A 144,179-nucleotide genomic window follows, 5' to 3' on the forward strand; every position below is an offset into this window, starting at 1 on the left:
ACTCTTTTAAAAAAAAATAGTTTATTTATTTATTTATTCCTGAGAAACACAGAGAGAGAGGCAGAAACAGGCAGAGAGAGAAGCAGGCTCCCTGCAGGGGAGTCTGATGCAGGACTTGATCTCAGGACCCCGGGATCATGACCTGAGCCAAAGGCAGATGCTCAACCACAGAGCCACCCAGTTGCCTCTCTGAAGGCATTCTTTTTTTTTTTTTAATGTTTTATTTATTTAATTTTTATTTATTTGTGATAGTCACACACACACACACAGAGAGGCAGAGACACAGGCAGAGGGAGAAGCAGGCTCCATGCACCGGGAGCCCGACGTGGGATTCGATCCCAAGTCCCCAGGATCACGCCCTGGGCCAAAGGCAGGCACCAAACTGCTGCACCACCCAGGGATCCCTCTGAAGGCATTCTTGTTAGGAGTCAGATTTTCCATATTTAGTGGTTTTGCCCCTCTGTGCCGGGAAAGACATTTCCTTGTCATGTCCCATGTTGGAGGGAAAGTACATAGCGGTTGGAAAACACATGAGATCACATTTGAGTAACAAGGAAGGTTAGGAAAGAGAATTTTCGGGTATTTCTTATTAAAGTCTATATCTATCGAGGTTGTGAACATCACACTATTGGGTATGTCATTTCTACAAAGATTAGACAGGGAGCAAGTACATGATTTTAAAATAAGTATGTAAAGCAGAATCAAAAGTACTATGACAAATGCACCTTGTATGATGGTTCTAGCCAGGAGCCCAAACCTGACAGTAACTAACAAAATAGGTTATAAGAACAGGGGTCATTAGGGGAAATTTGTTGTAACCAATGGCCTTGTTCCCTGATCTTATGTAATTGAATTTCTACCTCTCCAGCGTCATTTATCTAGGTGCAACAGGTACTATTTGCACTTACATAAACACCTTATTTAGCAAGTAGGTAATCAAGGACTATACCGTTATCTAAGACTACTTTAGCCAATGAGTCTAGTGATCACTTTTTGGCTGCTACTGCTTTGGCTGTGGAATCGACTAGCATTCATTGTTAGGGAGAGATTTCTGATCATCCTTCATTGGCACTTACTAGGGGAGAATGGCTAGGGGAGAATGGCTCTCCCTGTAGAGGAAAACCTGCAGTCATGCATACTTCCCAGAAGCTCCTGTTAAAGACAGCTATGAAGGTTTAGTGAGGGAAATCAACTGGAGACGTCTGGTTTATTATGGATGTCGACAAGGACAGTTAGTTAAACATCCCAATAAGTATTGACCTTCAACTCACCAGCTACATTGACCTTCAACTCACCAGCTAACTAAATTAAACATTCATATGCCCACAGGTAATGCTGTCCACCACAGATAAAATCTGAAACCAGGTGGAGTGCAGGAGACTCCAGCTAAGGTCTGGTTATTGATCCATTAGCTGGGATTTCCTGATCGGCCTTTTCAAGCTATGGATTAGAGGAATTTGGATGATATTCTGTGAGGTACCATTCCACCCTAAAGGGGTCTTTTTGAAAAACCTTGAGATGAGAAGTTAGCCCTTTTGTATTTCCCTTGAGTGCAGGGGAACAAATCGTAAGAGAAATTGGTTACAGGTAAGGCCCAGGGATCTTTGGTATCATGAACACATCAGAGTTGCTGATGACAAATCCAACAGTCAGAAGAGTTACCCCGCTTAACAATGGCCTGGGAGATACGGATATTGGTGTTCTCTTCCCAGGCCAATGCCAGAGTAAAGGACAGAAAGAAAAGAATAAAGGATTTTATGTTTAGTTAAAGTAGGAAATGCTGATACTTTGAATCGGGAGGAAGCAGTCTACCTTGAGGTCAGATTATTTCCTTCCTCATCAGTTTGATTAGGAGGCTTCCAGCATTTGTGCAGGACTGGATGTCAGGCAGAGCCTTCTTCAGGTGTGAGATCTGTAGTCAAGTCTCAAGTCCCCAAAGCTTAGCCACCATCTCAGTAATGAGAAAGAAAGAGCCAGTATAGTCCCTTCCAAGGAGATTTAGGAGCCATCTTTGTTCTTAATGATTCCAAATCAGAAAAGTGGGACAAAACTGGAAACTTCAGTTTGGAGAGTCACAGTCAGATTTCTGAGGAAACTAGAATTTAGGATCCAGTCCAGTTTATAGGTGTAGAACAAAATCTCAAAGGCAATTAACATGACTAGAATCAAATAGAGACAAAGATGCAAACATAATTTTTCTCTCTATAAGTATCCCCATTTTTTTAACCAAAGATAATCACAGTAAAACTAATTCATTTGGGTTAAACTTGGCCTGGTTATTCACATATGTATAGCAAAAATAATGACTGCCTATGTGTTTTTCAGACTGCTTTACTAGAACTTTTCATAAGGAGTCTCAGACTGAAATATCTTAGCCCCTGAGGTCAAGAAGCCAAGCCAAGGACTGCCTATCAGATTTACCTACAACACCAAAGCCTTGGCAATATAGCCAGTGTCCCCACCTGTGTCCAGTTTGCAAGGATAACAGATTTTTCCTGAACTTATGCAAATAACTATAATGTCATGAAAAGAATACTCGAGTTTCCAAATTCTGAAGGGATCAGATAGGGAGAAACAAAATTAATATTTTCATATTTGTTTACAAAGGTATACTTTATCAAATTGCTGTATGTCATAGACAGCTTAGGAAAAAATTCCTTTGAAAAAAAAACAAAGCATCATGGAACCAGCAATATTATGACCAGCAGTCATAATAGTTATAGTCACCCTCCTTAGTTCATATAATTAGTACTTGTCCTGCTTGAATCTAGTTTGTCCACTAGTTCTGGAAATTCTTACCTAGTCCAATTTTATGATCTTAAAGTTATCAGGAGAGTGCCTGGGTGGCTTAGTCGGTTGGGCAGCTGATTACATCTTAGGTCATGATCTCACTGTCCTGGGATGGAGCCCTGTGTCAGGCTCCCTGCTCAATGAGGAGTCTGCTTCTTTTCCCCTTGTTTCTCCCTCATTCTCTCTCTCTCTCAAATAAATAAATAAATAAATAAATAAATAAATAAATTTTTAAATAAAAATAATGAAGTTATCAGAAATCATCACTTGTAGGTGCCTGGATGGCTCAGTTAAGCTGCTGCCTTTGGTTCAGGTCATGATCCCAGGGTCCTGAGATGGAGTCATGTGTCAGGCTTCCTGCTCCACAGGGAATCTACTTCTCCTTCTGCCCCTTCTCCAATTCATTCTCTCCCTCTCTCCCTCTCTGTCTTAAATAAATAAATAAAAATCTTTTAAAAAAATAAAACCTACATTTGTCAAAATTGCTCTCCGTGAATCTCCTCAAAAATCAGTAATTCATAGAAACACGTATAAAACCTTCAGAGTAAAACAGTAACTACCCATGAAAATACTTAAAGATGCTTATTTTTAAACATCCGATGAGAGTTTGTTATAATGGAATTGACAAGGAAATTTGGTTATCTCTGTAACATGCAACATTTGAAGATAATAATTAGAATTATGACTGATAACATTATACTAGGACATATCAGATTTCCAAAAATTTCACAATTTTTGAAATGCTTATAACATATACCTATGCAAATAAAACATATAGAAGGCTTATTATTATGTCTCATTTGACAATGCTTCCCATATAATTTAACATAGTAAATTAGCCTAATTAGCTTAATATCTCCCTTCTTACAAGAAAAGAGAACAAATCTTTTGAGATGCTCTAGGGACTCTCTGGAAAACCCAAACATCGATTTCACTAGAAAAGACTGTATTTAGAATTTAATCTGGAGGAAGTTTGTCAAAAATATCAAAGTCTTAAAACATTTGGTCAAAAGCATCATAGGTCACCGTGAAACAATACTTACTTATCCATTTAACCATAGAGACAATTAAAGACTTCTTGGGCAAATATAGATTACATAGCTCTGAGCAAACTTAGCTTGACTTTCAATATTGTGAGTTCTACTAGATTTAAGGCAACCATAGACCCGATTCAGACAAAAAAAAACAAAGAACTATTTTGATAAAAAGATCACTTAAAAGGTAAGGAAAACCCTTTGTTTACAATTTCTTATTAAAAGGTGACCAACAATTCAAGAAAACTTGTCCTCTCAGTAGATGAAAGAAAATTAAGGTTTAGTTTTAATAAATTCACTATGGATATCAAAGGCTTTTTTTTTTTTAATCTCGACTGTGTTCTTTAGCTTGGCCACACATGAAATTCCTTTCCCAAGATTCCTTTCCACAAATCTTCTACAAGCTTTTTTGTTTTTTTGTTTTGTTTTGTTTTGTTTTGTTTTTTTGTCTTTTGTTTTTTTATTCAGATTTTGTCCTATGTTTTTCCTCTCTAAACAGTCTCGCTTTAGGACAAAATCACTCTCTTTTCTCTCAACAAGAATGCATCTCTAGTCTTCATATCATCTCTTACTGATAACACACCTCCTGCTTTCCTTGCATAAGATCTTTCCCCAGTGGGACGCCTGGGTGGCTCAGTGGTTGAGCATCTGCTGTCAGCTCAGGGCATGATCCTGGATCTGGGGATCCAGTCACACATCCGGCTCCCCATGAGGAGTCTGCTTCTCCCTCTGTCTATGTCTCTGCCTCTCTCTGTGTGTCTCTTAGGAATAAATAAATAAATATTTTTTTAAAAAAAAAAGATGTCCCCTATTATTCACAGTGCCCTTAATTACATTTATTAGATTTTTTTTTTTGCACCTCACAGGTACATCTATTCATGCCAGAAAGAAAACAACACAACTACAAGTGTACAGCGATGCTCCGTGTTGCCATCTAACAGAGCTTGCTGAGATTTACAGCCAGAGTGATGGTCCATCTGACGTGTACTCCGAGTAAAGCTGGTTAATGATGACCTCCAGCGGGTGCAAAACGCCAAGGTTTCAAAGCTTTGCTTCTTTTATCAGCACTTCTGATTTTATAAAAGATGAAGCCCATCAACCCCATTCTTACCCAAATTTCCTGGTAAATTTGAGTATAGTAAGGCACCATCTTTAACAAGGCTTTGAAGCATCTTGGTGCAGGACCCCTGTTCAGACTGCCCCAATATGCACAGCCAATGACTCAGAAAGGTCACCAAGTATGCTTCATTTATTAGAATTCTTAACCCTTTGAAACCTTAATTTCTAGTGAAAACTAACAAGTAAGCAATGATAAACTTTCTGTTTCGTCATTCTTCTTTAGATTGGCAAATTTGTTAAACAAATTTTATAATTCCTTAAAGTATATGCCTTCTTCAATTTTCAATGTAGCACTAACATTTCCAACTATCTTTTAGTTTCTGTGTTATGAGAAGCCAAAAGTAGATAAAACTCTGTTTGTATTTATGTTTCATTATTTTATTTTATTTGGAAATGATCTAGATATTTAATGACTATCTATCATCTAATTTAACTTAGCAAAATTCTAAGTTTTTAAGTTACTGAAAAGATTTGGATAAACTAAGTAAACGTAAGTATTGCTGAAAAGTTCCTTTGTAAACTTTTATCTCACATCTATTTAATAATAAATGTTCTTAATAATTATGCTTAGATTAGTCGTGAAAATTTCATGAGATATTAAATAGCTAACCGTCATCTTACATTATCCTTTTTACTGACAAATTTCTGAGAGATAACAGGAACTCATCTGACCTTCAGTAAGCCTGAGTAGAATAAAAGTATTATATTAACTGCTGGAAACTCTAAAAACATGCCTGTTTTAATTAAACCAACAAGCTTAAAGTAGCTTTAATACTTAACTTTTTTCCTAAATCATGTGAACCTAAAATTCATTTGGATTAAGTTTCTACTATATTTCTAAGAATTCAATTTATTTAAGTGCTTACTGTTCTTTAAGCTAATTACATAGATCTCTTTTAAAAATTAATTTTGGTAATACCATCTGGAGGAAAAATACCGCATATCTACACACCCACATATATAAAGACACACATGAACACACAGACAAATGCAAACAGAGATCTTAAAGCTCCCATGTAAAATTACTGCCATGAATTAGGTATAATAATACAAAACTCACTAGTTATAAGAGAAATTGGATCTACTCAAATAACCTTTCCTCTTTCCTTCCCCTTCTGATAAAAATTGCCTCCTTTAAGTTTTCATATCAAAGAGATGGTCCAAATATGAGTTCTGGAGAAGACTCTGAGTAGAAACTTGGCATCTCAATGGCACATGGGGAAAAATGCAAGATTTTGGTTCCCTCAGGACAATATGTACAAGCCTTCTGGGATGAATGGTAGAGGTTTGAGGATTGGTAAATAGGATTTGTAGACTTCAAATTGTTTCTGGAGCCACACCTCTGGTCTTGCAAAGACTAAATATGTGCAAATACAGCCATTTTCAATTCATAGAAAAATTCAGTTGCCACCTAAATGATATCAAAGGACTGGCACACCCATCTCCACTCACCTGCTAGAATGTTTGTCTTTCCCTCTGACTACATTTAGCTTAGGGAAAAGGCCTAAAAAAAAAATTCTATCAGGCCCTGAATACCAGCTTCCAATTTGACCAAATTTCTGATCACAAAGTTATTTAATCCTTCGAAATGTCTTGTCAGGTTGTACCTGAGACAAACAGTACATATTTCAGGCAGCATTAAACAACTTCATGGATCTAAGAAACATACTCAAGGAGACTATAAAAGATATTATCTTCACAAGATCTAGAGTCACCCCCATAGATAGCTAAAAGGACAGACAACCTGCATGTCCCAGGCAGGCAGAAAACCAAGTTTGTAAAATGAGGCTGCTTGCAAGAAGGCAGAAGTTATCTGTGGGAGGGAGAATATCAATAATAAATTGTTCTGGATTTGGAAAGGAAGGAAAAAAAAGTTTATTTTCCTCTCTGGACTAGACCCAGATGGTAATCTGTTTACAAAAACTTTCAAGGATCCTTCCTGGTTTAAGAAATTCTTTAACTATGGCTCCTACTTTGGCTTTTGACCAAGGATTGAAAAATATCTGAAGAGGATCACTCATAGAGTTGGGTAGTCTTATTTCATTTGGGGGGGGGGTGGTATTATTTCAAAAGGTAACCATTTAATAGTCTCTTTAGAATGGAAAAGCAGTTCTAGACAATACTCAGTACTAGACCAAGCACTCAAATAAAGAAAGTAAAGGGGAATTATATCAATCTTATAGGTCAGTCTTATAGTCTTGTGTGAGATACCCTTTATCTCTTTGATTTTTCATAGGCCTTTTGCCGTGAATCTTTCAATGAAACTATTTTGAAATCTTTTGGAGGCTTCTGCATGCCTATTAAAATAGGTATCCCATTCTCTTTGTCTTTCAATTTTGGAGATGTAGCTTTCTAATATAGTTTTTAAAAAACAAGTTTGGCAAGATAGAAGTTCCCTGGGGTATATGGGTGGCTTAGTTGGTTAAGCGTCTGCCTTTGGCTCAGGCCATGATCCCAGAGTCCTGGGATTGAGCCCCACATCAGGCTCCCTACTCAACAGGGAGCCTACTTCTCCCTTGTGTTCCTCTCTCATGCTCTCACTCTGCTTTCTCTCGCATGCTCTCTCTCTCTCAAATAAATAAAATCTTGAAAAAAAAATAGAAAGCTCCCCATAATGGCCACTGAAAATTTAAATTATCTTTAGTTAAGTTGGACCATTTAGTTAAAAATACACATGAGGAAGGACCATAGTTTTCAAACATAAAACCAACTGGGCCCTCTGCAGAAAGTGGGGGCTCTCCACAAAGTATTTAGAGGATTGGGCTCCCATTACTCAAAATCAGAGGTTCACAAAAACAAAAAGTACTCACCAGAAAGGACAAAGGCTTAATGAAAACAAAAAGGACAAAGCCTTTGAACAGATCCCTAAATACAGCCGTGAGAGCTCAAAACACAAAGAGAATAGAACTTGAATACTGGAGAAAACATACCCTCAAACTCCAGGGTTAACGACAAAGCAATGAGCTCAATGGCCTCAGTAGGTACTGGCAAATATTTGATCACCAGCCTTGGAGCTATTGAGGTCTTTACTGGATCCTATTTCTCTGACACCTAGTAATGTCAACCTTAAAAGCAGAACATCTTGTTATTTTACCAACCAAATGGACTTATTTGGGAATAGCAAAGGAATTGCAATCCAGGACATGCAAGCTATGGCAAATGAGAGGCAAATATGGAGATCAAAGGAGAGTTGAGAAAGGAAGAGAGTTGGGAGGGGCTGCATGCCACATGAAACTGTGTAGTATTATTTAAGAGTAATCAAAACTATATATTAATCAATTAATTGAAACTATATATTGTGAACTCTAGAACAAACAACCATTAAATTATTTTAAGAAATATAATTGACACACTAAGAGGAGACAAACAGAATTATATACAATGTTGAACTAAATGAGGCAAGGCAGAAAAAGATGGAAGAAATAAAAAACAAATGACAAATGCAACAAGTAGAAAATGCTTTATTCATCTACATAAATAATCACTTTAAATATGTGTGGCTAAATGTACCAATTAAAAGACAGAGATTATCAGATGGATAAAAAAAACACTACAGGATTCTACAATATATCCCAAGGAATTCACTTCAAGTATAAAGACTCAGGATAAAAGCAAAGCAATAGAGAAAGATACACCATATTAACACTAATCAAAAGAAAGCTGGAGTAGCTTTATTAATTTCAGATAAAGCAGACTTCAGAGCCAGGAGGTTTATCAGGGATAAAAAGAAGCACTACCTAATGATAAAGAGGTCAATTCTCTCTGAAGACGTAACAGTCTTAAATACGTATGCACCTAACAACAGAGAATCAAAATACATAAGGCAAAAACTGATAGAACTGAAAGATAAATAGAGAAATCTACTATTATAGTTAGGGCTTCAATATACCTTCATCAATAAGTACATAGACAAAGCAAATAGAAAATAGTAGGATACCTATCATCTGGATAGTACTATCAACCAATCTAATTGGCATTTACAAAATACACCAACCAACAACAGCAGAATATATTTTCTTCTCAAGCCCATCTCTATCTTGGAACATCCACCAAGATAGACCACATACTGGGCTATCAAACACATCATAAAAAATTTACAGGGATGGAAAACGTATAAAGTATATACTCTGACCAAAATGGAACTAAACTAGAAATCAACAACAGAAAAATATCTTCAAAGTCTCCCGAAATATTTGAAAATTAAACAACACACTTCTAAATAAGCCATGAGTCAAGGCAGTCTCAAGAGAAACTTAAAAATATTGTTAACTAAATGAAAATGAAAATAAACTTACCAAAATGTATGCAATGTAGCAAAAGCAATGCTTAAAGGGAAATGTACATCATTAAATATATCCATTAGAAAAAGAAGAAAGCTGAGCTTCTACCTCAAGAAACCAGAAAAGAGAGGCACGTGGGTGGCTCAGTAGTTGAGCATCTGCCTTTGGCTCAGTTCGTGATTGCAGGGTCCTGGGATCAAGTCCCACATGGGGCTCCCCATGGGGAGCCTGCTTCTCCCTCTGCCCATGTCTCTGTTCTCTCTGTGTTCTTCTGAATAAATAAATAAAATATTTTTAAAAAGAAAGAAAGAAGCCAGAAAAGAGAAAAGCATTTTAAATCTAAAGCTTAAAGAAGATAAAACAGAACATAAAATACTTGCAATCAGAAAAGGAAGAAAAAGAAATCAGCAAAGTTGCTCAGTCTCTAGTTGTCCTCATATCTGGTTGGAAAGTCCTTGATAAATTCTTTTTAAGGTTGACTTAGATTCTCATGGAACTTAAACCTTAATTCCTTCATAAAATTTTTAGAGCCAATGTATCAAAGCTCATTTAAAAATATAACTGGGACACCCGGGTATCTCAATGGTTGAGCATATGCCTTTGGCTCAGGTCATGATCCTGGGATCCTGGGATTGAGTCCTGCATCAAGCTCTCTTCAGGGAACCTGCTTCTCCCTCTGCCTGTGTCTCTGCCTCTCTCTCTGGGACTCTCACAAATAAATAAATAAAGTATTTTTTTAAAAAATCTAACTGGATTTTATTTTGATATTGACCAACTCATTTATTGAGAAATGTGAAGACTAGTAGTTTTAAGTGGTTCTCCAGCAGAGTGGTGGAAAGATGGGCTTCTTAATGAATTTCATTGGAGCAAGAGGAAAACAAATAGGATATCTTACACTAAATTCCAAATAAATAAAAGAATTATATGTACTAGAAGAAAAATATGAGAAAATTCAATTCACAAATTCAATTCATTAAGAAAAACATGAGAAAATTTCATTAAAAACACATAAAAGTACTAGAAAAAAATGAGAAAATTCAAATAGAGCCTTATACTAAGAAAAGCCATTCTAATTAAGACTAAAAATCTAATTAAGACTAAAAGGCTAATAAGTCCAACCAAGTAGATAAATATAAAAACCTTCCTTATAGCAAAAAAAAAAAAAAACAAAAACAAAAACAAAAAACAAAATAAAAAAACTTTCTATGCCTTTAAAAGGAATGTGTAAAAAAAATAAAATAAAATAAAAGGAATGTGTATAAAGCTTTTTTGATAAGTATAAAGTTTATATACTTACTTACAGTTCAGTGTGAAGTCTTTTGGTACATAAAATTTATCAAATGAAGAAAGTTTTCTTGCATTCCTAATTTTCCAACATTTCTTTTACTAACATCATAAATAACTGTTTTTTCAATTTTCTAATATAAACTTGCATAAAACCAGAATTAGCTCTTCCTTGAAAATTCTATAAACTATACCCATAAAACTGGATGGGCTAGCAGGTTTTGAGATGGAGGATCTTTAACCATCATTTCCATATATTTAATTCGTATTGGTTGATCCAAGTTCCCTATTTCATCTTGTATCAATTTTGCCCTTGTATTTCTTTCTAGGAATGCAGCTACTTTATTCAAGTTTTCCATTCTCATAAAGCATATACTTCAATAATACTCTTTTATTAATTCTAAATCTCTTCATTTCTGTAATTGCTTTTCCTTCTTCTGTATTTTAAATGATACTGAATCCAACTCTTTTTTCCACACCCATATTACCTTTATTAGAAGTTGAGGCTTTTGTATCTAACATCTACCTAATTTTTTTAGAAAAAAAATCTATGAAGCTTGGAATTGGCCAAAGAGTCTGCCTTTTTTTAATAGAGATGTTCCTTATTGAGGCTCCCAAGGCAAGTAGCATGGCCAGGCCATGAGGCTTATTTGAAGCTGGGATGAAGGTAGAAACAGGAGTGAGAAAGATTTGAAATTCAGAAAGGAGGAGTGAGATTAAGAGATCAGGCAGCTAGAGGTTGTCATTGTATTACTAATGTGTCAGAGGTAATGTGTCCGCTGAGGCCTCTGAGTGTGAGAACCGCATTCTGTCGTCTGACTATTCCCAAGTAGCACAAAACTTAGCACAAACATTACAAAGAGAAATCATGACTTATTGCTGATTTTGGCCTAAATTCTGACTGGAGAAAATGGGACCATCTTTAAAACTCTCTCTCTCTCTCTCTCTCTCTCTCACACACACACACACACACACACACACACAAAATTCTGGATTTTAGCTAAATTAATCAGAACCTGTTGTGTGGCAATGCGCTTGGGCAGTATTCCCCCCTTGGGCATGTGTCTTTTCTTTTGGCCCACTGCTCATCTATTTGTGTTATCTGCCATTCTAGGTAAACATTTGAGGTTTTGGATCCTGGTATAATAGGTCTGTGAATATCATCCTTTTACAGTCATTACAGACTCATCACCCAAGAATATAAGGTTCTCTGTGCACAAACCCACCATGTCCTGTCATTTATGTACCTACTAACACAGGATCCATGTTCTCTGTCCACACCTGGCCAGTGACAGTTCTCAACTCATAACCAGCCCTATCCACACCCTTAGTTTTGCAAATATCATATAAAATCAGAGCTTGCTTCTTGACCTTAAACTTAGCTTTTCATTGTGATGAGAAATGTCTAAATGTATTGATTAAAAATTATGTTTGTAAAACTCTTAGGATGATAAGTGAGAAATGCTTCTAACAACTGATACGAGGCTTTAAAAAATAGGATAACAAATGGTGTATAATCCGACCATATAAAATAAAATTTGAAACAATTTAGAATCATTTGGAGAAGACCTTATGGATGGACATGTACCAAACATATCTTAGGTGTGGCCTCAATGGGTAATGTGACAGGGTGATTTTTTGTTGTTTTTTACTTCTCTTTCCTGTGTCTTTCAAATTGTAATGAGAATGTCCTAGATGTTTTGATGCCCACTCAGATCTCCCTTCCCCCTGCCACCCCTCCACCCCCACGCCATCCCAGCTGCTACAAGTGATTACCAACAGCTCGAACCTGTCATCTTCTCCCCAGATTCCTCCCTCCCTGACTGGGCAAAGCCAATCACTCACCTCAGGGCCTGTGTTTGTTTGATTCAGAATACACGGGAGACAATGCAATGTTAAGGTTTAAGCTCCAGAGTGCCCCCTCCATCAACGTGGATCCAGGCAAGGTACAGCTTTATTTACCCACAACCTCACCTAGCTCTTTCTCCTTCTCTATGAAGCTTCCCTCACTGCCTTGCAGGTTTTTAGCAACCAGCCCATTTACTGAGTGCAATGGATGGCTGGGAGTTTTAAGTGGCCCAGAATAAAGGAAGGGCTCTGCAGCAGAGCTGTACTGGCTGTGGCATTAGCAGCCCTACTACTCAGGTCTTTTGGACATAGTGTGAGTCCTTCCAAAATTCATACTTTGAAATCCTAATCCCCAATGCCATTGTATTCAGAGGTGGGGCCTTTGGGAGGTGAGCTGATCTAGAGGGCAGAGCCCCCATGATAGGATTGGTGTCCTTATTTTTTTTTAGGATTTTTTTTAAGTTATTTATTCATGAGAGACACACAGAGAGAAGCAGAGATAGAGGGAGAAGCAGGCTTCCCAGATGGGGGATCATGCGCTTGATCCTGACGGCAGATGCTCAACTGCTGAGCCACCTGGGTGTCCCAGGATTGGTGTCCTTATAAGAAGAGTAAGAGACTTCCTCCCCCTCTCCTCTTTTCTGTCCCTTTCCAATCCCTGTTTCCCCCCTCCCCCTCCCTCTCTCCCTGATAGTAGTTACTGAATTTCCCAATAGTCAGATCTACTAAGTGTTCAAGGTGTCAACAACTGAGGGATATCAGAAAAAAAATTGGAAAGAGTTCAATATTTAAAACTGCACAAAACAAAAAACCTTACTGTAGGAAAAATTTAAAAGAAGGACTTTGCTGAATTTTCTTGTGTACATTATATGGTTCACCATGGATTTTTTAAAAATATGTACAGTGAGGCAACATAACCATTTTTAATACTTAGAGCTCCTAAAGATCTTAATCTAGCCCTATCCTTCTCTTTAGCCCCTACTAATCTCCACGTCCTGGCAGTTTAGCATTCTGAGTATCTCTGGCATCCCTGCTGTCTCCCACACTGCCCACACCGTTGTCCTTAACTGCCACCATCCAAGGTCAGGCTTCCATCCACTCACCTGAAGTTTTACAAGAGTATTCTTAATTATCTCCCTGCCTGGGTCATACCATCCTTCCCACAGGACCGCTGGACTGGCTCCTCTCAAAAGCAATTCCAAAACCATCTCAGTCCCTTGCAACAAATTAGCAAGCTAAAACAAAACAAAACAAAACTTCATTAGTAGGTATGACATGGACAACAGGACAAGGTTTCCCAGGTGTGTTCTGGTGTTTCTCAAATGTGACTTTCTGACTAGTTTTATCAGATGCATTTGGAAAGTGTTGAATTTCCTGGAAGGGGGCCCAGGATCTACATATTTATCAAGCCTCCCAAGTGTAAAATGTGAAGACCTGTCTACCACCCCAAGCTCGATTCTCATTACTCACTCACTCACCAACAAAAAGTTTCCCAACCCCAGACACCTGTTAAACTCATCTACGACAATTTTGTTTTTAGCAGCAGTACTCAGGCATCTCTAGATGAATTAGAGAAGGCTATCTGGGAATGAAGACCAGAAATTGGTATTTTGAAAGCCCGGAGTGCATTTAATATGCAGCCAGAATGGTGACCTGCTGGCTGTATTTAAGGTTGAGCTGCTCTGAAAAGTAACTACACAGGTATGACGCACCTTACCCCCATTCTGTAACACTGCCTACCTAGAACATAGCTCTACCCTGATATTTGCTAAACTAATGCCCCTTAAGACTTGGCTTAGCTAACCTTAGTAATCCCTGGGAGCTCTCCCACACTCCCTCCTGCAGACTGGGTTTGGTCCCCTTTCTCTGGGATCCTATAACACCACATGTCTTTCTCTTAACATTATGATAAGTACCATTGTGTACACAATATAATTGTTTCTATATCCTTCAAAGAAGTTCGGGCTCTTTAAAGGCAAAGACGTTTGTTCATGTATCTTTGCCTCCTTTGAGCTTTGTGGTGTCTGGCATATAGTGGGTACTGAATAAATAATTGTTGACTGAAGAACTGAGTTAATGATAAAAGGAATGGCTTGCTCTTCTTGATAAAACGGTAGCTGGGTGGCCTATCTGGAGTAAGAGTCCTAGCGTGAGGTTAGAAATATTGGGAAGAAGACAATATGTGAGAATGTAGTTGTGAATTACCAGTAGATGAGTGAAAGAATTGACTCTTGCAAATATATTAAAGTGCGGAAATAAATTTTACTGTATTCGAAATATTGGCTTAACTATGCAATCCTTTCTCTGTGGAAGGTATTGCAGGTGCCATAGGGCTGTATGTATGTAATTAGGAAAGACCCAAAGAGGATTTGATTACTGTTGTAATGGATTGTCAGCCTTTTACACCTTAGTGTAAATAAAAGTTTTGAAGGTGGAAGGGCGCCATCTACTGAGAAAATGGAGCATAACAGAGACCCGAAAGCTTCAGATATTTCTCATTTATAAATTGTTTCCAGAAATTGTCTTACCTAATTTCTTGCTCTGTCCATCACATATTTTATAGTATTTTTCAAGACCATTTTAAACATATCCAAATTTAGGAAAATTTTACATCTCCTCAATAAATATTCCATGCCCATTTAAAAAAATTTTTTTTTATTTCTTTGTTTGAGAGAGAAAAGGCATGAGTGGGGGAGAGGGGCAGGGAAAGAGGGAGAAGTAGACACACCAATGAGCAGGGAACCCGATGTAGAGCTCAATCCCTGGACCCTGGGATCGTGACCTGATCCAAAGGCAGCTCCTTAACCAGCTGAGCCACCCAGGCGCCCCTTCATACCCATTTTTAAATACACCACATTTTGTTCATATTTTCCTTAAAACTTGCATTATTTTTTCCTAAATATCTTTAATTAAGATTTTAAAGAATAAAAATCAGTGGATAGCACAGCTCCAAGGTCCAGGCTGTTATTCATTAACAAACAAAAACACTGCCATTTGTTCTGTGAATAAATTCAGGAGAGGGGAAGAATTTTTGACACAAGGCAAGGACCAGGTATGGTCACATTATTTCATACAAAAGGTAAATGATGCTCAATGAAATGCATCATTGGAGGCTTTGCAAGAGGTCATCTCTGACATTGTAGTGTGCATAGTACAGCAGAGGAAACCACCTGGATCTCACTTGAAGGAAGAGCCACCTGAAACCTGCTTTTTAGTTCCTATTGGCATAATATGGCTAATGCTCTGTTAGTTGCATAAGATTTTCTCAGGGCCCCTCCTTGTACCCAGGACACTTAGTTCTTACTCAGATGCGAGGCTAAACCAGAGTGGCTTCTGTGGCGTTCCTGCTGTGCTTCCCTGGCAGGTCAAGCATAAGTAGCAACAACAAGAGACTCAGGGAAACTGAAGAAACTTACCCAAACTCACACATCTGGTGAGTAGTTGAAATTCCAAGGCGAATCTCTTTGACCTCAGACCTAACTTTCCCCCAGATGCTGAGCCTGTATCGCCAGGGAAAAGGAGACAGTCTCCCCAAGGAAAAACAGTTGTAGGGCAGCATCAAAGAGACATTAATTCTTAGACTGGGGCTATAGAGTTGAGCAAACCCCCATTAATTTTAATTCTTTGTTGTATCTGTGGGGGAAGTGTTTCTCAAAAGGCTTGATAGGAAAACTAATCATTCTCTAGTTCCCAGGAAAAAAGGATGCCGTACATTCAGTTGGATTTGGAAATTGCTGCAACCTGTATCCCTTCTTGAAGAGTCAAAATTCATTTTATATTAAGAGCTCTGAGAGGTAAAGGACTCCGTTTATCTAATGCTTCCTACAGAATTTTTCTTGTAGCACATCTAACACCTAGTGAACAGGGGTTAGAAAGTGTTGTCCTGGCCAGTCACTGTGAGAGGTCATTAATGGGTTTTAAGCAGGACATTCACATGGTCAGATTTGCATTTTGACACAGGATTCTGGCAGAGGGGGTTTGAGACTGGAGTGTTTGGGGCGGGGGGTGGATTCTGAATATGAGAAGCAGCCAGAACCTGAAATAAAATATCTGGGAGAAAAAGGAGAGAGAGAGAGAGAGAGAGAATGAAAAATGGAAGAATATTTAGGAAGTCAAATCAATAGGACTTGGAGATAGATTTGATACAGGAAACTAAAAAAATAATGAAATAATCTGCAGATTTCTAGCTTGGGTGACTGAGTAGATGTAGCATATGAGAGAGAGAAACTGCTTCAACTTTTAAATTCAGTGCTTTCCAAATGTATTTAAATCTAACGTTTCTATTTATTTTTGGATTTGGGGTATCCAATGGAACTGATCTCCTGCAGAACACACTTTCAGAAACACGGCTATCAGCGTCTTTTGCATCAGAAAGGCAACTGGCCCAGAAAATCTGCTCGACATTACCCAACTTTCAGAGGGGAAATCTTGAGAAAAAATCTATTGAAACAAATGAATTTTGTAATATAAATTAATAGTGCAAAAATAATTTATAGTGACATATAAATCTAACTTTAGAGAATACCCTTATCTCTTCTGCCACTCTGAGATCTAGAGCAAAGGATTGGCAAACTATAGCTCTCAGGTCAAATCCAGCACACCGCCTATTTGTGTAAATAAAGTTTTATTGGAACATAGCTGTACTCTTCCATTTATATATTGTCAGTGGCCACTTTCATGCAACAATGGGGACATTGAGTAGGTGTCACAGAGACTGAGTGGCCTGCAGAGTTTAAAATATTTACCATATGCCCCTGAACAGAAAAGTTTGTGAAACCTTGAGCCAGTGAATTGTGAAGCACACTGGAGACACTTGTAATAAATCAGCAAATTGATACATTGAAATCCAAGAATATGAACACCAATACACTTGCAACCCACCTCCTCAGGCTACACCAGCTGATGAGTACAAAGAAATCACAAGGAAGAAATCCAAAGTGTGGTTCTCTGGACCAGCCTCCCACCCTGCTTGCAGAAATTCAGGATCTCCAGGCCAGCACATACTTACCAAGGCTTGCATACACTTGGCATTTGCCAGCTCTCCCACCACCATTCCTGCCACTACCCTCCTCCCTGGCTCCCAGTCGCCCTAGCAGGCTGGTCCAGATAGCTATTAACAAACACCACCTTGGTGCTTCCTGGAGGCTCTATCAGTTAGGAATGCATTTGGTAGCAAATAAGAAAGTCCTTCTACACATAGCTGGCAAAAAAAAAAAAAAATGCTTATACATTAAAAAAAAAAAAAAAAATCTAGTCCTACACACCCAGGGCTAGTTCCAACCAGGAAAGATAAAGTAAGAAGAATGGCAAAGGGCTGAGGGAGCATTCCAACCAAAATTGTCTTTTCCCAAGATTTTCTGGTATCCCAACCTAATGGCTTGCACTAACACCTTGTTACTCAGAACTAGCTCATATGGGAACCTCTCCCTGCAAGGGAATCTGGGAAGATGAGTGTGTAAGCTTTCCAACCCATAGAGTAGAGGAAGGGAGAGGAAACTGGGAATGGCCCTGAGAGTACCCAGACTTTACAGTATCTGGCTCTATTCTTTGCTTTGTTCCGTCCTCCAACACGTTCTCACCATTGCTGTCCAAGGGAAGACAGTGCCTCGCACTCTTGTTGGCTGCCCCACAACGGTGTGGGCCCCACACAGTCCTGTCAGGGGTGCTCAGCAGCTTACAGAGGCGTAAAGGCTGAGGCCTTGTGTGTGTGTCACAGCCTCCGTTCCTCATAGCGTTAGGCACGGAAGTAGTTCACTATGGGAGATCCTGGGCAATACCTTACTGAGGAATTCCTCACTATATTGACGTTGCCATTATCTCCCCTCTTTTCTCATTCTACAGCTTGAAAGAATCTTGTATGTGTACCAGGTCTCTTCAAGAAAACTCTTTAATGTCCTGCCTAGAATCTCATGTTAGTTAATCTCTGGAGGGTCTTCCAGATATCTCCAAGCAAGGCTGATCTACAGGTTGTATGTAGCTCAGGATCCCACTCTGTGATCCTCACAAATCCTCACAAATCAAAAGTGGCTTGGAAGGGGCCATGGAAGCAAGTATTTACAAAATAGCTACTGTTTGCACAAGTTTACGGTCTACATTTTAATCATGAACGGTTGAATATTTAATATAATGTCAAATAGTAAACTCGATATTTTAATCATAGATATTTTGCCTTTTTATTTTATTTTTTTAAAGATTTTATTTATTCATGAGAGACACAGAGAGAGAGAGGAGGCAGAGACATAGGCAAAGGGAGAAGCAGGTTCCATGCAGGGAGCCTGATGTGGGATTCGATCCCAGGACCGGGATCATGCCCTGAGCCAAAGGCAGATGCTCAACTGCTGAGCCACCCAGGCATCCCTATTTTGCCTTTTTAAAAACCAGACCAGACAGAAAATTTTAGCAACATGGTGACTAGTACAATATCATGTTCTTAAATTTGATAAGAATCTGTACTGAGAGAGTGGATGAATGGCTGGTTGGTTGACTAAAATGTTCGGCTAAAGTCTATACTAAAAAAAAAAATACAAAATATGTAATATATATTGTATATTCTAAAAAAATTAATCTGCTTTAAAATCAATCAGATAGAGTTTTATTCTCTAAGTTAAAGAAGCTGTACTTAACTCAGATGCATCACAAAATAAATATTTACACCTTTATTAAATATATTCATTTGGTCACGTGTGACACTAAGAATCTGTCCAACATTATAACATAATAATAAATTTTGGCATAGAGTATTCAAATTCAATCCATATACATTATCTCATTTGACTTTCACAATTATTAAATCACTCCATTTTCTCCAGACTGGATCAGCCACCTCAGAAACATGAATCCAAATGTAAGGGGCACTAGTTAGCAGCTCCCTACCCCCACCAAATATATTTTTGCAACCTGTTCACTAATGCTTGACATATTTTCATAAGAGATGAGTCTTTCATTCCACAATTAGAAATAAGACCAAGCAAAATGTGCGTGGGACAGGTAACATTCTATTCAGTTGCATACACAGGTGTGAAGGCTATGCACAGATGGGTTCAGGCTCTAGGCAGATAAGCCAATGATTCAACATGAGCTAGGCCATTATTATGTTTCCCCATCTGTAAAATGGAATGATAATTCTCTCTACTTCCTGTAGCTTTTTTTCCTATGATTAAATAAAATAATATTTACAAAGCACTTAGTGAGCCTGGTAGCTAGAAAGGATTCCATAAGTGTTAGCTGTTCTTGCTCTTGTTCTTGGACTCAACGGGGAAAGGAGAGACAGTGCAAAGGGCACCAAGGTTTCTAAGGGGAGAAGAAATCTACTCCACAAAGGAGAAAAGAACACCAGAAGAATAGAGACGTTACTGTGGTACATAATGGACCAACAGGCCAAACTTCCCGATTTTTACACTTGGGGGTGTGGGTGGGCCAGCCAGGGGCTCAAGGGCAGGCAGCGGAGCCTAGGACTCACTGGGGGAGGCAGTGCAGCGAAATACCACCAGATGGCAGCATAGAGCTACTACCATTGTCACCCTCTAGCAGCATTGCAGCTTCATCCTGCTGAGCTGTGTATGACGTTCCAGAGAATTGGGTTCACAGCAGTGGAAATCAGAATTATCCCAGCCAGACTCTCTAATGCACCATCTGAGCCCTGAGTGCTAGTGTCCCTGAAATCCTCTCCCCATCCACTTTCCCTCCTCTATCTTTTTCTTCTTGCCGTTCTTGGGAATACGGAATGACTAGTAAGTCATTTACTCAAAAAAGAATCAATCTACACTCAAAATAAAGAATTGCAAGTTCTGCTCTGCAGTAAGCATTTTAGCTGTTCTTTCTAAATCCATAGTACTTCATCTATGGCTAAAACTTTTATTAAAACAAATCACCCGTCGCCATGTCTAACAGCACCACCAGTGACAGGCAAACCACATTCTGACAAAAGCAGTTCAAAAACAAAGATGCCACAGAAACCCAATTGCTGTTGTAGAAAAGTCAACCATTATTCCATCAACGTCTTTTAAGACCAATTTTCTGATACTGAATAGTTTCTCAGTGGATTCCTACAAATAAAGCCTATTTCATCCACAAACCCAAAATCTTTATGAATTTTCATTGTTGATCTAGAGAAATAGGTCCTTTTCCTTAACAGCCACAATTAGCAATAACAATGAGTGATCCACCTCCACCACAGATCAAAATATTGTAGGACCATTATTCTAAGTCTGTTCGTTTTTAATTGGGACCAAGGAAGTCATCCAAGGAGAAGTTCGCAGGTATATATAATGTCCATATATAATGTCCCCCGAATGCTATGATTTATATTTGGTGCTTAGATGTAGTCAACAGATCTGAAAAATGTATGTATCCAAATGATTCCCTAGAAACTATACACATGCAGAAGCTAAGAACACTATTCCTGCTTAGGTCAACATTTCCTTATGCATGAAACTTTCCCTTATCTAAATTTTCACTGTGTTAGGACTTAGCCTGATAACGGCAGTATGTTCACATCCCGTTTCTGTAGGTATGCCCAACTTTAATATGGATAAAATGTGAGCCCATGTTGATTTAAAAAATATTTCCAGAATTGTTTTTCAATAATGACACTACACTGAGCTGAAGACAAAAAAAAAAAAAAAATCCACTGTTTGAAATACGTGTTCTTTCTCTAAAGTTAAGATCACCAGTAATTAATTTTTTCAGCAATAGTAACAAAACACAAAATGTATCTCCTAATATGATGCCTTGGGAAGACTGCAATTGTTCTCAGGTGGGACCCCTTGCAAAAAACATGACCTGAGTCCAGTCAGGAGGAAATCATGGGTAAGCCCCAACTGAGAAACATTCTACAAATAATTGAGCTGTACCCTTTAAAAATGTTACTCACAGAAGGCCAAAGAAGAAGGAAAAACTGATTCAGATCAAAGAAAACCAAAGACACATGAAAACTAAATGCAACAGGTGATCCTGGGTTGGATCTCAGACCAGAAGAAAAAAATCACGGTCTGGAACAGTCCTGGGGTGGGACGATCTTGTGAAATTCACACAAGGTCTATAGATGGGATATTAATCATGTATCAATGTAAATTTCCTGATTTTGAGACTCATACATGGTTGCATAAGTGGATGTCCTGTTCTTAGGAAATATACAATTAAAGCATTTAGGAGTAAAAGAGCTATGAACTCTTGAATGACGCAGAAAGAATATATAATTTTTATGTGTATAAAATACACAAAAGAGAGAAAGTGAAAGCATAGCAAATGTTAACAGTTGGTGAATCTGAGTGAAGAGTATATCAAGGTCCTTTGCACTATTTCTGTAACTTTTCTATAAATTTGAAATTGTTTTTTTTTTTTAGATTTATTTATTTATTTATGATAGACACAGAGAGAGAGAGAGAAAGAGGCAGAGACACAGGAGGAGGGAGAAGCAGGCTCCATGCAGGGAGCCCGATGCGGGACTCGATCCCGGGACTCCAGGATCGCGCCCCGGGCCAAAGGCAGCGCTAAACCACTGAGCCACCCAGGGATCCCCGAAATTGTTCTTTAAAAAAAAAAAAAAAGGTGATCCATGAAAAAATAATAGACAGAAAGTCATTCCAGACTCAGATCCAGTAAAGCGATTTTGACTATATTCTTTTCTTAATAAAACATGTACCAAGAAAAAAAAAAAGGAAAATCTAAAAAGAAAATTAAGATAACTCACGTCTCTCTCCTGCAGGTGCTCCCATGTCTCCAGTATTTCCTCCTCTGTTTTTGCTGCCTTGCGTCTTTTGTACCCTCTCTGTGGTTGCTCAAAGCCTCTACCCAAGCCTCCATCATCCCTTGACTGGAGATTGGGCTCCCTGCCTCCGCTTGTCCCCTCCCCATCCATTCTCAACAGCGGCCAACGTCCGTCCTTTTGTGTTCAGCACTTTCAGCCAAGTTGTACACATTCGCCAAAAACAAACAAATGAAACTCACCAAAGTAGAGATTTGGGCAAAATACATAGTGTCTGGATGAGTATTTTGGCATTTGAAGACATTGAACTCTGTTTATAATCAGTAAACTCCCTTCTAGTCTTGATTATCCCTAGAGTTCACCTTCTGCCAAATGCCCTCAACTCTAATTTCATGCTCTTCTCTCCACCCTGTCTTTAGTGGGCTGCCCAAATTCGACCTTACGCCATGGCTCTCTCCACCCGGGCATCGCTGAAGCCAGGCAGCTGTATCGTAATCTCTCAGATCAGGTCAGGTTGGGCTCTACCCACTGGTGGAGCCAGAGCCTCCTGGGTCTCCCTGAAATCTGCAGGTCAAGGGTCAGGCACCTGATACTAAGCGTAACTGCCACTAACCAGCTGCAGGCATTTGGCAAATTGTATAATCTTTCCTGTTCTCAAATTTCAATTAAGTAAAACAGAGGATTAAATAATTTCTAAAATCGCTTTTAGTTTTGAAAGACTATAATTCTATGATTCAATAGCCAGGAAAAACAGAAATAATCAGAAACGCAGGAGAAGAAAAATTTTGAAATGCAACAGAATGAAAGATGATCACGAGCATCATGGCTTTATTGTAGGGCTTTGATACAGAGGATAGAAAAGTAAGGCTCCCCTCACACAAACTGGTAGAATAGAATTAGGTGATTAGAGACTAGTAATTATAGAAGGAGATAATAAATGACTTAGCAAAACAGTTGACCATGTCTCTGACCAGCTATGGATGAATGACACATCTCCAAATGCTGTAATTAAATATCTCTGAAACCAAATTCTAGTAGTGAGTAAGCTTTTCTTCCTTTATACTTTCAACAGGTTGAGAAGTCCAGTCCATTTTTTAGGTCACTAGATAGATGGTTCTCAAAACACGGTCTTCAAGTCTAGACTAGAGATGAGAGCATTTCAGCGAGAAGGGAGGGGTTGATGAGCAGCAAGTCTAACTTTTTATTAAGTACGTGGGGAAAGTAAAGACCAGACTGGTTGAATGACTTTTCAGAAGTCCCATTCTTTTCAGAATGGTGGCTCACTCCCAGAATATCTGACTGCATGTGTCACTGCCACATGTTCTCATTCATGAAACGCTTCTAATCAGTCAGTATCAGGCTGGTCTCTGGTGCTCTTACTGAAGCCACGGCCATGCTTGACTTCTGGCATTGATTCACACATTTCAGCGTATCCATGCCTCTGGAACTGCATGCCAGCCTCAGTAAATGATGTACAAGACCACCTTGTGCGGGATTGGAGTCATTCCACCGCTTCGGGAAGGGGTCCAACATGCATACCCCCTACTGTGGGTCCCTCTCTAAAGTGGACCCAGTGAATATAATTACAGGCAACTCTTCAGATGCAACCACCCAGGCATTTTCTTTTTTGCAATGTCAGTAAGAGAATAGGGCTACTTATTGCCCCAGGGACTTAGATCTCCATCAAAGTGCCTCTAGAAATTTGCAGTGTTGGAAAGCCATTGCACTATAGCACCTTGTGCATATTCTGAATTCAGACTAATGAATCAAAGAAAAAAAAAGCCAATTCATTTAAAGGAATACTCAACAACATCGCTTCTCTGGATTTGTCTGGAAAGAGAAGATCAAGTTAAAGGGAACTCCATAATAGAAAATAATTCTCTTCATTACAGGCATTGGCAATAATAAACATAGACTTTGTCACCTGATATGGTGATGGTCACTTCCATTTTACCATGGGAGAGAACAAAAAACCTGACATGCCTCATGCCAGCTCTGCAGTGAGCCTTCTCCAGCACCTCTTGGGTTAATCCCTAGACCCATGCTTTTGCAGCTCCCCTTGCTCTGTGCAGACTACTCTCTCCAAAGCCTTAGGATCTAACAGAACCTGCTATTTCATATTCCCTTGCAATATTTTTTCATGAAAACAAATATTTTTTATCAGGTAGGAAGCATCTTCAAGACAAACAAACATGTAATTTCCTGCATCTCCAGGTCTTGGGTTTGACACTTGATAAAAACCTCCCCAATCATCTAGAAGTCTGTTTTGTTGTGTGTGTGTGTGTGTTTTTAATGTGACTCTACACTTTGCCAGGTCTCTCGAGCTCTTTTGTAATCCATAGCATTCTAGAAGAATGAAAGTGATTCTTCATCAATTCAAAAGTTTGAGAATTCCTAACCTAGGAACTTTGGATTTAGAAGGACATTAAGTTCTGAGTCCCTTGTTCTAGAGAATCTAGATGTACAATTCAATTTGTGAGATCATTCACAGGAAGGGGGAATAGTAGAATCAGGGGATTCAATTTCTCTTTGTTGGAAATCAGATTATCTGAATCCAAATACGTATTCGTTAACTTACTAGCACGGGAATATGGGAAATCACTTCACCTCTTGAAAGCTCATTTAAATCATTGGTAAAAACAGGTGTGTTAACAAGTTTGATAATAAACAACAGATTTCTATTATTATTATTATTATTATTATTGTTATTATTATAACTAGCAGCTGCCCAGAAGGCAGTTATAGGTGTTTCTTCTATCATGTAAGGTTGAAGGTTGTCATGAAGAATAAATGGGAAAGAAAACAATGTATCCACAGAAAGTACATGGCACAGGGGTTGGTGCATAGTAAGCATTTAAAAATATTAGTTATTGTTATTACTGATAGAAATGTAGCATCAGTAAGAGGAGGAGCAGTGGTAATAACATTGCTTCATTATGGAGACAACTTGTAGTTATTAACAGTGGAATATCTCCCAAAAAAATGTTCTTGGCAGAACAAGTATTTCCATCCTTGACTAGGGTTCATTACAAATACCCATCTTCTCTGAATGGGGCAAGGACCTTTGAAAGAACATTCTAGAGGATCTGGAAATACACATTATCCAGTAATATTCTAGATAAGGAAACATTTTTCCCTCCTGAGACCATCTGTTTTTTCTGATTTTATTAAAAAGCTTTCTTGTGCCACTTTAATAGTCGGGACACCGATAAAAACAATAACAATTCCTGCCAATACTTCTAATATAACAATCTTCACTGATCTAATATTATGACTATTTTAAGTATTTACCTTCAGTCAATTGATTCTCAGGAAGTACTATTATATAATAGATGTGCACTGGATTTGAAGTTGAAACAAAACCAGATACATCATATATTAACCTACTCCTCCATCTACTGCCTTGGACAGAATACTGTGGCCCTGGCCTATTGCTGATTTTTTTTTAATCTGTTTCTTCATCTGTGAAAATAGGAACCCTCATAGCTGCCCTGCCTGTCTTCTAAGGTTGTTATTGGAGATCAGATGAGGGAAAACTTGGATTGAACTGTCATTGAAGTCCTTGTACAAATTGAATTTGTTCTTATTTCAAAATGTGAGCTCACTCAGCCACACAAACACGAATTCTTGGATTTTATTTGTACTAACTGAAAAACAACTTATTTGGTTGGTACATTTACCCCATCATCGGGGCCTGGATTTGGCTCTGGAAAAGGAGGGACAGGCAGTTGCAGAATATGCTTTAAGGTATTCAGATGCAGATCTATCTTCTTGGAGAACAGAGAGGACTGTTCCTGCTGCAAGAGCTTTTCAAAGACTCCTTTAAGGAATTTTACCAGGCCTTCTCAGAGCTGTGCGTGCGCCAAAACATATATTGACATGATAAACCACAATGGATTTAAGTGTTTAAAGTCAAAAATACACTTTTAAAAATAAGTACTTAAGTTGGCTGATTGAGCAATAATACCTGGATGCTGAATTGAATTTGTTTAGAATAAACCACAGAGTAAACTTTTTCTCAACATTTTTCACTGAAGCAAGGAAAACCAAAGGCGAGAAATACAATTCCATGAAACGTTTCCTCATTTCTACATTATGGAACAATTGCACCTCGTAGCAGAGTTACACAGCTAAGCCAACAAACTCTGACATCTCTGTAAAAATATTTAGGTTCAAATTAAAATTAAATAGGCTTCCTATGCCCGTGGCTCTGTCTGCTTATTTCTGTCTCACACTTGAGACTTCTACCTCCTGTTATCCCTTTTCTAAAGTCCAAAAACTCTACTACAAAAGAATCCCCCAAACTTGAAAAAAATTGCTGAAAATGACAGGTGCCTATTTTTTCACCTCTATGTTCTGTGTTTGCCTGTTGGTGTTAGAAATGGAACCATCCAGGGGCACCTGGGTGGCTTAGTCGGTTAAGTGTCTGCCTTCAGCTCAGGTCATGATCCTGGGGTCCTGGGACGGAGCCCAGCATTGGGCTCCCTATTCAGTGGGGAGCCTGCTTCTCCCTCTCCCCCTGCTGTGCTCTCTCTCTCTCTGTCGAATAAATAAATAAAATCTTAAAAGAAAAATGGAGGCATCCAGACTTTCTTTTCTCTTCCTTTGGTATATACAGTTCCCATTACACTTTTCAGTTGTCTCCATTGGTCTTTTTTTTTTTTAAGATTATATTTATTTATTCATGAGAGACAGACAGAGAGAGAGAGAGAGAGAGAGAGAGAGGCAGAGACACAGGCAGAGGGAGAAGCAGGCTCCATCCAGGGAGCTCAATGTGGGACTTGATCCCGGGTCTCCAGGATCACTCCCTGGGCCGAAGGCAGGCGCTAAACCGCTGAGCCACCCAGTCTGCCCCTCCATTGTTTTAATTTGGGTGGAATATTGTGAAATATTTTGACTTGAGCCACTTCTTGTGTGGGTGGGATATCTAGGGTGTTCCGAAGGGTACAGGTGATTTTGTCTTATTCATTCAGTTCATTCAGGGAGACCACACCACCTCCAGCATATTCTAAGGAGTGATATATTATTTTATTATTTTGTGAGATTTCAAGCCCTAGCTTGGAGCATCAGAGGGGAAAAACTCTGTTTAAATAGATAAGCAGTTCAGAGAACTCTTGCTCCCTGTCATGTCCTACAATTTGAAGACATTCAGTGTGACCATACTTGCAGGTAACTGAGAAGGTCTCAGAGTTTGCCACAAGGGCTCTTGTTCTTCCACTTCTCCTGAATTGGTCCTCTAGTCCAGGGCTAGGAGTTGAAAAGAAGGACCCCACTGTGGCCTGAATGTACAGCAATAGATTAGAAGCTGTCAAATTCTCCTGTGGCTTACCAGGTCCCTCCACATAGTGAGATGTGGATTCCTTAGGTTGCTCACCTCCGTCAGAGTTGAAGATCCAAAATACCATGTGTTTAGCACAGCAGGGCCTCCGGCAGCCAGGACAACAAATAGCATATTTCCAAAAAGGGGAAAAAGTGTTTCTTCCTCCTACCTGAGGTTATATTACTCCATTATCAAATCAGCATCTTAAGTATTTTATAGTAGCCTTCTGATCACAGTTCCAAGCTTGACTATGAGTACACAGTGTAATGTCCTGGAGAAAAGTGAGAAACTGAGGCAATTATCAAGGGGCTTGACAAGATGGCCATGGACAAATAACTGAATTTTTCACCTAAGATCTTAGGATCCCCATGGGGAGAGATTTTCTTCAGAGGTGGTTAGCATTCTGTAGATTCAAAATGGGAAGTGCTTTTGAATTCCAAAACTTCATGCACAGTCTTTATTTTATTTTTTTAACTTCATAAGTTTTTTTTTTTTGATATTGTGAAGCAAAAATCCATTTTCTAGAATTTGAATCTAAACAAGAATAAAATTAGGGACTCCTGGGTGGCTCATTGGTTGAGCATCTGCCCTCAGCTCAGGGCATGATCCCAGGATCCCAGATCGAGTCCCACCGGGCCCCCTGAATGGAGCCTACTTCTCCCTCTGCCTGTGTCTCTGCCTCTCTCTCTCACTCTCTCTCTCATGAATAAATAAATAAATCTTTTTAAATAAATAAACAAGAACAAAATTATACATTGATCAGTATGAGTGAGTACCCAAAGAGTTTATAATAAGACATTGATTTGATATGAAGTCTTTGCTCATTTTATGTATGACAACAGCCCCTATTCACTCCTTGCTGTGTACAGTTTTAAAGTTCATTGTACTTACCCATTGTCCTGATCCCACTGTTTCCTTTGCTGCCTGGATCCCAGAAAAAATTTTTTTTAAGATTTTACTTTCACATCCTAAAACCCAGATGTTCATTAGAAAAGCAAAGTCAGACAAAATAGCAAGAAGCAAACTCATCCATTTGTGTGGTGGCCTGAACTGCCAGGGAGGACTGAGCTCTGTTGCCCATCCCCCCCAGCCATACCCAGTAACCCCTTGCCCCACCCCCACATCCCAGGGCTCCTCCCCCTTCTCTTGCCTTCAGGGTCCTTTCATTCACAGGGCTTAAAACTTTCTAATATGCTATCTAGTTCATTGATTGTGTTCATTGCTAATTCTCTTTCTCTAATCAAGTAAGTCCCAGGGGAGTAGGAGGCGTTGCCTACTTTGTGCAGTAATAAATCTCATTTGCTTTGAAACTCTTTAAGGAATTCAATAAATATTTGCTGTACAAATGAATAAGTTGCCAGAAGTTAGGTACTCCTCTAATGCTTGGGTCATAAAAACTTCCTTACTGATCGCTAAATCTTTTCCTTGCTTACTTTCCTCATCCCTAGGTGCTGAACTCCAGCAAAATTTTAAACGCTGTCCATGTCATTCTTGTACAATTCCCTGTGGCCCAGAACTCTTTCCTAATCTAAACACACCTATTTCTTTGATCCATTCTAACCCATATTCCCCTGAATACCTTATGTTTCAATATATAATTCATTTACTCTTGGTTATTCACCCCTTCTAAGTAAATCCATCCTTTGTTTTATTGTTTAGGGAAACATTCAGAACCTCAGAGCCATCACATTTCAGGAGAAAGGTCTCTATTCAAATTAACATAATGCTCTATGCTTTGTAAATACACTACTGTCTTCTTGAAGATTACTGAGTTGCCAAACCATACAATCTTACGCATCTGGCCTTTTCCCTTAAAGATATCCAGATAGTAAAATCACTATAATTAGTTTGGTAATCACTCAGCACTAAAAACTCTTACTCAAGAGCTCTATTTGAGAGTATGAGGAGTTCAACAACATGGAAGTAGATAGTATTGATCTACTATTTGAGCAGATAAAAGACAAAGTATAAGATTCTTGATTTTTGAAATTATTAAATTTTTTTGAAATTTTTGAAATTTTGGGGGTTTTGAAATTAAAACCCCATTATTTGAAAGGAGATTTCATTTTTTTTTTTTTTACTTTTCCTTCTCTTGAAAAAGTAGGGATAGAGAATAAAATAAATAATATTTATTGGGGCTCCCTAGATTTCAGTCACTGAGGTTGGTATTTTACAGCTGCAGAATTGGATACTTTTGCATTGAGCAATTTGTCCAAAGCTCATGGCTAGGATAGTTTAGGATAGTTAGGAAGAAGTGGGGTTCTAAATCTGCTCAGTACAAAGCAAAGCACACACCTTCAACCACCAGCTATATACATCCTATTCCGTACCTCGTTTCCGCAGCTTTTCACATCTTCTCTCCACTCCCTCATACCAAAATTATAAATAAAGGATTTTTTTAAAGAGAGGTAACCCTAACACTAAATACTCTTGTGCTAGATGTTAGGGGTCACAGAGTTGTGAAGGGCTGGGACCGTAGCCCCTGTGGTTGACAGGACTGCAGAAGTAACCAGTCCAAGTTTCACTGTAGTGTCATCATTGTTCAGTGTTGTTTTCCCAAGAGGTAAAGAAATGCAGTCTACTGAGGTTGTGTAAGACATTTTTCAAAAGTGGGAATTATGCACAGAAGCTGTCAAGGGTTTGGAATGTTGTTATACAAGATGACATATACATCTGAAATGAAAGAAACAGAAAGACAAGATGACACTCTAGTTGCCAAGTATATGAACTATAAATTGAAAACACCCCACCCCAATCCACTATTCCCTGAGTCTTTAAGGAGCCTATGAATGTGTCAGGAAGCTCTTCAGTACAACAAAATGACAAAACCAGCCTTTTTATCCAGGAAAAAAAAAAAATCCACTCTGCAGATCACCTGGACCCTTTGTGTTCCTCTTCCTTGTTATTTCCTGACAAAGAGCACTGTCCTCTCTATTGTCACATCTCACTATCACCTCAAGAGCAGAGAGGGAGACAGGGTTGACAGCGCACATAGAATCAGACATTTTAAAAGAACTCGTTCGAATCAATGAAAGGTTTGGTAGAGAATCTACTATACAGTCCATGATGCTGATTAATCTGCAAATTTTCTCCTAGATTATAAATTTTCTCATTCACTTTTACATCCCCTAGAGAAGCCTTTTATCTGTGTGCAGACTCAGTAAGTGCTAAATGGCAAAATGAATAGTAATCCGAATAATAGCCACAGCCAGGAGCCACAAAAAATGGAAGGGCATTGACGAGGTAGGGTCCAGCACTGGGAAAACGGGGGTGCGTGGGGCCAGGCCGCGGAGCCCTGCCCTGCATCGCAGTTCCTTAGGCTCCACAAGTCTCCTGTCTGCAAGCCACGGAGAAAGCCAATTTCACAGGGTTGGGGTGGGGCTTACATCCCCCCACCCCAACTGCAGGGTGCTGCGCCAGCGTGGAGGACCATAGCAGTCTCTGCTTTTGCAGACCAGGACGTGACAGATACAACCTGTGTGTATGATGTAGGGACAGCACAATAGGCACCAACATATAATCGAGGACGGAGTCAGCTAGAGCTACACACAGTGTCAAGGCATAGGGAAGGTGCAAAGAGGGGACACTGCATGTGAGGTTGGGGAGTTACCTGGGGGAATTGGAGTGTGGAGTACAGCTGACACGCACAAAGATTTCAGGGTGTCCGAAAAACTAGAGGTGATCCCTAAAGGGAATGGAGGGCAGTTTTTGAAGGGAAGAGAAAGGAGAGGGCTCTTGATCATGGGTAGAGGGACAATCAAGCAAATAGGCAGTTTTATTCATGCATGTCATGCCCTGAACATAGATGGACAATATTTTCTTCTGAGTGACTTGGTAAATATTTCCAGTTCTTTTTATAATCTCCCTCTTCCAAAATGGATTGTCTTGTTCTTGCTGACTGGGGACTTCAGGTGTATATGAAGCATCTAGGGTAGTGTGAGGGGGTGAGTGAGAAAAAAAAATTATAAGGAGAGAACATTCTGAGCCAAATTATACTGTGAAATTGTAAAAGTGAAGGAGTGAAATAAAACAACAATCAATTTGGCTTTTTGTAACCGCTTCTAGCATAGATGAAGTTTGGGGAGTTATTCTAGGGGGGATTTTGAGAAGGGATCAAGTAAAAAGGTTATAGCAATTGAGATCATAGCTTTACCAAGTAGACCAAGAATTAGCTAGGCTTTCACTTATTACAAATAAATTCAGTATGTCTATTTTTTATAGTAATCTGAATAATAATCTGAAATCTTCTTTGGGTTTCACAACAACCTATTAGGGCATTTAAAAAATACATCTTCATGGTAGGAAAAGCTCTAAAAGCTGAAGCAATTTACAGTACAGGCAATAAGTGGCAGAGCCAGAATCAAACCCAGATATTTTGACTCCAGATGCAATGCTGTTTCCAATCATGTCATGTTTTACTTCTGTGTATTAAGCGGGATTTTTTGGTTTAGGTTCTGGCATTGGAAGCTTTATTTTCATCATTACTAATCTTTTATTTTTTTATTCTTCAATGCTCATTGCAATCCAGAGCCAGCGCCCTGCACCTATTAAATCACTCCCATCTTTTCTCTCTGCTGCTCATCTGTCCCATCAGCCACCAGCCCCCTCCACCCCTGCAAACTTCCCTGCAACCTGCCATCTTTCCCTCATCCTGCCAATACTGGAATATGATGCTGTGAAATGACCCTCACTTTCTTTTCACATCTCTGGAGGGCTGTCGGTGTTGGTGGAGGAATCTGTGTTGGTCCCAAGCCTATTTATTTGTGGATTCTAAACACAGTGATAAAAGAAACCGAAAAATTAAGCCCCTGGACCTAGGTGACAGTTTTTGAGATAAGCAGATTTTTAAATGTCAATTTACAAGTTTTCCTGGAAGAAAGCAGGCGCTGTGAAACAGACTTTGCATTTTGGCGTGCTCCACCCAGCTGACCAAAGAAAAGCTCAGCATTCTGAGAGATATCCAGCAGGCTTGGGAAGTCTGGGAGGGAGGCAGACCTCACACTGACCACTCTGCATGTTCAACCACCACCAGTAGAAACCACTGGTAATCTTCCACCTGTCAAGGAAAATTTTGTCCTGTGTTTGCAACTGAAAGGCAAACCAAGCCCACCTCTTTTTAGCTCCTTTTCAGAATAATGCATTTGAAACTTAAGGAACATTTCTTATTTTCTTATTCTGCAAAATAAAAACAGAAAGTGAGAAATTAAAAGAGCGTTTAGGTGACTTTATTTGTCTCATGTTACCATGTCTGATTATGTAAGTGGCTACCCAGGGAATACACAGTGAGTGTCACCATAGAGGCGGGAGGGAACTGAAGAGAAGGTGACATTAATTCTGACTAGCGGTGCTAGAGATGGGTACTAGAGACAATACATGTGAGCTGAACCTAAAAGCAGCACTTAACTGCAGCTCTTGAGAGATGGCCATTCAAATTGGGAAAATCGGGTACGTTCGGGCAATGGAGAAGGTGGCAGCAGGACACCCCACAGGGAAAGGACACAGTCGGACATTTCCATGTCTGCCTCCCTCACTGAAATCCAAGGTCCTTGAAGACACAGTCTTGGTCTTGTGTGTCTAAAAGCAGACCTGTTCCCAACTCCCACAAGCCTGTGCCCTTCACAAATGTCCCCAGATCTTAGAGGACCTTGTAAACCAAGGGAAGGATTGGGACAAGTATCCTGAGGCAATGGACAGGTCTTGGAATTTTAAGTGGGAATTATGGTATTTGCATTTTGGGAAGACTCTCCTGGCTGCGGCATTAAAAAAGGAACTGGAGTCAGGCAAAAATTTATGGAGGAAAACAGTTGAGACAAGTTGTAGTGATCTAAGATTGTTTTAAACCCTCTCTCAGCACCTCCTGAATTATTCTGCACACAAACTGGATTGGACCCTCTCCATCACAAAACACTTCATAGCTTTCCTTTAGGAGTAGAATAAGGTTTAAAGTCCCAAGCAGAGCATTCAAGGCCCCTCATAATGTGAACCTACTCTACCTGTCTACATTTCTTCCTTCACCTACTCTGGTCTCAGTCAGTAAAGACTAATCTCCAAATACCCCACATGCATGTGTCCCTTCGTGTTTATTTATTTATTTTTTCCCTTCGTGTTTATGAAGGCACTTACCCTCTTAGAAGTTTGTTCTTGCTCCTGCGGTGGCTTTCATTTCCTTCTTCCACTCAGCATCGCCAAGTTCTTTGAGGGCCAGATGGTGACTTATTCATGCATGCTCCTCCACCCCGTTTAGCCTAGCACTTTGCACATTATAGGCACTTGGCAAATATTTGTGGAGCAGAACTGAACTGTAATAGCAGTACTAGTACTTGGATTCTTTTAATATTTATTGAGCACCAGAAACCATAAATAAGAAGATCGGTCCATTTAATTACATTAAAATGTAAATCACTTCACAGAAATTTTAAGTTCAAAGTCGAAAGACACAGAATACAAATGACAAAGAGGTAGTTTCCTTACAACATCAAGAGTTCCCCAAATCATTCACACTGACAACCTAAAAAAAAAAAAAAAAAAAAAAAGAATTGGGTAAAGGAAATAAATACACCCATTCCATTTTTCATTCAATGATTTTAAGGATGAAAGGGTTTTAAAGTACCCAAGTGGGGGGCAGCTGGGTGGCGCAGTCCGTTAAGCATCAGACTCTTGGTTTGGGCTCAGGGTCTTGAGATCCAGCCCGGTGGTGGGCTCTGCACTCTGCCAGTGTTGAGTCTACTTAAGTTTCTCTCCCTTCTCTCACTCTCAAATGAATAAATATTTTTTTAAAGATTGTATTTATTTATGAGAGACAGAGAGAGAGAGAGGCACAGGCAGAGGGAGAAGCAGGCTCCATGCAGGGAGCCTAATGTGGGATTCGATCCCAGGGCTCCAGGATCATGCCCTACACCGAAGGCAGGCACTAAACCGCTGAGCCACCCAGGGATCCCTAAATAAATCTTTAGAAAAAATAATAATAAAGTACCCAGTAGGATTGAGAGTGTGAGGAAAGAAACACTCACAGGTTTTGTTCATTTTGCCGGGGGTGGGGGTGGGGTGGGGTTGTGGATACCTACAATATTTAAAATGCAGAAGCCTTTTGGATAGAAATTCTATCCCTGGCATGTATTATAGATATAAAAACAGAACAGGCAAAGAGCCATACACAGTGATGGTTGTTGCTACCTTGTCTTTAACAGCGAATCCATCAGTGGGAGACTGGTTCAATGACAGTATAACTACACAAGAGAAAACCGCAGCCATCAAAAGAAATGGAGTAAATCTATAATCACTGGTGGAGAATTACTCCAAACTCTATCACTAAGTAAAAAAAGTAAGGTACCTCCAGTTTATGCACTATGCTGTTCCTTTTGTGCAAAACAAATTTAGAGGTATCCTTCGTATGCATAAAAACCTTGAAAACTTTTTGACATGGGCTGCTTCTAGGCAGATTTATTTACACTGTATACCCTTTGCATTATTTGGACCTTTGAAGATTACATACCTTTTTGCGTCATTAGAGCATGTTCTTCAATGTGTTCAGTTTAAAAAGCCATCCCTTCCCCCAATACATACACATTTTTTAGTCAATTACCCACACTTGAAGCTTGCCAGGTATTAGGGATATAACCATGAGTAATATTATTTATAACTATATATATATATATATGACTTACATGTAACTATGAATGATACTGCTTATACTTTCAAGTAGGTAGTGATTCTCAAAAGGATTACTTTTACATACTGCACTCAGTGTGCCACTCTCTCCCACTGCATAGAGAACCTGTAATGAGATGCTTCCTCAGAGATGCATGTGAACAAGTAATCCTCCTTCTACATATTCTGCTGGTTGATAGTTGATATCAAAGGCTTGTCAGATTTGAAAATTCTCTCACTGCACCAACAAACATCCTGATACAACTGATTTATCAGGGTAATTAGATTCACTTCTCCTGTAGTGTCTTGGAAAGAGAACTACAATAGTGGCAAATTTGACAGTGGTGATGGGACTCTGCCCCTCCAGAGTGGTGCAGCAAGGTCTTGCGCAATCCGGTTACAAGAAGAGTTTGCTGAAGTTATCAGGGTATGTGTAAAGATGCAAACAAAGAATTAGGGAATTAGTGAGGACAAATTGAGAATTGAACATCTTTGCCTAAGTGGAGCCACATTATGATTACATACATTAAAGATTTGCTGGTCAAAAGTCTCCAATTAGTTTGTCACCAGGAGTACTGCATAGAAAACACACTTCCAGAAACCATTCATCAAAGAGCTATCTATGCCCTTACCACAAAGCTACAGTAATCAAGAGACTGTGGCTAAAGACAGACATACAGATCAATGGAATAGAATTCAAAATCCAGAAATAAATTCTGACATATACAATCGATTTGCAGGAGTGCCCAGACAATTCAACAGGAGAAAGCATAGCCTTTTCAACCAAAAGTTCTGGGGACCTGGGCAGCCACATGAAAAAAAAAAATGAAGCTGATTCCCACCTCATACCATATACAAAAATTAACTCAAAATGGATTGAAGACCTAAAGAGCTAAAACTACAAAACCCCTTAGAAAAAAACATATGTAAAACTTTCTGAGCTTGATTAGGCAATGCTTTCTTAGATATGTCACCGAAAGCAACAAAAGAAAAAATAAATTGGACTTTATCAAAATTAAAAACTTCTGTGTTTCAAAGGACACCATGAAGTGAAAATACAACCCAGAGAAGGGAAGAAATCATTTGTAAACCTTTATCTGATAAGGGATTTGTATTTAGTAAAGAACTCTCACAATTCACTAATAAAGATACACTACCCAACTTTAAAATAGGTAAAGGATCTACATGAACACTTCTCCAAGAAGATATTTGACTAGCCAATAAGCACATAAAAAGATGCTCAGCATCACTGGCTTTCAGGAAAATGCAAATCAAAACCACATTGAGATGCCAGCTCACACCCACTAGTATAAGTGTTAATGAGGATGTGGAGAAATTGGAACCCTCACACATGGTAAAATGGTGCTGCCACTTTGAAGAATAGTTAGTTCTCCCAAACGTTGAACACAGTTACCATATGACTTAGCAATCCAACTCCTAGGGACATATTCAAAGAGATGAATGCCTACATAAAAATTTGTACACAAATGTCCAAGAAACAGCATGACTCATAGTAGCCCCAAAATAGAAACAACCCAAGTACCCACCAACTGATGAATGGATACATAAAATGTGGTAAATCTATACAATGGAATGTTATTCAGCAACAAAGAGGAATGAAGTACTGATACAGGTAACATGAATGAGTCTTGGGGGAAAAAAAAAAAAGTGAAAGAAGCCAGTCACAAAAGACCACATATCATATGATTCCATTCATATAAATTACCAGAACAGGCCATTCTAGAGATAGAAAAATAGTTGCACAGGTGTTGGGAGAGATGAAAAAGGGAGGTGTTAAAAGGAAACAAAAAATGTGTGCTTATGGTTTCTTTCTGTGATGGCTACCCAACTTTGTCAAATACTAAAAACCATTGCACTGTACACTTTAAATGGATAATTTATACGGTATCTGAATTGTATCTCAATAAAGTTGCTATTAAAAAAAAAAAGAGGTAGGCCAGGACAAATATCTCTGGGAGCAATGTTGACATTGGTATGTGCATTTAAAGAAGCGACATTAAAATTCCAAACCCTTAAACAGCACTCTTAGATACTGAAATGCTTGTCACACAAGTATTAGTTTCTTGTCAGTTCCTATTTTAATCCATCACTTTTAGAGCAATCAATACAAATCAAGGAATTTCTCAAACAATCCATCTTTTATTCAAATAGAATCACATTTAACAATCAGGGTCATATGGCTTAAAAACATCTGACCCGGGTTTTGGACAAAGACCAACGAGATAGATAGTTTGTTGTCAGCAGCCTTTAAAATAATACACTTGATCCAGCACCAGAAAAACAGAAGGGACACAGGCTATTTCTTTCGTTGATTTTTTAGTAAATGTTAAACTTTATTAAATAATGTTATAAAACTGTTCAGTATATGATAAACTGCGTTAAAAGGTAGTGGCTATGAGAGCTGCCACACAACCCACCTCAGTCACTATACTGAATATTCTTGTTTATAGCATAAAATGAATTGAAGCTCCAGTCTCATCCCAGTGTATCACCTATGAACCCCCATACCCTTCCTTGCCCATCTCTTCCAGCGAATAGAAATCCCCATTTCTAAGAGAATCGCCCTTTTTTTCCATTACTGTGCTGCAGGAAGACCATGCTTTCAGGTTATCCAATATATATGGATTTTAGTCACAGAATCCTTTAACTAAGCCTTTGCCTAAAAAAAAAAAAAAAAAAAAGAAAAGAAAAAAAAAAAGAAAAGAAAACCAGTTCTTTTGCATGCCATTTATTTAAGATAATCCTCCTGCATCCCTGCTTCCCTACCCAGTCAGCGTGCTAACCTTATATAAACAAAGATAAGGGGATCCCTGGGTGGCGCAGCGGTTTGGCGCCTGCCTTTGGCCCAGGGCGCGATCCTGGAGTCCCGGGATTGAATCCCACGTCAGGCTCCCGGTGCATGGAGCCTGCTTCTCCCTCTGCCTGTGTCTCTGCCTCTCTCTCTCTCTGTGACTATCATAAATAAATAAAATCTTAAAAAAAAAAAAAAAAAACAAACAAAGATAAGGGAGTGAGGTTAGAGGTCTTACTTTGTACCGAGCCTGAGATTTGAGGGCCACCACACATCCACTCTCAACTTACCTTCCCAGTTTCTGTTCTGCCATTCCATCGACCACCTTAAACTCTAGGTAAGACAGTCTACAGACCGGTCTCCAAAGTTATCTTGAGCTTCCTTTCCACTATGTTGTTGCTGGCATCATTTCCCATCCTTGGGAACACCACCTTCCTTTCATGGCCAGTGTTCATTACCTTCGTTCATTACCCAGCAAAAAAGCTCCCCTCCTTGTGTCCAGACCTTTTCTAATGCTCCCTACCTTCAGGAAGTAATGTGAACTCAGCAGCATGGCACAGCCAGCCATGCCAGACAATCGTCATGGCACTGAGAGCAAACACAGAGGACACAGGGCTAACCTAATCTCTCTTTGGAGAATTTAAGATCTGTCTGGGTAAGGCCTAGAAAGTGTTAAAAGATTACAGTAATCATTTGTTTAAAATATTCATCTGCTTCTAAATTAAATTAAAAATTTTAATGCAGTCAGTAAGGCATCTTTCCCATTGCCCCCAAGATCTCGTCTCTTTCTGCTGCTGTAGGCATAGATGGCTTCACTCCTTTCTGTCTTCTCTGGACCATGACAGAATTCTGCATGAAGGTATAAAAAGAAGAAGAAACCAAAATCAATCATATACTAAGTGCTCATCATTTGCCAGTAATTGGCCACCTCAAAAAGGAAATTCTAAAAATCAAGCGTAAAGAAGAGCCAAAAAACTAATTCTAGTACTTCAGATAATGTTTTCAAACTAACAATTAAACAGAAGTGATTATTCCCCTAAGAATACATTGATGCTAATTGGGAAGGGAATATACTTTTAAGTATAAGAGCACAAAAGTGTGGTCCATCAAGAGGCTCTACTAAGTAATTGCTATGTGAAAGCAACAGTTAATATAGAAAAGGGAAAGGAAGTAGCTGGATCCAGTGCTCAAAGAAACAGAAACCATATACCAGCATCTAAAAATGGCACCTTTTTACCAACCAAGGGTGGTGGTGGGAAAGGAGAAGGCAGAAACGGAAGCCTAAAATGGTTATGACAGAGCAAGCTATCCATTCTGTTCATCTCCAGGAGAACTAAAGTTATAACAAGGTTATTATTTTAGGGCTGCAGCTCTTAAATATGCATAGGAAGACCCACCTATAGGAGAACGGCATTCTTACAGCCTGGAGGAGGGAGGGGAAGCAGGGGGAGGGAGCCAATAAGAGCTCTCAAGGATCCTTCAGGACACACAAGAGGAGGGTCAAACAGTTAAGTTTCCCCAGTCATCACTACTCATCACTACGAAGGGATTGTGGGTACTGACTCAGTTTGGGCTTCAGTTTCAAGCCTAAGAGATGAGTTTTAACACAAAGCCAACCAAGTGAGGCTTACCCAGAATTTCCGGCAGTTTTTGTACTTCAAGAAGTAAGTGGAACACCTTTCCCTGTTATAGTTATTTTCATCCATACATCTGGTAGAAGCATCAGATTCCTTCAAGATGTAAGATAGGCATCATTTAAGAGAGTGGAATGGGATCTTAAAACCCCAAAACTCCAAACTTCTAAAGCCACTTCCCCCAAAGCATTCCCTTCAGTTTGTTTTAATGAATATATAATGAACAGAAACTGAATTATCTTTCCAACCATCCCAGCACTCCTTCTGCCCAGAGCAGACATCTTCCTTTTCATAGTCTGGGCCAGTTTTCTGAATATCTGATCATGGGAACTTGAGCTGGAGCAGTGACTGAGATCATTTATCCCAGTAAGCATTTAACAAAGAAGCTGAGGCAAGGTGCAGGGTGCTGAAAATCACTACTGCACAGGGAGAATCAAAACCCAGTCTCCTGACGCAGAGCGCAGCTGTCCTGCTTTTCCAAGTTCTCACTTTGACTTGACTGTTTGATGTTAAGCTGGTTTCAAGATCCTAAGTAAGTCACTAATAACTGGTCTACATCAAGGCAACTTAAATTAACACCACTCATCTAAATGTATTTTTGGCTATCTCTCCCTCCATTACATAAGTACATATACTATTATGTACGCAGTTTTAATAGATATCATTAATATGACTTCAAAACCTAAGTGAGCAACACAGGGCTGTGAGTTCAAAGGAAGGTAGGAGCCATTGGGGAATTAAAATTAAGCTGTCTAAACGGAAAGTAGATTGGATAACAAACTTCAAAGTGAAAAGTATGATTCTGAGAGGTCATCTAAAGGAAAGCTTTAAAGGGGTAGGTAATTTGCTTCACAGATCTAAGAAACACGGTCTATTTTACAGAGACTTAATAAAGCTGTTGAAAACAGATCTAACATATGAAACAAAGCTAAATTTCTATGCCAAATATTTAACGAATGTGCATATTTGGAAAATGCATGTAGCTTCAGGGAAGAGCACAGTCTGATGACTGCATTTATTCCAGGGTGACAAAGCCACAAGTCTGTATTGCTAGTCATACCAAAGAAATGCCAATAAAACCTTATTACTACCGCAAAACATTTTGTGCATGAGATACCTTCGTAGAAACCTTCAGGCTTTAAATAGGCAAATTCTATGATACCCCTTATTGCAGCCAGGCTCTCTCAAGGACAAGATGAAATTATTGCCATTAACACATAAATTTCAGTGGCAGTTGAAAATATGCTGTGCAACTTTCTACTTTTGGACTAAACATTTTCCTTGGTGTTTACATATGTCTGTCTGATACTATAGCAGCAAGTAAATGCTTGCACATTATGTAAATGCAAACCTAGAAGGGATGGATCTTTGTTAGCTAAATTATCAATACCTAAAAAATGCTCTAGTGAAATAAGGATACACTGGCCAGGAATATTTTTTGAATAGAAATAACTTTATTCAAGAACTGCAGAAAACAGATGCCCACAAAAATAGAACAAGCCTGTTTTTCCAAGTTAATACTCATGAAAAGTGAAAGCAAACCACCTTACCAACAAGCAAGGGTTTATGTCAGGATCTCTCAGCCTCCGTGCTACCATGGGCATCCTAACAGTTTTCTTACTGCAGGCAGATGTTGGAGAAAAGAGTTACACAGTGAATGACAGAAAATAAATCAGTACATCTCATTAGAACCATGAGTACTTAAAAATTAATTTTGGTATAATGATTATCCAGTAAGGAATTTCATACATCCTCTATATTATGAGAATAAATATTTGGATGGGTTTTTCCTTTGCATTGCCATGGTGCCTCAGGCCACATTTAAATTCATCCACTGAAACTTGATTATAATGTCCAGGAAGATAGTTCAGCTATAATTAAGTTTTAGTTTATCTTTATTTCTAAATGTTAAACTATTAAGTATACTAACAAAACCTAAGAATATAGCATGCATTTTTTTTTTTTTTTTTAGATTTATTTATTTGCAAGAGAGACAGCACGTGCACAAAAGCACAGTGGGGAGTACAGAGGGAGAAGGAAACAAGCAGATTCTCTGCTGAGTGGGAAGCTTGCTTGGGGGCTCAGGGGCTAGATCCCAGGACCCTGACATCATGACCTGAGTTGAAATGCTTAACTGATTGAGTCCCCCAGGTGCCCCAAATACAGCATGCATTCTAACGACTACTTCCTTATTATATATTTGATCATTATACAAAATAAGTGTGGAGTAATTGGTACAACCCAACTTTAGCAGAAACATTTTTTTACTAAACTTACAGTGTATACTCTGTAGCCAGCACCAGGGGTGGCCAATATACCAAAAAAACAAAAACAAAAACAAAAAACCCAACTTATGGCTTAGCTGGCATTCTAAAAAGCTAAAAAAGAAAAACTGAAACTTTACTTCTAGTGGCATCTTCTATTTAACTGATACATCCCTGGGTTAAAGGAAGTCACAGAGTGCTGGTCCATTCATCTTCCAACTCAAGTCTTACACATGCAACTCTGCAGAAGTCTTTATCAATTAAAGATTATCACAGTTCTCTAAGAGCCAACTAGTGATTCTAAGGCACACAGTACTCATATACGTCAACTATATTCCAGGATAACTGCTCTCTATAATGGAGTTTAACTGAAATTGGTATGTCTATTATCCTCAAGACATGTCATAGAAAGGAACTAAAAGAGAAAAATTAAAAAACAATAATCGACAAACTGTTACTGCCAAGTGATTTTTTTCATTTCAATATATCGGGATACTATTGATGAGACACCCACAAATATTTTTAAATGCTCTGCACTAAGTTTAAGGGGCTGAGTTAACTTGAACTCTTGAATCCTGTTCTAGCTTCATCATCTTCCACCTAAATTGGGGAAAACAAGCAATAATATGGTATGACCTACATAACACCATCCAATAAAAAACTGTGTCACTCTGTATAACCAGACAAAGGTCAGAATTTTTGTATGAAATGGTTTCTACTCTTCTTGCCGTAGATGACACCATCAAACAATATCAGTCATGTTTAAAGAAACAAGGCATATTCAGGAAAATCAATCAAACTCCTAAAAAGTGGAGGTATTTCCAATCAAGACTCACCTAGTAAAGAGACCAGGATGTCCAGGCGATTAATCGAGATTAATCTTTGCAAAGAAGGATGGAGAAAAGTTTAGTCATTCCAGGATCCTTTAACTTTCAGGAATCCTCCAAGTAATCCTAACATTTTATGATTTTTATTGAACAATACATGTGTATATCTAGCTAACAGAAACATCTAGGTAAAAGGGAAATTCAAGGTGCTATTCAATTACATCTAGAAGCTTCTTCCTCTCCTAAACACAATTCTTTTGGAGGCTTGACTTCTTACTAAGAGATGATGATACTAAGTAACTTACACCCTTCTTTTTTTCATCCATCCTATGATGTGAGCACACAGAACTCTGCTTAGCTGTTCCTATTCCTTATATATAATCTCAACAATGATCATTCACAGACAAAATCAGGTTGCGTGCCTTACATGAAAGTACACTTTCGCTGCATTGTTATTACCATCATCAGTCAAGAATTCTTTAAAAATAACATGTAGGTAGCATCACATATAGGCAAATCAGGTTTGCAGCACGAATTTATTCTGATTTCCTTTCCTTTCCCTTCCGGATTCTAAATACAGGTCAATAGAAATTCGGGTTTCTAAATGTCACCTTTGCACGAGAATCCTCACACCTCAACTGGAAATGAAGAGTCTTGAAATGTCAATTTACAGTGAGGGGAGGGGAGGGGCGAAAGGGAAGATCTGCTGGAGAGGACTTACCTGCTTACTTTCTGAAGGCACCAAACAAATATTCTAGAGCTCTACTTGCAAAGGACAGCCAGAAAGAAAACCAAAGATCTGAGGGAGGGCCGCAAAAGCACGGCACATTTGAGGAATAACTCTAACATCTCTTCCAAAAGGCAAACTGCTTTAAAAAGTATGCCTTGAATTCCCATCCAGTTCACATCCCCACTCTCCAACTAGCTTTGAAAGGTAAGGGGAAGGGAACGTTATTGAACACGTCCATGCCCACATGCTGGTCCGAGCCATGGCAGGGTCTGTGGCTCTGCTAAAACGCAGATGCACCTAGCAGGAAGCTGCAACACGCCATGCGAGCACCTGAAGCCCCTAACCCACTGCGGGGGGCAGAAAGGCAGGGTCAGGAAGTCGGCACGGCCCGGCGGGGCGGGGTAGTCCGGGGAGAAACTGGAGCTGGGAGTCCGCGGCCTCGCTGTCCCCCGCGCTGCTGCCGGGCCGTCTAACGGTGGACAACCGGCACAGGTGAACACACCTTGCTTTGACCTTCAACGGAGCCGAGTGGGGCAAGGGGAGAGGGGCACGCGGGAAATTGGAAGTGGGGGTCGGCAGTTAGGTCCCACAGGCTGAGAAGCAGCGTGAAGGAAGAGCCAGGGGTGCCCAGGCAGGGCGAGGGTCACCTTCCTCGTCCCCAGCCCGAATAAGCCCGCGTCGTGGAGAGGAGCGGCGACAGGAAAGGGCCCGCGCTGGGGCGAGGCCTGGCTGCAGCGGCTCCACGCCGAAGAAGAGGACCCGGGCCCCGCGGTGGCCCAGGAGCACCCCTCTCTTCTCGCGTCCCCGCAGCCGCCGCGGAAGGAGGGGCGGGGGACCACTCACCTCGGGCGGCCGCCTCACCAGCGCCCAGGCCGTCTCCAGCTCCAAACACGTCAATGGCTCACGCAGCTGGACCTTAAGTAGCGCGCATCCCAACGTGCTGCCCCCGCTCCCCGGCGGCCGCCGGCCCAATCAGCGCGCGCCGCCGCCTGACTGACAGCCGTCCGGGGCCGTGCCGGGCGGGGGCGGGCGGGTCTCGCCCCGCCCCCAGCCGGCGGGAGGAGGGCCGAGGCGGGGGGAGTGGGCGGCGCCGAGCGCGCGGCCCCGCCCCTTTCCCCCGCCCCGCCGCGCCCCCCGCGCGGGGGCCCGCCTCTTAACACTTTGGTTTGACGGACGGCGCCGCGGCCCAATCGGCGGGCCCGTCCGCGGCGGCGGCGGCGCCTAGTGGCGGGCCCCGGGGCGGAGCGCGCGCGGGGGGCGGGCACAGCGGCGGGCGGGGACCGGGGGCGGGCCGGCGGGAGGCGGGGGCGGCGGCCGAGCAGGCCCGGGGAGGCGGCGGTGGGCGCGACGTCGGCGGCGGCGGCGGCGGCGGCAGCGGCAGCTGCAAGTTGGGCTGCAGGGGCAGCGCATACACTACAATGGCTGCTGGAAAGAGGCGTAAGGAAACAATTTCCAGGCCCGCCGCGTCCAGCCCGAAATATGAGAAAAAAATTATTAGAAATTCCGCGGGCGGTGTAAAGGCGGCGGACGGGCCGGAGGGAGGATGTTAAAGCCCCGCGGTGAGTTCTCCCGGGGTCCGGGGCGGCGGAGAGGCGTTTAGCGGGAGAAATATCAGGGTTATTTAAATTATGGGACTAGCCGAGGGGGCAGAGGAGCAGCGGCGGCGGCAGGAGGAGGAAAAGTTTGTGCTACTCTCAGCCCCTGCTCAGGACCCCAGAGAGAAAAATAATAATAAAAAATAAAATAAAATAATTAAGCGGGGGTGCGAGGATTCCCGAAGTCGCTTCTGACAGGGCAGGGGGCGATGCGGCTGGAGACCCAAAGGTGAGGTCGGTGGGAAAAAAAAAAAACCCTTTATTCAGGGTCTGGAAAGTTTGAAAAGTTTTCCTCCTCCTCCTCCTCCTCCTCTCTGGTGCTGTGAATATTGTGACAGCGGCAGCGGCAGCAGCGAGAGCGGAAGACATTAGAGACCCGAAAAATAAGGGAAAAATTAATATAAATTCAGTTTTGAGAGTAAACTCTCCGCATTTTCCACCAAAACATCCCGGGGGAAGGTCGCTTCCCAAAGGGCCTGGCGGAAACCCGCAGTCGGCAATATTTGGGGGGCACTTTGAGTGACTTGGGGTAACTTTGCCCCTTTTTCAAAAGAGGTTTTTCTTTTTTGGAGAAATGAATTTGTTTTTGCCCTTTCCTCAGGTGGGCGAGTCGGGGTCGGGGTGCGGGGTCTGCGGGGAGGTGTGAGCCCTGGATGTGTGGCTGCGAGGGGGGGTAGGGGGAGGGGGTGCTAAATGAAAGCAGGAGATCTGCACAGAGCAGGGACAGCTTGTTGTCAGTATCATAAACAACCAAAATGGAGGGAGAACTCAGGCATATAACCAAATAAAAATTTTTTAAAAATCGCAAAAAATCCCTAAAAATCCGGGATGCTCCCCCTTTTCTCGCTAAAGGTAAAAGTATGAACCGCCTTTCCCCTGAAGTCCATTTTGACTTTGCAGGGACCAAGGAGTTAATATTTATTTATTTTTTAAAACTTTCGAAGGGCAAAAGCCTTTTATAACTCAACCGACAATGAGAAAACGTGAAAATCCGATGCAAGAGAAGGAGGGGGAGGGAGGGGGGAGGTGGTAGTGCAGAAACTGCTAAACTTATTGGTAATGTGGACTGATCTGAGATAAGATAAACACTATATTTGCTGTTTTATAACTCTCTTTTAATGATCTTTGTGGGGTGGGTTGTTTTTTTTTTTTTTTTTTTTTTGGTGGAAAAAAATGTGATGCCATTTTCTTAATAGAGTTAATATGTGTGATTGGAAGAATAAACCTTTCCGGCTCTAGATTGCATTTTCGTCGCATTTATGTTTCAGGTTTTGTTAGTGGCTCCCTCCTTTCTTTAAACTGGGCTCTACAGAGGAGGGGTAGAGAGGTGATGTTGCACAGAGAGACTGGAGTGCAGGACTGGAGCACCTTTTGGGGAGGGGTGGGGAGTTGCTTGGTTTCTCCCTTCCTGACCCGTTTGCTTCACCTGTTCGTCCTCAGTAAAGAATATTAAGCTGAAGTTTTCTGGTTTTACGTATATAAAAGGATGGTGCCTCTTGCATCACATTGAAGTTAATGGGAAAGTGCTGCTGATGTTGGTTCCACGTGGGATATGGGACAGAGCAGGGCATTTTAAAGGGACAGCTTCTCTTTTCTTATGATTTTCATCACCTGCACAGAATCCCTGTCTGAGGACCAAAGGCAGAGGTGCTGGGAGGGTGTGGTGATGGAAGAGCCTTTTCTTTCCATTACTCAAGTGCACCCACCTTTAGGAGTGATGGAGGGAAAGGAGGGATAAACAGTCTCAACAGAAGATGGATATTGTGTAGATTAGTTTGTATCCAAGCTGTTCTTTTGTGTAACACGCCTCCCAGGAACTTTTCATGTTACATTTCTTTGCTTTGGAAGCTGATTTTGGAAGGATTTGTGGAAAAATGGAAATAGTTTAAGGTGTGTGGTGTAATGGTATAGCATTATTGAACAGTTATGAATTCTGTGCAGTAAGATCAAAGAGCTGTGTATGCCCATAATGTGATTTTACAGCCATTTTGTAAAAGCTGTAAAATACCTAATATTCAATTTGGCTTAAGGTACATTGAGGACTTCTGGTTGAAAACTGCAGACAGAGTGGTGGAGATTCTTTTACCCTGTAAGCAGCAGGCATTTCTTTAAGGAGGAAAAAAAAGCACATACACCAACACCATGGAAAAGTTTACTTATACCCATCCTATACATGTGCTGTAACTCTGCTACTTTGAAATTAAAAGGTTTTAAAATCCTGAGACCTATCAGTTTGCATCTTTTAAGTTGAATTTATTTGTGTTATTTAACAGGAAATGTTTACTGATCATAAACTACTCTTGACTCTAATGGTTTACATTTTCACAGTATTTTCAAAATTTAAAATACGTCAATTGTTAGATGAATTCTGTTTAAGATTAAGGTTCATCTCAAGTAGAATTTACTTGTGTTCTGTTTCCCACAGGTATATGGAGTTCTGAAATAAATGCCTCTTTTCCTTTGTTTTTATGGGTTAGAGAAATGGATTTAAATTAGAGCTAGGTTTTTAGACGTCTTATATAGAATATTTTTTACTTCCCAAGCTGTACAAACAGATTATTGTTTTGAAGCCCATTGTATGTTAACATGTGTTCACAACTGAGCTCCTATCTGCACGCTTCTGTAAATACCTCCCTAACAGCATTACATTGGTGTAGTGTTTGAGTACATCATCCTGTGGTTTCTGATTTTGGAAGCAATTATAACTTTCTAAGAACTCTTTAAAAACTATTCCTATGAACCACTGTTAAATCAAAACTGATTGGAAAGTGATTAAACTATCAATGGGAAAGAGAAACTTCCCCTTCCCCAAAATAATCATCTGTCCAGAAGTTTCAGAATGCCATTAATATTTATAAAACCTTTGAAATTTCTCTTACATTTTTATTGTATTGTGGCTGAAGAAACTTATATTAACTATAAGTAGTCAGAATTAGCCTCTGTGTTTAAAATAAATGAGACTTTTGGATCTTGAATAGTTGCCACTTTGACAAACTAGATGCAACTATCAATAAATTCAGTTTCTGTAAAAGTGAAGGAAAAATATTTCTTCCAAGTACATTAGACCATTGAGTTATTTAGTCTGTTTGGACACTTAAAGTTATGATTAGTTTGTCAACCTAAATAAAAGTGCTGATATTGTGGTTTTTTCCCCCCTCTCTCACAAAGGGTGGTATAAAAGTTTCTTCGTGTTTGGGTTTTACACAACTAGCTACTTATGTGAATTAGAAAATGCACTGAGAGTGCACAAAGTATAAAATCTGTAATTCCTTAGAGAGTCTTATTTAGATAGGACACAGCACAATCTCTAATTTAAATTGGTTATGTTGAGCTTTTTTAATGTCTCAGATATACTGCCTATTGAACATAGCTTTTCTGAAGCTACTACTAAATTATACCAATTTACAGAAATAACACAAGGATATAGAATACTCAAAATCTTTATTTCAGTTAGCGAAGCCTCCTACTTTGAGATTCTTACTTGAAATTTATATGCCTAATTCTGCTATTCAAAATTCTATAAGGAGTTTAGCTGTTGTGGAAGATAATTTATAAATATGGGCTAATACTGATAAAATTCCCTATATGTATGATTATTATAATCAAAATATTTTAATAAGCAGACATCTTACAGCTAAATAAATTAGTGAATTTGCTTTTATCAGTATAGTTTAAAATTTTTAAGAGTACTCTTTGATTTTAATATCCTTTGATTTAATATCCCACAAAGGTGGGAATTTTTTCCTTCATTTTTAACATAATCCTGGTTGTTACTATACACATTTTGGTTGCATTCTGGAAATTTTCCTTTCTAAGGATTAAATTGTTGTTTGCTAAATGAAATGTAATGCTTCCCTGTCTTTGACATTTAAAAAGCCAGATAACTGAAACATATACCTATAGTCATCTTGTAAATTTTGTTTCAATGATCATTTGCCTCTTGAGCTGTGTAATCAAAATATTGACTCCTTCCAGGAATGTTTTAATATTTTTTATTTGGAATCTTGTTCTTTGGAAAATTAAGATATAAAAAAAATTACCTGTTACACAAACATTTATGTACACACACACACACACACACACACACACACACAAACCCAAGAAAAAAGTTTTACTGAATGAGTTTACTTACACTGCCTGGAATATTTGTTCTTTTTGATGTGTTTCCAAATGTATAAGGAATAAATATAAATTTTTTTTCTCTTTGTATTGATAACATCTTAGATTCTTTAGTTATTTGAGTAAGGGAAGAGTTTCAGAAGAAGGAAAAAGCAACTGAATGTATTCAACAAAATCCAAGATAGTGAATATGTTAAAGGTAAAAGGGCTATAAATTGTCCCTTGAGCTGTGTTTTAAATGTTTTAAGAACCTGATTAACACCTTTTCTGAAACATCAGATACTTTGAATGTATATCAGCCACTGTGAAAAAAACAAAAGGGGACCTTTAATTTCTTTAATTTTAACAGGAATTAATGTAGGCAGCATATTTAACCAATTAGTAAGTGTTTAGGTAGCCTTGTGAAAGTATTTACAAATAAGTTAAATGTGAAGGCAGGGTACATCAGATTGATAAACTGCAAAGTTAACTATGATTTTAGGATTCATGTGTGGGAATTCTTTTCCATTTTATAATAAGATCACTTGGGAGGTAACTAATTTTTACTTTTTGCATTTATTTCAATGCCTAATTTTTTTTGAAATGCCTGAACCTGACATCTGTTGTATTACTACTTCTCATTTATAACAGGACAACTTTGATATTTCATTAGCAAATTTAATTTTCAAGCTTAATTAAGAGAAATTAAATGAAAATGTTTAGGTCATAATATTTTATAAAAGTATTGGTGTGTACTTATTAACATTTGATGTTGTAAGAAATATACATGTATGAAAGCCTTCTAGAAATTATAACAGAGGCATAAGTTGATTTTTACTTTTAAATCACTTGGCCTGCTGTCCAGTGGTTTGCATTCTATTCAGTTTGTACACCTGTCCCTGCCTCCACTTTCCAGAGTGATATTGACAAGGATAGAGTGTTGGGGAATTACCAAGGGTGCTTTGGTATTTTTGTTTTCTGTATGTTTGGTATTTTTGTTTTCTGTATGTATTATTGTTTGTTGTCCTTGAGGTGTTAGGGCTTTTGCTTTTTTTTTTTTTTTTTTTCAATGTTTATCAGAAAACAGAAATCCAGTTTTATAAAACAATTTCTTATTTTAAAAAAGTGAAGTGGTGTGATATTGCATTAAAATTGTTAGTGTTTAAAAGTCCCAGGATGTCTTGTAAACAGAGTTACTGCAGGATCATGGTATTAAAACTAACCACAGTGTGTGTTGGGAATTTGAGATGACTGCCTAAAAGATGTGTGTGCATATGTAAAATGAGTGAAATTAGGCAATTAGGTCCTAGGTTAATAGGATAAGCAATTTGCTTGAAATGTTTCCTTGCATTATTTTTTAAGTGAAATTTTTTCCTAACCCAAAAACAGAAAATCTAGAACTATGAAGGTGTTGGAAAGTCTTTTTGATGCCTTTTAAAAACAAGAGTTTAAATAATGAAAGTGTGTAATGGGAACATAAGAATGAACTAAAATGTCCAAAATTAATGGGAAAGAAGTAGGGAGATGAAAATTTTTGAATAAAATAAAAGTCATGGTAAATTGAAAAATTAACCTATGTGAATCAAGAATAACTAACTACAAAGCAAAAATGATAAATTTACCCCCCAGAAGGGGAGAGATAATTGGGGGTATCTATAGGATAGTATTTCTGATACAAATTGCTGACTTTTGATAGCCTTTTAAAAATAGATTCCCCAAAGCCTTTCCTCCATATCTTCTTAGCTTATGAATTAAACTAAATTAAATTCTAAGAATAATTTGTCATGGTTATTTGCAATTCTTTATTTTTAAGTAAGGAAAATTATTTTTTGCTATGTTTAAATGATTTTAGAGATTATTTTAAATGTGTACCTAAGTGAAGTGTTCTGAAAAACCTTAGAAAATATTGAAAATTATTTTCTTCATTCTTCATCAGAAAGTTTAAAGCTTTCTCTTAGGTTAGTGAAATAGATTTTAAAAACTTAGTCTAAGAACAGGGTACTTTGTGGACTTTTTTAGGGCCATTTCAATCATTTTCTACAGACTTAATAACATTTGAAAAGCTTTTCACAAGGTAATGATAAGAACATTAAGCATAGTTCTTAATTTTTGGAATGTTTTTAAGTGTATGCTGACAGTAAAAGGAAAATTTTCTTCTCTATTTATTAATTAGCAATTGATTTTCTGAAGGAGGATCTAGACTTATTATAGTGTTATGTTCCAGTGTAGAGGTTTTCTTTGGTATGAGAAAATATTTTGAGGGTAGAGGAGGCATCTTTTCCTAAAGGACGACCCAATTCCCCATAGATTGTGAATGATGATCTGCCCTTGGCAGAGTCTTGAACTCTTCCTTTTTTGAGAATGAGAGACTCATTTTAGACTTGTAACTATCAAATATTTGAATGATTGTCTCAAGCCAATATTGAAATTGTACATGTGCATATTGATTACTTATAACCTATCTTTTGGTTTTTGAATATGAGAATATTAATTCTCAGATTAAATGCTACAGCCAAAGGGCTGCCATCAGGTTTTTAAATATATTCTATCATTTTAATTTGTATTTAGACTTTAGAGCCTTTAATTTTGAGAAACATTTTTAGAGACTGTTAAACTAGAAATCAACCAGATAATGAGGGATTTAGTTCCTTTGGCTAAAAGGCAAAATAAAAATATGTTTTAATCAGTTTTGTTAACTTGAAGGTATATTAGTAAAAAGTTGATCGAATTGTTCTCCATCAGGAGAATTTTAAGAAACCGAACCTGGAAGATTAAGGTAGTTCAAACGTTCAGGCTAAAAATAATACAAGTTGAATTTTAGTCTGTTACATTTTCTCAGTAATTTGATTTTATTTTCTTGTATTGTCTTAAAGCTGGAATTACATAGAGCCCACATCACTTTTCATCATGCCCTAAAAGAGTTAGAATAACAGGGTTGTTGTTTTTTTAAAATCAACTTTAGTAAATGAAATGAAAATACAATTTTATTTAAGAGTATATTACCTTTTCTAAGCTTTTTGCATTTCCTAAATATAATTTCTATAACTGTTCCATCCCAAAGAAGAGATATTAGCTCCTTTACTTTCAATTGAATTTGTTCTAAATTTGCAGTTTATGAGAGTTGTCTCTTTATATAGCTGAATAGGATCTATTATAACCTTAAATATTACCAGTATATCTGATTATAAACTCCATCTCAAACATGAATTTACTTTCCTTGTATTTCTAAACTTATTTTTAAAGTAAATCTGATAAAATGTTTTTCATGTGTTTTTCTAATTTGTTACGGAGTTCATTTAATTGTATAGAGTTTCAACCTTTGTTATGTTACTTTTCTAATATTAGTAGTAGTTTATCTGCAAATTACTATTCAGATGCTTAGCGTTTCAGCTCTAAAATAGAATTAGATCTAAAAGAAAATAGGTTAATTTTATCAAGAGTGGTGGAAGCAGCTCTAGTAGTTCTTATTTGGAAGAGTTTAAAGTGTTTGAAAGAAGGAAGGTGCCTGCAAATACAGGCACTCTTTGAACAGCATTTGGTGATATTTTATCCTTCTCTTTTAATGCTTCATAAAATTTGAGCATCTTCAGAGCTCCTGTCTTATAAACAAATAACTGATTTAACTATGCCTTGTGTAAAGTGTATGTATCAGGCTTAACTTTTAAGGTAATTTGCTTTAGTTTCTTTTTAAGGAAAAAATAGAAGACAAATATTCCTTAGCAATAATTTGGCACACATACATTTTAAAAGGTTAATACATGTAAAATACATCATCATAAATCAAAATGAAAGTAACTATCAAGTAACAGATTTAATTAGACATAGAATGAAGGTTATAAATATTTGGATAACTTGATGTACTGCTAAAATTAGGGAATTTTAATTGAAAGTTGTTTTTGTACCTGAATTTATTTTTATATGCCTAGAAGTTTGTAAACAAGGTGAATACATATAATTGACAGTTTGTAGAAGTTTATAAATGTCTATCTTTTGACACAGTGTATTTTTTCAAATACAGGCACAAAACTACTTAGAGAATTAAAATATTCGATTATTGTAGTTTTTTTTGAAGGAAGAATGGTGACAAGTGGGTTAGAACTGTTTTTATCTATGTCACTTGAATATCCACTGTAGTTGAAATTTTTAATCATTAAGCATATAAGATTCTTAGGGATATTTTAGTTCATTTTAAGTAGCATTACAGATGTTTTCCTTAAAAGTTTCTTTTTGGATGTTATAATTAAGACAATCACTTTAAATCTTCAACTGCTTTTATTTAATAGCAGTTTTGTTCCCAAGATCAGATTATTCTTAAAAGAAGTTTCTACCTTGAAGCACTTTTAATTATAGCTCAAGTAATCTTTTTAAATATGCACGAGGCTACTCTTGTTTCTTGAGGTAGGCATTTATCGCTATGAACTTCCCTCTTAGAACTGCTTTTGCTGCATCCCATAAATTTTGGTAGGTTACATTTCCATTTTCATTTGTCTCTTTTATTTCTCTTTTGATTTCTTTGACCGGTAGGTTGTGCAGTAGCATGTTGCTTAATCTCCACGTGTTTGTGAATTTTCCAGTTTTCTTCATGTAATTAATTTCTAATTTCATACCACTGTGGTTGGAAAAGATGCCTGATATGATTTTAATCACCTTACGACATTTTTTTTTGTGGTCTAACATATGATATATCTTGGAAAATGTACATGTGCACTTGAGAAGAGTGTGTATTCTGTTGTTTTTGGTGGAATGTTCTGTGAATATCTGTTAAGTCCGTCTGATCTAATGTATCATTTTTAAGGCCAATGTTAATTTACAGATTTTCTGTCTGGATTATCTATCCGTTGATGTTAGTGAGGTATTAAAATCCCCCACTGTTGTATTGCTGTTTATTTCTTCCTTTATGTCTGTTAATATTTGTTTTACATATTTAGGTGCTCCTATTTTGGGTGCATAAATATTTACAAATGCTATATCTTCTTGTTCAAATGAACAGCCTAAATTTATACCTCAAGGAACTAGAAAAAGAACAAACGAAGCCCAGAGTTAGTAGAAGGGAGGAAATAACATATATTAAAGCAGAAATAAATGAAATAGAGACTAACTAGACTAAAAAGACAACAGGAAAGATCAATGAAACTAAGAGCTGATTCTTTGAAAAGATAAAATTGACAAGCCATTAGCTAGACTCACCAAGAAAAAAAGAGAGAGGACTCAGATAAAATCAGAAGTGAAAAAAGGAGATGTTAAAACTGATACCACAGGAATACAAAAGATCATGAGAGACTACCATGAACAGTTGTTATACACCAACAAATTGGATAACTTGAGAATAAAACAGATAAATTCCTGAAACTTACAGACCTCAAAACTGATTCATGATGAAATAGAAAATCTGAACAGATCCATTACTAACAGACCAATTACTCGTAAGGGGATTGAGTCACTAATCAAAAATTTTCCAGCAAACAAAAGTCCAGGACCAGATGGCTTCACTGGTGAATTCTACCAGTCAAGGAAGAATTAATACTACTCTTTCTCAAACTCTTCCAAAAAATAGAAGAGGGGGAAATTCTTTCAAACTCACTTTATGAAGCCAGCATTACCCTGATACCAAAACCAAATAGGATGCCATAAGAAAAGAAAATTACAGGCTAATATCCTTGATGAACATAATATAAAAATGTCCAACAAAATATTAGCAAACTGACTTCAATAATACATTAAAAGAATGACATATACCATGATCAAGTGGGATTTATTCCAGGGAGGTAAGAATAGCTCAATAGCCACAAATCAGTCAATAATCATATTAACAAAATGAAGGATAAAAGTCATACAGTCATCTCAGTAGATGCAGAAAAAGCATATGAAAAAATTCAACATCCATTTATGATAAAAACTCTCAGCAGAGTGGATATAGAGGTAACACGCTTCAACATAATAAAAGCCATGTAGGACAAGCCCACAGCTAATATCATACTCAATGGTGAAAAGCTGAAAACTTTTCCTCTAAGATCAGGAATAAGATAAGGATGCCTGTTCTTGCCACTTTTATGCAGCATAGTATTGAAAGTTTTAGCCAGACAGATTAGGCAAGAAGAAGAAATAAAAGACATCTAAATGTGAAAGGAAGAAGTAAAACCGTCCACTATTTGCAGCTGATGTGATGTGTGTGTGTGTGTGTGTGTGTGTGTGTGTGTACGTATGTATGTGGAAACCCAAAAGATTGCATCAAAAAGCTGTTAAATTTAATAATGAAATTCAGTGAAGGTTCAGGTTATAAAATCAATATATAGAAATCTGTTGCATTTCTATACGTTAATAATGACCTATCAAAAAGAAAAAACATTACCATTTACAATTGCATTAAAAAGAATACCTAGGAATAAATTTAACCAAGGAGGTGAAAGACCTTTATTTTGAAAACTAGAAAATATGAAAAAAAAAAAAAAAAAGAAAACTAGAAAATATGAAATAAATTAAAGAAGATACAAATAAATGGAAAGATATTCCATGCTCATGGATTAGAAAAGTTAATATCATTCAAATGTGCATATTACCCAAAGTAATCTATATGCAGTACACTCTCTATCAAAATTCCAATGGTATTTCTCACAGAAATGGAACAAACCTAAAATTTGTGTGGAACCACAAAAGACAGCAGATAGCTGAAACAATCTTGAGAAGAACAAAACTAGAGACATCACATTCCCTGATTTCAAGCTATATTACAAAGCTATAGTAGTCAAAACAGTATGATGTTGGCATAAACACATACACATAGATCAATGGAAAAGAATAGAGACCCCAGAAATAAACCCACATATATAGCCAATTAATTTATGACAGAGAGAGGAGCCAAGAATATACAATGAGGAAAGGACACTCTTCAATAAATGGTACTGGAAAAATTGGGCAGCCACATGCAAAAGAATGAAACTGGACCACTACCTTTTACCACATACAAAGATTAAGTAAAAATCAGTTAAAGTCTTGAACGTAAGATCTGAAACCATAACATTAGAAGAAATCATAGGCAGTAAGCTCCTTGACGTAGGTCTTTGGTGATGATTTTTAAAATATAATATTAATAGCAGCAATGGCCACGATAGCCAAACTGTGGAAGGAGCCTCGGTGTCCAACGAAAGATGAATGGATAAAGAAGATGTGGTTTATGTATACAATGGAATATTACTCAACTATTAGAAATGACAAATACCCACCATTTGCTTCAACGTGGATGGAACTGGAGGGTATTATGCTGAGTGAAGTAAGTCAGTCGGAGAAGGACAAACATTATATGTTCTCATTCATTTGGGGAATATAAATAATAGTGAAAGGGAATATAAGGGAAGGGAGAAGAAATGTGTGGGAAATATCAGAAAGGGAGACAGAACGTAAAGACTGCTAACTCTGGGAAACGAACTAGGGGTGGTAGAAGGGGAGGAGGGCGGGGGTGGGAGTGAATGGGTGACGGGCACTGGGGGTTATTCTGTATGTTAGTAAATTGAACACCAATAAAAAATAAATTAAAAAAAAATAAAAGCAACAGGATAAAAATAAACAAGTGGTACTACATCAAACTAAAAAGCTTGTTTACATCAACAAAATGAAAAAACAACCTACTGAATTGAAGGAAATATTTGCAATCATTTATCTGATAAAGTACTATTGTCCAAAATATATAAACACATACAACTCATTTGTAAAAAACAAACAAACAAAAAAAAACAGACAATTCAAGTTAAAAAAATGATGAGAGGATCTGAATAGACATTTTTGCGGAGAAGATACCCTGATGGCCAGCAGACACATGGAAAGATGCTCAGCATCAATCGTCATCAGAGAAATGCAAATCAAAATTACCATGAGCTAATCACCTCACACCTGTTAGGGTGGCTATTTCAAAGGCTAGAAATAACAAGTTTTGGCAACGTTGTGGAGAAAAGAGAACCCTGTGCACTGTCGGTGCAAATGTAAATTGGTACAGACACTGTGGAAAATAGTGTGGAGGTTCCTTAAAAAATTAAAAATAGAACTATCCTATGATCCTGCAATTCCACCTCTGGATATTTATCCAAAGAAAATGAAAACACAGTAACTTGAAAGGATATGTGCACCCCTGTCTGTATTCATTGTAGCATTATTTATAATAACCAGGATATGGGAACAAAGTGCCTATGGATAGATACATGGATAAAATGTAGTATTTGTGTAGAATATGTAATATATAATTATATATTATTATAAAATCAAATTAATATAATGTATGTTGTATATAATGGAATATTACTGAATCATAAAAAAGAATGAATCTCACCACTTGTGACCATTTGGATGGACTTTGAAGTTATTATGCTAACTGAAGTAAGAGAAAGACAAATACCCTATGATCTCTCTTACATGTGGGAAATTAAAAACAAGAACAAAGCCAAGGACCCATATATGAAGAACAGATTGGTAGTTACCAGAGGCAGGGAGTGAGGTGAGGGAGGGAGAAGTAGGTGAACTGTTTTTGTTTTTAGCTTAAATAAATTTTGGGGGGAAAAGCCACCCCCCAAACAACAATAACAAAAGTGTGTGTGTTTGTGCACACATACATATACACACACACACTTGAGATATAATGGCTCTACTTAAACACTGAGTATGATATGGTGCTTAAATTTAATCCTACTCAGTTTACCTTTTATCTGTGCAGAAGAGGAAGAGAAAGTTTGTTTTGAGAAAACTGCAATCGATCACATTCAGGGGCTGACTCAGAAGAGCTTTTCTAAAATTCAGGATACCTCTGCCAGAATTAAAAGGAATTTCTTAATTAAAACCAAAATACCCGTGTATCTACGAAGTGTTTTCATAATCAGATTCCAGACACACTTGTGAGGCTGCATTGGCCATTCAGGCAGTCTGCCGGCCACCCGTAGCTCTCAGTGCTGCCACCCTGTGTATGGCACTGCCTCTGTGCCGTACGTACTACTTTTCCTGTGCTTTGTATCAAGCGATCATGTCCTGAACCACTTCTGAAAAATAAGCATCCATATTACTATAAATTTTAAAGACGTTTTAGTATCCTCTGCTTCTGTGTCTAAGGCTGTACTAAGCTCGATGTTTGAAATGACACAGTTCAGAAGGATAGTATTCAGCTGCCAAAAAAGGAAATTTGGGAATTTTTAAAGGTAAACACCTTTATCTGGTCCATCACTTACTTCACTAAAATAAGGTGAGATTGTACTAGTATTTTTAAGATAGCTTGGAACTGATCAAATAAGAAAGCAGAGGTTTTGATCCTTTAAAAAATGAGAGCTATTCTAAGATTTTTTTTTTGTTTTAGCCAAGTTTTAGTTAAAAGTTCTTCCTACTAAAAGCAAAACCAAAATGAGCACAAAAAAGAGACTGTTTCTGTTTAAAAGAAAAAGAAACTTAACTTGATTGGTTAAATTATTCCCTGAATCATTAGCCAACATGACTTTTAAATTATATCACCCAAAATATTTTGAGTATTAATGCCATGCGTCCGTTATAAAGGACTTTGGCTGGATAACAGTCTTTGTGCTCTTACCTACAGTCTCTCATTTCATTCTTAACCACAGTGTTGTGAGATAGGAAGTGCAGGTATTACGTGTATGCAAGGAGCACTCGTGATTTCAGAAACTGAAATTCTGTGATTTTGTGTAAGTAAGTCTTTAGAATGGACAGACCATGTAAGCTAGTTATTGATACATCAGTTTGCTAGTGTAAACCTAAATTTTATCCAGGTTGGAATTTATGTATTTATTTAAAAACAATTTGTAAAAAGAAAACTTTCAGTCATAACGTTGATACTAACTCAAGTTAGAAAGTACTGTATGTCTATTTATTTATTAAGCCATGTATTAGGAATTGGAGGGAAATTATAAATTTGCTAAGTTAAAGGAGATTTTTTAAAATATAAATCCAAACTTTGTTTTATAGGATTTAATGATCTCACTAGGGGTAGTTTTATCAGTTTTTGCTTTAAAACGCATTTATGGCAAAGCACTCCAGCTTCAGAATAATGAGTGTCTCTTTTTGAATTTTTGAGTGGTTTTAGCTAAGTAAACAATGTCATTCTTTATTGTGACAATTAAAAATAGTGTTTTGGGGGATCCCTGGGTGGCGCAGCGGTTTGGCGCCTGCCTTTGGCCCAGGGCGCGATCCTGGAGACCCGGGATCGAATCCCACGTCGGGCTCCCGGTGCATGGAGCCTGTTTCTCCCTCTGCCTGTGTCTCTGCCTCTCTCTCTCTCACTGTGCGCCTATCATAAATAAATAAATTAATTTAAAAAAAAAATAGTGTTTTGTTGATTTCAGATATTGGGCTTTTGAGATAGAAATGTCACTGATGATCTTACCACTCTGGAGAATTGAAAGAATTTAATGCAGTATATGGTATCATTCCAAGTTCTCCAAAATTCCAAGTTAAGCTCCAGATCCCTATTTTAGTAATTCATGCACTTACCTCCACAGATTTAGGGAATCTAGAGACACACCCCGCATTTGACTGTGTCCATGTTTTTTACTTTGGCTGGTCCCTGCAAAGCTTTTCTCACATACCTCTCCACATCTTACCTGCCCAGTAAGTCCCATCTCAAACCATCTTCTTTTTGATGTTTCTTTATTCTCCAAATGGGAGCCAGAAGTATTTCCTCACCCTATTAGGGTACTTATATTTGCCTTCTACCTTTTTCTTGCCTTTCTTTTATGCTTTGTGGGTGATAGGTTAATTATGAAAGAGAACACAAAGCAGTATATCTTAAAATGGGAAACAAATGGTCCAGACAGTAAAAATTATAGGTATTCCAGGAGGAAGAGGTGGAACTTGAGGTGGGCTTTGAACAAGTGTGAGTTAAGAATGGGCAGAAAGCAGGGAGGGCCTTCAGGTGAATGGTTTCCCCAGAAGTGAGGAGGCAGAAATGTGCTTGTTGTCCTGGGCCACCGGGAATACCAGTCTGACTGGGTAGGATGGTTTGTTGGGGGCAGTATAAGGTGAGACTAGCAAGGTATGCAGAGGCCTGACTGGGAGCAGCCTTGATTGCCATCCCAAGGAGTTCCCACTCTACACTGTGGAAGGCACTGTAGCTTTTTGAGCAGGGGAGGATGAGTTAGGAAAGTAAAGTCAACTCAGAATCCAGAGTAAGTGGAGTTCTTGGTTATGTGACGAAAATTACAGAAATGTTACTGTCATCCGGTAACACTGAAGCAGTGGTCCACTGCTGTGCACGTGACTCAGCAGCTTATCACTGCTAGTCCCTCCCTCACTGGCAAGTTCTAGATGTACATTCTCAAGGGACTCTTTTGCCCAAATGGAAAGCTGGCATCTCAAACTCTCAACATCTCTAAACTAGCAGTTCAGATTTCAGTAGTTTATTAACGGCCCTACCCTTCCTCCAGGCCCCTGGCCACCTCTCCTACATTCAGTTGGAACTTCAGACGTAGGTCTAGTACTTCCATTGCAGAGCCATAAAACGGGGTGGACATACAGAGGAAGAAGGAGTTTGATACCAGGTTATTCTCTCCACAGAGGAGGTGGTCCTAGGGCAGCGAGCGGAAGGGGAGAACTAAGAATAAGGGAGGGGTGACCTTTCTGGACATGTGGCACACCCTGTGCCCTCACCTGTGACTAGAGTCTCCCGTGTCAGGGGTGAACAGAAAGATGGTAGATGACGCTGGAAAGGGAGACTGGGACCAGCATGTCGCAGAGCTTGAATGCCACACCGAAGGGTGTTTATGCTGTTGCAAATGAGACCTCCCAAGGTTCACAGTTGGGTCCTTAGTGATACAGAGCCAGTCTTTTGGCTGTGTATCTGTTCCTCATTCCTTTGTTCAGTCTCTTCCTCACTGATTCTTAGCCCTCAGACCTTGTTCCCCCATCCTCGCACCCAGTGACCCGGCCACGGAGAAGACTGGGACCATCAGCACAGTCTCCCCTTTGCCTCTTGCTCTTCCAGAATAGTGGGCAACAATTCTGTGGGTAGGACTAAGCTTCAGAGGAGCCTGGGGAGTCTGCCTAGGGAGGCTGGGCATAATGGCCTTGTGAGGCATGTATGAGTTGGCTAGAGCCAACTGGATTACTCCCATTCTGGTATTTCCCATCTCTTCCTGTCCACCTGCGACCACCTGCAAAGTATGCTCCAGTCTCCCCCTGTCAGAGGCAAAATATTGTAGATCTTTGCCTTCATCCCCCCACCATGTGTCTTATCTTGCTTTCCGTAAGTGCCAAACTCACTGAGAGGTCTCCATCCAGTCTCTGTTTCCTTCATCTCTTTCTGTTTACACGATCCTGCCCCAGTATTTTGAGTCTGAAGAGAACATCCATATCCCATCAGTTGTAGCATCTTTCCATTTTGTTCCCACTGGCTTTTCTGCAGGACTTGACAGGTTTCTGAAAACTCCCTCCTCTCCTGCTCTTCTGGCCTTGCTGCTCCTGCTCTAACATGTCCAGTGTACTTTCCTCTGATGAGGCCCATTCTTTTTTTTTTTTTTTTTTTTTTTTTAGATTTTATTTATTTATTCATGAGAGGCACAGAGAGAGGCAGAGACACAGGCAGAGGGAGAAGCAGGCTCCATGCAGGGAGCCTGATGCGGGACTCGATCCCGGGACTCCAGGATCACGCCCTGAGTGGAAGGCAGGCGCTAAACAGCTGAGCCACCCAGGGATCCCCCGAGGCCCATTCTCCTAACATTTCGGCATTTCCTAGGTGCGCTTCTCCTCTCAGCATACACTACACCATTCCTGAGCACCGGTTTCCACTCGCACCGTACCTTTGCCTGGCAGCTTTGTACTAAGAAAGCCTCAGTCTCTGCCCCCCTTCCTGGGCCTCCATGACTGTGTTTCTGTTTCCACAAATATCTCCAGACCTGTGTCCAGGACACCTTTCTTCACATCTCCTGGTCAGAGGACTTTACAGAGGGCCTCCCTTGGGCCGGGTACTATGCCAGATGCTAAGCCAGATGGGACAAAAGAGACAGATAGTAGACACAGTTCTCTCAGCTCGTGGCAGGTGGTATGAAGGAAATAATACGAGGATGAAGAGTTGGGGGACTGGGGGAGAAGGGACCTTTAGAGACAGTGCTCAGAGAAGACATGTTGTTAAAGGAACCTTTGTGTAGAGGCCCAAATAATAAAAGGGAGCAAACCAGGAACAACCTGGGAGGGGCACTTCCAGAGAGGACCCTGACAGAGGAGCCCAGCCAGGCAGAGGCAGAGAGGTAGGGGGTGAGGTCAGAGAGCCACTCTGCAGGACTGTCTTGTGCCCTCTTTGGGGACAGCTGGCCCACACAGTGCTTAGAATTCCTCTGAGTACTGCATGGGTTGCCGTTTGCCAGCTGGTTAACACCTCGGGCCTCATTCTCATTCATGACTATTTTCCATGTAACCAGAGGGCCCGGGATGCAGTGAAGTCATCCCCTCCCTGGCATCTTTGAGAGTGCAGCTCTCTGGAACTAGTGACTTCCAGTTCACACCTTCCTCGCCTCCTCCCTCTGTTCCTCCTCTGGAACTTGGTTGCTGGGTATGTCCCAGAGCAAGGTTCCCAGCCTGCCTAGCTCTTGGTTGGGGTGACACTTCTGTGCTTGCACAGCCTATTCCATTCCTTGTTCTCAGACACTGTTCCCATCCTGTGCATGTCCTCACTAGACTGAACCCCAACCTCCTCCTCCTTTCTCTCTCTGGAACCGCCTGGCAAATACTCCAGTAAATATCTGGGAAGGTATGCTGTGCCCTTGGGGCCAGACTGGAGGGCCATAGTGGAGGGAAGCTGGAGGAAGCTGAGAGCAGTGGCTAGGCGCTTTGTTACAGGAGTGTCCTAGGACAGCATCAAGGAGGGGAAGGGCAGCAAGAAGAGGCCTGAGTGTTGCCCTCAGGAGTGGCAGCCAGCCTCTCAACTGTGAAGTGCAGGACAGCAAGTTTGGGAGGTAGCGAGGTGGCTTGTTGCATCTCTGCTGCCCCCCTCTCTACCCCCCCTTAGACCCTTCCCTTCGCAGCCTAAGCCCTCCTTCCAAGACATATAGAAGCCCCTTCCTCACCCTCAGCAAGCCTTGTGGTGGGGCTGTGGAGACAAGTACACACACACCCCAAAGACAGACATGTGTATGGGGGGAGAGGACACACAGACACAAACTAAACACAGTGGGGATGGGAGACCTGTACACCCAGGGATACTTTATCTTTCTATGTATGTATATGTGAGTTAAGGTTTACTCTTCAGGGGAGGGAGAGAAAGCAGCACACTCAGCTCCTAGCCAGAGAGGGGAGAAGTACAGAAATTCTATGTTTGTCTCTCCTCTGCCTTGGGGACACCGATAACTGGGTGAAGGGCAGGGAGTGGCACACAACTATAAGGTGGAAGGATGAGGGAGAAAGAGACAGATTCCAGGGAGGGGGAGATATACATACCTAGAAAGGTTGGGGGATGGTAGACATAGTCATACCAGGATGAGGTGGAGACGCTCGCTATGGGGGGACAGGAAAGACACACATACCTCCAGAAGGTGGGAGAGAACAAGAACTCAGGCCAGGATGTGAAGGGAGATACTTGCACATGCACTTACCCAGCAGGTTGTGAGAGACACACTCATACTGGGATGCGGAGGGGAAGGCACCCTTATACCCAGAAGGAGCTAGACACACAACAGGCATCCGGAGAGTAGGAGGGACACCATATCCTCATACCTTTAGTAGGAGAGAGAGACAGACTCCTAGAGGGAAGAGAAGGACACACACCTACCTAGAGACACACAAATATACATAACTAGAGGGAGAGGGAGTAATAGTATACCCCCAACTGGGAAAGCAGAACAATAGAAAAATCCAGAAGAGAGTGGGCACACGTGTGCTCACAATGCATGTGTGCTCACACACACGCGCACACACACGCCTAGGGGAAGCCACATGTACACATACCAGGAGGGCAAAGAGGCAGACATGCAGGAGGGAGGGAGGTCCATACCCAGGGGATGATGGTACACAGGGCAGTGAGAGGAGACATGGTAAGGGAGATGCCCATGGTGCCTGAGAAGTCACAAGAGACACACAGCTCACCCACGCTATTGGTGTTTGCACAACCACACCAGAGACTCAGAGTTGGGAAGTATTCACTATGCCCCTCAGTCCTGGGGAGTAATGTGTTCTGATGCCCACACTGGGTTTTCCCAGAGGAAGATGTTATCACTTGACCACTGAGGGCACCCGAAACTCCAGTCTATACCCTTCAGGTCACACAGCTCCAGAAAGGTCACACCTTACTCCTTTTACCCCAATTAAAATACTAAAAGTTATTGTACGTGCACACAGATGGGGGTTTTTCCTTAGTATAACATACTAAGGGCATTTCATTTTTTCTGACCTACTGGTTACCTTTCTTTTTGTTCCTCCTTAAAATTTATTTAAGAAGTGGAATCTTTTTGGTTTGGTTTAGTTTGGTTCTGTAGAGTTTCCCACAAGTCTGTTTCTTGCTAATTGCATCCCTGTAGGATTGTTTGACATGTTTCTGTGGCCCCTCATTTGATGGAAGATTCAGGTTCTGCTCTTACCTCCAAACATGTTAGAGTCTCCTAGAAAAAAATGTTGGAAAGGTTGAATTTGTGGAAGAAGTGAATAATGAGTTAAGTGCTGTAAGCTAGAAGAATGACATCGATATGAATATAGTAAATATAGATATGTGAAATATTTCTGGTGTAATATTTAAGTTCACATCATCAAAACTATGTTAAATACAAACAGGCTTTTTTTCCTCCTCTAAACTACCTAGGTAATACCCAATAGAATATTACTCAGCCATCAAAAAATGAAATTTTACCATTTACAATGACATGGATGGAACTAGAGGATATTATGCTAAGCGAAATAAGTCAGTCAATCATCATATGATTTCACTTATGTGAAATTTAAGAAACAAGAGATCACAGGGAAAGGGAGGGAAAAATAAAATAAGACACAGAGAGGGAGACAAACCATAAGAGACTCTTAACTCTAGGAAACAAACTGAGCATTGGTGGAGCGCAGGGTGGTGTGACCGGTGGGGTAACTGGGTGATGGGCATTAAGGAAGGCACTTGGTGTAATGAGCACTGGGTGTTATATGCAACTGATGAATCACTGAATTGTACTTCTGAAACTAATAATACACTATATGTTAATTGGATTTAAATTAAATTAACGACTTAGGCAATACCTTTGTAAACTAAATTGAAATCTCCTTTGTTTTGTATCCTACTTTTTGAAAGCCTAACACTGTGTAAATGTTATTTGCCATGTACTTTTATGGTACTTCTTCATATTCCTCAAAAGCTAGACTACTGGTGAATGAGCACCACGATTTATTTATTTAGCCTTATCCCTTTACTGGCCTTGTAGCTTATTTCTGGTCATTACATAAGCAGTGATGAATGGCCTTGTACATAAAGCTTTAGTGCATCTCGGGTTTTTTGTTCCAGATAAATTCTTATGTGTGAAATGGGTGGTGAAAATGATAAATGCTTTCTCTAGCTTGGCAATTGCATGGCCAGTTTGACCCCCAGGAGGACTTGAGTCACAGTAGCAGGTGGGAGTGCCCATTTCCTTAACCCTCCCCCAAGTGGGCCATGACCACTTAAAGAAACCATGCTACTGGCTATGCTTTATTTCTCTTGTACATATTTCCCTTTCGTATGTTTCCCATCCTAAGCTGTCACCTCCTACTGCCATCATTACATTTGCCTTTGACGCCTGAGGCTACTCATACTCATCTTCCCTGTGTGAAAACTCTCAGCATCATTTTGCCTGAGAGATTGGCACTGGTGAGGGAGGAAACATGGCTCTGCTCCCATCATAAAAATGCATGAAATGTATGCACTTGTAACATCTGCTTTGGCTGTTCAGACCCTTGTTCCTCCTTTCTGTTTTTTCTCCTTGTTTCAGACATTACAAGACAAATGAAACATCACTGTGTAATCATACTACAAGTTCATGCTGTGGTGAGGAAGAAAAAACTCACCTGCCAAATTCTGAAATAATTGGAATTTTCAAAGCAAATAAACTAAAGAAGTAATTATTCACATTACCTAGTTCTTTAAAAAAAAAAAAAGATTCAAAAAAATAAAAAAAAGTAAAAAGATTCAAATCGGCACCCTTTTTGGTACCTCTAGGTAGCAACTTGAGGGGCAGATGTTGGTTGAGAAAACTAAATATTTGGAAGGTTCAAATGTCATAAGATTCTCTGACAATATCACATAAACTAAAACCACCTCGTGCTTACATTACACTTTCCAGAGTGTCGTCGTCACCTCAGTCTGCTCACCTCTGTGCCTCTGAACCCCAGTGGGCCTTGCTAACCACAACTTGTGTCCTTCCATTCCACTTAACTGCCCTGCTCTGCTGGAGGTGGTCTCCTCGCACTCTTGATGCCCTCAGCCTCTCCTTTTCTCCTAATGGGTTTTGTGTGCTTTCTGCCACCCCGTCATGCTCTTGCTAGTGCTCGAGAATATTCCACTGCATCAACTGCCCTCTCCCACCTTAGTATTCCCAACCCTGGAAGAATCCTCTCCCCTTGTTTTTCCTTTTCTTGGGCTTTCAGGTGACTGGGACAGTCCCATCACCAGGTGCTTTAGAAGCAGCATACATAAAGTGGTCATGAAAGGACAGCTAGAGTCCAAGGCCCGGTGTGATTTGGTCCTGGGTTATGCCCCCACAGCACCAACTTGAAGTTCCTCAGGCTCATCAGTCTGGGTTTCGTTTGCCTGCCCTCGTTCACGCCATTTCCTCTGCTGGAATGTTCCTACCTCCTTTTGCCCACTTGGCCAATGCCTGTTCATCCTTGAAAATTATGCTCAGATGTTCCCTCCCCTCTGAGGCAATGTTCATTTCTGTCTTCTCTGCCCTCCGCCTGTGTGTTGTCTGGTCTTTGGTCAGCATCTGCACATGGCCCATCTTCCTGAACCTACTTTTGTGCTCTGGGTTGCATCCTCACTAATCCATTTTCCTTTCTCAACCTGATCCTGTCAGCACGTAAACATGCCAAACCTCTGCCATCTTAAAAACACAGGTACAGAAAGCTCTGTCTTTTCTCTACCTTCCCCTTCAGCTGATTCCATTTCTCCAAAGAGCTTAGAGCCTCAGATTTCTCACATGGCACTCTTTCCTCAACCTTGGCGTCCCATGCTGGTTCCTCCATCCCCTGACACAGTTCTTTCCAGGATTACCAAAAGCCTACATGTCTCCAAATCAAAAGGGAGTAGAATTTAGTTCCTATCGTGACCACCGTCTCCATGAACTAACTTCTTTCTTTTGCTATTATGACAGCACAGCTACCTGGTCCCCTCCACCCCCGCCCCATTCAGTGGCGGTCCTTCTAGCCTTACATTGGCCAGTCTGATCTGTCCATTCTGCAAGTAGTAGAGTTCCTCCTTTTGCCCCTCTCCGCACTCTTTCCCCTAAACACCTGTGTGTCATGAGCCGTCTGGCTCCTGTGTCTCTGTCACAGGCCATAGTCTGCTCTCATCCTTCCCCTGCTTTTTCCCCCACTCTTCAGAACCTCTGCTGGTTCTCCCTCATCTGTTAAAGATGCTGCCATTCAAGGTCTTCATATTATTGGTGTTCCTCAACTTTAGTAAAACTCTTGAGTGCCAACGGCTGTGGCATATGCTTTGCATGTGATTATCAGATACCATCTATCCCTTGTGCAACCTGTAAGGCTTAATTGTCTCACTTTTTGGCCGAGAAAACCCAAGCTGCAGAAAGGTAAATCATTTTTTAACCACAGCGTCACAACTGGTCTGCTTGGTCCCCATAACCGCCAGGCAATATTGCTTCCACAGACAGGCACAAGTGAGTCTGAACTTGCCCACCGAAGTGCCTTTTTCCTCAGTGAGCACTTCCTTTAGCCTCCTGGTCCCTCTCAGCCTGCCGTTTCTACAACCTCATTTCCCACTCCCTTCTTGAAAGCCACTGTCGGCTGCAGTCAAGGAAGAAATAACTGCACCTGCCATAGTGTCCACAGGCTCTGCAAGCCCTGCCTTTGTCCCTGCTCCTCCACAGGGGCTGCACCCTACCTCCCAGCTGCCCCCCAAAGGTCCATGTCTTATCTCTCTCCACTTGCCATTCGCGTGGCTCTTCCTTCCCTAACTTTGATCTCCAAAGCTTGAATGAATCATTTATCTCTAGGTATTCCCCTTATTCTTAAGCTACGCTTATTTGAGGACATTTTCTACCTTCTATTTTGTGTTGCTATTAATTACAAATATTCTTTTGAGATAGCGCCCCTTCTAGATTACACGCATCTTGGTGGTAGGACTGGTGACTGATTCATCTTTTTATTTTCCATGATAGTTGAATGAAATAATGGAGATCTATTTTTCCAAAACTTTATTCTTACAGCCCATCCCAAGAGCCTCTGTGCAGATAGGGAGACTGTAATGGTGTATGGAGGAAGACGAACTTGCTAGACATGACCACAAGATGGCACAGTGACTGCAGTGTCCTGGTATCTGTTGAGGGTGGGCCAAGAGAGGAAAGAGAACGAGGTGTTTGATTGCTGGATCCTCAAGGGAAATCCAAGAGGATTTTCAAATTTAAAGTATTCAGTCAATTCCTAATCATTCACAAAGGTAATCAAGTAGGTTGGGCAACTGTTTTGTTCCCCAGATCTGTGTGGCAAGAGGATAGAAACCTTCCTGCCCTCCCTCTTTTCTCTTCCTCCTCCTATTCATTCAACACCTATTTGAGTACCTCCTTGTGCATCCACTGTTGTTGATATTAGGGATACAGAAAGGGACAGTAAAAAGCAAGATCTCTGCTGTGGTAGAGCTTATTCTCTATCCTCCGCTGAAACTCAGTGGACAATATTCAAGACAGGCCCAAGAGTTTCTTTGCTTTTTTTTTTTTCCCTTGGAGTCACTTTGCCCCCTTTTGCCCGACACAATTATCTGTAGCTTTATATTACCAAATGAGTTTTAGTTTAAAATGCAAAAGGAAAAATAAATAAATAAAATGCAAAAGGACCACCAATCAGTGTATTGTTGAGATCAATTTTGTGTTAACCATAATCTTCTCCCTTTCTTTCCGGGTATCCCACTTGATTGTGTTTTCTTTGCATCTCAAGATACTGAGGCTCAGAAAGGTCAAAACATGTATATTGCATAGGTTAGGTACATGGAAAAATACATACTCAGGTCTCTGTATCATTCATTACCTCATGACCAAGATCAATGCCAGTAGCATTCTTCAAAACAAAAAAACAAAAGCAAGTCCAGTATTGTGGCAGGTACCTGTAGATATATTTGACATAAACTGTGTTGTGGCCAAAGGTAACTGTTTGCCAAGGTGGACCTAGTATAAATTTATTTAGTTCAAATTGTGTCTAGTGTTGAGAAACATTTCTTCTGCAAGAGGAAAGCAAGAATGCAAAAGTCATACACGTATAATCATTTGGAGATCTCAAAAATTACACACTGCTTACCTTAAAACTGTGAGAAATCCTAACTTCTAGAGCAACCTTCTTTGTGGTGTGTCGTAGTCAAACACTGATTTTTTCCCCCCCAGTATTGGATCCCTGTCTTCTCACTGTGCCTTTCCTCTCTACTTAATCTCTCTACCAGCCTGGCTCTGCAAGACAGGATTCATTTTCACACTCCTGTTGCCAACCCTTGCTTCAATTTCAGGAGGATGAGGTTAGGGGATTAATCTGAAATGCTGTGTGAAAGAGACATTCCATTGTTGTTATTAGTGTAGAATTTTGGTTTACTTTTCATGTACTTCAACAGAATACATTTTTTCCCTAATATATAGCTTTTTTCTCTGATTTTTAGTAATTAAATATTTTTGGAGGTGCAATATAATCTTTTCCCACAGTTAAGCCACAGGCAAGGGGCAGTCCATCCCTGGATCGTCATGATCACATATTACCAAATTACCATTCAGCTCAACATGCAGAATTACTGTTGGGTCCACATGGATCAGTTTTGTTTTAGCTGATTTGGGGTTATATGTGACTATAACCACCTATGTTGCAGAGATGAGAAGATCAAAATAAACTACTTACCAAACATCATTCTTAATAGTCATCTTGCTGCATCACACGTGTGGAGTCTCCTTTACATGGAGTATGGCCATTGTCCTTCAAAGATTCTGTTGGCTATGATTCTATAGGAGGTTGTGCCAGGGAGGAAACAAACAAACCCAAATCCCTTATTTTTAAGTGCACATCAAGCCATTTTGGGGTAGCACTTATTTCTGAGTAACACACTGAGTATAGTAGCTTTGCATTTTGAACCCTCAGAACTATGGCAGGGACTGGACATGCATGATCCCCTTCAATTTTTCACCACAAGGTGAATGTTTATTCCCATCTTGCAGAGGAAAATGCTGACCAGAGATTAAGTTGTCCAGAGTTACACTTATGGTAAGGCTCAGGCGGGATTCAGACACTGTTGTGATTCCCAACAAGCCCATTGTCTCCATGCACTGTTCCCTGTAGCACCCTAGACTCTGTGATTCCGTGTAAGGTTTGTGGGGCGATGCCCTCTCTGAGTTGCAAAAGAGCTCCATAAAGACAGTTGCCAGAACCGTACTCGAGCAACAGTAGTGTACTACTCTATGGGCAGGCAACCTTTCTGTAATATGTGTCCCTATCAGAGTGGGGTGAGGGGAGCAAGCGGGGGTGTGTCCTGCAGTGGAGAAGGGGCTGCACCAGATCCTGGTGGAGGCTTCAAGAAAGAAGACCCTGAGGCCTCACAGTGACAAATTTAAACCCCCTTTTGTTAATTACCCGTCAGTAAACACCCCAAAGGCCTAAGTGAATTTATAATTAAGGAAGGTCAGCTTTCTTTGAAAAAAATGTTATCCTGAATAAAAACTGAAAAGGAAAATCCCCACTTAATTCTGTTTCAGAAAGCAACAAAAGCACACCAAGATTGGTTGTTTTCTGAATTATTTAGAAATGTGGCTGGGGACAGGAGTGGCGGGAGCAAGTTGTACAGGTACCAACATTTAGGATACTTCGCAAATTAACGGTATCATTTAAAAATTTTCAGCCCTTGGGGGATCCCTGGGTGGCTCAGCGGTTTAGTGCCTGCCTTTGGCCCAGGGCGCGATCCTGGAGTCCCGGGATCCTGGCATGGAGCCTGCTTCTCCCTCCTCCTGTGTCTCTGCCTCTCTCTCTCTCTCTCTCTCTCTCTAGGTCTATCATAAATAAATAAATCTTAAAAGTTTTCAGCCCTTGGTAACGTGACTCCTGTGAAGCTCCTCCACCAGTCTCTTTGCTCAGTCTTTCACTCTGGCTCCAAAAATAACAAATTGCCTCAGGTTACCTAGACCCCCTCTACAGTTTCTGACTCCCTCTACCTGAATACCTGCCCAAGCTTGGCTAGTACTTATTCTTTTGTTATCTTGGCTGGAGTGTTACTTCATTTATTCTTTTTTTTTTTTTTTTTTTTTTTTTTTTTTAATCAAAGGCAGGCCTACCAATTAGCTCAGCACTCCTTTCTTTTTAAGGCTACCGCTAATTAACATATTTAAAAGGTCTATACAGAGGCTGCATTGAATTGCTTCAGTGGGTACTTCCTTTGGTATTTGATAAATGGAACTTATCCCAGAACTATTTATTATTTGTAAGTCTCCGTTCCAGCTAGCATGTATTCCTGGAGGCTTTAAATCATGCAGCACGATGTGCAAGTCTGTAAAGCAACAGGTGAACTGCACTGGCTTCCTCCACGGGTGACAGCTGAGAATGTGACTCTCAAAACTGCCTAGACAGAGCCTTTCTAGCAAGGACTGAATGTGACTCTTACATTGAAGCCAGTATTCCTCTTTTCCTTTTTTGCCCCTGTGAATTGGAAGGAAAGATTGTAGTCATTTTGAGTCATTGCCCTCATAAAGGATGTTAGTGTATCAGTTCACAGAAAGTGGTTTGGGTTTTGTTTCATCCTTTTTTTTTTTTTTTTTTTTTTTTTTTTTGGCACACTTCGGTAAATTCCTATGAGTATCTGTTTGTCATCCTCATTAGTTTTGTTTTTTCTCAATGTGAAAACTTGGGCTTTTCTTCTCTAGCTTTACTGAGATACAACTGATGCTAAATGAACTGCACACATTTAACGTATATAATGTGCCAAGTTGTGACCTGTATCCACATCCTTAAAACCTTCACCACAACCGACATAGTGAACATAACCATCATTCCCAGAAGTTTACTCATGTCCTTTGGTGAGTTGTCCTTCCCAGCCCACCCTCCCTCCAGTCCCCAGATAACCGCTGAGCTGCTTCCTGTCATTATAGATTAGTTTGCATTTCCTAGAATTCTATATAAACAGAATCATTTTATATGTACTCTTTTTCTGTCTGACTTCTTTTCATTCAGCGTCATGATTCTAAGGTTCCTCCATGTTACTGTGTGTATGCGCATTCCTTTTGACTGCTGATTTGTAATCCATCCTATGACTCTACTACAGCTTGTTTATCCATTCACATCCTAATGGGCATTTGGGTTGTATCTGGTTTTTTTACTATTACAAATAAAGCTGACATGAATATTCATGTACAAGTCTTTGTATAGATTCGTGTGTTCATATCTCTTCAGTAAACACAAAGGTGTGAAATGGCTGTGTCATACAATAGGCACATGTTTAACATTTTAAGAAACTGACAGACTTTTAAAAAGTGACGTTAGTATTTTTACCTTCTTGCCAGTGGTAAGAGTTCCATTTGCTTTACATCCTCACCAGTACTGATACAGTACTTCATTGTAGTCATTCTAGGAGGTAGATGGCGATATCTCACTGCATTTCTGTAATGACCTATGATGTTGAGCATCTTTTAGTGTGCCTATTTGCCATCCATGTACTTTCATTGGTAAAGTGTCTATTCACATATTTTTCCCATTTTTCAATTGGGTTGTTTTCTTATTGTTGAGTTTTGGAAGTTCTTAATATTTTCTGGGTACAAGCTCTTTATCAAATCTGTGCTTTGCAGAGATTTTCTTCCAGGGGCTTGTCTTTTCATTCTTTAAACATGGTCCTTTGAAGAGCATTTTCAAATTTTGATGATATCCAGTTTATAATTTATGGGTTTTGCTTTCAGTGTTGTAGACAGGCAGTTTTTGAGTAACTGAATGTCACAAGATTTTTGTCTATTTGCTTCCAGAATTTTTATAGTTTTAGATTTTACATTTGTGTCTATGATCCATTTGGAGTTATGTATATATATTGTGTGGTATGGATTCAAGTTATTTTTGTTGTTGATAGACAGAAAACTTTTACAGCACCATTATTTGAAAAGCCATTTTTTTTGGTAAACTATTTTTTTAATATAAAAGTTGGACATTTGTAAAATACAGAGGAATAAAAAGCCTACATCTTGCTAGTCTTTAAAAATAACTTACCTAGATAAGGGTATTGTAGAAGGAGTAGTTCTAAGTGTGTACTTCACAAAATTGTACTCAGTATATCCTCTCTTGCTTTTTAAAATTTTAGCATTATATCAGTGTTTTCCTGTGTGAATTAATATTCTTTAAATGCATGGTTTTTATGGCTACATAGTAATTCTGTCATATAGATGTATACTTTACCCCTTTTATTAGACATTATCAATTTTTATTCTTAAAATATACTTTGAACCTGCTTTTACTTAAAATCTTTGTTTCTCACTCTTTTTTTTTTTTTTTTTTTTTTTTTTTGGCTTACATTTAGAAATTTATCCGGTCAACATATATGACCATTTAAATGGCTTTGATTACATGTTTCCACAGAGTAGTCCAGAAAGTTTTAATGGTTTATACACCCACCAACAATGACTAACAAACTTAATTCTTATGGAAAATTCTGTTTGTTTTTTAAAAAGCATCAGGGATGCTCCTGGACACCCTCTCATGTTCTCCATGGTGTCTTTTTAACCTTTGCTCTGGCCCCAGCCGAGTGTCCCACTCCCCTTCATTCTCCTCACATGACCCTTCTACGTGGCCCTGGCAAAGTTAAGCAAACTTCTTGCATCTCTTGCCTCTTTTACCAAGACATTTACGAAGTTGAATATACATTTCTTCCAAGTCCATAAAGAAGCCCCTCTTTCATCTAAGATGAAAACTTCTCCCCTTACTTAGGCTCCCATTTTGCCTTGTCTCCCAGAATGCTCCATTTTTCTTCGCTGCCTCTTTACCCTCACTCAGCACAGAAGCTGTCCCAGGTCTTCCCCACCTGGCATCCTGAGATCCCCCTTAGCTGCCAGCCTGTCTTTTTCTTCTCTTCCAGTACACAGCTCTTTGGAAGAAAGCACCCTTTTGTTGGAAGTCACTTCCTTCCTGCTCAATTGGCAATTCACATGGGGGTATTTCTCCCACCTCCTCCTTCCCCATTCTTGCCCTCCCACCCCACCTCGCCCCACCATCTTTCTTATTGAAGTGTACTGTCTTCATGCCTAAGTGGTGAGCTCTAGGCAAGAATTGCAGGGTGGTTCTAAAACTCATAGAAGCTTTGTCTTTTTGTGGGGCTTGCCATCTTTTTCTTCCTTCTCTTTGAAGCTCTATTCCTGCCCATCCCCTCTTTATTTATTTTTTTTTAATTTTTATTTATTTATGATAGTCACAGAGAGAGAGAGAGAGGCAGAGAGACACAGGCAGAGGGAGAAGCAGGCTCCATGCACCGGGAGCCCGATGTGGGATTCGATCCCGAGTCTCCAGGATCACGCCCCGGGCCAAAGGCAGGCGCCAAACCGCTGCGCCACCCAGGGATCCCCCATCCCCTCTTTAAATTAGAATGGCAGTCACTAGGCACCAACATGAGTTAACCAGTAATTTGGTTTGAGTCTCTCTGTTTAAAAGTGAGCCACACAGCCCTGTCTCCCTTCTTCGTATCTCCCTTGTCACTCTGGTCAGACACTTAAGGACCATCCACTTTCCTCTAGGAAATGCCCATTTTTGCTAGTTTTCAGCTCTCTGCTGTATGCTCATTTTTGCTAGTTTTCAGCTCTCTGCTGTATGCTACTCCAGCACCCAACTTCTGTATCTCATTTGCACAAGCATGCCCTAACCTTCTTCCCTCCCCCATACCCCTCCCACCGCCCTGAGTGCTTGTTCTCAGGGCATCGTAATCGGCCCACTTCTTGTCATTAGTACATGAGGGTACAAGTCCCGGCCACTTGGGATTCAGTGAACTTTTCTCATTTGAATCTTTACAATGTCTATACACTACACCGCACTCCAGCCAAAGCATCATCTTAGAATCTGTAATAATCTGTGGTGCTCATCTGTGAGTTCTTCTGGCTAACTGGTGTGCCCCCACCACACCCCTATGCCCCCCCTTTCTTTATTGTACATTCTTCAAGATAAAAATCACCAAAACTCCATTGTATTCTTTTCCTTTTCTGACCTTCTCAGGTACTTGTTTGTACCATATAATAGTGTTCTTTACTGTTGATTTGTCCCCCTAGTACTGCCTTACAAGGGCAACTTTTATTTTAGTTAGCAGTCACTTGGACATAAGGTATCTATCTGTCTTGTGGCCACAACTATCTTGTAGGCTCCTAGAGAACAGATACCTTGTATGTTTGCATCCTCAGGAACTTCAGATTGATGCCATATGTAATAAGTGTTGGTAAGATGCATCACATTGGTGTCAGCTACTTATCTTAATAGAGCAGTAGCCATATATCATTGAACATTGATTCTCTGGTCTGGGAAAATGAAGCAGATGACTTCTGCATAGAGCTCCCGGCATCCCTTTTGTCTCTCGATTAATGCCTGTAGTGGTAGGTCTTCCTTACCTGTACCAACAGAATGAAGCTGTGAGTAATCCCAAACCTTGAGTACTTTGGAATACATGTTGGTGTTTCTTTGTGTGTTGTTGAAGATGGACGTGCCACCTGTGAATTCTCTTTGAAACAAGTAATAGCTTCATCATAAAGACACACCCTTGCCTGTGAACACATGGCCAAAGGGAAACACTCATCAGGAAGGGTTTCTCCATCCGCTATTGTTTAGAACAAGATATACACCTCAAAAGGTTTTTCTGAAAATTATTATAGAGAAAATAGTCCGTGTGTTTCAAATATAAATGAAGGATATAAGCAGCAATTTTGAGGAGTGACAGTAAACTGGGAGTAGTATTTGAATAAAAATATGAACAATCTAAATAACTGGTGATTCAGGAGGGAAATATATAAACCTAGGGATATTGATTAATTTACTTTTCACTTCTCAGTGTACTGTAAATGTTGTATTGTTTCACATTTGTTTCTAATGGGAATTGAGATAGGTTTTCCAATAAAGTAAAAAATATGATGAATAAAAACCAATTTGACTCCTGTGCCATTAACCAGATTGGGTCACACTTTTGGAATTTCAAACTAATTCTTCTTTTCTTTTTAGGTTGCCCCTTGGTGCTGCATTGGCCGTTATTTGGCACCCAGAATGCTTCATTCTGTGATGGTCTATTAATAAGGGTGCCTTGTAGAGTTTGGAGCAGGGCCTCAGGTAGGTGGCTTTTATCATTATATGGCATGGCTTTCAAAGTGATCCATTATTTCAGTTTCCAAATAATTTAAGATATCATATTAAAAGCTTTGAAAAGCATGCCACATAATAAGCATGCCACTTACTATTTTAAGGTCTATCAATGTGTATTGTGTTCAGCAGGACTTTATTAAGAGTTTTAGTCTAATGGAAGAATTAGAAGACTGGCAATGAGCAGTGCACAAAATGCCTACCTACCATAAAAGCTTATTTGTTCACATTCCCCCAGATAGCCTGCAGATGAACTCTTAAGCTCTTCTTTCTCCAAATCTTGCTCAGAGTAATAGACTATCCCATGTTACCACTATGTCTTCTTTCTGTCTGCTGGGAGGAATCTGTCTATGGGTAGGTGGGGAAGGCGCTCACTCTGCTTGCTGGGATGGGGCAGATACTAGAATAAGGAGCTCCGTGGGACAAGTACAGTTTGCTAGCCTTGTTGGAAAGGGGACACAGGGACACACCCTGGCATCTAGACTTCCCAGCCTGTAGGTGCAGCTCAGTGGCACAGAACCAAGGTGTAGCAATACTGGAAGTCCAGGCACCCATGGATGTGATACCAGGTAAGTCTGTCAGCAGGACCTCACACACAGGATTGAGGTTTAGAGGCCAGGACCCTCAGCACTAAGAAAGGAAGAATGATAAAAACAAAGATGGCAGTGCCAAGTACCAGAGGATAGTCTAAAGGTCATAAACTCCACTGAGGGCAGGCTGGGAAGGGCCCAGCCCTGGGGACAGGAGGTCATGGCCCAAGAGTCAAGCAGGATCTCACAGTATAATACACCAGCAGAGCTTTTATAATTAAACAAAAGGTACGGAAATTAATCTGGCTAAAATTCCTAATCACAGTATTCTATGAAGATTAAGCATTAAAATCTAGTTAACATAAACTTCTAGTCATTTTTATATTTGGTCAGTTTTTTAAACATATGAAGAGATGTTAATGGTTTTTTAGTGTTACAGATTCTGAATGTTTTTCCTTTTCTACCTCACTGTTGTTTTTGAACTTGTTTTTGATGAAACTATTTTAGCAGCTGGAAAAAAGACAAAAGTTTTTCACTACTTTTATGTAGCCAACGACATTTAAGTAGATTTTGTCTCTTGATTCCTCTCATATCAGTAATCCCTCAGACATTTTCTCTAATATTTTCAACATCATCCTCACATTTGAATTTCACATGAAGAACATCATCTTTCAATATTTGAATGTCACTTTGTTCCTTTTTCTTTCCTATGAAACTTCACTGGCAATTTCCAAATGATAGGTGGTAATTGATGCAGGTTGCATGTGCTTAAGGAGCTATGGAACAGAGTATTTGAAAGCAGACATGTCCTGAGAATCCAGGCTGGCTGAGTGCATCCCGAGTGTGGGTCACCCTCCAGCCTCTGAGTAGTACTTGCCCATGTGTTCCTAGCTTTTGGCACCCCCTGATGGAAACAGGAGGGACCCCCAGGTGGTTGTGATGCTTCTCTCAGATCTACTACTCTGCCAAAGCAAACTAACAGCTTTATCCTTCAGGGTTTGTCTTCTGAGCTTGCTTTATGCTGATTTGAAATGGCAGAAACGTCAAAACATGTTTACCTGCTTGTCCTGATTCCTGAAATCCCTTATCAGGACCATAGTTATGTTCAATAAATATTTATCAAACATCTGCTACATGCCAGGACCCTGACTGGGTGCTTGGGGTATAAGGATAAATAATAGTCTCCCTGCAGATGAATTTAGAATCCCCTGGGGAGAGACAGGTAATCTCAAGAAGAGCTTTACAGTCTATATTAGTGGTAACAGACACCCTGAGAGGTAAAGATGTGAAGCTCATTCTGGCTCAAGTAAAATCAGTTGAGGAATGTAATTATCAAATCTCTTCTGATTGTGTCAGCCCGGGCAGTGTGATGTCCTCTGCAGGTGGAGGAGGGAGCGGCCGCCCCTCATGTGACAATTTTGCCTAGAGCTGATCCTATTTACTCCGTTATAGGAATATATAGAAAGGGTGGTTTCCAGAAGTCGTTGTGTCCTGGATGGTCACACAGGCATAACTTAAGGAGGACAGAGTAATGACGCATAGAGAACCTTACCTGGATGGGGGCTCTTTTTCATGATACCATTAATGCGGCTCAAAATTTTGAAAAAACACACTTAATGTTTATATCTCCTTGTATACCATAATGCCAGCCTGTTTGTTCAAGTGCATCTTACTTTGAGATGACTTAAAACTAATTCTCTGCATGAGCTTTTGTAACTACATAAAACTTTCTCTCCTCATCACTTTTGTTTGAATATGTACTGTTTCTGCCTTCCCATTGGCATTTCTAGGCAGATTCAGTAGGAGTGCTTAGAGTTCAGACATGAAACCTAGATGATGCTGTGTTTGTCATTTTAGTAGTATCAGGCCCTTGTAGTATCAACCTAAATGAATGGAAGCATGTTCTCCAGATGTCTGAGGTCCATCTGTGTGAATATTTTTAGAGTTGATGGCAGGCACTTTTGTTGTAGCCCCAGGAATGTAAGGAATCATTGGTCATAAAAACAACCCCTCACAATTTGGGAAATAGGCAATTTTCAGATTGGGCTGATCTGTGAGTTGCCTACTTTACACCTAGCCAGAGCACCAAAATTTCGGAAATGTTTCATACCAAAAAAAAAAAAAAAAAAAAAAGAAAGGAAAGAAAGAAAGAGAAAGAAAGAAAGAAAACCAAAGCCAAAAAAACCTCTAAAAATGGTTAAAGTTTTGATTAAGCAAGCTTACTTGGTATTCAGATATAATTGATTCTTCGCTCTCTCCCAAGCACCATCGCTTCCCTGTGCACAAATCCCTTCACACATCCTGTTTGCAAATACTGACTAAAAGTGCCCTATGTGAAGAAAATGAAATACCCAGTGTACCACCCATGTGTATTCTTTTTAGCTTTTTATTTTGATGAGAATGTATGGCCTTAGGGGAAAGAATCCTCCATGTAGTTGTTTTTTAAAGATTTTATTTATTTACTCATAGACACAGAGAAAGAGGCAGAGACACAGGCAGAGGGAGAAGCAGGCTCCATGCAGGGAGCCTGATGTGGGACTCGATCCTGAGTCTCCGGGATCACACCCCAGGCTGCAGGCGGTGCCAAACCACTGCACCACCAGGGCTGCCCCCATGTAGTTTTTTAAATGAAATGCTGACTTCTAAATTATGGATCATTAAACAAGAGCTTTTAAAAGAAAAGAAAAAAATGTAACTTACCATGACATTTATGTTCTACAAAATAAATAACCAATGAAAATATTTCATATTTGGAAGGTAAAATTTATTTGAATACTCCATCAGATTGTCTCTTCCTTCTCTCTTAAGGCTAGAAATTGTAATTAACAGCCATACCCAGGTTCCAGGTGGCCCAAAGGGGAACATCCTAATTGTACAGAGAGAGAACTGATGTTGGATTTGTTGGTTCCACTTTGGAATCCATTGATTTTTTTTCCTGTCGGTTCTTAAGAACAAATAGGTCTGCTTTGTCCCTTCACTTGTCTGTTGGTTTTTATTATTTGTGTATTAAACATGAGGCTTTCTACCTATGATTAAGGCTAAATTTTATGCTAAGTTTCAAAAGAGTTGTGCTAGAGCTACCTTTTAACAAATTGCTCAAAAGTTGAAAACATGAAGTACAGTCATCCAAAACAGGCTGTGTCTTCTACTATAGGAAAATAAGCTCTGATTTTCAGTATTGGGGGTATGATATGTGTTAATCAGGTACCTTATTACAACGTGGGTGGGTCCAGCACAATCCCAGTTCTCTGCACTATCTCTTGCTTCTTTGTCCTCTTGAGGCATCATGATGCAGCCCATCTCACCATCTAACCATCCAGCCATGCTTCCTGCTCCATGCCAGCCATGGGTGCAGGTTCTAGGCATGTTTGCACTTTAGAAATTTTTATTAGGAGGGGATCCCTGGGTGGCTCAGCAGTTGGGCGCCTGCCTTTGGCCCAGGGCGTGATCCTGGAGTCCCAGGATCATGTCCCACATCAGGCTCCCTGCATGGAGCCTGCTTCTCCCTCTGCCTGTGTCTCTGCCTCTCTCTCTCTCTCTCTGTCTCTCTCTCGAATAAATTAATAAAATCTTTAAAAAAATTTTTATTAGGAGCAGGGACTAGATCAATATTATCTACTTATATAGATTCCTTAGCAATGGATCAGAGAAGGCTTGTTTTCTGAAACAAAACAAATATTTTAGATTGTACTAAAGTTGCTGTTGTTTTAATATAAGACTTTACAAATAGTGGGTAAGTTTCAAAATAACAACAACAATAATAATAATAACAAGTTATAATAATAATAATAATAATAATAATAATAATAATAATAATAACAACAATAACAACAAGTTTGTTGGACCAAATTTGTATCTATGCCATAATATTTTTTACTTGAACATAGATATGTATATTCCATCCTATGTCTTTTATGATGATTGAACAAGCCTATCATTCATTTTGATGCTAGAAAGTACTTGCCCTGCTTTAATTATTTTCATTCATTCAAAAAAACAAAAAATTTTTATGGGAAACAGCAGTGAATAAAACTGACACAGCTCCTGCCCCAATGCTGCAGTCTATTTTTAATAGTCTTAGATTTTTATAGTTGCAAGATCTACTTCTCCTTTTTATTATCCATTAATAAGGGATTTTACAGACCTACAGAAATTGAATGATGTAAAGATTTCCACATAACATTCATGACCAAAAAAAATGTGCCAACTATGCCGTTGCCCTTACTTCAGTATTGGTCCTCAGTTTATGTTATTTGAAGCTCTGTTGTGTTTTGTACTTGTGAATTAAAATATTAACTGTTGGTAAGTTTCCTTTTGCAAGCTACCTTTTTATATGAAAAACATGTTTTAAGCAAATGTTGACATTTTCTGCATTGTTTGCTAACGGTGTTTTATGATTAGCATATGGGAGAATGAACAGTGCTTTGATTATCGATGGCGTTTGCCCCTAATTATCGAAGTGTATGTTTGACTTTTAATTTAAATATGAAAGAATTATTGATGCAGGTAAGTGTTGTAAAAATTCACAGCTGTTAGACAAATGACAATCAGAACTGTGGAATTTAAAGTATTGAAACAGTTTCCAGTACAGGGCTGTTCTTATGCCAGCATTCTCATAGGAATTTGTTTTAGTAGACCCTCTGATGTATGATTCATTTTTGCTTGTTTTTTTGTGTGAGTCACTGTTATAGAATGTAAAACATAGGATGATGAACATGTGTGTGTGCATGCACACACACTGTTCTCTTTACTTTTTTTATGTATGCAGAGTTGCCCGAGGGGAAAAAAAAAAGTATGTTCTCATACCAGCAAAAACTGGAAGGGCATTCTGAAGTGTTAATTTCTTAGGGCGATATGAAATGGGTATAGGGGTATATTGTCTCACAATTCTTAGATAAAGGCAAAGAAGAATTTTAATCCTTTGGAAAGCATAATAACTGCTCTTTGACACACAAAAAAGAAAGCTAGGAGTACGCATTTTGTTGTAGACTTTTCAGAAGAATAGCTAACAATACTTTTTAAAAGTCTTTCTTATTTCTATAAAAAGGAATACATCATTTTAATTGACATCTTAGGATTACATAAATACAGACGGTATATTTTTTAATGTTTATTTTATCAAGCCAAATAATAATGAACTCTGGCTCCTAGTTTCCTTGGTTTGGGGAAATAGTTAGCAGTCCTTTGAAATTATCGGATCACTCATAAGAACTCAAAATAGTTCAGTTGAAGTTAGGGAAATTAACTGTGAGTTTGGAATTACGTTTTGTGATAAAATGAATGAAAATGATGGCTTTATTTCAGGCTAAAATATGAAATGGGTAATTTGTAGACTATAGTAATATTTCAAATGAAGATACAAATTTTAAACTATATTGAAATACTTCAACTTTTTATTATGCCATTGAAGAATCAGCATCAATGAAACTTTTATTAATGTATTTGAGATGCAATAAAATTTATATTAGGAAAAATACAAAAATGTATTGTTGACTAGTCAACTTTGGTTTGCATTTGTTTCTACCCAAATCACCGTCCATTCAGATATACTAGTTGTTATTTTAACCGTTACATAAATTACTGAAAATTTACTTTGCAAACTGCCTTTATTAAAAGAAGCAAAGTCTTATATTTGTTTCTTTTGGGGGATCCTATTGGCAGCTCTGCTAGAGATAATAGGCACTATTCCCTATTCTTGTCTTTTAAATGTAATGACAGGATTTATCCACTTGCATATTGGTTTGCCAACCTACCCTTCTCCTAGAATGCAGTCATGTAAGAGTGAAATCGGAATTTTAGGGCTTATGCCCCTTCTTGACCACATGCGTGCTATCAGGATATTCATCCTCTGTGAGCCTCTTACCTTAAAATGGCAATGATGATAAATGCATCCACTTCTCAGGTCATTGAAATCCAGGGAGGTCATAGAGCTGAAAACACAGTACACTTGCAAGGTATTTATATTATTAAAATAACACAATACACAAAACAGGCTCTCATGTTCTTAACTACCCTACCAAAACCTCAGTATGTACGCTGGGCAAGTAAGTATTTACAAAGTTAATTTTATTATTTTGCAATTTTGATGTGCAGAATTCAGTTCTTCCATTTATGCATGTCCTGTGCTTTACCAAAGAATAAAGCTTTTGCTTTAACTTTTTAAATATCTTTTATTAGTCTGATTTTTAATGTTTCTTGTTTTTTAAACTATGAGAATAATGCTGCTTTCAAATATACCTTTAGTATTTTTGTAATGATGCTTGAATGTCCTCTGGCAAATATTTTATTTACACATCAAATTCTTAAAAAGTATGTGAAAATGTGATTTCAGGAGAAATTAATTAGATTTATGTTTGGAACGTTAAGTAAAATTTTTTCACTTGTCATTGGTGAATCCTTTTATTATTACATTTTAACCATTTGACTGATATTATATAACTCTCATGTTCTTACAATTGTGATTTCTGAACGTTCATCCTTTAAAATATTCAGAGCTTACTAATTTCTCTGTGCCTTGTAGTCTCTACAGTAGATAATCCTAGGGGTTTTTTTGGGGGGGGGGGTTGGGGGGGTTGCCTTTGACCATTCTTTTCACATTGACTGATACAATCAAGAATTATTAGCAGATTATTTTCTCTGTGCATGTTTTCAGTTTACTGAAGATCCTGCCAATAGGCATTTTTTTTACAGATATTTTAAGATTTTTCAACAATGATCTTTTAAAACCCAATGATGCTTTGTTCTGGATACCTCTGCAGCAAACCCGTATATAACTTCCCTTGCATGCTTTGAAATCTAAAGAGCACAGAGTTATTGCTACCTTTCAGCAATCCTTGCAGCATTCTGAGAATTAAATTGGCAGGTATTGCAGAAACAAAAGGGCAGCTCAGAGAAGCCCACCTTGCACAAGTATGCGCAATGTGGGCATAGGAGGTACTTTCTTCGGGAGTCAGCTATTCTTTGGTGAGGTTCCAGATGCACCAAGTTTGTGTCTTCCATAATATTAGTAAGCTTAATGAAGTTTTGATCCTTTTGGTTTACAAACAGTAACCCTAATATCCATTTCTCTCAGTAGGCAAGTTAGATTTAAAAATTTAAAAATTGAATTTGGGACAGAAGTGGGGAGTCATTCAGCATCACAAAATGCCATTTATATAGGTAATACTACTTTACTTTTCATTTCCGCATTTCATTTGGTCATGTAAATGTGCTTAGAACTAATAAAAATTTGCAACTGGTGAAAATTAATGCATGACTTGTCAGCAGAGTATGGAATGTAAGCATGTGCCATGAAATTGCAATTCTTTCATCCTTTATTTTCCATCATTTACATACTGATTCCATTTAGAGTGTAGTCCATTCTTATTTTTTGTTTCACAGATTAGCCAAAATGGGAAGGACTGGATTCCGCTCTCTTCCACGAAGAGTCAATGGGACTGGCTAAGATCAAGGTCTGAGGCTTTTTCCATCGGTCATCAGGTATGCATTGAACAAGAATTACTAAAATTCTATGCATGTGTCTTTAAAATATATGATATGTATATTATGAATGTTGACTTTTATTCAATGTTGAGCTCACTACCTTATATTATCCTATAATTTTAAATGCTCCTATAACTAATTTGAGTTTTGTAATATATTGAGTTGAAAAGATACTATTAGCCATGAAAAAATTTCAGCTGGTCTTAGAAAAGTGTAATATTTGAAATTTGTAGTCCTTCATTGCTCAGTATGTACATGCAAAGATGACACAATTCATTTGTTACTCCATATTGAGGATCACCAACTTTAATACAATCAAATGTTTATGTGTTGTTTCATGGTATACTTGCAATACTTTTTTTTTTTTTTTCATTAACTCAGAAGTTACCTTTTTTCTTTTTTTCTCAACTGGAATTCTCTGCCCCTTATGCTTGGATCTCTTAACACAACAATGACAAATACAACCAATCTGAAATATCTCCCAATACTAGGTATATTCAGGGACTTAGACGCTTGGCATTCCATGTTGATTTTTACAGTTGACAAATTCATCAGCTTATTTCCCACAGTGCTCTAAAGAGGTACATAAAAGCATCATGTTAGGAAATCATATAGTCAAAATTACTGTTTTTTCCTGCTTTGGCAGAGTAGTTTCTAGCAGTTTACAGTGTCATTGCTGGACACAGCAGGAGAGCTATGTATAGATATTTCTGAGAGAGATAGAGAAGCTATCTCTTGAATGAGAATATAATAGGAAAAGTACAAGTCCCCGGGATTCATGAAATCTAAAACCAGGGGAGCATATTGTGTTAGCATTAGTAATGTCAGCTGTGTCAACTGTGTTAACATCACTTTTAAACTGCAGAGGAGATACGATTTGCACAGCTTGCAGGAAGGCCTTGTCTGCATCTGCTTACTGATGAAAGGGTACATGAAGCCAACATGGTTAACTTACCCTAAGGCCTTACATTTTAATCAAATGAGTGGATAATTGCCCTATTTTGCCTGTTTAGTGACAGCCTCTACATTGAATCACAGTGGGATCTGTTGTAGCATACACTTAGTTTTACAGAAATTAGGTTAAATTTAGAGCCCCTGCAAAAGTATACCTGGAATCTGCAGGAGTCAGCATGACATGTCTAGCTCGTAAAGGCAACCGAGTATCAGTATGATGCCAAAACAAGGAATATATAGAGAAACTGACTTTTGTTTTTTTTCTAAATACATAATAGGATAAAAAAATCCAACTGAGTAGTAGTTGGTAACAGTCATTTAGCCACATGCAGTTTCACTTCAAACAGCAGATCTTTTTTAAGAGAGACTGTAGGTCTCCTCATCTCTATGTCGCTTAAAAGTATGTTGCTAGATTGGCACTCAGGAACCTTGAGTCATTTATGTCAGGTGGATCTTTGGGGAGTAGGTTTCTTACTTTGAGAAATACAGCTGATAATATTTACTATCTCTTACCCATTTTTCAAAGGCTTCAATCAATTGAAAAATTTTTGTTTAAGTAGATGTACTCTTTACCATACGATATGTGCATTTCATTCTTCCTCACAGCACCCCTAATGAATTGAAACTCTGACACACCTTTTACCTGAAACGCCTCCATAATGATGTGTCCACGCACAAGTATTGTGCTCCACGCCAAAAGTCGCACTGGTGTGCCGCACACGGGTTACAGGTGTGCCAAAGACTGATCCCCTCAGCTCCTGGGGCGGCCTGATGACTCTGGCTCATCCGCTAACCTCAGTGTGCCCCATGAACAGAATCATTTTCTGTGATGTGCAAAAAGGTGAGGAAAATTACCTCAACCAGATCTTCCTTTCCCCTCCAAATGATAAGCCATGATCCTCACCTCAGATAACTTCACAAGGTGTTACCATTTTAAGAATGTGTATTTGTTACGAAGAGAAGTCATTTCTACTCTTGACTCGGAAATCCCTGTGTGGGTGATGACACTGATATAAAGAGTAAATTTCTACTCTGGGTACGTGGTGCTTTCAACTCTTTCAGGCCTCCCGAGTCTTCATTAAGGACTTCCTCCATGGACCAAGTGGTTCACAGGGTGCCTAAAAGAGTTTTCAGTCTCTTATCTATATTTTTCTATCACACGGAGCCTTACTAGAATTGACTCACACAAGTTTAAATGATTTTCTGACGTTAAAATATTTGCAGAAACATTTTTCTGTCCTTAGTCAGATTTCTGTTGTCTGATCCCTTGTCAAAACTGAAGATTAATAATGCCACTTTGAGTGTCATGTTTTGACGCTTCCTGAGAGTTCCTGAAATCACTACTACTTTCCCCAAGTACGACATTTGTTAGGTGGAATTTCTGGGGGTGTGTGAACTGTTCATTCTGAGCAATGCATTAATGTGTATTTTGGCAAATATAAAGAAACCTACAGATATTACATTAGACCAGCTGAATCCATTTTATGGTTCCTTTTTGAATTCAAAAGCATCACATAGCAAATAAAATTTTTTAAAATTAAATTTAGTTACAAACTAGTTGTTTCTTATTTTTTTTTCCAGTCCCTTTTTGCTTTCTTTTACGACCACATGAAACTTGAGAAGCCACCTAAAGCTAAATCATTTAGTGGAGTTGGGCAGTTCCCAAGTGTCCAACAAGAAGGCCTGCTTTAGGCTGCGATGGCCACTGTCATTCCTGGTGATTTGTCAGAAGTAAGAGATACCCAGAAAGTCCCTTCAGGGAAACGTAAGCGTGGTGAAACCAAACCAAGAAAAAACTTTCCTTGCCAACTGTGTGACAAGGCCTTTAACAGTGTTGAGAAATTAAAGGTTCACTCCTACTCTCACACAGGAGAGAGGCCCTACAAGTGCATACAACAAGACTGCACCAAGGCCTTTGTTTCTAAGTACAAATTACAAAGGTATTACACTCTATTTGTCTTTCAGATTATATTTTCTATTATGTTGGCCATGTGAAGCCGTTGTAAACGTATATATTTGTATACACCTTCTTTAGCTGCTTTGCAGAGAGGAAATGTTACGTAGATTAGACGGCTAGTTTTCGTATTCTAAGTCACATACTTTGATGTGTTAGTTGTCTTTGGGTTTTTTTTTTTTTTTAATGAAATGCTTAATGAGAGTAGAATTTCCGTTTGTTCAAAGAAATTACAAGGAAAGGGTCTGGACGTTTACGTGAGTATGTTCAGTCTCGCTCATTTGTTTGTGTAGTAATAGCTAAAAAACAGCGAATACTGAAGTGGCAACTTCAGTGGCTCATGCAGTGTTTAGGGGTACTGACTGTCCTTGTAGCGCATGTTAAGTTAAAGTGTGTCCGTTATCAGGGAGCCTCTGTTGTAGCATAGCAGTTTAGCTTCCATTTGAAAAGTGAATACGTGCCATTTGTGTTGTGATACTTACAGAATATGTCTGTGTTTAAAGGCACATGGCTACTCACTCTCCTGAGAAAACCCACAAGTGTAATTATTGTGAAAAAATGTTTCACCGGAAAGATCACCTGAAGAATCACCTCCATACGCACGACCCTAACAAAGAGACGTTTAAGTGTGAAGAATGCGGCAAGAACTACAACACTAAGCTCGGGTTCAAACGTCACCTGGCCCTGCATGCCGCGACCAGTGGTGACCTCACCTGCAAGGTCTGTCTGCAGACTTTTGAAAGCACGGGAGTGCTGCTAGAGCACCTTAAATCTCATGCGGGCAAGTCATCTGGTGGGGCGAAGGAGAAGAAGCACCAGTGCGAGCACTGTGATCGCCGCTTCTACACCCGGAAGGATGTCCGGAGACACATGGTGGTGCACACAGGAAGGAAGGACTTCCTCTGTCAGTACTGTGCACAGAGATTCGGGCGGAAGGATCACCTGACACGACACATGAAGAAGAGTCACAATCAAGAACTTCTGAAGGTCAAAACAGAACCGGTGGACTTTCTGGATCCATTTACCTGCAACGTTTCTGTGCCTATAAAAGATGAGCTCCTCCCGGTGATGTCCTTACCTTCCAGTGAACTGTTGTCAAAGCCATTCACAAACACTTTGCAGCTAAACCTCTATAACACTCCGTTTCAGTCCATGCAGAGCTCGGGACCTGCTCACCAGATGATCACGACTTTACCCTTGGGAATGACGTGCCCCATAGATATGGATGCTGTCCATCCTTCTCACCACCTTTCTTTCAAATACCCATTCAGCTCTACCTCATATGCCATTTCTATTCCTGAGAAAGAACAGCCACTAAAGGGGGAGATTGAGAGTTATCTGATGGAGCTACAAGGTGGCGTGCCCTCTTCGTCCCAGGATTCCCAAGCATCGTCATCTAAGCTAGGGTTGGATCCTCAGGTTGGGTCCCTTGATGATGGTGCAGGGGACCTTTCCCTGTCAAAAAGCTCTATCTCTATCAGTGACCCCCTAAACACACCAGCCTTGGATTTTTCCCAGTTGTTCAATTTCATACCCCTAAATGGCCCTCCCTATAATCCTATATCGGTGGGGAGCCTCGGAATGAGCTATTCCCAAGAAGAAGCCCATTCTTCTGTGTCTCAGCTGCCCCCCCAGACACAGGATCTTCAGGATCCTGCAAACACCCTAGGTCTCAGCTCCCTGCACTCTCTGTCAGCAGCATTCACCAGTAGCTTCAGCACAAGCACCACACTGCCACGTTTCCATCAAGCTTTTCAGTAGAAGTCCAAGATGTGGACTGCTGACAGCAATCTATGTGTAGCCCTGACTTAGATGACCATTTTTATTTTAGTGCCTACTTTAAAACAGCATAAAACTTTCTGCTTTTGTACAGTACCAGTTTTCATTAAGCCAGTATGAAATAGAAACAAGCTTTATAAATGAGCTTCAGAACCATTTGTGTTCAGTTATGTTTACCTGGGTATTTTTGTCCACACTCACTGCCAATTGTCATAGTTTAAGATGATTTTTTCTTCTAGGAAAGCCATTATTAGCAGTAAAGTCTTATGAGTCCCATGTTCAAATTACTTTAAGATCTTAAAATTTTCTGTCCAGCAACAGTGGCTCTACCTTTTGACATTTTGGCTCACTAAAGATCTTTGCAATAGAATGTACAGTTTCTAAAACGTGGATGAATAACCTGAGAGCTTTTAAATTTTTTCCAGTCTCTGAATGGATTCATAAGTAAATGTTTCAAAGGAATTAATCCAGTTTGGAGAGATAATAGATTTTTCTTAGATACACCGTAATTTCAGGTCGGTATATTTTGAAGACTTTGCTATTGTCTGGCTCAAATATTTGCCGTCTTTATTATACACATATAAGGAAAACAAAACCTAAACACAAAGCACCAGTATTTCTAGCAAAAAGAGACTCCTGGTGAGGTGACAGTGGCATTCCATGGTATTCAGTAGTTGGCCTTAAACTAGCACACGGGATGTTGGCAACATATCAAAGTTGTTCTTGTTCCAACTTAACAGCATGCATCGTGTTATGGCTTGGGAGTCTTCAGAGTCAGTGTGTGGCTAGATCTCTTTAATCTTTTCTGCCTTGTAGGGCCAAAGGGTGGGTCAGGTGCAGCCAGCAACTCTATCTTAATTGTCAGTTCGCAGCTAATCCAGAACCGAGAGCCATCGTGGAGCACAGATGTGAGGGGTCTTTATCCCAGAGTGGCCTGTCTTTTCTCCAGTGGCGATGGTCTCCTAAGAAGGGAGATGTGAAGCACTTAGTTCAACTTGCGAACTTGTCTAGGGATCCTGTCCCTTGTTGCCAGGCTTAAAAACTAGACTCTTTAGGTGTAAAGGAGAAGCATGTCGCTTACATCACTCCTTGCTGAATTTAATACAGTTTTCTTTCCCAGAAGAGCCAAAAGCAGAAAACAAAACAGCCCTACCCTCATGGTATCTTTCTTCAGTATCGATTTCTCTCTCCTTGCTATTTTTGGAGGGAGAATTTAAAGTTAAATGCATTAGAAAACTCTTCGAGGAATGACCACAAAGTCTTAAGTGGCTAAAAATATATACAGTAAAACCCCACTTTTACACATCTCTGGGAAATCAGGGGAGTGTTGCGAATCAGTCGAATCTGTAGAAGGGGGAGGAAACCAGAGCAGAACAAGCACTGTCTTAGTTAACGTGAAAGCAACAATCAAGAATATTGTGTTCACTAAATAAAGCAGTACGGGCTTTCCTCAGAGTAGACAACCACCATCATCTGTTTGATGGTCAGATTATACTTTTCAGAATATTGGTTGCGACATCAGCCTACGAAACATATCTATTAAGCACTTGTTAACACCTTATTTTGGGACCTGTCTGTTGGGGTGGGTGTAAGGGGGAGGGTTTATAGAAGAGTATATATCTCTTAAAAAAAATATTTCTGAGCACTCATTAGCCCTATATGGAAGCTTCTTTGTTTGTTTATAGGGCCAATTATCACTGCAGATTGCGATGTTTACCAAGAATTTCTAAAAATGAGTGCAGATTACTGAATATAATACATTATTTAAAATATTTGGGAGTAGTATAATTTGTGGAGAAATGTAAATTGTAATAATGTAAATGGGGGTTTCACTATATATATTATACACACACACACACACACACACACACATATATCGCACTTCATAGAATCAGAATTGCTCTCTTAAGGGAGCTGTGGCTCCCTGATACTCTATCATGCTCCTATTTTTTTTTTTTTTAATTCTAGGAGCAGTAGTTTTTATACTTATGTATTTAAATTTTATTATAAAAAATTACATTTTATAAAAAAAGTGTGTTCCAAAGGCATTAAAATTATATATGTTTTAATAAGGAAATACATTTAAAATTTTTCAAACTGCTCCTAAGCTTTTGATTAGGAGAATATTTGCTCTGAAAGTAGGCTTTTAGCTCTGCTTTATTACTGCTTCCTCTAGTTTCTATGAAACAGATTGCTTACTTAAATCATTAGTTGAATGATTAGTGTTCAATATTGCTTTAATCACCATTTAAAAAAAAAGGAAAAAGAAATTGGTGACAGCACAAATAAATAGAAAACCTATTTTTACATAGAAGTCACAAATACAAGTGTGGAAGCACTACTTTACTTTGTCGAAAATTTGCTTAAGGAGAAGTCAAATTAATGACCTGAGACGTTGGCCTTAGTAGGCTGTATTTCACTGCTAATAAACAATTAAAAAGGGAGTACCAGGATTTATTTAATAAAGCATTTTGGAAATGGGGAGTGGCACCATACATGTATGTATATTTTTAGCCTAATTCTCACCCTGCCTGGAATTAAAATACGTGGAGGCACATCTTTCAGGGCACCAGGGTTAATATTGTAGAGTCTTACTAATCTTCATGTGAACCCCTCTTTGCCTGTTGCCGCCTCATAGACTTGAAATAACACTTTCCAAGGAAGAGAGAATTCAGCTCATGTTTTTCAAATTGACTATATACTGGTCACTAAACCCTTTATTGAGAGAATTTCTGTTCAAGACGAGGCAGATTCACTTATTTTAATTGCACAGTGCTCTAACAAGGATGTAATGCAGAACCAGCTCTTTTTTTTCTAGAAAAAGATGTGTTTTTACATCAACTGGATGTGATTAAAAATTGCCAATGCTGTTTTCATTCTCCCCATGGCCAGAATCATCATCCTTGAAATTTCTAGTAGTGCCTTTGCTTGATTTAAAAAAAAAAGGGATTATCATTAAGTAAAAATATTTCAGTTTAGAATTTGGACCTCAGACAAGATATTGAACCTCATTCAGTTTGAACTTCCACACGTGTGTACAAAGTCACCAGGCACAAAAGCATGAGTGTGGAAGGGCCTTGCGCTGTAAGCAATATTATCTACTGATATATGCAGATAACATCTTTAGTTATTGGCCACTGTTAAAATTCGCATTTTCAAATCCTCTTATTTACCAAGTGCAGTTTTCAAAGTTTCAGTTCTCCTGGCTGATCGCTCGCCACTCTTTGTGCAACTTTTTAATTAGTGTTTCTTCCAAGCTGTGTATTTTTGCCTATTTGTTACTTGTGCTTTATTATTCTTAGTCATTTGTGGAATAGAGTGATATATTGTGTTAATTTGGACAGTAGCGGTTTTTAAAAACCATATACTGACTGAAACATGAGCCAGAGCTGATTGCTTTATTAAGCTAATAATGAATGTTAAAGAGTACATATTTCAGGATCATTCATCTAGTAAGCAATACACATATATAGGCCAATATTTTTTTAAAAAATAGAGCTTGGTCAACCTCTATACTACACATATTACAAGATATAGCACTTTCAAAACGAATCTAAACCTTTACAGAAACTTTCTTATAGGTTATGCCTTTTATTTTAAGACTTATTATAATTTGTTTCAAGTGCCATTAGATGATATATATGTAGGCCTTTGATATATAATGCTTTGTGTTCAAAAATGGTAGATGTATATTAAACAGGTACATTTTTACAGTGTTTTCTTATCAATTTGCTATATTGCACAGAATCAGTGTGTGTCTTTTCATAAGGTTTTACAATGGTTTATTTTTTTACAAGGTTTACGTGTTTCAAAACACACTGTCTTCCCAGTATGTAAATTAAAAATTACCAGTTCCCCCAAGTTGCTTCTAGCCTACTGAGATCCATGTGACATTGGAGGAGGTCTCTTAAATGTCGAGTATTCTTCATTAGCAATAGCAGACTGTTATCTCTGACAAATAGTGCCTACGTTGACTTTACGTCTTTTCTCACACTGTGTCAGAAGCCATGTCTACAGCACAGATAGTCTGTCGTGATTATGTAGATCCACAGAAGTCGCCTTGTGTAGTTTTGTGCTAAAAATTACCCCTACAAAGCGCCTTTTGGATCACATAAAACAAATCAATCCCACCAGCGTTGGTAAAGGCACACTTAGATCATCACCCTTAGGCCCTTCTTGTTATCACCCCTTTGAGGATGGAAAGGCAGTGTCTTTGATAAGCTTATCTAGCTCTAGAAATGACAGAACTATTGCTAATGTATAAAACACTTCCTTGTATAAGCTTCAATGGTACAGATGAACCAGAATGAATGTTTATCTTCTCAGAAACACTCCTTCAATATCATGTTGGATCATGCTGCTAACGTAACTTGGGATACAACTCTTCATGGTGCTACAAACTTCTCTGTCTCATTCAGTCATATTTTTTTAGCCATAGGAAAAAAAGGACTCCAGTAGGCGTAAAGGTGTACAATATATTTTTATACTGTGACTTGTCATTAACAGACTTTTACACCACCCACCACAATGTATTCACGTGCACTTGCAAAAGGAAATCTTGGACGTGCAAATGTTATCAGAACAAACCCAGCTTTTGTCCACAAGGTGACTATAACTCAGAATGAAAAGTGGGCTTTATAATATGGTGTGGAGTGAAGAACATGCTGTATGTTACTAACAGCCCTTTGAATTTAACAAAAACTGGGAATCCATTAGGAGATGGATTGCGTCATGCCTGAACATAAGCTGGACTGCTGAAATTGTATTTTTAGCTGATGAAAAAGTTTTTGGACTAGTACTCTAAAAAATGTTCTAATGATAAAGTTTTGAGTCAAAATAGAAAAATCTGCATTCCAGGCTGAATTTTGTATATTTTTATTGCATTTAAAATCGCTATTCTGTGATATTGGGAAATCAAGTGGCTTATCATGTATATCATGTACTTAAAATGTATTCACAAACTACTGTTGTATTTGTATAAAATATAGACAAAGATCGTATTTTTTTGTGTGTGTATAAGCTCTGTAAAATAGCAATCACATTATGAAGCTGCAGTGATACTACATTTTAAACATCCACATCCAAAGAAGCAGGCTATTTATTGTCCAGTTACCCAGATATAAAATATTAACTTGCTGCTAATGAAACAATAGTACTGCAGCTTCTTGTGGCCTACAGTGTTATGTTTGCTGTAAGAAAAAGATATGTGAACTCCACAAAATATATGAATAAAATTATAGAATGGCTTTAGATAATGTAGATCTTCCTGAAATTTTAATAGATGATACATTTCTATTTGGTATAACTTTTTCTCTTCACTTTGAATTTTAAATATTTTCTCATTCGTAAATATACGATTCTAATAGCTGGCTCTAGGACAATACTTTGTTGTTGAAACAAAATGTAAAGTTCCAGGGTTTCTTTTGTTTTGTTTTAAAACTTTTGTACCTTTAAAGGAAGGATAGGAACTGTAAATAATAATAATAATAAAAGTCAAAAGATCATGCATCAGAATTGTAATCCAGATGAGCATCCAAAAAGACTTCCAAAAGGCAATTAGAATGTATAAATCAGTGTTTCTTGTTCATATGAGATAAGATTGGCATTCAGTATTCCTTTAACACTTACTGTCTGCCAGTGCTATAAATGATCCTTGGAGAGGTTCCCTTTGGGCTCTTTGTCTAAAATTTTGCTGAAAACCCTCCTTTGACAGTTATCTGTACCAAAACACACACACCACTTCGTCTAAAAGTCATCAGAGAAACAGTGATGCAGCTTCAGAAAGAGCGACATCACCCAGAGATTCGGTTAATAATCTGAGCGGGAGTCAATTGCAGAAATGATTCCTTGTATATCTAACAGCACCTCTTTCAGTGCGATAGGAAAGTTGCCTCTTTACCTTTGGCTGTCCTGTTGTAAGGCCCTCCCGCTTTCAGAGAGAGAGAGGAACCGGTGATTTCCAGTATCAGCAGTTCCTCTCTTCACGTGCTAACTTTCAGAAAATCGAGAAGCATCCCTTTGTTAATTCTTAAGGTTAACACTAAATACATTTTATTTTATTAAAATTCATGCATGTGAAATATTTTGAGGACTGTATCAAAATAAGATGCTTAGTTACAATACTTTAAAAAAGTACGTTTGGGATTAATTCATTCACTTAAGGTATAATCTCCCTTATGGAAAAGTAGTTCGAAATGCAGTTTGTCTTTTGTATCAGACCCAACGGGGCTAAAAGACTTTTTCACTTGTGTCACTGTTAAACGAAAAAGTTCATACTGATGGTTTACCATTGAGGGGAGACAAAATTTCAAGTCTGGCTACAGACAGCTTGGGTTTGGCTGCCATTTTTCCTCAATCAGACATGTCCTCGGCAACAGGCACCACTTTGTGCTAAATCCTCGGGGTATTCCAAAAGAAATTGGCTTTATAAAAAGTTGTTTTCTGATCAAGCATCCAAGTGATGATGGCAGTGTTACTGCAACTGCTGGAAAGCCAAAATATTGTATTGAGCCATACCCAGTTACTCTTTTTTTGCAGATCAAAAATGGTCAAATATTGGCAATGTCAGCCTAAAACTAAAACAAAACAACAAAACCCAAGATGTCTTGACTTCACTTGCATTCTTTTCAACACAGAGGTCAATAATAAATTTTTCTACTCTGAAGATGTTTGACTCTTGGCTAGTGTGATGGTTAATTTTATGCGTCAACTTGGACGGGCCTGGGTACCCAGATTAGACGTTGCTGCGAGGTATTTTTTTAGGTGTGATTAACACTTATAATCAGTTGACTTAATGGGGGCGCCTGGCTGGTTAAGTCTGTTAAATGTCTGACTTGGTTTCAGCCCAGGTCATGATCTCAGGGTCGTGAGATGGAGTCCCCAGTGGGGCTCCAGGCTTAGCGGGGAGTCTGCTTGAAGATTCCCTCTGCACCCCCCACCCCACTCTGTCTCTCTCAGACAAAATCCTTAAATAAATCCTTAAAACACTACCCTCCATAATGCAGGTGGGCCTCATCCAATCGGTTGAAGGCCTTAAGAAGAAAAGACAGGTTCCCCAGCAAGAGGGATTTCGACCCCCAGACTGCCTTTGGACTCAGGCTGCAACATCAACTCTTCTCTGGGTCTGCGGCCTGCTGGCCTGCCTGCAGATTTTGGACTTGGCCAACCTCCATGATCACAATTTCTTCAAATAATACATATACATATGTGCATATGTTTATACACACATCCGATTGGTTTGGTTTCTCTGAAGAACCCTTTTGTTTTTGTTTTTTCTTTTAAGAACCCTGTTTAATACAACTAGTTTCAACTTTCATTCTTTAGTTGTGATGATTTTACCTTGAAAGTAGTAGAAATATTTTCCTCTCTGATACACTTATGCCAGAGAATATAAATTCCCAGGTTCTGGCTGCTTTAGAAAAGACACACAAAAGAGCACAGTGCTTAATAGAGATTGTGTCCATAAAGAAGTCCTCAGAATCTCCTTTTCTGTACTGTTATTTGGGTTCCTATTATTGCAGATGAAAAGGATTCTCTCCCAATGAACAAGTTTCTTAAAAATGTGAACGGGCTAATCTTGCTCCACTCAGTAGAAGCATACTTGAAATGAAGACCAGTATTTATTATACATGCACATATGTTTGTAAATTGAATCTTTTTTTGAAAACAGGCAGACAGTCCATTTATAATAAAAACCACTTACAGAATAAGAATTAGGGTTCTGAGGAAATGAGAAAAGTATAATGGTTCCTCACATAAACTATGGAATTTTCTGTTTTATGATGCTGGAATTTTTGAAAAGGTTTACCTTTTGGTTTATTTCATTTGTAATTAGAGAACTCTAATCTTTTGGCAGGGCGGTGGGGGTGGGGGGGCTTTCAAAGCGTCAGTGCATTCAGTATTGTTGGAATGATGTTGGTAAACTGCCCTGTTTCTAAAAATACATAATCTGTTATTAACATTCACACACCCCTGACGACATTTCTAAGAAGGCTCCTGTAACCAGATTTTCATGCCCTAGGAACGTTCATTGTGTTAGTAGGTTAATAGCCTAAGCCATGCCCTATTTCACATTTCAAGGTATGTCAGTTTTTCCCACCCCAGAATTAGTGGTGCTTAGTGGCTGTCACAGATACAGGCCCTTTGAAAGGTCACAAAGACTATGTTGCTGAAAGACTTCAGGCAAATGAGTTCGATTCATCCCATTCTCTAAATTACCTTTCGCAGGAGTAAAGTGCTACCTACTGTGGTATTTGCTTTTGTGAATTCTTTCGTGTGGTATTTCCCTATTTACTTCTAGTAAGTCAGTACCAGTCAGTGATCTGAATGACCCTGAAAATTCTTGTCCATTCTTAGCAGTCTGCCTGTCGCCGCCTCCTCCTCTTTCTCTTATTTTCATGTGAAGTTACTCCCTGTGCCCCTCCATCCCTCTGCCTTCACCGCTTCCTTTCTTTGCTCCTGCTTATGAATCCACATGTGAAAAACCTCATCATCTTCCACCCCCTTTTTAAATGATGGCTCTTCCGTTTCTTCTCTGGCCTCACCCACAGAAAAGTAACTTTTTCTCTGAATGTTTATTACAGCATATGAGATCTTCTCGATAATATGTATATTTTTTAACTCTTCTAAGCAGTTAAGGGCAAAACCCTGTTCACACCGTCCCCTGCACACATATTTATTGGCTGAAGGGTAATCAACATCCTAGTAATTAGGATCTGTTTTTTGAAGGAAATACTCTTTCAAAATATGAGCCTAGAAAACTTTGTGTTAATTTTATCACTTGAGTTACCTTTGTGGTATAGAAAAGTTTATTTGATACACTAAAGATTGTGTGATCACACTTAAAACTTCCATTTTGTTCTACCCTCTTGCACCAAACCGAGCACATCCCACAATAACATATGATTTCTTCAGAAGTAAACTGCTCTAAATGCTTTCACTACAATGAACCAAAACTAAGAACCTCTGAGAACTCTAATTCTTATACATTTATCCTTCAAAAGCTCTCACCATGGAGTCTTTGGCTCTGTTTAAGATTTCTGGAAGGTGAGTGACCAGGTAACAGGCATCAGTAGCTGGAGTTCTTAAGATCTTTTTCATCAAGTACTCCAATAAGTGCTCGTAACAGAAATTCTCTCTCTTTGTAATCTCCTTCGATATTATTCAAACTTTAATTTGCTTTTTCTCCTTCACAATTAGACCACTGAATAAAAAGCCACCACTGAAGGGGAAACTTTTTGTTCGCTTATGCTGCACAAACAATGAAAATCAATTTTCCTTTAAAAAAAAAAAATCAAACTCTAAACCTAAAGCTGACCTTGGAAGTTCTCCCCTCGCCTTTACATATTAGTCCAGGGAGTGAAGGCTGCTGCCCAGGGCCACACAGCTAGACGAGGCAGGGCCCTGGGGTCTCCCCACACAGCCCCGAGCTCCTTCTGCTTGCAGGTGGCTAAATTTCCCCACCCCAGCCAGCCTTGTTTGGGAGATAACACCACTTAGGGGAGAGGTGTCACCACCTGCAAGGCCACAAGCAGAAATCTCTTAAAAGTCTCGTGCTTTGCCTTCAAGTTTCAAATTCTGGGAAGATAACAAAAACCACATGGCTTTGCTTCCCTTGTCAGGGCTTATTACTATCTTCATTTTACACGAAGAAATCCAAGGCTTGGAGAGATGGTGACTTGGAAGTGGTGGGACTTAAACCAGGTTTTTTGACCCCAGGTCTTGTGTCCTTAAGTACTCTAGTTTCAGGACAGCCAATACCCAGGCATTAAGAAGGAGAGAGGAAAGTGGAGATTGGGCATTGGGGAGACAGCACTCTCAAAATACACTGAGAATCTCCCCCACCCCACCCCAAGCTAAAGGAAGATCCAACATGTGAGATTAAAAAAAAAAAAAAAAAAGTCTGTTCCACCAAGTCAAGGAAAGTATACTGAATATTTTCACACCAAACAACCTAGCAACAAAATAGATGAAACATTTTTAGAAATGCTAGGAGACTTTGGTTAAGCCACAGTCTTACTTAAGAAAATATGGGGAATTATGAGAACAAATGAAAAAAAAAAAGGTTCCAGATACCTACAATTTGAAAAAAAATCAAAACTGACATCAGACTTACCTAAAAAATTATATGATAGAAGCCAGTGGAGCCAAACAAGTTGTCAGACTGTTCAAGCAAAATAAGACTTCTGACGTGGAGGCTTTTAAAAAGTAAATTATTCTCTTTATTTAAAGGAGAAGAAGCTACAAATAACCCAGAAAAGCAATAATGAAATCAATATGGACATCTCAAGAAAGCAGAAGCTACATAAGTGGTGAACAATAATGCCAACAATTTGGTTAAATTTGAAGTATGATTGTTTGCTGGGGAGCAAGCATTTTTGAAAGAGAGAAATATGACTGTAATGCAGATGCCTTCAAGTGGGAATGTAGTCACCACTCACGTGACTAGGCTTACATATCAAGGTCTGATCACACATGGAAAGAAATCTTGGGAGACTTCTACATGAAGCTATATAACAAGTACTATGGAGTGAGATATGGAACAATCCAGTTTGGTAGGGAGCAATTTGGTGCCATAACAATACTGGAGAAGCTCAACTTTTTACAGAAACCTATAGAGAACCCCAAATTCTCACTGTTAGGAAGAAGAAGGCAGGACAAGATGACAGCTATCCTTCAGGCATCAAAATTAAATAAATCCCAACGCAGTAATTCAGATTTGGGGAGACTGGATTTGCCCTACGTATGACCAGCACCCCCTTCCCAAGTTTGATTCCTGACAAACGGGATCCATTCACCCTACAATCGTTGACTGGGCACCTACTATGCATCAGGCATTACTCCACGTGCTGGCAATACAGTATTGGACACCAAGTTCTATTCCCATGAGCCCACATTCACTAGAGTGAGTTCCCAAGGAGTGAAAGCCAGGCTTCCCTGCTCCTGGCCACAATGCTCCCCAAATACACTCAGGATCATGCTAAGAAACTACACCTCCTTGTTTGCTGCCAGCATGTGGGCCTGCATCTCAGAAGTGGACATTGTGTCCACCAAGCCACAGCTCAGTGTCCACTGACACCCACCACCGCCTCTTCAGAGCTTGCAGATCCACTTTGAATGGCTGAAAAGGAGAAGCTATGGTGGTGAAGAGATTACACTCATAATGACAACTGGGGGATGACCTGGGAAGGGGACTACCCCACTTTATACCCCTCCCTCGCTGGTGCCCGTCCAACCTGGAGCACTCGACCTTGATGGGGTTCCAGCTTCCAGACTCCTGAAGTGCTTGGTGCAAGCGCGGCTGTGAGAGAAATGGCCAGCTAAGGGCGCCGGGCACGGCCAGCAGGCCCAGGGTGCCAGTGTCAGGAGCAACCTGGAGGCAGCCTGCCTGCGGGACCTGCCTGCGGGACCTGCCTGCGGGACCTGCCTGCGGGACCGCGGCAGAGACCCCTCAGGGAAGGAGGCGGCGCTAACACATGCAGCACGCGGGTCAGGGAATTAGGAGCCCGTGAAGGTCAAATATGCAGTTTTGAGACTTTCATGAGACTTCAAAATGGGTCACGTACTGAGCCACTGACAACACACAATACACCCTCCCTGATACTAAGATATTTCAACAGGCATGGGAGAATTTTGAATTCTCCCCAAATTCTTAAATTCTGCTAAATATTGCCAGATTGCCCTCCAAAACAGTAACACCAACTTACATGTGTTTTTTTTCTAACTGTTGAAGAAGGTGAGCATTTTTAAATAGGAATTTATTCTTCAGGCAGCCCCGGTGGCGCAGCGGTTTGGCGCCGCCTGCAGCCCAGGGCGTGATCCTGGAGACCCGAGATCGAGTCCCACGTCAGGCTCCCTGCATAGAGCCTGCTTCTCCCTCTGCCTCTCTCTCTCTCTCTGTCTCTATGAATAAATAAACAAAGTCTTTAAAAATTTTTTTTAAAAAGGAATTTATTCTTCTCTAAGTTGCTATTTATATGTGCTTATTTTTCCAGATGGATGTTACTACCATAATGTCACTTTCTTCATTAGGATCTTGAAATGTACCCAAGGATTTGGGGGGCATAAGAGGAATGCATATTACTATTGGTGCAAGTTCTCAGCTAACTATAAAATTTGTAAGTATCATTAGCAAAATTTTCCAAACAAACATTACTAACACAACTCATCAAAACTTATTAATTATATCTAATACATTAATATTAATCATTGCTTACAATGATATTTAAATGAATTTGCTTAAGCATTATTTCATAAGAATGCGAATGTTGGGCAATGTTTTTGTTTCCTGATCTTGATCAGTATGAGCAATGCTTTAGTAAGCATTCATGATCATAAGTCCTTATTAATCAATCTATGGGACAAACTCTCAGAAGGGGCTGAAGAGTATTTGAAATCTTAATTTTAAGAGATGTTGCCAAATTGCTTTTCAAAAACGTTATATTGTTCAGTTGCTGTTAACACTTCACATTCCTACAGCAATATGCAAAAACACTATCTCCTACCTCCCCAACCAGTAAGTAATAAGCATTTGGTTTCCTTTTAGTTTTCCTTGCCTGATGGCAGTAACGAGATAGCAGCATTTATTATTTTCTGTAACTCTATGTGACTATCTAGTGAAAAGGTTCGTTCGAATAGTTTCTTTTTACATTCTGTGGTTTTCATTTGGTTCTTTTCTATGATTTTTCTTTCTCTGTGGAGATTTCCTATTTGTTTGTTTAGGGAGTATATTTATTCTTATTCCTTTGAGCACAGATTTCAACTTCTTTTCTTCTCATTCTAGCCACAGCTCCTTCTTAGGGTCAGCCTCCATCAATCACCCTTTTTCTTGTGTATGGCTCACAGATTTCTTCTTCATATTTCTAGTAATTGTGTGATTTTGGTATGTTTCTCTAAAGAGTTTTGGGTTTGTTTGTTTGAGACTTATCTCCTCTAGGGTGGGCTGTAACTGATATAGAGGTTCTTTTAGCTTAAATGGGGCTCTTTGGGGTCTGCCCAATAATAAATAGATGGCTATTTCTTTTTTTTTTTTTTTTTTTTTTTTTTTTTAGATGGCTATTTCAAGGATTAGAAATTTGGGCCAGTTTATACACAGAATTTGGCTCTTGCTTGATAACACTCTTTTCTGGGATTCTCCTTGTTCACCTTTTCAGCTTCTGTATTCCCTTCAAACTCTGTGTCTGGTTTTTCAACTCCGTAAGAAGCAGAGTTTTATCTGAGTCTTAGTAGTTCCTGGGAATGTAATAAACTTGGAAAGTGAATTTTATTTGCTTTGGTTTATAATACCTGCATCTGAAAATGCTATGAAATCTGTTAGACCTTAGAAAAAGTTCCTCAATACTATGTTTTTCCTTGGTTTATTGTGTATGGCCTTTGCCTACAATATGAAGGGTTGTTCTTTTTTTCTATGTAGCAAAATATTTTGTATGATTACTAGATCATATGATAAGCATATGATTAATATAATAACCAAGTTTTATACCATCATTCAAAATGGCTGTACCATATTTTTCATTTCCATGAATAAAGAGGTCTTGTTGCCCCACATCCTCCCAGGGTTTGATATTATAGGATGTTTGAATGTTAACTGGAATTTCATTGTTTTGATTTGCATTTCCCAATGATGATGTTGAGAACCTTTTCATATGCTTACTGGCAATTATGTATCATGTATAGTAAAATATCTGTTTAAATCCTTTGCCCATTTTTTAAACTGGACTTTATGTTTTTTATTAAAGTGATTATTTTCTTATTGTTGAATTTTAAGAGTTCTTTATGTATTTTGGATTTAAATCCTTTATCAGACAGGTATTTTGCATGGATTTTCTCTCAGTCTGTGACTTGTCTTTTAATTAAGTATGTCTTTGAAAGAGAAACTTAAAACTTTTGTAAAATCCAATTTATATGTCTTTTTCCTTCATGAATTGTACTTTTGGGGTAGTATCTAAAAACCAGACCTAAGGCTGTGCAGATTTTCTCCAAGATTTCTTTTAAAACTTGTTTAGTGTTATGTTTTACATGTAGGTCTATGTTCCATTTCTATTTAGTTTTTGTATAAGATGTGAGGTTATGTATTGAGATCCTTTTCTTCCATTTTGTTTGTTTGGCATATGGACATCCAGTTATTTTAGTACCACTTGTTTATTTCTGGCCTCTCTATTCTGTTCTGTTGACCTGTCTCTTTCTTTTCACCAGCATCACATTGTTACAATTATTGTAAAAGTCTCAAAATCAGAAAATGTGAGTCTTCCAAGTATATTTTTCTTTTTCAGAATTGACTTAACTATTCCTTTTGTTTTTACATACACTGTGTAGATTGTATACATTTTAGAATTGGCTTATTAATATCTACTAAAAAGCTTGCTTGGATTTTTATTAAGATTATTGAAAATATAACTCAAATTAGGAAGAGTAGATACCTTTCAAATACTGAGTCTTGTAATGTATGAACCAGGGTATAGATCTAATCATCCAGATCATCTTTGATTTTTTTATTCGTACTTTGTAGTTTTCTGCATACAAATCCTGCACATAAAAAAAAAAACAAATCCTGCACATATTTTGTCACTACTTTCTTTGCTATTATTGTAAATGGTATTTTTTAGAATTTCAAATTCCAGTTGTTCATTGGTGGTGTGTAAGAATACACAAAATATTAACTTTGTCTCCTGTGACCTTGCTAAACTCATTTATTAATTCCAAGGGATTTTGTGTGTGTGTATATTTGGTGGGATTTTCCACACAGATAATCATCTGTGAATAGACAGTTTTATTTCTTGCTTTCCAGTCTCTATGTCTTTTCTTTTTCTTGTAGAAACTAGGACTTCCAGTATGATATTGAATAGAAGCAGTAATTGAGAACATCTTTGCCTTGTTCTAGATCTTAAGAGGAAAACATTCAGACTCTTACCATTAAATATAATATTAGTTGTAGGGCTTTCATGAATACTTTTTATTGGGTTAAGGAAGTTCTGTCTATTCGTAGTTAGTATAATTTTTTTAAAAATCGTGAATAGATGCTGTTAATGCCTGTTTTGCATTTACTGATATGATGATGTTTTTTCTTATTCAGTATACTAATATGGTGAGTCACAGTGATTGATTTTGAATGTTAAACCAGCCTTGCATTCCTAGGATGAACCATACTAGATGTGAGATAGTATCCTTTTGTTATATATTGCTGGATTTGATTTGCTAATATTTTGGGGGGATTTCTGTGTCTGTGTTCGTGAGAGATGTTGTCTTGAAGTTTTCTTTCCTCTGGATAGATGAGAAAAAGTGTGTGTGTGTGTGTGTGTGTGTGTGTGTGTGTACATAGATGATAGATAGATGATGACAGATAGATAGATGATAGATAGATATTATCCATCAGTTTACAGTTATGCATCCAAAAATTTCAACCAAACAACTCAGAATTCAGCCTAGCATTTTTCATACATTAACTGCTTTCTTCAACAGTAAGAAACCTGGCTCTCATTATCCACAATATATTTACTTATCCAGTATGGAATACACATAAAGTAGTTTCATAATTGCTCACCCACACTTACTAACTAGAGCACAATATTTGTTTACAGTTCTTGTGGTCTTTAGCCTGTGGGCATATATTCAAAATACTGTGTTCAAAGTTATCCCTCATGGCCTTTCAGTGTGGTCATGTTATCCATTTAGAATATATTTAAGTTCATTTGTTTCTGTATTCTATTTTTTTGTTATTTCCCACTCTTGTTAATATTTTCTTTAAGTATGTGAAACATTAACATAGTTCTAAAATTCAGAACATATTAAAAAGTAAATCAAAGAAATGCCCCTTTGTCATCACTTCTATTCCAGTGCCCTCATGCTTTCCACCCAATTTTCACCCATTAGCCTTGGAAAACAGTCTCATTAGTTTCTGGTCTATTATTTCTAAGTTTCGTTTCTTTCTCTTTTTTTTCCATGAATAATCAGACACATGTATATTTTCTTATCTCCCTTCCTTCACTGATCTACATTTTGCATTTTCAATGAACAATATGTCTGGGATATCACTCCATGTCAGTTGATAGAAATCACCCTTATTATTTATTTTACTTGTAGTACTTTGTGTGGATGTGGCATAGCTTATTTAACCTCTCTCCTATGTCTGGCCACTTAGATTGTTTTCCATATTTTACAATTATAAATAATCATGTAATTAATGACTTTGTTCATATACATTTTCATATTGTGGAGTTATATCTACCAAGGTAATTATAGAAGTTGGATTGATGGGTCAGAATGTAAGCACACGTGTAGCTTTTTTGATTTTGTAAATTCCTCTCCAAAACAGTTGTATTAAAGTGTATTCCCATTTATGTTGCTTCTAAGAAGTTATTTTTATACTTTTATCCAATATATATAGTTGTTTTCCTGGAAAGTTTGGCCTGAATTAAGTATCTCATTATTATAGAAAACAAGAAATTGCTTGAGCATCAATCTTAAATATGGGATGACAGTTAGTGACCATTGGACATTTCAGGCAACACCCCACATGGAAGACACAGAGACCAAAATGGCAAAAAAAAAAAAAGAAAAGAAAAGAAAAAAAGAAAAGAAAAGAAAAAAAGAAAAAAAAGAAACTCATGTGAAACAAAGGCAATGAGGAACAGAAAATAATTTTTAATCCTTTAATTAATATTCTCAAGAGTATATTTTTTAACAAAAGACATAAAAAAGCAGTGTGCGTATATATGAGTAATATAAAGACAGATATACGTGTATGTAAATACACATACACACACACAGAGACACACACACATATTCATGTGTATTTCCTAACTCTGCCTCTGAGAGGGCTTAGAAGCAGTGATACTTACTAGCAGTGATCACACTAATAACCAGATCTTGGTTTCTAAGTACCATTCTCCACTAATCAGTTCAGAGGTCTTTGGACTGCTTCTAGGACTTGAAGCAAGAAAAGTACAAGACATTCCTGGAACATCTTGTACCAGAAAGTAAGGAAATGTTCATAGGATGATATGGAACATGTGAAAAATGACATAGGAGCCACCTTAAAGTGGCACCCATTGGCCTAATTTGGGGAAATTGGGGCAAAAATAAACAAACACAGTAACATTTAGAATCCATGGAATAAGGGAATATAAAAGGTCATGATGATAGAATTATTTTTTTAATATTTAATTTATTTATTCATGAGAGACACAGAGAGAGAGAGGCAGAGACACAGGTAGAGGGAGAAACAGGCTCCACACAGGAAGCCTGATGTGGAACTTGATCCCAGGACTCTGGTATCACGACCTGAGCCAAAGGCAGGCATCTCAATGATAAAAATTAAATGAATAAATATAAATAAGTAGAGAAATGGGATTCCAGCTAATTATTGGAGAAAAAGAATGATAAAATTCAAAAACTATGAACTGGCAACTCCCATAGTGCTGAGTAATTCACAGTGAAACATCAATGGGTATAAACTAGTGAGCTAAGCATTGATGAGAAGCAGCATATTTACATAGGATTAAAATATCTTCCCACAAAATATTTATTAATTACAAAAAAGAATAACTTTGCAATAGAGAAACCAAGTGGACACCAATTTAAACAACTGTTCCGAGTTAACCTCATCAGTAATGGAACAAATCAATAGCCTGTAACTGACCAAATTTAAGCTCATCAGGAATGGGACAAATCAATAGACTACAATGAGAAGAATGCAATAGCATTTTCCTTCACTGATATTCCCGCCACAATTTTATAACCTGAATTTAGTCAAGGGGAAATATCGGACAATCCTAAACGGAGGGATATTCAACAAAATACTCTTCAGATGTGTCAAAGCCATGAAAGATGAAGAAAGGTTGAGAAACTGTCTCAGATTAAGAAAAACTAAAGAGACTTGATAGCTGGGTTAGTTTTCCATTGGTGCTGTAACAAATTACCACAAAATGAGAGATAAGCTCGAGAAAGATCTACATAGATCCAGGACTTGCTGGCTTCAAAATCAAACTGTTCATATTCCTATGATTTCTAAGATATCCAATTTGAGAAAAAGACTGCAAAGAAAAGATCAAATGCAAAGGAAGGACTGTAAGTCCCTTGTTAATATTTCAGTCCCTTGTTAATATACTCAACCAGACAAAATGCCTTCTAAGGATCTTGAGAGCGTGCCCCCAAACGTCCTCTGCTTTAAACAACAGGGTTTCTAAGAATCTTCAGTTTGTTGTCCCTCAGCAGCCTAAGTGGAAGCCCACTCAATGACACTTGTGGAAATAATTTTTTTAATGGACTGGATTTTGTAAATTGATTCACAGGGAACTCATAATGTTTTTAAAGGGATCATATCAGCATGAAATGAAGGGTTAGGAGGCAGTGCAAAAGGAAGAAGAATCCTTGAGTGTGTGTCTCACAGATCCTCTCCATTAAATGGTAGGACTTCTAAGAATCTTGAGTCTGTTGTCCCTCAGTCGCTTCATTTGAAGCCCAATCAATGAGATTTCTGGGTGTGGATTTCTAGAAGTTGATTTGTCTAAAAACCCCACAAAATATTTAAAGGAACTTGATCGACATGGACTGAACGGAACAGAGGCAGTACAAAATGAAGAGGCCTTTTTACTCTCAAGACTCTTTGGGCAAGAAGCAAGCTGCCACAATTTCTTAGCTGCCAACAGGGCTGCATTTTATGGAAAAGAAAGGCTAACTCAGAAGGCAGAACCAGGACCCAGACCTAGGGTGAATCATCCCACATGCTGGGCTGAGCTTAGTCGAGGCAACAGGTGCCTCACTGGGCTTCAGAACTGTACGGACTAGTGATTCCTGTGTGCTTCCTTCCTATTGTTCCCTTTTATGAATGAGAATTATTCTCCCATAGGACAGTTATTCTATACTTGTCCCACCTTGTATGTCGGGTGTTTAGTTTTCAGGTCTCAGATTGAGAGAGGCTGTACTTGAGATGCTGTCATCAAGAGCAGCATTGAGGGCAGCCAGGGTGGCTCAGAGGTTTAGCGCCGCCGTCAGCCCACGACGTGATCCTGGAGACCTGGGATCGAGTCCCACTTCAGGCTCCCTGCGTGGAGCCTGCTTCTCCCTCTGCCTGTGTCTCTGCCTCTGTGTGTGTGTGTGTGTGTGTGTGTGTGTGTGTGTCTCATGAATAAATAAATAAAATCTTAAAAAAAAAAAAAAAAAAGGAGTAGCATTGAGGCCAGCATCCCCTGGAGCATACTCCACATCTGAACCAAATTTAGAAAACAAGATTCTGGACCTCAAACCTTAGTCTGTTCTGTAATAGATGACACTTTTAGGGATTTTGGGAAGATTGTATGTAATTTGCATATAAGTACATAATTTGAAGCAGAGAGTCAACTGTGGCACATTTAAAACATGCCCACAAAATCTTTGATATTCCTTCTATCAAATGATGAGATCCCCTTTACTTGAACTGTAATGACCTTAGTGACTCAGTTCTAAGAAAAAGAATGCAGCATAAATGCTGCTGTGAGAACTATAAGGCTAGGTCATAAAAATGATACAGCCTTCTTTTGGCTCAGTCTCTTAAGACACACACCTTAAGGACTTGAAGTACAAGTCCTTAAGACACACACCTTAAGTGCCCTGAGCTGGCTTTTAGAAGTCCATCTGCCTAAAAGGTACCCTGAAGAAAAACTACATGAAGAAACAGGAGCACAAGGACCCCCAGTCCCAACTATTTATTCCCACCCCAGATACTTGAAGGTGAGTGAACCTCCACGTGGTGCCATTCTTCGGTTTTCCAACCACAAACTGGCCCCTTTGAGCCCTGCACTATTGCAGACTCATGAAGAAAAGAGAGAATATCAATGCTGCTGCTGTTTTCAGCCACTACATTTAGGGATGCAATAAATAACCAGAACAATTAACTATTGATCATCAAATACATTTGAAGTTTCTTGCCAGATTGTTCCATAAAAATAATTTTCTTTCTTTCTCGGTATTAGATCTCTTCATATGTTTTGTAATTTGACTAACAGTCTCATTTTGAGTGAGATATTTGAGGTTTGTTTGTTTTTCTCTTCTCCCTGTTTTATTTATTTATTTATTTATTTATTTATTTATTTATTTATTTAAGAGGTTGAGAGCACAAGCAGGGAGAGTGGCAAAGAGAGAGGGAGAAGCAGGCTCCCTGCTGAACAGAGAGCCCCATGCGGGACTTGGCTCCATCCCAGGATCCTGGGATCATGACCTGAGCCGAAGGCAGACAGATGCTTAAATGACTGAGCCACCCAGGTACCCCATCTTCTCCGTTTTTGGTCCCTCACTGTCTGCCTGTTTTACAGTTGTCTCCATTCAAGGTCCCTTCCCTATGACCCCTAGTTCACAATAGTTCTTATAATATTTGATTGGGCTACTGTCACATGATGATTAATTGGTCACATTACAGGTTCATCCCTTAAGCATGATTTGGTTCCTAGTCTCAGAGATGGTTGTGTCTGTCATCCCTCCAGGCTCCCCACTTCCATAAACCCATAGCCCTACATGGTAGACAGCAGCTGCCTTTAGGGAGAATGAGGCATCTCCCCTCTAGTTCCTGACCTCAAGCAGGATCCTGGCTTTTGTCCCCCTCATTTAGGTATAAAACTTTCATAGAATTACCCAATTTACCTAGGATCCAAACGGCTGGCAGCCACTGCCAACCTGTAAATCCAAAACCCAGGTAACATGTGGTTTCAGTGCTACACACTGCTTTGCATTTCTGTACTGTGTGTGGTTTCTAGGGATCTTATTTTGTCTTTCAGCCAGACCATGTCTTTTTTCCTATATTTATGTGTTGTCTATTAACATTATGTGTTTAGGGCAGACAGAGGGCATTGAAGCATAACATCATTGCCCCATAGTGACTGGTGGTTCCCTTCCTGTTCCTTCAAGGAGAGCTAGGCCTGGGAATTGAATCGTTTGCCATTGGGGTGGTTCAAGTCAGGCACTTGTTCATCACATGAGGACACTAGTTGCTACAGAAATTAAATAAAGGCTTTACTTGACTCATATAGTTCATACTTGAGAACTGCATGAATATTAACACAGCCCAATGTATCTGTCAGACAAATATTTCTGATTACTGTCTCTGCCCTGCCATCAGTTACGGGAAATACAAACTATGACCTTGTTCACTTATCATTACTGACATTGCAGAGCCCACTTCACCTGCCCCATCTTGTACTCGAATTTTTGGCTTAGAGGGAACAGCCAGGAAGGTACTTTTTGAAGATTCTGGCACTTCCCTTGCTAGCTTGACACGTTCTCCAGCCTTGTTCAGATGTGCAAGGATTCAGAAAATATAAGAACCATGTAACCTCTCTGAGGTAAACACTTGGAGAATCTTCAAACTCTAGTTTCAAACCAGTACATGAGATGAGAGGCAGAGCAAAACGTGGTGAGCACTAGACTCTATTATAGATGACAATGTCACTTGGAGCTCATAATGTAAGTCAAGTAAGTATTCTTGAAATAGAAGAATAATTTTAGACTGTGCCTAGACATCTTAAACTATTTCAGCAAGGCCAGCAGTTAGGCAGAGATAAGCACTGGAAAGGCTTCGTTGGTGGGAAGAGGTAGGAAAGTGTCTTAGGGTGAGAAGAGTACATTTATTATTTTGTTCTAATGTCATAATGGGAAAATACTTTAATTGTGATTTCAAGATCACAATGGTAACTGCTAGGAGCACTAGAAAGGACAGCAGAACTCTGAAACTAATGAGGGAGAAAGTTGACCATGTCAGTGAGAGTAAGGAAGGGAGGGGCGCCTGGGTAGCTCAGTTGGTTGGTTAAGTGTCTGTCTTCAGCTCAGGTCACAGTCCTAGGATCGAGGGTCCTGCGATCGATGGAGCCCCACATCAGGCTCCCTGTTCAGCGGGCAGTCTGTTCCTCTGCCCCTCTGCCCACTGGGGTCTCTCTCTCTCTCTTAAATAAACCAAATCTTTTTTTTAAAAAAGAGTAAGGGGCAGCCCAGGTGGCTCAGTGGTTTAGTGCCGCCTTCAACCCAGGGTGTGATCCTCAAGACCTGGGATCGAGTCCCTGCATGGAGCCTGCTTCTCCCTCTGCCTGTGTCTCTGCCTCTCTCGCACTCTCTCTGTGTCTCTCATGAATAAATAAATAAAATCTTGAAAGAAAGAAAGAAAGAAAGAAAGAAAGAAAGAAAGAAAGAAAGAAAGAAAGAAAGAAAGGAAGGAAGGAAGGAAGGAAGGAAGGAAGGAAGGAAGGAAGGAAAAAGAAAGAAAGAAAGAAAGAAAGAAAGAAAGAAAGAAAGAAAGAAAGAAAGAGAAAGAAAGAAAGAAAGAAAGAAAGAAAGAAAGAAAGAAAGAGAGAAAGAGAGAAAGAGAGAAAGAAAGAAAGAGAAAGAAGGGAAAAAGAAAAGAAAGATAAATATAAAATATTAAAATAAGCTATAAAATTTGATTTTTATCCAGTTATGACATCAAATGTAAATTGTATGAATCCCTAAACAAAAGACTTTTTAAAAAGGAATATATTTTCTATTAAAACCTGAGAGAGGGAATCCCTGGGTGGCTCAGCAGTTTGGTGCCTGTCTTCGGCCCAGGGCGTGATCCTGGAGTCCCGGGATTGAGTCCCACGTCAGGCTTCCTGCATGGAGCCTGCTTCTCCCTCTGCCTGTGTCTCTGCCTCTCTCTCTCTCTGTGTCTCTCATGAATAAATAAATAAAATCTTTTAAAAAAGAAACAAACCTAAGAGAAAAACAGCTAAAGCTTCTTGTCATAGAATAGTGGTGAAATCTGAGTTTGCTTATAAATATTGGGAAAAGACTGGCTAAATGGAACTAGTTAATGGAAATGAAACAAATTAATAAGTGAAAAAAGAGAATTAATCGTAAGTTCATAAAACCTGCAAACATGAGAAAATTAGTTAAGAACAAACCCCAAAGTTAAATGTATACTAAACATAAATTTAGAACATCAGTTGTGAATGCAAATGTAGTAAGCGGGTTACTTTCTCCTATAAAAAGATACACACTGTCACAAGGGAACTTTTAAAACTTATAAATGCTGTTTACAAGAAACACATTTAAAGCCAAGGGATAAAGTAAGATTAAAAATAAACGAATTTTCCTTTTTTTTTTTTTAAAGACTTATTTATTTTAGAGAGAGAGAGAGCAGTAGAGGAGAGGCAAAGGGAGGGGAGAGAGAAACTCAAGCAGACTCCCTGTTGAGTGTGGAGCTTGACATGTGGCTCAGTCTTACAATATTGAGATCATGCACTTAGCTGAAATCAAGAGTCAGACGTTTAACAGACTGTGTCACCCAGAAGCCCCAAACTTCTCCTTTTTTAATATCCAGGAGGATGTAAGGAAACTAAGAAGGACCTATATTGATGATACAGCAAGAAGTGGCTCTTGATAAGATAGAAAAACAACAAGAAAAAAAGACAAATTTTCTGAGTCTATAATTTTACCCATTTCCAACTACAGGGTGGTGCCAATGGAAGTTGTGCTCAAAAGTGTTTCATCATATGGCTGCTTATAACTTTTTTTTAATAAATTTTTATTTATTTATGATAGTCACACAGAGAGCGAGAGAGAGAGAGAGGCAGAGACACAGGCAGAGGGAGAAGCAGGCTCCATGCACCAGGAGCCCAACGTGGGATTCGATCCCGGGTCTCCAGGATCGCACCCTGGGCCAAAGGCAGGCGCCAAACCGCTGCGCCACCCAGGGATCCCTGCTTATAACTTTATTGTAATTTCTCACATTTAACTCCTTACCTGAGTATTTTTTATTTGATGTTTCACAGTAGCTGGTGGTTGGTTTTTTTTTTTTAAGTCTGTACCTATTTTTGGACAATAGTAGGAAAATAAAAATTAAGTCAACATATTTTTTTGTTTAATTATTTATGGGTTCCATAATAACAATGCTATAAATATTCTTCCTGGTATTGGGAATGAAAATTGGCAAGTACACATTACAGTTATCTATATATGTGAGAATAGTAGCAACAGTCCAATGTTTAATGACTAAATTGGTTAGAAAGATAATCAGGATGGACAGATAAAAAGACAAGTAGGTAGGAACAGAAATAGACAGATGATAAATGATAAAGTGGATCTGATCCTCCCAGTAATGTACCTTCAAAGTCAGACAATAACAAATTAAGTGTATTAGTAGGCCCAACACCAGGAGGAATGATACCATTTATATGTAGTATGTGGCATTCTTTATGGTTTACAAACCCTTCCACAGTCATTACCTTCCTTCATCCTGACAAAAGGTAGGACATGTATTATCTTCATTTTACAGATTATAGATAACTCTCAGATAAAAAAAATGAGAAATAGATAGTACAAACAAAAAAGTCATCATAAGTGGCATTATTATTATCAGAAGACAGATTTAATATTAAAATCTTCAAAAAGGAAAAACATAAAGTAACAATGCATAATTTTTAAACAAGATAGAATAGTTATAATTTTGTTGCACCAAAAAGGCATGGCAGCTAAATATGTAAATGGCAGTTAGAAATGCAAGAACTTCATTCTAAAAATTATATTAAAATGAGTGCAATAATTCTCTCAGAATTAGATATAAAATATAAAAATACGAAAGGACATAACATCAAATAACATAATCGAACTTGATGTGATATTAAATGAAACTCTATCATTTGAGGGGATCCCTGGGTGGCTCAGTGGTTTGGTGCCTGCCTTCGGCCCAAGGCGTAATTCTGGAGTTCAGGGATAGAGTCCCGCATCGGGCTCCCTGCATGGAGCCTGCTTCTCCCTCTGCCTGTGTCTCTGCCTTTGTCTCTCTCTGTGTTTCTCATGAGTAAGCAAATAAAATCTTTTTTTAAAAAAACTTTATCATTTGAAAAAGGAATACACACACACACATGTGTGTGTCCAGAAATCACAGAATCTTTTATGCATTTGGTCAAAAAGAAAACACATTTTTTTAAAAGATTTATGTATTTATTTATTCAGAGAGAGCGAAAGAGAGGCAGAGACACAGGTAGAGAGAGAAGCAGGCTCCATGCAGGGTGTCCGACGTGGGACTCAAACCCGGGTCTCCAGGATCACACCCCGGGCTGCAGGCGGCGCTAAACCGCTGCGCCACCGGGGCTGCCCAGAAAACACATTTTTATTTTTTTTATTTTTATTTTTTTATTTTATTTTTTTTTTAGAAAACACATTTTTAAAAGTATAATTGTTAGGGCCACAATTTCGTAATAAAATTAGAAATAAATAATAAAAGTAAAACTTTAGAAAATCTGTAATTACTTCAAAACTAAAAAATATCCCAAATATTTGTTGGACTAAGGAAGAAATCCAAACTGAAATCGTAACCTACCTTAAAAAAAAAAAAAAGTTAAGAAAAGGAGAATTTGTCATAGCAAAACCTCTGAGTCACAGTTTAAGTTGTCCTGAAAAATATTTGACACTTGTAATTCCTTCATTATTAAAAGATAAAGACAGAAAATAAAGAAACTTCGTGTGTATCTATGGGGGAAACTGGTAGCTGTCCTTCAAAATCAATTCTCTCCTCTTAACACAGTAAAAGAGTAGCTGGACATGTGGCACGTCTAGCTGGTGCCCAAGTACACTACTTTCTCATGAGTCCCTTGCAGTTAGATGTGGCCATGTGACTAAATTTTCAAATGTGAGTGGAAGTGTTATGTTCCACTTCTAGGAACAGGGAGCATGCCTCTCCCCCATTTTCTTTCCCCTCCCCACCAGCTGGAAGAAGGCATGGTGGTCACCCACTTTTGATTATGTATACAGAACACTGCCTTAAAGCAGTATCAGCCAAGTTTTTCTGAAAAAGGCCAAAGAGAAAATGTTCTAGTTTTGTGGGCCATCTGGTCTCTCATGACTACTCAGTTCTGCTGTTGAAGCTCAAAAGTAAAATATAGGCAGAAGGTAAACAAAGCAGTATGGTTGCATTGCAATAAAACTTTACTTACAAAAACAGGTAACAGTAAGGAACGTCCTTCATATGCTGGCCCCTGCCCCAGAAAATGGCAGAGTTTTCCCATTTGCTCATGTTCCTGAATGACTTTTTGGAATAGGCCACTTACCCACCTGAGATTATTCCATGAAAGAGAATAACAAGTCTTGGGATCATACCCTGCTCCAGCAATTTAGCCATCATCCTAACGTGTAAATTTTGAGTTGAATTGTTGGCATTACTTTAGATCTTGAAGATTTTTCATAGGTCTTTTCCCTAAAAGTCTTTTCACTTTATGTTTTCCATATGAGTCCTTGATTCATTTTTAGTTAAATTTTGTATAAACTGTGAGACTTAGCAAAATATTATTATTATTTGTTTGCTTTTAGTTTTTTGCTCTTAGATGTCCAATTGCTCCAGCATTCATTTATTGAAAAGGTTATCTTTGCTCTTTTGAATTTATCTTGAGTCTTTGTCAAAAATTGATTGGGCATATTTGTGTGGATCTATTTTTGTGTTCTCTGTTCTGTTCAATTGATCTGTGTGTTTATCTCTCCGATACTACAGGGTCTCAATTTCTATAGCTATATGATCAGTCTTGAAATGGAGTAGACTAATTCTTCTGATTTCATTCTTCCTTACCAAAACTGTTTTAGCTCTTCTGGCTTCTGTACATTTCTATATACATTTTTGAACATTCTTTATATGTACAAAATGATCTTGCTGGAAATTTGATAAGAATTGTATTAAACCTATCAGTTTGGGGACAAATGACATCTTTACAATGTAATATTCCAATCCCTGAACATAGTATATCTCCCCATTTATTTAGGCCTTCTTTGATTTCTTCCATCAATATTTTATAGTTTCTAACAAATAAATCCTGTACATGTTTTGTTAGATTTACATGTAAATATTTCCGGTTTTTTTGAGAGACTGTAAATGGGACTGTATTTTTAATTTTGGTGTGCATGTGTTCATTGCTAGTATGTAGAAATACAACTGATTTTTGTATGTTTATCTTGTATCCTATGAACTTGCTGAACTCATTAATTCTAAGAGTTTTGAGCAGATTTTTGAGGTTTTTCTATATAGATAATAAGCATGTCGTCAACATATAGGAGCAATTTTATTTCTTCCTTTCCAATCTCTGTGACCTATCCTTTACTCTTCTTACCTTATTATATGGGCTAGAACTTTCAGTATTTTGTTAAATAAGGGTGGAAGAGCAGACATAAGGATCATGTCTTATACCTTATTCCCAATCTTAAGAGAAATACCTCTAGTCTTTCATCACTAAGTATACTATTAACTGTAGATTTTTATAAACGTACTTTATTAAATTGAGGAAGTTCCCTCTATTCCTAATTTGTGAAGAGTTTTATTATGAATAAATCTTGAATATTTCCAATTTTTTCTGCATCAATTAATGTATAAATGTGACTTCTTATTCAGCCTGTTGATGTGGTGGACGATATTGTTTGATTTTCAAATATTGAACTAGCCTTGCATTCCTTAAATAAATATCACTTGGTCATGGTGTACAATTCTTTTTGTATGTTGCTGAATTCTATTTGTTAATATTTTGTTAAGGATTTTTGAAAAAAAAAAAGGATTTTTGTATCAATGTCCATGAGGAATATTGGTCTATAGTTTACTTTTCTTATACTGTCCTTGGTTTTGGTACCAATGCAATACTCACTTCATAAATGAATTAGAAAATGTTCCCTCCTCTTGTATCTTCTGGTATAGATTATGCAGAGTTTCGTACAATTTTTCTTTAAACCTTTGAAAGAATTCTCCAAAGAAGCCATTCCTTGAGAAGGGAATCTCAAGAATTCTTCTGAGAAAGTTTTAAAATTCAGAATTTAATTTCCTTAATACTTACAGAGCAATTCAAATTATGCATTTCATATTGGGTAAATTATGGTAATTCATTTTTTGAGGAATTGGTCTACTTCATTTAATTTGTGAAATTTATATATAGAGAATTGTTTGTAGTATCTCTCATCTTTTTTATGTTTGTAAGATCTGTAGTAACATTTCCTATTTCAATCTTGATATTGGTAATTCGTGTCTTTTTCTTATATGTCAGTTTTGCTTGAAGTTCGTCCACTTTTTTGATCTTCTCAGAGAGCTAGGTTTTGTTCAGTTAATTTTCTCTATTGCTTTTCTGCTTATAATTTCATTGTTTTCTGATCTCTTTTATTTCCTTCTTAAGCATCTCTTGGGTTCATTGCTCTTCTTTTTCTAAGTTCTTTCTTTTTTAAGATTTTATTTATTCATGAGAGACACATAGAGAGAGAGAAGCAGAGACACAGGCAGAGGGAGAAGCAGGCTCCATGCAGGGAGTCCGATGTGGGACTTGATCCCAGGACTCCAGGATCACACCCTGGGCTGAAGGCAGGCGCCAAACCGCTGAGCCACCCAGGGATCCCTTTTTCTAAGTTCTTGATGTAGACCATTAATCTGAGATTTTTCTTATTTTATAATGTGAACATTTAGTGTTACAAATTCTTTCTTAGCACTGTTATAGCCATGTTCCACAAATTTTGAATATGCTGTATGCATACCAGTTCAATGTGGTTTTTTTTAAATTTCCTTTGAGATTTTTCCCTTTGAAACATGGATTATTTTCAAGTGTGTAATTTAGTTGCCAAGTGCTTGGAGGTTTTCCTGTTATCTTTTTGTTATTCTATTCTAGTTTAATTATATTATGATCAGAGAACACACTCTGATTGGTTTCAATTTTTTTACATTTGTTGGGGTTTGTTTTCTGGATTTAGTCTTCTTGACATATTCCACAGACACTTGAAGATAATGTGTATTCTGTTTTTGTTAGGTGGAATATTCTATCTATGTCCATTTGAAATAATGGAGTACGAAGAAATATGTTGAACTATACCGTGAGTATGCAATCAGTAAAATCCAGACTAGTGAAAGTCTATAGATAAAATGGCCCACATGCTTCAAAGGATAATTTGTAAAGAAAAAAAATGGGATAGAGAGGGAATCTGCAGATTAAAGACCTTAAAATACATAACAGAGTAAATAAAAATAATGTGTGATATTATCCATAGGGTCTGGGAATGGACACCATTAAATACACGCACACACACACACACACACACACATACATACCATGGAAGTGATTACTATAAAAGTCAGGGTAGTGGTTACTTTGGAATACAGAGGGTTATAATGGGATACACGGAGGGGTTACTGGGATGGCTGGCAACATTTTATATATTAGCTGGTAGTTTTATTTCTTGACTTGGGTGGTAGTTACAAGCAGTGATGTGCTGGTATTTAACAACTGGCTCTCCAAGGGGAAAAGAAAGTCTGGATTTGTAGCATTTCCTGATTTCCATCATGTAAACACTACCACCATGGCCAATTTTCAAGCTACCAACATGATGTCATTGTATGAGGAGCTGGGAAGAAATTGCACAAACATCTCTGTGGGGACTGTGAACCAGCTCCAGTACAGCACTGGGAGGCTGTGTTCCTTGTAATAACTCACTGAGCTGTACATTTATTTTTTTAACATTTTAAAGCTAAAAAGATAAAAAAATAAATTTAAAACAATAGCACTGGATGCTAGGATGGAACAGGAAATATGCAAAATGAGCCTTGACCATCTTTTAGTGTCAGAAAGAAAGGAAGTGCTCAAAATAGAAATAAAGAACCTGTAATGATAGGGGTATGTCAAAGGGATACAGTAATCAATTTAAAAGGTTCCCAATGGTCAAAGCTGGAATGATTTGAGCAACAAGATAAAGTAGTATTGGATAATAACCCAAAGTGTAAAGTAAATATCCATGACTGCATACTGATATAAATAAATGATTGAATATGGGGGAGAACAGATACATCTGTTGTGCAGAAGAATCCAAATAATTTATGTATATATGCAACCACATAATTCCTGCCTCTTAAGGAAAGGCTGCACATAGTAACTTCTTTCCAATGAGTACAGTACGGAAAAGGAGGGGGTGCTTAAAATAGTGACTTCGCAGTAGAGAAACATAAACACTACCTCAGCTATGTGAACAAGGTCAACATCAACAGAGATAAGTCATGTTGATATTTTACACCTTTGGTATGATATGATGAAAATGGCACTTTACTTCGTAGTCTTCCTTCCAAAAATCCATAACCCCAGTCTAATCATGAAGAAAATATAAGACAAATCCCAAATGGGGGATATGTTACACAACACTCTTTAAAACTGTCAGGGTCAGGGGATCCCTGGGTGGCTCAGTGGTTTAGCACCTGCCTTCCACCCAGGACATGATCCTGGAGTCCCGGGATCCAGTCCTATGTCGGGCTCCCTGCATGGAGCCTGCTTCTCCCTCTGCCTGTGTCTCTGCCTCTCTCTCTCTCTGTCTCTCATGAATAAAGGAAAAAATCTTCAAAAAAAAAAAAAAAAACTGTCAGGGTCATCAAATACAAGGAAAGTCTAAGAAACTGCCCTAGGCAAGAGGAGCCTAAGTAGACATGATAAGTAAATGTAATGTATCCTAGATGGGATCCTAAACAGAAAACAGACATCAGATAAAAAAAAATAGATAGGGTCATCTGAATAAAGTATGGACTATTGTTAATAATGTACCCATACTTGTCATTAAATGTGTATGCTGTTAGTAATAGAGGAAACCAAGTGTGGATTATATGGGAACTCTCTGTATATTTTACAATTTTTCTATAAATGTAAAACTGTTCTAAAATTAAAAGTCTAAAGTTAAGTAGAATTTTAAGCTCTCTGTACACTCTGCATCTCTTCCTTATGAAAACCACACATTCAGGCTAACTCATGTCTCCTAAAACTTGTGACTCCAAGCCTCAAATGGGTACTCAGTGATGTCTGGCAGTCTTACTATCTTGTCCTGAACAAATTTCTCTGCCTTTCTCCAAGCCACATTTCCTCACTGCTCACATCTCTTCCATACTGCTCCCCAGCCCAGTCCCAGCTAGTGGTCCTGCTTCGTGTTTTACCAAGAAAATAGGAACAAACAGAAGAGAATTTCCACATGTTTTGACCACTGAATCTAACCATCTACCTGCATCTGCACTCTGCCTTCCCTCCTGTTAAAATAAATGAACTGTCCATACACCTAAGACCAGCTACTCCATTTCTGCACTGGATCCCATCTACACGCCCCCCAACACACACACTCCATTAAAGTAAAATCATTCTTGTCCCCCTTTGTATAGGATCGTTACCACCAACAATGTGTCATGTGAATGTTGTGCACTACCTTGATCCCACATTTCCCTCCAGCCTACCCCCTATTTTTCTATTCTTTACAGCAAAGGGCTCTAAAGGAATTATCTATATTCAACATCACTAGTGTTTTAAAATATAGCACATTAATAGGAAATTTGAGGTATGGTAAGGCCAACAGATCAGGAAATGACTACCATTGAAAAGATAGTTTGTTACTCATAGTTCCTAAAGGCAGATGAATGTTACGCTATCAGGGGCCCCTGGGGAAGCACTGGGAGGTAAGGAGGCAGAGAGAGAGGGAGCCACTATGGACCAGAGCCTTATTGTGGCTTCCTCAGGAAGGAACAGGGCAGGCAGGATAAGCAGGCTTCGGATTGCTCCAGTGGGCTCTGGGGCTCAAAGTATTGTCTGGTTGTCTGGTACTTGGCCCTGGGTGATCTGGAGAGAGGATAATGGCCCAGAATGTGAGAGGTGGGGATATGGGCTCTGGACCAGTTGGCTTATACTTGAAAAGTATGCTCAGGAGCGCATTGTTTAGTATCTCTAGGAACTGGTAACCCTGAGCAGACCATCCAAGATCAGTAAGGCCCCAGATGCCAAGCAACAGCATGTAAAAAACACAGTCAGGCTTTCTTCCTACTACTATTGGCTTCTACATTCTGGTAATAACACCTTAATCCTCCCGGATGTTTTCCTTACCTCAATGGCCACTCCTCACTTTCCTCTGGTGGATCTTCCTCTCAGCCCAACCTTCAATCTTCATAAATAACCCCAAAGTTTAATGCTCTGCTCATTTCTGTCTTCACCAGTCCTCATAAGGCATGCTACATGGACCCCTGTGGTCTCGGAGAGGTCCCCCCTCAGGAACTCCATGAAATGAGAACTGAATTTCCTGTTTCACTCAGTTGGTATTTGTGTCTATGATGCAAAAGGAAAGGCGGGCAAAAGTGCTGGTACCTTAGCATGAGTCAAGGCAATAGCGCCAAACCTGCTAGTAGGTATTCTTTCTTCATTGCCTAACACTCACAATAAAAACAACAAAAGAGGCAGTTTCACTTACAAATATCTCCAATATGGTACTAAAAGTTTCACTTATATGAAATCTCAATGTGTTAATAATTTGTGTGATTAAATAGGAAACTTTGCTTCCTTTTACTTATTTATTTTTTAGAATTACTACCTTTTATTTATTTTTTAAAAATATTTTATTTATTTATTCATGAGAGACCCAGAGAGAGAGGGAGGGAGGCTGAGACATAGCCAGAGAGAGAAGCAGGTTCCATGCTGGGAGCCCGATGTGGGACTCGATCCCGGGACTCCAGAGTCATGCCCTCGGCTGAAGGCAGATGCTTAATCCCTGAGCCACCCAGGCATCCTGAATTACTACCTTTTAATAGCCTAATTATCTATACTTGTATCCATATCTATATAGTCATCATTACTCAGTCATTCATTGATGGATGCTTAAGAAAGTAATCCTGTCTGTCATTTTAGACAACATTGGATGGACCTTGTGAGCATTCTGCTAATGAAATACATCAGGCAAAGAAAGATACATATTGTATGATCTCACTTATTTGTGGAATCCAAAGGAAAAAAAAACTCATAGAAAAAGAGACCAGATCTGTGGTTCCCTGAGGCAGGAGGTACAGGATAGGGAAGGGAGAATTGGAGGAAGGTGGTCAAAGCTACAAACTTCCAAGTATAAGGTAAAAAATAAGTATGAGGGTTGTAATATACAACATGCTGACTAGAGCTATGCCACTGCTGGGTGGTATGTGAAAGTCATTAGAATAAATCTTAAGAGTTCTCACCACAAGGAAAAAAAATATTTTTTCTTTTTCCTTTTTTGGGGGGGATCTATATGAGATGATGGATGTTAACTAAACTTATTTTGGTAATCATTTCACAATATCTGTAAGTTGAATCATTACACTGTATACCTTACACTTATATAGTGCTGTATGCCGATTATATCTCAATAAAATGGTGGGGGCAGTACATACTGGAAAAAGGAAAGCGAGCTTAAATAGATTGTAACACATCAATATAATGGGTAATATATAGATAAAAACCAATCGGTAGATCTCTGTGCACTGACATGGAAATTCCTCCAAGATATAATATAAGTAGAAAGTAACATTCAGAACAAGATGCATATTGTACCACCTTTCGTGTAAAAATAGAGAAAAATAATAATAAAAATAATAATAATGAGGCTCTGTATCAGTGTCGACTTGGATATGCATCAACTCTTAAAAGATACATAGAATCTAGTAACAATGGTTTCCATGGTGAGGACAGAGACGCAAGCAGGAAAAGAGACAGACTTTTCCGTGTCTATCATTTTATACTTACAGAAATATTACCTATTGGAAAATTAAATAAATACACCTTTTACATTGTGGAGGGTGCAGAATATAAAAGATAGATTCTGAGCCCAAAAAGTTTCAGAACCTCTGATCTCACACAAATCCCCGGTGAACCCGGGGATGGTTTCAGAACCAGTTTGCCATAATCTCACGTAACAAAAGTGAAAGAATTCTATTCACATTATGATGGGAAAACTCTTAACCCTTTAGGGTGATGTCCTTAAGGAAAGCACAGTGGACTAGGTACATATCCTCATCAATAACCACAACAAAACAGCAAAATACCGACCAGGCGGTTACAAGGGACCATTATTATAACAACCTTTGCAAGCCCTAAACCCCTCAATGAATATAAACAGACAGTGTTTCAGCTCTTCCTCTTGAATCCAGGTCCTTCCTTCTCCTCCTATCCTCCCAGCAACTTTTCCTTTTTTGCCCCATCTGGCACAGACTAGTCTAGAAACCCCTGGCCCTGGGCTGCCTGGGTGGCTCAGTCGAGTCAGTTAAGCCTCGGACTCTCAGACTGTTGATTTTGGCTCAGGTCATGATCTCAGGGTCCTGGGATCCAGCCCCATTGGGCTCTGTGCTGAGCAGAGAGTCTGGGCTTCTCTCTCTCTCCCTCTCCCTCTGCCCCCCACACCCGCTCTCTTTTTCTCTCTCTCAAGTAAATACATAAATCCTTTTTAAAAAAGAATAGGACAGAACTCCCCAGCCCTAACTTTGGCGTGGCACAGGACAGGAAAGTACCCGGTCAGCTGGGGTCAGGGAATGCCAGTTGTGTCCAAAACTGTGAACCACCACCTGGTCTTTTGGCTGGTGGGGCCTCCCTGACCGTCTTACCCAAGTTACATCACCTTCCTGAGCATTCCCAGAGCATTGCTTGCACTTCGTTCTCGGCCTTCTGCATGTCCCATCTGCTGGTGTGCTTAGTGGACGGGAAGCCTGCCCCTGTGATCACGGTCCACATCTTTCCTTCAGCCCCACTCTTTTCCAGCTGGACCTAAAACCACAAAGTTCTAAAATGATCCTGAACCTCTGGGAGTGCCTTATGGGCCAGCAGCCCTGGGCAAGGGGCAGGGGGGGGCTCCTCTAATTCAAAGGTCAGTGTTACTAGAATGCCCTCCCAGTTGGCTCCCTTCCTCCAGGCTTGCTTGGATCCAATTCATTTTCCAGTAACTACCAAAAGAAACTTAGTAAAAATGCAAATTTCGTCATGTCCCTGAGGCCACATGGTGGAACAGAGGTAGCCACCAGGAGGGTGTTCTGCTGTGCAGCCTTCACGCCATGATTTGGAGTGAATTTCTGAGTGGTTTAAAAAATTGGGGAGTGATCCTTTTTAGACCTCTTACAATTGCTATTAAATCATAAATTTCCTGCAATTAGCAGAATGAAAGGACCAGTCAGTGATGGCGGCATTTTTCAAGTCAGTAGAGTAGTCCTAACACCTGTGCATTCGATAGATGTCTGACAGACTAGGTGGTGGTCTAGGGAACTCTGAGTGCCTACTCCACCCACCTCCAGGGATCAAGCCAAACCAACAATTCTAGATAATGAATAGCCCCAATTACTTTCCCATTAACTGCTGGAATTTGGCAGGTGCCCCAGAAATATCTTGAGATGTTCAGTCAAAATTTAAAACCACAGAGGATACATGAAGGCGACTCCAGCTCTGGCCTCTCTAGCCCTGCGTATATGTTAATATCCACTTATCATATCCAGTACTGAGAACTAATGAATAGGTACAATGGATTAATCTATCTTAGGTTCCTATTCTGAGCCCAAGGGTCTACACATATTTATCATTCTCCTGATTTCTTCCCCATCACTACAGTACAGGGTGAAGGAGATGGATAAAGGTTTTTAAATTTTACGTTGTATCATTAATTGATCACATTTTAATAAGATTTCATGAGTCCTAGCTGAATACGCTTTCCTAGACTTTTCAAAAAACCTATAGAAATTCAATTCAAACAACTGTTGAGCAACATGGAGAAAACATGCATCCTATTCATAAGGGAGAAGGCAATGCTCCTGGTTTAAGAGTTTCCTTTACAGTCTCCAGCTACTCCTCAGAACCAGAGATTTTTCTAAAATCATAGCTCTTAGATTTGGGCTTCTGCTCAGCCCATAACATCCCATAGGTATTTGCTTTCAGAACAGAAAGAGTCTGGATTGCCAGATATTTGGCACCTGCCTGCTGGCCACATTATTGAACTACCACTATTAAAAGGTTAAGAATTGTTCCAATTGGTGCCAGCACTGTTGAAATGCCTCCCCAGCTGGATGAGCAATTGTGGCAATATCTCCTCACTAATCCCTATTATCCCTTTGGGAAATTCCAATCTAATCACATAATCCAGAAGTTAAGCCATGAGATCCAACACTTCCAATCTTTATATAATGAGAGGTGCTGAGATACTTCTTATAAAATGAACATCACTTTCTCTCTTTTTTAAAAAGAAAGTTTTATTTATTTATTCATGAGAGACACAGAGAGAGGCAGAGACATAGGCAGAGGCAGAAGCAGGCTCCCTGTGGGGAGCCTGATGCAAGACTCGATCCCAGGACCCCGGGATCATGACCTGAGCCAAAGGCAGACCCTTAACCACTGAGCCACCCAGGTGCCCCACCATTCTCTTAAGAACACCTTCTACAGAGGCGCCTGGGTGGCTCAGTCAATTAAATGTCCAACTCTTGGTTTTGGCTCAGGTCATGATCTCAGGGTTATGAGATCAAGCCCTGCGCTAGACTCCATGCTGGACATGGAAGCTGATAAAGATTCACTCTCTCCCTCTCCTGCTCTCTCGCTTGTGCTCTCTCCCTCTAAAATAAATAAATAAAATATATTTTAAAAATAAAACCTTCTATAATCACTGAGTTTCAAACTTCCTGTTTTCCCAGCCATCTCCTTCAAGAGCCCCAGCAGACATTGTGAGTGGACACTGGCCTAAGCAACCTAGCTAATCCTACTATGTCACCACCATGAGAAAACTTGGCTCTTGGACACCTGGGCCATTTCCCCACCTATTCCTTGTGGCCTCAACCTTACAGGTAGGAGTGGAGCCTCACTCAGCAGAATCCCGTAAGAACTCAGGGCAATTAGCTCCTGCTGGGGGCAAGGGCACCGTGGAGAAGTCTCTCCCACTCTATTTCCCAAAGGCCAATAGCTTTGCTATCATGTTGTTGTGGGGGAATTCATTACTAGAGCATACACTGTTTTCCATACCTAAGGATAGATACATGATACAGACATAGATAAATACCAATTTTCTCCATTGGGACAGTTAGAATTTGCAGTATCCAAATCAGGAGTTCATATTTTAGAGTTAGAGAACTAGCATGTCAAAATTATGATGGAAATATATATCAAAAGGTTAAAGAAACATAAGAAATCATTGGTGAAATGGATGTCTTCAAGACATTGCCTAATTATAGATTTTATGGACTCTATGATGCTTTGAATGAATGAACAGAATTCAGATAACACAGAAGCCAAAGCAGGGCTGAAGAATCCCTCCACTTCCAGAAGACTTGATGGAATGACCCGGCTACCAGGGTGGAGGAACAAGTGTCTTCCAAGGAGTGAATCTGCCATGTACGGTGTCCAGGGGACACTGTGAGGGACTTCCCATAGCCTTCTATAGGACTCAAGACTTCTTCCAGATGTCAGGTGCTGCCAACAGAATCCTCCATCATCACCCTCCTTTCAGAATGGCCTCAGTGCAGAAGCACCACCTTGGCTACTGTCAGAAGCCCCTTCCAGGGGGCAGTCCACATTCAATAACAGGTCAGTGTAGGTGTACAAATTCCTCACCCCCTTGCCCTCATTTGGGACACTTCTGTATGACCATCCTAGTTCTGGAGCAATCACAGGACTTCCCTCATAGCTCCTACTGTGTATCTCTGCACAGCCCCACTTCCATTGATCCCAAGAACAGTCCATAACAAACACCTTGCGCAAAAATCTCCATGTCAGTTTTTTTCCCAGGGAATCCAACCTGCTACAGTTGAGTCAGTAGTGGTCTACTGGCACTGAACCCCTCCTACTTGCTGATAGTTAGGGCTCTTGGTATGAGATAGATGGGTTCTGATACAAAGTAGCAAAGCAACTATTGTAACTATAGCTGTGGTGAACTGAGATGGGATAGGTCTAGTTTATCTTTCTAGTCATCCTGTCAAAAATATGGAGTAAACAGTAGGTATAGAAATAGTAGAATCAGGTGAAATTTGCTAAATGCAGTAGACTCTGTGACAAAAGCTGAATAAAGTTTGGGAGTGATTAATCAGCAAATTAAGTGTGAAAGCCAGAGGGCTTTCTTGGTGGCATAAAAAAAAGACACCTCCTAGAGCTAGAAGAGTATCAAATATATTTATTTGAAAATACCTTTTTTTTTTCACACTATGCCTTGCCTTCTTTTCTTTTTTAAAAGATTTTATTTATTTATTTAAGAGAGAACACATGAACAGGAGGGGTAAAGGGAGAGAGAGAGAAGCCGGCTCCCCACTGAGCAGGGAGCCTCATGCGAGGCTTGATCCCAGGAGCCTGGGATCATGATCTGAGCTGAAGGCAGATGCTTAACTGACCAAGACACCCAGCTGCCCCTTCCTTCTTAACGGTATCCTTTGAATTGATTCATAATTTCCACATCCCATTTAAAAAATCTTTGCTTAGCCGAAGATTGTGATTTTTTTCTGTTGTTCTGTTCTGATTTACAATCTTCTCTTTATTATTTCTTGCTATTTCTAGGTCAAGATAAAAGGGTAAATCAGTAATTTTAGACCTTTCTTTTTTTCTAACATAAACATTTTAAAACAGTAATGTTTCCTCTAAACACTGCATTAGCTGCAAATAAGAAAAAAGTGATATATTGAGATTTCATTTTATGCCATTCATTATTCTGGATGTTTGTGTGAGGTGTTTTTTGAATGAGGCTAACATTTAAGTTGATGGACTTTGAATAAAGCAGATTACTCTCCATAATGTGGGTGGGCCTCATAAAATCAGTTGAAGTCTTTAACAGAACAAAGACTGACCTCTTGCAAGCAGGAAGGATTCTTCCAACACATTCCCTTTGGATTAGAATTGCAAATCTTACCTGAGTCTTCAACCGGCCAACCTACTCTGCAGATTTGGGACTTGCTAACGCCTGTATAATTGCATGAACAAGTTTCTTAAAACAAATCTCTAGATAGATAGACAGACAGACAAGCAGACATCCTATTTGTTCTGTTTCTCTGGAGAACCATTGTTCAGTTCTTCTGTATTCCTGATCATTTTTTATCTACTTGTATTACCAATCACTGAGAAAAGAGTGTTGATCTCTTCAATTATGGGTACTCCTTTCACTTTTGTCTTTTTTGCTTTATTAATTTTGAAGCTCTATCATTTCCATTTAGGACTATCATGTTCTCTTCATTCCTTTACCATTTTGAAGTGTACTTGGTAATTCCTGTTAATAATTCCTTCATCTAAAGTCAACTTTTTCCTATTCTTAATATAGGCATGCTGGTATTCATTAGCCCTTCCACCATATTTCATTTTCCATTTTTTCACTTTTATATTATATGTATCTTGACAGTTAAATTAGGTTTCTTATAGATAACACAGAGTTTGGCCTTGGTACTTTATCCAGTCTGACAATCTGTGCCTTTTAATTGGACCATTTGCTTTTAATGTAACCATTGATAGAATTAAGCTTAATTTGGTCATTTTACTATTTGCTCTCCATTTCATATCTACAATTTGTCCCATTTTTCCTGCCTTCTTTTGGGTTAAGTTTTAAGACTTAAAAAAAATCTCCTCTATTGGCTTGTTGATAGCTTGTCTTATTGTTTCAGTGGTTTCTCTAAGGTTTCAATATACGTCCTGATTACAGTCTACCTGCATATCACATGTGACTTCAGTCATCATGTGAACCTTACAACAACAGGTTTCCATCTTCCCCTCCTTTTGCACAACTGTTGTTATGCTTTCTACTTCTACATGTCTTAAACCCAACAAGACATTATTAATATTGGTTTAAGTACTTGATTGCATTTTAAAGAAATTTTTAATTTTTAAATTTTTAAAAAGATTTTATTATTTATTTGACAGAGAGACAGAGAAAGCAAGAGCAGGGGGAGGGGCAGAAAGAGAGGGAGAAGCAGACTCTGCTGAGCAGGGAGCCCGACATGGGGCTTGATCCCAGCACTCTTAGATCATGACCTGAGCTGAAATTAGACGCTTAACCAACTGAGCCCTCCAGGTGCCCCTCTTAAAGACTCTTTCTAAAGTGAGAACATGTAGCTACACATTTACCACTTCCAATCATCTTTATCCCTTTGCATTTGTCCAGGTTTCCATCCACTATCATCTTCCTCTCACTTGGATTGTGCAGAGAATGTCTACAGAGAACAAATTTTTTCCATGTCTGGTTGTCCGAAGAAGTCTATTATGTCTCCATGAGTGATATTTTTGCTAATGATTACTAGATAGATGACTAGTTTTCTTTCTCTCTCCATAGTGTAGAGGCTGTTCCATTACCTCCTAGATCATATAGTTTCTGATCACAAGTCTGTGGGCACAGAAGAACAGAATAACAAACCTTACTGAGACCCCAGCTGAAAGCTTGCTTGATTGCACTGTTCTGGAAGCCTCCAAGCTAGGAGAGCCCAGCTAAACTGCACTTAGATTCCTGACCACATAAAAACTGTGAGATAATACACATGAGATATAAGCCCCAACTAAGTCCTGGGGCAATTTGTTATACAACAAGAGATAGCTCATTCAGAGGCTATCCTAAAGACTTCCACAAATGAAAAATTAGTCACATGCAAGGCACCCAGAAAAAAAAAGCACTAAACATCTCATCAGCTGCTTTCAAAACTGGGAAAATTGATTTCAATATACAATTTGGGCCAGCCAAATTAATGAAGTGTCAGGATAAAATACATTATCAGACATGTGGAGACTGGGGAAAAAATGGATCTCCTGTATACTGTTTCTCAGGAAGATGGTGTTCCACCAAAACCAGACAAGAGGAAGGTGCGGAATGCAAGAAAATGGATCCAAACCAAGGGAGAGGCAAAAAGAATTCCAAGAGTAAAAAATAAAAGGCAAACCCAGGATGATAGCTATATAAGAGACTAGAAAAACCACCCACTTGTTCTCCCATAGGAGCATGGCAGAAGTGTGCCAGAATAGGTAAATACCCAAATACACAGCTTACAAAGTTGGAAAGGGTTGTCTCTGGGTAACAAGTGAGAAAGGGAGACTGGTGAGCAAGGCTCCTATTTCACCAACTTGTGGGGAAATTCTATATCTCACTCACCATGGGGACTTCCTTACATCCACCATTTCCCCAAAGGTAATTTATTTACTGCATCACATAATTGATGTGTCCACAGTATCTTGCTTCATGCAGAATTAGTTCTAAGAATTCAAATGTTGTTACTTGAGCCCCCAGCTCTGTATGACCACAATTTGGCTCTGCTTTATTCTGTGTTCACTTCTTTCAGCTAGGCACTTGGTCTAGACAACTCCTGAAACTGGGACTCACTGAACCAATCATTTGGGCCATGAGAAAGAGGATATGATGATTAGGTAAGCCTGAAGGCCCTAATAAATTAAATGACCACCCTTCATCACTGGAACTTATGGAAAAGTGAGAGTCCAAAATGACTTAAGTGTGCAAACATCTCAAGTGGGCCAGGCAGGCCTGGTGATACTGTGCTAGTTTTACCCTTCTCAAGATTAGCATGAGAATGGATTTATTGTGTTCCTTAAAAAAGGAAACTATCCTTGAAAAGTCTGAATGTGTGGAGAGAACATTTGAAAGAGACTATTATGAGGACATGCAAAGCAGGAGTCTTTGGAATCCTGTACCACAACCTAAACTATAAACCTGAAATAGCACAAGGGCTCTTGAGGATGAAAAGTCATCACAGCTGAATATAGGAACTAGATGCACCATGGTAGTTCACACCTCCATGTCCTCCTTAATTCTCTGGTTTTTGCCAGAGATAGGTCCTCTGGTGAGTGTAGGGCATATTTGTCACCTTTTGGTTACAAAATACCCAGTCCTTCCCAACACACTTTGGCTTCTTTTTGAAAAATTACTTCTCCCCCAGTGTTTCATGGTCTGGTTGAAAGAGTACATCCAGGTGTCTACCTGCTTCCCACAAGGGAAGCCAAAGGGTTATGTTCTTTCCCCCATGCTGGTACAACCAGGAGGACAGAAAAGTGAACAAAATTGACCTGGGCTGCTCCATCCTAAGGCTCAAGATTACAGTCCAGTAGTCATGTCCTCCTCATACTTTTCTATCCATCCCATTACAACATTGGTTCATGCTTCCTAGTTCTGTACAAATGTCTTGGTTCTTGCTCACTTCTGAGCATGGTTCTTCAGGCTCCCACAGAGTCTGTGATCCTATAAAATCTTTCTTTAAAAAAAAAAAAGATTGTATTTATTTATTCATGAGAGACCCAGAAAGAGAGAGGCAGAGACATAGGCAGAGAGAGGCAGGCTCCATGCAGGGAGCCCGATGTGGGACTCAGTCCTGGGACTCCAGGATCATGTCCTGCGTCAAAGGCAGACAGGCTTAACCACTAAGCCACCCAGGCATCCCCTGTAAAATCTTTCCAATAAATTTCTCTTTGCTTAAACTTGGCTTAAAAATGGCTTCTACCATTTTTTTTTTGAAACTAAGAACCCTAATACTATGGATACTATGGATTATAGTAAACTGAATGAGGCTGCTCCTGCTGTGTCAATGCTATACCTAATTTTGTTTCCATATCTAAAGATCATCTTAAATCCCCCTAATTTTTATAAGCTTTTATGAATCGAGCTAGTATAGTTTTCTCTCTCCCTGTAACACCTCTGACAAGCAATAATAATTTGATTTATACACTCCCCAGTTTGTGCCATACTGCAGTGCAATGGAATTTAAGCCTGTTGCCTAAACTAGATAAATGTATAATCACCTATTGCATTGATAATATATTGACTGAGGTGGGGGGAGGATGCAAACCTGGATGACAGCCTGTAGACTAATTATGCAAGATACAAACCAAACAATAAAGAAGTATAAGTTGAGAGCACTGGGAACCCGAACCCATTCAAAATGAAAATGTATTATAATCTCATGTCTTCTAGTATTCTTCCCTGACCCTGCTTTCTGACTGGAGCTGCTGTTGTCCAAAGTTGGAGCTGTGATTCTGCTTCACCTGGATCAACGCTCTTGCTAATGTGCTAAATCAACACTACTCCTTCTGGGGGAAAAATGACACAAGCTACAGAATGTCTTCTATGGGGTCATCTGGGACAAATTACTGTGTAACCAACCCCCTTCCTTGGGTTGGGCTGCATGCAGGGACCAATATGGACTCAAGTGATTAATAACATCTGGCCACATAATTAAACATTGTCTGTAGGGGAGAGCTGGGTCATATGGGATTATGCTCAATTATGGAAGGGACTAAGCTGTTAAGCTGTTCTTTTTTGGTAATTATTAAATTAAACATTTTTCAAATGTGTCAATAATTGGGATATATGAACCCAAATCAGCCTCCAGTTGATATGTCTATGGACATAGTTAAAATTATACAGTAGTAATTAAGTAAGTACAAAAGCCTAAATCGAGGGAATATATATTTCAAGTGTTCACTGGTATCCTAAGTTTATGCTCCAGGGAATCAAACATTCTACTCATCCCTCCCAGAAGCACCTGCAGCTCCCATATGACACAGGTGCCTTTTCCCACACACCTCACTGTTTCATAGGCAACTTCTGTGTGTGTACGCACCCGTATGCACACACACACACACACACACACACACACACACACAATTCTCAGAGATGTTCTCAAGTTGCCTAGGTAAATGGGTTGCTGATGTTGCTAAATTAAGTTCCTCCTATTTGTTCTATAAAAAATGATGGAAAGAGCAAACAAAACTTAGAGATTCAAAGACAACCAGGGGGTTAAACCATTGATATATGTATGCTTCTCTATTTCTTCCTTCTGCGTACAGATTAGTAGTAAATGACAGGGTCAATTTAAAGTTTGAGACCACAATTTTTATAAGAATTGGCATGGTCATAAGAATTTGGCATGGTCAGCGGAATCTGTAGCAACAGGGAACTTCAGCTCAGCAAGGGAAGCTGCAGAACCATTCACTTAATGTTCATGAGCCTCTTATCTCCCCCTCTTCAATTGCCCTTTGCTATCCCAGGGTGGCATGTTTGGACTCCAATACACAACTCTGTTTCAGCAACCTCTAGTCTCAGGTAAGAATCATATATTAAATTTTTGCCTAGCCTCTCTCTCTCTCTCTCTCTCACACACACACACACACACACACACACACACACACACACACCTTGTATCTTTCCTGTAACAGCAAATAAAAGGATTTAATATCCTGCTTTCTTTCCTAGGCTGGATTGACAAAACATGGCTACCACCACGTCTAAATGTCAGGAAGGCATGTCCTGCTTTCCTCAGATAGCTCTGGACCATTATAGCACATGGTCTGCAAACTCTGCAATAGGTATGTTAGAGATGACTCCAAATTTCAATTTCTCCTTTATAGATCCTGGGACTATGGTATCTTGAAACATCTGAAGGAAAGCCAGAGTAATCACCATGCCAATGAGACTGATTCATGGTGTGCACGGAAGAGGAGATGAGAATCTGACACATGTTGCCAAGAAAATGGCAAAACCTCATTAAAGATGTTGAGAGAAAAACCAAAGGGAAGCCTTCCAGAAGGTTCTCTTTCCATTGCCTGCCCAAGTATGACCCACTGAGACTATACCCCAGCCTCCCATCTCAATGAGAGTTAAAGACCTTCTAATAATGGGTTCTTCCTCCTCCAGAATCATCCAAAATCACTGTGTGGGGGGTTCCAAGTTTCCTGATGTTCTGTTTCCAAAGATGTGAGCCAAGGATGCCAAGAGCTTTACTATAAAGTGCTTTTTAATTTCATGCAAGATTAAGCCTTAAAGCATTAGCCCAAAATCCTCAAGCTGGCAAGGAGGCACACTCTAGAAATAATTTTTTTTTTTGTCTGTTAAAGGTAGAACATTTGAGTACTTCAGAATAGATGAAAATAATGTGTATCTCTCCTTTGATAAGTCCAGCCTGCAGAAGGCCAGGTGAGAAATGAGTTGTTTGTATTTCAAATTTAAAAAGTCTTAGTCTAACAAGAGGCATTGGGAAGATACATTATATATTTTATATAAACATAGATTTAAGTCTTATATTTTATAAGTCTTAGTCAAATAAGAGTCATTGAGTAAGGCAATTTTTTAATCAATAAAAAGAGAACTACTTACAATTTTATATACAACCTACCTATACAGACACACACATAAAACAATTCTCTTTGTACAAATGCCTTACTTCCAAAAGGCACTTGGGGTACTGTGATTGTCACGAGTGGTCTGCTTGGAAACTTCTAAGGTTCTGTTGCTTTGATTATATATACAACTTTGTGTTTACTCCTTTGGTTGAATGTGTGTAAATATAAATGTATAAAGCTAAAACAAGAATGGGTTTTAAGCAAATACATCTATTTTTTAAAAGCCTAGTCTTAACCTCAAAAAGAAATACAACTTGTCAAAAGGCTTCTTAAAAACTGGAATTGTACACTGTAATTAAAAATTAGGATAATAATAACTATTATGTACAAAATAACATCAGAACTTTGACCCAAGTACAGCGACTCTCAGACAAAATCTTTAAAGCTTATAAAATTTTATCTGTGGTGGCCATGAGAATGTGTCTCTCAGATCAATGAATGCAGAAAGTATTCCTGGCCAGTAGCCCCAGGGTAAGCTGTACTTCATCTGAAATCGACCACAATGTCTGTACTGAAGCCATGCTTCCCAGCACTGCTCCCAGCCAGTGCCTCTGTGCGCAGGGACGCAAAAGCCAGCCCATTCCCAGGAGACATGGGATTCCTCTAATGGGCAACTTTGACTTTAGGATGTCTCATCCATCATCTTCAACATTCTTAGGACACACTACAGGGAACTACACTATGGACTAAAACTCTCCCACCTCACCTTCCTTTTCTCCCCGTCCTTCCCAAGGGTCAGAACTGCATCACAGGCTGAAAGCTCTCCAGATACCACCAGCACCCTCCTCGTTTCCCCCTCAGAGATGTTCCTCTAGCAAGTCTCTTGCGCATTTAATCTTGCCTTGCTGTTCCTCAGAAGCACGGGACTAACACAGCATCCTTTCTTAATAATACAGAATCCTAAGATACTACATACTTCCTTAAAATCTTCCTGGAAAAAAAATTAAAGATTTTTGGCACTGGACTGTGATAAAACCAGTGCCCCCCAGAGGGGGCACCTGGGTGGCTCAGTGGTCAAACATCTGCCTTTAGCTCAGGTCATGATCCCGGGGCCCTCATATCGAATCCTGCATCAGGCTTCCCCCAGGGAGCCTGTTTTTCCCTCTGCCTATGTCTCTGCCTCCTCTCTCTGTGTCTCTCATGAATAAAAAACAAACAAACAAACCTAGAGAATCACTTGGATTTTACACATTTTAAATTTTGGTATAATGTGATATTATTAAGTTGGTAGAAAAATGTCACGTACTACGTAAGGAAGCTAAAAAAGGGAATAATTAATTGTAAAGGTTTTAATATCATCTCATATTTACGGAACATATAAACAGATGTAGGTTCTACTATTGCCAGAAATTGAATAGAAGACAGAATTAGGTTGCCCAACCAGAACTTGTATATATGAATCGTATGCATATAATATTACATTTGGTCATCACAAAAAGACCAGCTGGTAGCTAAATGAAACTTTCATACAGAATTTGGGAAATTAATTTGCTTGATTTGCCCTTTACTCTTCATCTCATAAGATAGACTGTTAATTGATTTCTACCATCCTCCAGGGTTTGAATATCACATAAAAAGAAAACATCTTGGCTGAAAGCCACCACCTTCTAAGAAAATTGCTGATAACCTCTCAGAATTTAAAACAAGTTAAATCATACTAATTACAAATGGCATATACATATATGGCCATGCTATATATTATTACATAGACTCACAACAAATTATTATGAGTGACTCTACCAGACAATAATTGGACTACACATCCTTAAGTGTAGGCATTAAGTATAAGGATAAAAATAACTGCAAAGAAATCTTAATCTTTATTTAATAATTGTCAGACAACATTAGTAATTATGTTAATTTTGTTTAGAATCAAGATTTTAAATATAAGAAGGAAATTATGAAATCAAAATGTTTTAACTAGGAACTATAATGTTAGAACTGAATTAGAAATATCAATATGAACACGTTTTTTGAAAAAGTATGTTTTCTAATTCCATGAGCTAAAATGAGCTAGGGTCAAAGGCCTAAGAGAATGAACCTAATGTGTAAACTTTACTATTATGATTTCTAATCCTATCTCTTCAGGATACCCTGGAGAAATGGCTGATTCTGGGGTACCTGGGTGGCTCAGAAGACAGAGGCTTATTATGCTCAGTCATGATCTCAGGGTCCCAGGATGGAGCCCCACTTTGGGCTCCCTGATCTGCAGGAAGCCTGAATCTCCCTCTCCCTCTGCCTGGCACTCTCCCTATTTATGCTCTTTCTCTGTCAAATAAATAAATAAAATCTTTTAAAAAGAAAGAAAAGAAAAAAGAAATGGCTGATTCCATGTCTAGGGTATGGCGGGTTATAAGCCTGGGTCAATTTATTGTATCAGTAGATGAGAAATAATACAGATTAATGAGACTGTGTCAAAAGAACACAAGTGTTTTAATACCTTAATACCCAGGGGTGCATTAATTTGAGCAATAAAAGACAATGAGTGTTACATTTGGTTAAATCACATTGAATGTCTGAAAAGCCATTGAGTCCATACTGATATACAAGAAAAAATTGGCATACAGCTGAATAAAAGTGGTGAATTTAATAGCCTATATTACTTCTGAATCCTTTATTCCAATATGATGTTATTTTGATTCATTTACTTTATCAGTGAAAGATACAGAACTCAGTAAATATTAAAAACATAATTTAAAAGTGTTTTCTGGTTTAAAGGTGGATGCCAATATAATGATCCCAATAAGGTGTAACCGTATGTTGAACAAAGATATTCAAGATCACCAAATTTCAATCAAATATCATTTCAAATATCCATAAGCATTTTATGGTCTTAAGAATATGGAAAAATTGCAAGATACCATTAAACTCAAAGATCTTTAAAACTGATTTGAAAGGCATTTGCTAAGGTCTTAAAATCCTGTTAAGTTGGAAGGTAGAGAAATTAGAAGTTAAACACTACAGAAGTAAAAATATACTTATCTTAAGAGCCGAAATACAAAATCCAAGTAAACAGCCCAGGTAAGAGCCACCAACCTCTGTGAATGCACAGAAGAAGCAGGTAGCATGTGCAGATTCCACCCAGAAACATGATCCATGCAATCCACAGCATTACTGTCTGGCAAGCGGGAACCTGTGTGTATTTCAGATTTTATACACTTGTAACATGTGGGAGAATTTGGCCTATTAGAATGATGGCCTGTATCTCTAATTTAAAATGTATGATTCAATAATTTGTTTAGATTGGTGATTCTAAATTAAGATATGACTATGTACAATATTCAACCTACTATTAAAAAAAAGCTTGAGATTCGTCACATTCATTGTTTAATTCAGTAAACTTATTAAGTATTTAATATTCAGGATAGATTAGGGAGAACTTAGTGACAGCTTAGCATATATTAAATAAAGCCAATGAACTTTTGCCACTGGCCCAAATTATAAGAGGCTGTATCATAATCAACCCCTATCTGTTTCAAGAAAGCAATTTTATTAACAAAAGACATACGAGCTGATAAATACTACTTTTGGCCAAAGTCATGTATATGAATGGAAATATACATAAAGTAAAATTAAGGCTGCCTGGGTGGCTGAATAGGTTAAGCTATGCCTTGGGCTCAGGTCATGATCCCAGGGTCGGGGGATGGGGCCCCGCCTCAGGCTCAGTGCTAGTCTGGTTCTCCTTCCTACACCTTCAAAGGGTTCCTTCTGTTTGTATAAGCTTTAAGCCCCTACAAAACCTGGATCTGCCCCTGGGCATATTATTTTAGAAAAACCAAAGTAGCTCTCCAGGCTTCTGTACGGACATGGGAACATACATAATTCTTGCTGACCATAAAATTCAAACTTCATAATATTAATAATATAATTCCACTTAAGTAAAAAAAAAAATTTAAAGTTTTTCAACTTTATAGTTTTTATTTTTAGCAAAGCACGTCTTCACTTATTATTTTAGCTCCAAAAAAAAAAAAAAGGCAAAAGTTTATTTTCGACTTCGACTGATGCTTGCAAACAGCAGCAGTACAACCCTTCGAGGACTGCAGGGCGCCCCCTCCTTGGCCTTCGGACTTTCTGGGGTCGGGCTGTAACCGGAGATCCCGGGCGGCGGGTCCCGAGGCGCGCACGCGCAGACGCGGCCCGAGGGCTCGACGTGGGCGTCAGCGGGCGAGGGCGCGCCGTGCGGGCTGGAGTTGCACGGCCTCCTAAAGATGTCTCCCGGAAGGCTACGTGATGATGCTGAGCGCACGAAGATGCACTTCTGTGCGCGCAGGGGGCACGGGCACGCCGCAGCGGGGCGCAGTGAGCCCGGGCACAGGCCGCCTCGGCGGGACGGCCGGCCCACGTGCTTCCCCGCGCCCGGGAGGCTGCGCGCCGACCCCAGGGCCGGGAGGCCTCGGGCAGCTCGCCCACGGCGTCCTCGTGCCCGCCGCCTGCGCACGGCCGCGCGGGACGGCGCCCTCCCGAGCCCCGGAGCCGAGGAAGACCCTGCGCGAGCCGCGAGGTTGTCTCCCGCGAGCCGCGCTCCTCCCCGTCTGCCGCTGAAGCGGAGTTCAGCGCGCTGCCCCGCCGCCGCCCCGCCGCTGTCCGCCGCCGCCGCCGCCCCGCCGCTGCCCCGCCGCCGCCACAGCTGCGGATGCGTACGCCGAGCCTTGCCTGAAACCCACGCAGCTCCCCACAGGCGTGCTGCCAGGCGGAGCAGAAAACGGAAAGCCTTTAAGAACCGGAGAGCCTTCTGCTCCTCACCGGGTGCCCCCAGTCTGGTTCATTTGCACTTCTAGGAGACAGTGCCTACCCTGTCATTAACGAATATTCTTTGCCTTTATTTGCTATGACGAGATGACTGCATTTGATCAGATAAATGTTGACCCTCTGCATTCCTAGTATATAACAATAAGGCAATATACTCTTAACATATCTAACCTCAAAATTTAAGTTGGGAAGACCAGTCAGACTTCGGTTTAGCTTAAGTAATGAGTCACTTCAGCCCTAGCAGGGTACGCTTTTTTATTTTTTTTAAGAATTTTTATTTATTTATTCATAGAGACAGAGAGAGGGGCAGAGACACAGGCAGAAGGAGAAGCAGGCTCCACGCAACAAGCCTGACGCGGGACTCGATCCCGGGTCTCCAGGATCACACCCCGGGCTGCAGGCGGCGCTAAACCGCTGCGCCACCGGGGCCGCCCAGCAGGGTACGCTTTGACACCGTCTTAACAAATCTGTTTCTTAAAGCATGAGCCCATATACACTTTATGAGTTTCATAAATGATAATTAGCAATTAGGAATTACTTATCATGTCCTGATCTAAGTATTTGCTGTGAATACTGACAGCAGTCCTCAGGCAGATTTTCCTCGTCTTACAGATAAGGAAACTGAAGGATAGTAAGAAACCCAGGCAATCTGGCCCCAGAGGCTGTTTTAAAATGGATATTCAACGAAATACTCTTGAGCAGATTGGCAGATGCTAGATATAATGAACTTGGGGCTTGTGAATGTAGAGTGCCACATTTTCATTAATACCTTGTATCTTATATAAGTAATAAAATCAACCTTTGTAAAATGAATTACCTATGCTCTTAGCTTAAACATAAAGATTATATAACAAGTCACATCATTTTGCAAAGAAGGTTATGACACTCTTTTGATCAATATAGCATTCCTAATACCATAAAAGTTTCGGAGACCTAAATTATAATGCCAACTATGTGATGACTATTAAATAAATTTTGTAATAGACTTACTGTAGAATATAATTTTATTACTTTCTTATTTTACTCTCTTCACTGTCATTCTTTTATATTTTGGTTTTGATTCAACTGCCTTTCTACTAATATATTTTATAATATACATTTTTAGACTTTATTTGTACAGGGCTCCCGAACTTTTATTCCAAAATTAAAAAGTTTATTATTATCCTAATTTCTTAACTGAAAAAAAAAAACCAAGGCTCAAACAGATTAAATATTACACACAATATCTAAGGCAGATGGGTAGTATAGACTAGAAATCCTACCCTAGGGCCCAACAGACTTCAAATGGTTTATGTAAATGGCTTGTGTTTATTCACATATCTTCTCAGAATCAATATATCTCAGAAACAGACCTCTTTTATAAAAATGAAGGTGGTTAAACATCACCTATATGCTAAGTACAATAAGTTAAAACAGAATTTTACCAATTTTTAAAAAATATGGATCCTAACACCTTCCTATGTTTTTTAATCAACAGGTTAGTATTATTGGTCTTTTCCTCAAATATGGAATGCAAATTAGTGGGAGGTGGGGAGTTATAAAAACTAGAAAGAAAGAACTTATGGTTGAGTAGCAAGACTCATTTATTTTTAACATCTGGGTTTCCACATTATATATAGGCAGTGGTGATTCTGTGCCATTTTTATTCGGATTTTTCCTCTTCTAGGATTCTCTCATATTTGTTATTCTTTGAAGCTCTGATTATGGCTCTGAATCTGAATTTTTTTTCTCCCCCAACTCTGTTTCAAAACTTCTGTAACTCATTTGCCATGAAGTCTAAGATCTCTCTTGCAAGTGAGCTTACTGGGTGGGCCAAACTGCCATGGAACAGGACTGTTAGGAAGTCGATATGTTGCTAAGAAATCTTGCTAATTTGCTATATGAGCTGAATGGAGTGTCAGAGAATTTTCCTTTCCCCTGATGACCTTAGGAGGTGTATGTTTTGACCTGTATTAGTGATTGTATTTGGATCAATTACTTTAAGGTTACAATTTTTTATCCATATATGAATGTTGCACCTAATTATCCCCATAATCGGCTAAACAAATGTCAGCTGTTCGTATTTCAAATATTTCTGCCAATAACTGCTGGAAGTGATTTAATGCAGCTGGAGAATAACACTGACAATCATTATAGCCTGCAAAATGTGAAATAATTTCATTGCACTATATAGTCTCTTTAGTCTGAACACTGATCATGTTCAGTGGATGACACTTAAAAAAAAAGCTGTTTTTTTTTATAATTAAATAATAAATAATGGAAAAAGGGGGTGAGTCCACAGGCAGCTCACCGCTGTTTATCTGGCGAACTCTTCTGGGTGGAGAGCTTATTTTTATAAAAAGTCACTTTAAGTGTTGAAGGGAAATATTTTCATCTAAAAAGGAGGATTGTACTTCATTCAGACTGCTTCCGCTCATCTGATAAAAACCCTTGTGAGTAACAGCACAGACACGGCTCATTTGGGGAAAATGAAGGAAGAGGAGAAAAGCGCTGGGCGGAGCAAAGGAGGAGTCAGAGATGCTTCCAAACTCGTGGGACCCTCTTCTTTTGGTTTACCTGAGCCACTTTGGGGTCCACTTTGAAGGTGCCATGCCCTCACCTCTTTCCCGGCACAGTTACCTCCCCAGTGAGTTTTCTCCCTCGGTGGACTCGCGGCCCTGCAGCAGCCCTTCTGAGCTCCCAAGTAAAGCAGGGAAGCTCTTCCTGGGTGGCACTCCTCCCAGGGCTCCAAGGCTACCACGTCGGCTGGCCTGGTGCTCCATCGACTGGGAACAGGTGTGCTTCCTGCAGAGGCTGGGAGCTGGCGGGTTTGGCTCCGTGTACAAGGCGACTTACCATGGTGTTCTGGTGGCCATAAAACAGGTGAACAAGTGCACCAAGAACCGACTGGCATCCCAGCGCAGTTTCTGGGCTGAGCTCAACATCGCAAGGCTTCGCCATGATAACATCGTGCAGGTCGTGGCTGCAAGCACACGCACACCTGCGGGATTTAACAGCCTAGGCACCATAATCATGGAGTTTGGTGGCAATGTCACCTTACACCAAGTCATATACGGTGCCACAAGCTGCTCTGAGAAGGATGTGCAGCCTCACTGCTGTGCCGGAGAGCAATTAAATCTGGGAAAGTGTCTGCAGTATTCCCTAGATATTGTGAAAGGCCTGCTTTTCCTTCACTCACAAAACATTGTACACTTGGACCTGAAGCCGGCTAACATTCTGATCAGTGAGCAGGATGTCTGCAAAATTGGGGACTTCGGTTGCTCAGAGAAGCTGGAAGACGTGCTGTGCTTCCAGACTCCTCCCTACCCCCTGGGGGGCACCTACACCCACCGAGCTCCAGAGCTCCTGAAAGGAGAGATGATAACGCCAAAAGCTGACATCTACTCCTTTGCCATCACTCTTTGGCAAATGGCTACCAAGGAGGCGCCCTACTCAGGGGAGCGGCAGTACGTGCTCTACGCTGTGGTGGCCTATAATCTCCGTCCATCTCTGTCAGCAGCTGTCTTCACTGACTCCATCTCTGGGAAAAGACTTGAGAAGATCATCCAGTGCTGCTGGAGGGCCAGCGCTCTACAGCGGCCAAGTGCAGAACTCCTCCTGGTTGACCTTAACTCTTTAAGAGCTGAATTTGACTGACTCCATCCTGTACCCTCAAGATAAGCTTTGCCTGTGTTTCTATTCATTTTTAAAGAAGTGACCATGTAGAAAAAAACATATTTGCAGAACGGATTTTTAGAAAATAAAGTTATTTAAAACCCCTTTTGGTCTCAGATGCTCTTTCTAAGACAAATAGCACAGCTACAAATTTGGTAGTCAGCTGAATATTGTTAGTAACTAAACCTATTCCCTTATAGAGATATGCTTTGTTTTCATTGCAAGTGTGCTTAGTGCTATAGTTCTCTAGTATTGTACTTATTCAAATTTGCTATTGATGGAGCCAGCCTGTCCAAAATAGAGCTGCACTGTAAAGTGCCAAAATGTTCTATAAATTCAAATAATATGCTCTGTAACTCCTACCTAAATTTAAAGTATTAACATTTTATTTGCTCCCACACCAAACAAGTAAAAACTTTTGAAAGATATTAATTTTTTCCTGCTCCTCCCCCCAAAACTTCTCATTTGTAATGACCTTCACACATAAAATTCACCAACTGAGGCAAATCTATTTTTAAAGGAATAATATCTCAAATGATTTCTTATGATATTTTGAACTTGTACATGCCATGAGTAGAAACATTGTGCTAATATTCTTCCAAACTTGATCTCTTTTATCTATTTTTTGGACTCAGAAGTAGATGATAAAGCAAAGACTTTACATTACATGAGGGAAAAATGATGATCCTGAGGGACAGTAAAATTTAACATTTGGATGGAAGAGACCAGACAAGTAAAACCAGACTGCCCATTCTAGAAAATCAAGACAATGGTTGCCAGTACCTAAGATTTAAGAGAATGAAGTGACTGAGTTTTGTCATTAGGACCACTTTGACTTCCATTTAGCAACAATAGTTTCTGTGAATGGGGAGGGTAAGGCCATTGCAATGGACCAGACAAGTATGGCAAGGACTTGATGTAGAACCTGTACTTGGGCTGTAGAGGAAAAATGGAGGTAGCCGAAACTTTGAAAAGGGATAAGATATATGTTTTTGGATTTGGGGTTTGGTTTAGTTGTCTTAAGATGAAGAAAGTGAGTTTATTTGTAAATGAAGCAAGAAAAGACAAAGATAATTGATAAAATTTAAAAGTTATAAAATGAAAAGTAGTACCTAGGGAAAGACTAGAGCTTGGAGAGAAAGAGCATCTCTTCCCAGATGTGAGCAAAGGAGGATGGGACAACTGTCACTGAAGATAAGTTTTTACATAAGAAAAAGAGACACTGGGGAGATTCACATCTGTGAATTTCTATTTTGTTCCGTTAAGAGTGACTAAGAGTAGGAGGTCTACAAGGAGATCATGGTTTGGAACTGTTCTTGAGGGAAGCAAAAGGGAGCTGTCCATGACTACATAAAATATTGGTTCAGTGTTGCTAGCTCTGTCCATGTATCTTAGAGAACAAACCACCCATATACCAATGAATAATTTCCTCCTCTGTTCATTGTAGCAACAGGAGTTCATGTTGGAAAGTTTAAAATACAATAGCTCAAAAACAAAATTACAAATCAGTTTGTTCCACCAAGTGTGCTAAAATTCTAATTATGCTGAATATCTCATTAACTGTGAGCTGCATGAGAATCCCCTATTAAAAGCATTAAGGCCCGGAATTCACTTCCAGAATGAACACGGCTGCAGCTTAGATTCAAATATCTTCCCTTCTCTCCTGGAAACCAAAGAGGGAGGTGCTTTGTAAACTCCACAATCAGTGACACTAGAAGACACAGAAAATGTACAGATGCTGAAATGAATGCAGTGAGGCCAGATGACTGGACAGAGCC

General features: G+C 39.2%; 3 protein-coding genes across 6 annotated transcripts; 2 read left to right on the forward strand and 1 right to left on the reverse strand.

Annotated features, from left to right (window-relative positions):
- Positions 1–38,532: 38,532 nt before the first annotated feature.
- CHCHD7 (coiled-coil-helix-coiled-coil-helix domain containing 7) lies at positions 38,533–44,269 on the reverse strand. Its single transcript, XM_072804583.1, has 5 exons — positions 44,139–44,269; positions 42,575–42,618; positions 41,025–41,094; positions 39,472–39,570; positions 38,533–38,689 (listed from the first exon to the last, which is right to left on the reverse strand). Exons 3-5 carry the CDS (start codon positions 41,076–41,078, stop codon positions 38,585–38,587), a joined length of 258 nt encoding a protein of 85 aa, XP_072660684.1. The 5' UTR covers positions 41,079–41,094; positions 42,575–42,618; positions 44,139–44,269; the 3' UTR covers positions 38,533–38,584.
- A 377-nt stretch (positions 44,270–44,646) lies between these two features.
- Positions 44,647–94,158, forward strand: PLAG1 (PLAG1 zinc finger). Of its 4 annotated transcripts, XM_072804587.1 has the most exons (5): positions 44,710–44,854; positions 76,325–76,429; positions 84,370–84,468; positions 87,007–87,365; positions 87,883–91,422. In XM_072804587.1, the coding sequence occupies exons 4-5, from the start codon at positions 87,124–87,126 to the stop codon at positions 89,138–89,140; spliced, it is 1,500 nt and encodes a 499-aa protein (XP_072660688.1). In that variant the 5' UTR covers positions 44,710–44,854; positions 76,325–76,429; positions 84,370–84,468; positions 87,007–87,123; the 3' UTR covers positions 89,141–91,422. The 4 variants fall into 4 exon arrangements, with proteins under 4 accessions (XP_072660690.1, XP_072660689.1, XP_072660688.1 ...); XM_072804589.1 differs by lacking the exon at positions 87,007–87,365 and having other exon boundaries at positions 44,647–44,854; positions 87,883–91,428; XM_072804586.1 differs by lacking the exon at positions 76,325–76,429 and having other exon boundaries at positions 44,716–44,854.
- A 44,466-nt stretch (positions 94,159–138,624) lies between these two features.
- On the forward strand, positions 138,625–142,506 carry MOS (MOS proto-oncogene, serine/threonine kinase). Its single transcript, XM_072804584.1, has one exon. The coding sequence runs from the start codon at positions 141,265–141,267 to the stop codon at positions 142,381–142,383; it is 1,119 nt and encodes a 372-aa protein (XP_072660685.1). The 5' UTR covers positions 138,625–141,264; the 3' UTR covers positions 142,384–142,506.
- Positions 142,507–144,179: the final 1,673 nt, after the last annotated feature.

This window comes from Canis lupus, chromosome 28 (assembly GCF_048164855.1).
Source record: "Canis lupus baileyi chromosome 28, mCanLup2.hap1, whole genome shotgun sequence".
Taxonomy (NCBI): domain Eukaryota; kingdom Metazoa; phylum Chordata; class Mammalia; order Carnivora; family Canidae; genus Canis; species Canis lupus.

What these genes read in the sequence shown, in the direction of transcription:
- CHCHD7 (XM_072804583.1), bottom strand. Translation starts at nt 41,078, where the DNA reads ATGCCCATGGTAGCACGGAGGCTGAGAGATCCTGACATAAACCCTTGC. An exon ending in ACATAAACCCTTGCTTGTTG is followed by an intron (nt 39,571 to 41,024) that starts GTAAGGTGGTTT and finishes TACATCTTGAAG; the next exon opens with GAATCTGATGCTTCTACCAG. An exon ending in AAAACTGCCGGAAATTCTGG is followed by an intron (nt 38,690 to 39,471) that starts GTAAGCCTCACT and finishes ACCTTCATGCAG; the next exon opens with AATTCTGTCATGGTCCAGAG.
- PLAG1 (XM_072804587.1), top strand. Translation starts at nt 87,124, where the DNA reads ATGGCCACTGTCATTCCTGGTGATTTGTCAGAAGTAAGAGATACCCAG. An exon ending in TCTAAGTACAAATTACAAAG is followed by an intron (nt 87,366 to 87,882) that starts GTATTACACTCT and finishes CTGTGTTTAAAG; the next exon opens with GCACATGGCTACTCACTCTC.
- MOS (XM_072804584.1), top strand. Translation starts at nt 141,265, where the DNA reads ATGCTTCCAAACTCGTGGGACCCTCTTCTTTTGGTTTACCTGAGCCAC.